The following is a 144,179-nucleotide window of genomic DNA, read 5'->3' on the forward strand; positions in this document are numbered from 1 at the left end:
CTGCTATATCATTTGATTCTCTAACTCCTATGAAAGATACTTATCATCAGGACATTACTTTTCATGCTGATTGGAATAAATTAGTTGGAAATAACTGGATTCCTATTGATTCACTGTCTTATAATGATGGATGCATGTTTTATGAAAAGAGATTATGTGTTACAGTCCCATTTAGATCCTTTGTTTTGAATGAGATTCATTGTCCTCCATATTAAGGTCATAGAGGTATTATATCTACTTTGCGTACATTAACTGAAGATTTTTATTGGCCACATATGGACACTGATGTATCTAACTTTGTTTCTGAATGTTTGGTTTGTCAAAGAGTTAAGAGACGTCATGGTAAACAGTATGGTTTACTTATGCCTTTATCTATTCTATCAAGACCATGGAAACAGATTTCTATGGATTTTATTACTGGTTTACCTAACACTAAAGCTAACCATGATATGATTTGGACTATTGTAGACAGGTTTAGTAAACAAGCATATTTCATTCCATGCAAGAAAACTTTAACAGCATCTCAGGCAGCACAATTGTTTTTGAAAACTGTTTTCACTAATCATGGATTACCAAAAGTTATTATTTCTAATCGTGATTCTAGATTTTGTAACAACTTTTGGATTACTTTGTTTACTAACCTAGGAACAAAGATTGATTTCTCATCTGCATTTCATCCTGAAACTAATGGACAAACAGAAGCCACTAACATTACTATTTTAGATCTTTTACGTGCTTACACTATTTCTAAACCACATACATGGGACACACATTTGCATTTACTACAGTTTGCATATAACAATACACCACACACATCTACAAAGAAAGCACCGTTTGAAGTGATTTATGGTTATAGATTGTCTACACCTGTTGCATCTTTATCAAATAGAATTCAGAGTGCTGATGATATTGCTACTATGCACGCTACTATTTTTTATGAGGTTAAAGACATGATTGCCAAAGCCCAACAATCATGTACCAAACAAGCCAATAAGAAAAGATTCTATGGACCATTTAAGATTATTCACAAAATGCACCTAGATTCTATGGACCATTTAAGATTAGCATTTAAGGTGGGTTTTCATAAACAAGGTGTACAGGTAATTGGCCTCTAAAGGGTCGTAATAAACTAATGTGAAATGTGCTATGAATTTTCCAGTGAGGTGGTAATTCTAACTTGAATGCATTGTCATTGATTTTGTGAATAATCTTAAATGGTCCATAGAATCTAGGTGCATTTAAGATTAGCACCTAGATTCTATGGACCATTTAAGATTAGCACCTAGATTCTATGGACCATTTAAGATTATTCACAAAATCAATTACAATGCATTCAAGTTAGAATTACCACCTCACTGGAAAATTCACAACACATTTCACATTAGTTTATTACGACCCTTTAGAGGCCAATTACCTGTACACCTTGTTTATGAAAACCCACCTTTGTTAGATGAAGAGACTGAAATACTTGAACCTAAAGCTATTCTAAATACTAACTTTATGACCACTAGAACTGGCCGAAGATATTCTAGATATTTAGTCAAGTTTAAAAACCATTCTGTAGAGGAAGCCCAATGGATGCACGCTAGAGACTTAAATGCTTTCTCCACTCTGTTAGCTCCACATTGAGCTAATAGCAATTGAGGACAATTGCTATCCCAACCCGGGGGTATGATGCCAGGAGGCATATTTCACAGTGGATTCCGTGCCACGATGGATTCCGTGAGGTTTTACGGTGGATTCCGTAAACTTTGTTTACCGGGGCTCATATACAAAGTGGATGTCTACATTTGGAGTGTAATGCTATCTCAGAAATTGAGGGACTAGAGAATTGTGTGGAGCTTTCTTGTCTATATTTGAATCAAAATCTTATTGAGCATGTAAAGGGGCTGGATCATCTCAAGTGATTGGACACAATAGACTTGTCAGACAACTAGATAAAGCAAATTACAGGATTGTCCTGATGTCCTTTATTGCGACAATTGTGGTATCAAAGCGCCTTGGCTCCCTGCTCATGAGAAGGCTCTGAAGAAGCTCAGTTGCAACCTTGGGGGCTTGATCTTGCCGGACACCGGTGATGTCTTCAGTGATGCTGTCATTTATGTCTCTGGAAGAGCGGTGCTTTGTGCAAGAAGTTGAAGGGGACGCCTATCCTTTTGGGGGATTTCATTAATTTAGTGTATACATGGGTGATTCCATAGCGGGTGATTCCGCAAAATACATATTAAATTAATAAACATTTATGAGTTTAGAGTGCGCACTCGTAATAAATTAAGGTTAGGATTGATTTCTAACTAGTTGATTTATTTATGTAGCTGAAGACTACTAGGTATTCACTTTTGTCAGTTTAATTATATTATTTTACTAACGATTGTGAATGCTTCAATTGATGTGTAGAGATAGCAGCAGTGGCGGAGGAAAGCATTGGAGGATAGTGTGTATTCAAATTATCACTTATATTTTGATGGGCGCATACCTTAGGCATGGCGCCTATATTTTATCGCGCCTATTTATTGAGGTGTTGGATATTTATTTATTATTTTGTATGAGCATGGGCGCACGATTATGATATTTGTATTTGGACATTGTATTGGGAACGCCTGACTCTTTGGGCACCCGCCCATTAGCTTTATTTCTATTTTGTGCTAAAGCAAACTCAAAAGCCAAAAGCGTGCTATTTTGTAATTTGGGCTATTATTTGAGCTTGAAGATGATTAATACATAAAATACATGCTTTGTGGAGCGCTCTCACGAGGCATGGGGGGAGATTGCACCCATTTGGTCTCTTGTTCATGTCGTGCATGCTTTTTACCTTGAGTTTTGTGCCAAAAGTAGAGTTCTTTTGTTCTTGGGGACCTTCCGGCATTCACTACGCAAGCGTACAGCATCCGATCTGCGCACCAATTGAGAATTGCAAGCAACCGTTGATCATAATGGTTGCTTTGATTTATCAGAATACACGAATGTGTCTGAGGTTTCATCGTCGTTAGGAGAGATAGCAGTGGGTTCATTCATGGGTGGACTCGATGCTTTATTTCTCAGCTCTTCAGCACTCTTGGTCTCAATCTTCTTGCCATCTATAGCCAATCGCAACTGCCATTTTTTTCATTGTTTTCTCCTCTTTTTCTTGGGAAATCAAGGTGTATCATTTAGAGACTCAAGACCCTAAACTAGGTCAACTGTTGATGTGTTTGGTTGGGTCTCATCCTTCTCTTCCTCTGGTGTGTCCTCATGGGACATAGCCATGGCCTGCTCAATAGCCTTGCTAGGTTGTGAGGGTACAACTATCTCTCTTTTTGGAGAGTCTAGCTCTTCAGTTAATTTCCCTCTATTCAGCTCCTCATGCGATTGCATTGGCAATTGCTCCTAGTCAGGTGTTTGCTCTAGACTCTTGTCCTTACCCATTGGAACATGCCTCCATTGCTTCTTATCAGAGCGGGTGTTGTGTTTAGAGATGTTTTTCTCTTGCTCTGGAGGTTTGGGTGACTCTAGTGTAGAACCAAGAGACGGTTTAGGGTTCCTATCATGTAGGCTTGGACAAACCACCTAACGAAGTCAGGGTTGTATTGATGGGAAGCATAGAGATCTAGAATTGTAGGGTCTTGAGTGAGACAGAAGACATATGCGCTAGCATCAAGTACCATGCTCCCTACTCCTAGCCTGCTAGCCACATATAGATCTTCTTCTAGAAGTAGTGTATCGTACAAGGGATGTTTTGGGACAATGGTAGAAAGTTGGACCTCATAGACCATTGCCAACACTCTTAATGAGGTTAGGGCAATGTACATGGGAACTATATTGATGTCCAAAGGGCTTTCCTTTGCTCAATTGGAGTACCATTTCTGCACAAAGTTACCTTTTCATTTCCCTTTTCATTTGATTGCTTTGAGCTTTTCTTTATTTGTCTCACATTGAGTAGTATAGAGTGAACATATCAAGTGCAATTCCCTAGCTATGGCTTTTGGGATGTCCTTTATGACTTCTTCAGCGAGACAGCTACATAGCAGGAACAAGCATATTGTTGCTTGTCCCAAGTCAGGGGTTCGACTATGAGCTTTGTGTGCTTTGGTGTTGGCCTTCCAATGTCCACAAGGACATACGCACATGTGATGGCTGTCAGCTTGTGATCAAGCTTCATCATGCACTTCATCTTTGGTTCATTGGTCAAATGCGCTATCTCTTTGGCTAAATCTTTGAGATATTTCTCCTCGAGCCTAGGCTTTAGGTGCTTTAGAGTGCTGGAGGTGTCAAGAATGTTGGTTGCGACATCTCTTCCATATATGAATTACTAAGGACACGTTCTGCAAGGGACATCATCACGGCCAAAGGCTGTGACTACTGTGATTCCTGATTGGAAGTAGTAGCGGCTAGTTCAGTGGACTAGCTACTGTTGGTAGACTGCGATGTCAAGTCCTTAAGTAGATCAAAAGTGGTCGTGTCTTTTGTTTCCCTTTGCGCATTCACTTGTGCAGATCGAGCTAGTCATGGGGGATTGCATAGGCATATCCTTAGGCTGATAATTAGGGGTGGTGTCATGTCCCGCATCTTGCACATTTGGAAGCTCAAATGGAGATAGAGATTGGGATTGAGCAGCTACACTTGACTGCTGTGACTGTTGTTGTGCTTCCTATGTCCATTTAGGGAAAGAGGCTGTAGGAGATTTGGGATTCCCAAGTGAACTTGGCACTCGCTAGAAGATTATAGGTTGGTCCAATTATGGGTTATGACAACAAAAACCCTAATGCTTGTTTTCCTTTTTTTCTCTACTTTTTCCTACCCTAATGCATCCAAATCACAAAGCAAACACCTACACTACTCCATCTCCTTTTCCAAATCCAAAAAACCAAAAATTTACTTACTAAGGAGATCGAATACCTCTTCAACCTCCCTCGCTTTCTACCTATCTACCTCAAGCACAATTTCGAGGAAAACCCTACTTCAATGCTCGACTCGAAGTGCACAAGCACTCAAGGCTTGAATCTGTTGGTCCTAGCAATGGAGCCAAAATGTAGAGGCGAGCAACTGCCAAGACCCACAGACCGCTTATTATTTCAAGTGTTTCAATCTGAGCACTAATGGCTACCTCTCACATAGCCGATGCAATATCTCTCTCTACAAGTGTAGTGAGCTTACCTCCATGCCCGATCCAGTTGCCTCCTCTCCTGAGGACTTTGATAGCTCCATGATCCAAGTACAAGCTTCAAGTGAGCTCGATCCTCAAGCTCCACGCTCCAAGATCCATTGCCGCGAGCAAGACAAGAGAAGAGAAGAGAAGAGAAGAAGAGAGGAGAAGATGGAGAGCTTCTCCACCACGGTCCCTCACACTCACACACTCACTCCCTCGCACTCTCACACTCCCTCTCTTAAGCACAAGCTCAAGCAAGCAAGAACAAGAAGAAGAAGAAAAAGGAGAAGAGAGCTACTTTTGGCCACACACAAGAATGAGCTTCTTCATTCTTTTTTTGCCTTTTGTACAAAACCCTAACCCTAATTCCCTTTGGGCGGTCATCCCCTTTTTTTCTAGACTTGGCCCATTCCTCCAGCCCTTCTTCTCCTCTTCTCCCTATTGGCATGGCCTCAACCTGTGCCTATAACCATTTGCAACTTTCACAAGTGAGAGCTTGTCACTCTTTTACAAAATAAATCATGGTGTATCTTGCACTCTTTTACAAAAGTATTAACTTATGCTTTTTCTTGTGCATCTCACTTCTTGATTTAGGACTTTTTTGCACTTCTTTCTTGTGTTTCTAGGTTTTTCTTGGAGTGCCTTCATCTTCCATTTCGCTTTTGCCTTGGCCTTGTCTTTTGCTTCAGGTTTTCCAGATTTTTCACCTTGTTTGTCTGAGGGTTAACAACATTCTTCATACTCATCATCTAAATCGCTACATTCTAGCCATCTATCATTGTCTAGGTCTCTATTCTCATCCATGACTAATGCCCAGTTCTACATCAAGTTTAGGTTATAAGTTTAGGTCATGCACTTTAGTCCATCCCCCTTTTGGTTGTCCATGAGGTCTTGGAGTACCTTAAGATTGGCAGTTGGGTGACCAGCTAGCTCCTTGTCAAATACTCAAGGATCCCCTAGAGCTTAAGTCTGTTAGATGGGATGTGGAAAGGAGTAGGTGTTGTTTGTCTACTAGGGCTTTTGGCCATCATACAAAGTGGCACTACTGGTAGGGTCTTTCCCTTTGGCAGTTGAGATGTGGTGGCTCTATGGGATTCGCTCGTTGTCCTTACAACCAACTTATAATCCTCTTCATCATCTGAGAACAATAGGTCGATGGTGGTCAGCACGTGCATCCAATCCCACTCATCCTCCTCAAGGTAAGGGCTATACTTCGTTAGTGGTCCGTAAGAGTTCCTGACTTGTGAGTCTCCCTTTAAGATAGAGGAGATGGCATCTAAGTCAACCAACGTGGTCTTTTAAGTATCCATCTTGACTCTTACAGCCTAGGAATATAAGACCATTACCCTAGTATTTCAAGTATCCAATATGTTACCTAGGAATATAAGACCATTACCCTAGTCATCGATTTCTCATGCATTCTGCATCTAGGGTCGGCCTAGCAAAATATCATAGTCTACTCCCTTCATAACTATGAAGTCCATTGAGAACTAGACACCTACTATTTTCAAGGGCCAGTCCTTCAATACTCCAAATGGTTTAACTTTCATGCCATTAGCTAGTGTGATGTTAAACCTTGATGTCTCCATTGGTAGGTTACCCCAAGCCTACAAGACTACATGGCTAAACACACTAACTCCCACTCCTATGATTCCCTTTATTGTGACATCTCCTAATGCTACCACTGGTAGGATTGTGTGCATCTCTGTTCCCTCCCAAAAATCATTTACATGAAAGGACTTAGGCACTAAGTTCAATATTAGGCTAGGTATCTGAGAATGACTGCATTGTGCTCATACAAGTCAGCTACTCTCGACTCATTAGACCCTTCTACCCACTGCTTTAACTCTTGCCACAATGAGGGACTTTGCCTAAGCGTAGATTTACAAGGCCCAATATCAATTATGTAAGTAGACTGCTAGTTGCTTGCCTTTCATCACTCTTTTGCCAACTAATCATGGGCACTTTGCCTACTTATGGCGTCTAGGTCTTATCTTCGTGGTGTTGCATGAGGTGCGGATGCATCTCTTTATTATATGCATGTCTATGAGATAGGCATGCTCACACTAGAAAGTTCATCAATCTCATCTTCTAGGATGGACTCGGCATCCTTTATATGCTCTTGGGCTTCTCTCACCCACTCCTTAACCTTGTCAACCACTTCTAATTGGTGCCTTGGATCGGGATATTCTCCGGGATATTCTCCAATCTTGGCACCTCCCTTCTCTGTTGTCTTAGGTGGGTGTTGAAGTCTTAGCCTCTCCATCTATGACTCGCTTCCCCATTTTTAGTGTAACTTTCGCGACAACCCTCTTTTTCTTCCTTCGACGAGTCTTCTTTCCCATCAAGGCTGCATCTAGATTGCTAGGTCCTGGCAATGAAATTCCAGTCTACTTTATTTTCTCTTGTTATGACATTCAATGAGATGGAAATGGCCTCAGCAACAAGTGTTTTGACTCCAAATAGTCCCAAAGGTACAGATGGCACAATAGCTAAGCTAGTGGATGGTTTTCGTCTAGGGCATTCGGCATACAAATGAGAGATTCCACACTTAGGGTATCTCAAGTTGGCCTTTTCTCAATTAGCTTGCTCTCGTTCAAGGCAATGAGATGAGATGTGCCTTGGGTGGTTGCACGTCCCAGCATGCAATTAGTTCCTGGTTTTGTCCTCCTAGGCCTCTACCCCTTCCCCAACCTAACATCATTACCAGTACTGGTCTAAAATCCATCAGAATGGGATTTTTCTCTTCGTCGTAAGAGACATAAGGATTTATGTATGTGTCCTTCTCGTTCGGCTCCTCTACATAGTGTATCGAAGCGACACTTGATGGATGGGTCACAAAGGGTCTAGGTGGTCTAGGTATGCCTACAGGATTAATGTCCATCCTAGGGACAGATGGCTTGGCATCATTAGGTGATGGGAGAGCTAATAGAGCTCCCCTTCTTCCGAAGTGTGGTGGTCTATTTTCCAAGTAGTATGGCTGGGTGTATGGCTATGGGTACGATAATCTCCTTGATAAACGAGAATGCATAGCATCATGACCAAACCTACCACAATTAGAACAAGGTCTAGATCTAGGATCCATGCACTCGGTCGGGAGGTGGTTCCCTCCGCAATGCATGCATTGTACATAAGGTCGACTAGGTCTTCCTATCATCTCTTGAAGCTTGGCCAGCTCTAGCTTTACATCCACCAACTCCTAGCTCGATTCAACACTCTTTCCTTTCTCTTGGCTACTCTAGCTAGATCTCTCGTCACTAACAGTTGTAGCTCTCTCTGAGGTTCTAGAGGTTGCACTATCTTGGCTTGTGGCCCTCGAGCCTCTCTCTTTGAGCAAGTCATCCACACGTATGGCTTCTTTGAATACCCTAGCTAACATGTCCCTTTGTAGGTTTGAATTGCTTACCAAGGCCTTGTAAAGCGTTTCACTCCTAATTCCGCTTATGAATATGGTAGAGACCACTCACTCTCGCTAGGTCACTCTCTGTGGTGGCTTGGATTCTCTTAAAGTGACTCCGCACATGGGTGGCATAATCTCAAATATCCTCCTTGTTTTTTTGATTGATGTCCATTAGTTGGACAATAAGGTTATCTGAGTACCCTACCTCAGAGAATCTCTCAATAAAGAGACTCTTGAGATTATTGAAGTTGTTGTGTTTGGCATTGTCTAGACTAGTGTACCAATTTCGTCCTTTATCCCTAAGGTAGAAACCAAAACCTTGCACATGTTGAGTAGGGTTGTCAAGCCATTCGCTTTGCATACCTGCTTGAACTGCTCTATGAAGCTATATGGATTGTTATCGGGCTGATACTTGTCGAGTTGCTTAGCAACTATGGGTATTTTTGTTTGGCTCTTCGAATTCAAAGTGATTCCTAGTCCTACTACAAAGTTGCTAAGGCCACTCTACTCTGCTCTATAGTCATGGTATCTAAGAGTCACTTTGTGAGAAGCTCACTCAGCAGCATAAGGTCAACTTCTAGCACTCTCTCCCTCTCTGCATAGGGTCTTATCCTATTTCGGTTAGCAAGTGCTAAGATGCACTGGACCTCTTGCATTTCTATTTCTTGCCTTAGCCTTTGAGCTCGTTGTTCATGATTGTAAGTAGCCGTACCTTGCAGCACTTTCCTTGCCAATTTCCACTCTTCCTCAAGGTCAGCTATGATGTCCTCAATTGGCCTATCGTAATGCTCCATCTTGGTTTGCAAGTCGTATCGATTGATCATCTGCTAGATATTGACTAGGAAATCTCCCACATCAAGCTCATCATTTTTGCGATTGGTGCTAGGGCCAAACATGACAGCTATTTCTAGAGCTCCTAAGGTGTCGATCAGGCTAATCATGTCAGGCAACATTGAGTTCCCAATGGTGTTGTTCCTCTTTTTCTTTGATTGATTTGACTCCTTGAGTCTCCTACCTAAAAGTCTAGAGTCTTCTCCTAATGGTGGGTTCATTCAATTTACGTTATGTTGTATGAGTTCCTTGTTATTCTAAACAGTCCTCTAATTAAAGCAATTGCCTTGTGAATAGTGCTCTTGATTGTGCACCATGCAAAATCAAGCTTTCAACTTTCATGTGCATTTCCAATTATTAAATATTGTGATGTGCGCATGTAGCAAATTCAATGCAAGCCTTGCTCCCCCCCTTTGTTCAATTTTGGTCCAATGTGGCTCTATGGTACGGATTGTGGCCGCCCTCTTGGTCTACTCAAGGTCTCTATTGGGCATTGTTAGTGGTTGCAATCACTCCTAGATTTCTAGGTGCTGAGTCTTTGGGAGAATCTGCTCTTTGTCCTATCTACTTGCCTGGGAGCACATTGAAGGTGTCCTACAGGGCTAGGGTTTGGCCCCTATCTAGGTTTGCTCATGCTAGAGTAGGTCAAATTTTGTGTTTTATTCATCTGTTTGATTCCCAGAATTGAATGTCTAATTCCAAATTTTTGATTTTTTACTTCGATTCCCATTTTTTTATTTTGGAGCATCTGATTTGATTCTAACTATCATTTTTTTATTTTTTATTTTGGTGTCCAATTTTCAATTTTGGTATGGATGTCTGATCAGACAAATGGCCTAGTCCAATTATGATTTTGAAAATCGGATCGGATCGTCCAATTTTGGGAATTGGACCGTCTAATCACATCTGTGCAAACACACAGTGCGGCACTAAATCGATGTGTTTGGTTTTGATTCTCAACCCCAAGGTCCTACAAACTCCAAACACAATCTATGACATATAAACAACTGAGATAGCACACTTATAGGTGTCGTATACACTCAAATCCTCTGAATCAATGTGATCTCCACTCCCTTGGTCTCCTACAGAAACCTGTCAACTCTCTCTCTCTCTCTCAAACCTTGCAAGTGAAAATGAGCTCTCTGTCCCTTTCTTGAGGTCTTAAATCCCCATCCAACACTCCTTAGATGCCCCTTTCTCTTTCTTCCCAGATTCCAACCCCATTTTCCTCTTTTGCATCCTAATGTAAGCATGTTGTTATAACAAAACCCTACTATGTTTTTCTTTCTTATTCCCTTATTTTTCCTACCTAAATGCCTACAAATCACAAGCAAATACCGATGCTAATTAAACTGACCTATCTAAACTTCAAAATTCCAAAACACTTACTTGCAATGAAGATCAAACACCCTTTCTTCCTACCTATCTAGCTCAAGCACCAGTTCGGGAAAAACCCTACTCCAATGCTTGATTTGGGTGCACAAGCACTCAAGGCTTGAATCTATTGTTCCTGACAATGGAACCAAAATGTGAGAGCTTTTGCTTTACTGCCAAGACCCCACGGATCTTTATTGCTCAAGCATTTCGAGTCAAATGCTAATGGCTACCTTTCACATAGCTATACGCACCCTCTACCCTACAAGTATAGTGAGCTTACCTCCATGCCCGATCGAGTACCCTTCTCTCTCGAACCTTCTAGTAGCTCCACAATCCGAGATACGAGCTCAAGCAGCCTCAATCCTCCACCTTCAAGCTCCGTGCTCCATAGCCACGCGAGACAAGAGATGAGAAGAAGAAGGGAAGAAGAAGAAGAGAGGAGAAGATGGAAAGCTTCTCCACCATGGTCTCTCACCCTCACTCTCTCGCACTCCCTCACTCGCTCTCTCAAGAACAAGCAAGAATAAGAAGAAGAGAAGAAGAGAAGAAGAAGAAGAGGAAAGCCACTTTTTGCCACATACCAAGAATGAGCTTCTCTCTTAACTTTTTGGCTTTTATACATTCTCTAATCCCTTTTGGGCACCCATCCCCATTTTTACATGACTGGCCATCTTGCATGGGTCCTCTTTTCCTATTCCCTTCTATTTACACTATCCCTTTACCTATGCCCATCTACATGTTATAAATTGCATAGGAGGGAGCCTGGCACTCTTTTATAAAAATTGAGGGGTGATTTCGCATTTTAAAATACACCTTTCCCCTTTTGCATTTGCCTTGAACTTTTAAGGTTTCCCTTGTGCTTGTGACCTTTTCTCCTCTTATTCCTTCCATCAGGCTACCTTTTTCCATGTTTTTGAATTTTCTTTTGCTTCCTTTTTCTTTATCTTGCACTGGGCTTAACACTATTGAAAGATTTGCACTACTTGACATAAGCATCATAGAGACTAGGCATGTACTTGTGGGGGAATTGACTTAAAATTATTTTGGTGTTTTAGAAGCAAAAATAAAGGCATTTTTCATAACCTTGTCCACTAAGCACTATTTCCTTCTTATGCAAGAATTATCTCGTTACTAGTCTCAAAGGAAAACCATGATAATATCTATCGCTTTAGGGGAAGATATATGTTACTTAAGACATTATCTTGAGAAGGGAAGAAATCCTAAGTTCCCTCGAAATATAATTGAAATAAAAACTAGAATCTAAAACCATTAGGTTATAACTTAAAGCATGGAACAAGTCCACAATGGTCCTAAGATAAAATAGGAATGAAGACAGCCATTGAAAATCTATGCATAATATTACAATAATGAGATTGAACGTGCATGATACAATGTTATGCTCTTTTCAAGGGGACTTATGGTTCTTTTAGCTTGATTGAGAATGTACAAAAATATTTGTTTGGAAGTGTTAAACATGCTAGGTCATTGGCTTTAGAAAAGATATGATTCCTAGTGGAAAATAGGTCATTTCCCTTGTTTTTGTTTGAAATGTTGAGAACCCCCTCAAAGGCAAAAGACTTGCACTTGTTTTGAGACTTGCTACACGATAAAGGCAAGAGACTCAAAAGGGGACTACTTGATACATTGACCATTGAAGGTAAGGTTTGCTCTAGCAGTAGCTAAGGAGGCTTTGGACACCCCGTGTTAGGCCTAGGATGAAGATAGAAAACCTCTATGGCCTAACATTTGTACATGTTGAAAGACCTATTTCTAAATAAAGGATGGATTAAATAGATTGTGTCCATAGGATTTAGGCCTAAGTATCAGGCACTTGGATATGGATCCCAATGTAAGGGATAAAATGTTGATGTGACATTGCGACTTGGAGAAGGTGCAAATAACTACATTACTTGAAATTGCTTTTAGAAGGATAAAATGTTGATGTGACATTGCAACTTGGAGAAGGTGCAAATAACTACATTATTTGAAACTGCTTTTAGAAGGATTGTTTTCTATTATCTTTGTAGCTATGATTTTACTATTATCAAGAGGGTTATGAGATAAAGATACTTTCCACCTTCCTATGGTTTAGCAAAGATGAATGAGTTTTTTACATTGTGCCATCTAGGATTAAGCTTTGATACCTATTATTCTTGGTTTATAACACTTCAAAAGTATGCCCCACATTGTCGTGGACTAAATCAAACCTTGGATGCTCACATAAAGTGCCTAAGGCTGACCAACTTGCAAGACGCTCTCATATGAGCCAAAGCCTTGATCGTACTTTTTGAAGATAGTTGCCTCTCATAGAGTGCCAAAGAAGACCATGATGATTCAAAAGACCAAGGAAAGAAGTTCCACAAGTGTAGCAAGATAGGGAATATCCTAAAGAGATGCCCCAATTGATGATATTTCCATCGCAACAAGCTGGGGTATATCCAAGTTGATTGCCCTAATTTAGACAAAGAAGAGAAATCTTCAGAGAAATAAAACCACACAAGTCCAACATTCAATTTTCCTCAAAAATCAGAGAATGATGAAGGCCTAGAGCCAATTGTAACCTTTGGAGATTATTAAAAACCCTAGAAAAGATATCCATGTGTAGCTATAAGGCTTATACTTGTAATGGACCCTACTTTTGCAATAGCAATTGAGCTACAACATATTGCAATAAATTTGTCTTTGTTTTTCCTTGTATAGGCTTGAAGTTTGAGTACTTATGTGTAAACAAAATAGTGTAATAGAAGGGTGGTGAATCCCTAGCTCACAACTCCTAAGATTTAAGACAAGAACTTATTCTCATAATTAAGAACCCCTATGTTTTTTTTAGATGAAGAAATCTCGATTCCTTTAAGGGAAAGAGGATGTAATAACTTGAGCCTAGATCAAAAAAGCATGTGCACTATAGTCAAAGGCTAAAAGATAAAGATAAAAGTAAAATAATAATAGTAAAACTAAAAGCTTTAAAACTAAATCTTCTCATGTACATAACAACGGCATGATCGTCATCTTAATCATCACAAACTATCATTGCCAAATGGATTCTCATGCTCATTGTCAAACTGATTGTATCTAACTTTGAGTTGAATGCCATCATACACATCCATCACATCCATGACAAGATAATCAGCTATCACCCAAAATGCACCTCTGAGAACTATTATCATGCTCTATATGAGCCACATAAACATGAGAGCAATTGTTAAGAGTAGTCATCTGGGCATTGTGATCATCATCTTCCCTATGTGGCTTGTAGTTTGCCACACAAGACGAGACAAGTGGTAAAAGGAAAATAATTAGACCAAGTAGCCAATGATTCAAAAGATAGCATGGAAGCCTCAAGATCATCACCTCCTTTTCAATAGCCTCAACTACGAGAATAAGGAGATGAAAATACCAAAGTCATAAGGGTTATATAAATTGTCATTGCAAGCCTTAGTACAAAATTTTTATGTGCTTATTATTATTCAATGAATCAGAGAGAGAGAGAGAGAGAGAGAGAGAGAGAGAGAGAGAGAGAGAGAGAGAGAGAGATCCTTGAAGAGGAAATTAAGAGACATTGGTAATAATACTTGGATGAAAGGAATGGTGGGACAACATCCCTACAAGGGAGTGAGAAGTCGGGACATGACAACCCTCTTCTATTGGTTTGAGGAGCTATTCTTGCAAGTTGTTGGGAATATCAAGACCAATGAAGATGTAGCACAAGGAGCAAGGAGCATCTAATGGCACACAAAAGGAGAACATCATGCTTGGAGCATACATCCATAGTTGCAATAGCTTTCCCAAGCATACATCCATAAGAGTTGGAACAACTTTCTCTTCCATGTCGCAAGCTTTACAAGTGCCTTTGTGTAAAGTTGAAAGACTCATATGATATTGAAGTAAATCACATAAATCAATGTTATTATCACCAAGAAATTATGAATAAGGTATATATGAGGTTTGGTTACATGGGTTAACTATTGAAAGATTTGCACTAGACATAAGCATTAGAGATACTAGGTATGCACTTATGGCAAAAACTAGCTTAAAACTACTTTGGTCTTTTAGGAGAAATAAGGGCCTTTTTCATGACATTGTCACTAAGCACTATTTTCTTATGCAATAATTATCTTGCTAGTCTCAGAGGGAAACCATGATGACATCTCTCTCTTTAGGGAAAGAGATATGTTTACTCAAGATATTATCTCAAGAAACAACATGGATTATTGTATCCATGAGAGTTGGGGGCACAAGTATCCAAGTGCTTAGATATGGATCCTGATCTAAAGGGGATAGAATGTTGATGTGGCATTGCACCACCTTGGAGAAGATGTAGGTAACTACATTGTTTGTAACTAAATTTAGAATGGATTTTTTCTATTGTTTTCATGGTTGTAAGCAAGTTATGTGAATGAACCCTATTCCTAATGGATTAATCAAGAAACATCTTTTTGTGTATTGAATTAAATGTGCACGTAATTTGAGAATTAAGCAACTCTATCACAAAAAGAGAAGTGGGAGGGGAGATTCCCAACAAATCCGTTCTATGGTTGGGTGGTCTCAGTAACTCGAGAGGTTTCCCTCAAATTGAAAACAAAGCTAAGACACAACGGGACCAAACTAAAGTAGACCAAGGAACAAAAGTTCAAACCCTATCATGACTTATTTGGCTAGCTAAGAGCTTAGGAGAAGTCCAAGTGCATGCAATTATAGAGTAGTGAAGCGATCCTGACCCGAAAAAGGAAATAAACCCTAGCCCGGAACCACCAATTGTGAGCTCAACCGTTGACCATAATCCGATTCGTGGTACCTACAAAAAAAAGCATGATGTGACATCAATGATGATCTCATGATCGCAACAAACATGGTGGCCTCTTATCATCATTACAATGCACTCATGTGTGAGGTGGTGTACCATAATACACTTTTGAAACAAAAATGCTCCATATAAGCACATATATTTTTTATCTTTAAAAGCTATGTATGGATTTTTACTTAATCTCTAAGCACATGACCATATGCTATTTTCAACTACACTATAATATACCCTTATGGACTTAGTCCATCCTCATTGGAATTGATACAACCTTCTTATGCAAACACCACAATATGCATTCATCATAGGTATGCCTAATCACGTATTGATATCACATTACCAGTAGTCCAAACATATTATATGTCAAAACGATACCCTTGTGATGTCTCATCATGCTTCATGATAATATCCTTGCTCTTGAGCTCCAAGCCCTAAATATACCCACATAGTCTCAACTCGGCATTAATATTTTCAACTCCAAGGAAAACCATACTACTCATGGAGGAAAACCTTAATGAATTGTCTTAGGAAACCAAAATTTTCATTGTAAGAACCATATGATCTCCTACTACCTTGAAGGCATGGAACCATCTCCACTATCTCTCACCTTTGATAAGTCCATGAGTCAATTCCACATCCATAGTCTACCAAGAGACATCAGAGCTCAATAATAGCACCATGGATGACTCTATATATTTAGCTAATATCCCTGGGGAAGATTGGGACTCCATAGATAGCACCACAAGGTTCCCTTCTTTGATATTTCAAAACTCGCAAACAAGGAAATGGAACAAAAGCTTAAGGAGCTCAAGGATCAAGGTGCCGATAGCTTCAATAAGCATCTAGATCACACACTAGAAACTCAACAATAGTTGATTGAGGTACAAGCATAGTTGGATGGCATTCAACATATGCTCTTGAATGTAGGGATGATAGGGATGTCCCTGACTCCATCACCAACCTTTTTCAATGTAGATTTCTTGACCACATAGATCTACTCATAGTCAAAATTCACATGGTCTGAACCTTGCTATGACTAGAATTAGAAATACAGCTACACAAAAAGACCAAGCAAAAATCTCCCTTTAGCTAAGCATATATATAAATATTGGGTCGATGATGATTCTAGTAGTTTCATTGAACAATTTGAGCAGCTGTGTGAGACTAATAGCCTCACTAAAGACTCAAAACAAGCACGACCTTTTGGGCTCTGCATAGTTGAGAAAGGGTGCATGTGGTTTACTGACCTTGATGCTACCAAGAAGTCCTCTTTTGCAACCCTTAAATACCTCTTCATTAAGCATATTACCAATCTGATGGGGACAACCTCATTGTTTTGCTATTTAATTAATATTGAGCAATAGGAAGAGGAGAGCATTTGAGACTATGTGACCAAAGTGAGAGGACTATACAAGAGAATAAAGGTAGATATCAAAGTAGTTGTGAAGGCTTTCATCAAGGGACTCTATGATGAAAGGATCTATGAGGCAATAGCTAGAACCTTGATTGATCTAACATCAATAATTTTTTGGATGAGGCCATCAAGATTGATGAGTCGCATAAATAACAAAGAAGAGAAATGAAGGGGAACAATCAAAATCCCAATCTAGAAAGGATAGGACACAACTTGGCGCAGCATAGACCCAGAAACCTATAACTAATGTCATGAAGTAGTATCAATAGCTCTTGTAAAGGATAGAGGTCGATATTCACATGGCCACTTCACATATGAATCACCCACTGATCCACCCATTAGATATAGATCAAATAGTCTATCTTGGTTTGTATTGATGATATTACAAAATTAATAGAGGCAAAAGTGATAAAAGCACACAAAGCCATTGATATGGCTAGATTCATGTATGAGAATACCTAATTATACATGTTAAGCATCAAAAATTGATGCCTTATTATCCTAGGATTGATGGATAAGTATAAGTGACTAATCAAATTATAAGTAGAATCCTAACATAAACAATCAATTCTCATAGATGAGATTGGGATGAGCATCTTCATGAGTAACTTTGCGCATATAGCAAGCACTACTTACAAAGTGAATGCTTAAAATACCCCATTTAATTTGGTTATGGAATCGATGTTATTTTTCCAATCGGGCAAAGAGTTGCTTGCATTAAGGGTAGGCCTCTCATTACATTTAGGGGATATTAAAACCTCATAATGAAGATTGGTAGAATTAGTAAAGTTGAATGAAGGACAATTGGTAGCCTTGCAAATCCTTGAAGCAATGTAGAAAAGTAGAAGACATTGGCATGATTAAAAGATAAGAGTACAAATATGAAAATATGGCTTACTTCCTTATTTATGATAGCTAGGTAAGTTGTGAAGTACATGATTTAGAGGGTGAAAATGCAATATGTAGAGTCAATGAACTCAAATTAATACCCGTTTTGGTTCAATATTAGCTAAACTATCATTAGAATAGCTTATTAGATAAATCTTTTGACTAGTGTGAATCCTATTGCTTTCTTGAAGGCTAGGTTGGGTTACATGTATGAGTTTCTTATGAATAGATTCAACATAACTTATGCTTAATAGAGATAATCTTGACCTCACATCTGCAAGTCCTTGTTCTTGTTGAGGGTTGAAATGACTTAGATTTTTGGCTTATTTTTGTTGACTTTGAGGACTAAATAGTTGATTTTTTATGGATTTTATATGTTGATTAGTTGTTTTGGAAGTATTTGAGATTGTTTTGGATAAGGTTGAATAGTTTTGAGAAGCTCATGATGTTTTTCAGTGGAGATATGATATTCTGATAGGTGTTTGAATGGTTCTGATTGAGTCTGTTGAGCTCTTGTTTTGTTCTGTTTTCTTTCTGTAAGAGAGGATGGAATAATGATTGATGGAATTTGAGAGTGTTTGGAAGTTTATGGAATGATTCTTGATGGTTTTGAATTGTTTTAGTTAAGCTAAATGCTTTCTTATGACCTTCTATATGGTTTTGTAGACCCCTTTATTGAGCTTCTATAGAGTCTCTTGGGAGGGGTATCCACGACCAAAGAGAGGTTATGGATTATTATTCATGATTATTTCAATGTACTATTGAGAGAGAGCATGTATGAAAGAGATAGGGAGCAAACTGAAGAGCAAAAATAGAGAGAATGACCATCCATGGGCGATTTGGCTTTTATTGAAGAGTTTCCAGACATCATCAAGTGGAAAATTGTGAAGAAGCTTCAGGAGTCGTGATCAATTGAAGCTCGCAGGAATAAGAAGGAAAAGAGTTAGAATCTGTTCATACATGCTTAACAGCAAGATACATGGGATGCTTGGTGCACTGACAACCTTTTGTTTGTCCAATTAGCAACCCATTGGAAGTTAGTAAACAAAGTGTTCTTCACAACATACACTATTGAAATCATTAAAAGCTGGAATTATTATGATGATGGCATCACAACAATGCTTAGAAGAATGAGTCTTGTAGCTTCCTCACCCCACGTGGTTTGAGCCGTGTTGTAGTGTGTTGATAGCTCCACCCTCCACCTGTGACAAAGTCCCTTGCTGTGCCTCCGGCTATCTTGTACATACTATCTTGATATGAATATGATGTGTTGCCCTTAAGATGGGCCCTTATGCAAACTTGTGAGCATGTTATGATCCATGTCACATTTCGATCTTGGGGTGTCCCGTGACGTGTTGAGATGTTGAAATGGCAACGTTGGGGAATGGGCCTAGTGCTTCTCTGGAGCCTAGACGGGGTCAAGAGAGGGCCCCGCACGGGTATCTGAGGGCTGGGACCATCACACTCTTCAGAAGCGAATATCTTTCCCTTTGCAGTGGAATGAAATCTGAATTCAGAGACATTAAAAAGAAGGAAATAGAAGAAAGTCCTCCAGAGACTGAGGCCCTTTTGATTCTATTCTATTGAGTACAAACAAACTGGGTGGAGCTTACTCCCTGATAAATGATGAGATCAAGAGGCAAGCACTAGAATGAGTCCAAAGGTGTAACGTGCATGCCCATTGGTTGTCTAGGCACACTTTTAGCGGTCTATCGAGAAAAGAATCATTGCCCGGCACTCCCATGGAATGTTTCGAGTTTTGTCTCCTAGGGTTTCCTGAATCCACCTCGCAACAGAACGTTCACGATCGAACCCACTAGGATCGACCTGAAATTTGGGCTCTTAGTGGCCAAGGTCTCCTAACAGCATTCTAGCGTCGAATCCTGGGCATCCTACTTTACGCAGAGATACCCAAGCCGAGGCAGTCCGATGTCGCACTTGGTTCCAAGAGAATGGGAAACAAGAGGGATGCACCGCTCAACCTCTCTGTTCGTAGGGCATAGTCCCGTTCTGATCCCCTAAAATGACATGAACCGGGTTCTAACTTAATAATGCCTAAAGTCATCCGACGATAAATCCTTGTGAGAAGCCTCCCAGTTCTCTAGGACCACCCAGCCATAGGACGGACCCGTCGGGGTTTCCACCCACCCGCTTCCCTTAATAGCTTTAGTTTTCTAATTAGGTCCTACCACATTTATGTGTGACACTTGAAGTCAGCTTCATTAATTAAGCCTTTTAGGGAACGGGGTTTGTTTGCATAACTTATAGAACAGATACGAAAACAGAGCAAAGCAATCTATTGACAAACAAGTTTAAACAAGTTCCTTAACTTATCTTCAAGTTAATCTTTGTCTCCTGCCCATACAGGAGAAATTATATATCTCTTATGTCCAACAGAAGTATCTCTTCTGCCCTGCAGAAGTAACTGGTCCAATTCACATGGCACCACAAACTCAATCCTTTATCTAGAATAGGATCTCCCAACATGCCCAGATGTTGGGGGCCACGAAGGTCTTCAACTCCATTGTAGACCTAGCAAGGGGTGTCCAGAGCTCCAACTGACCCGCAAGTTGTCTAGAAGCGAAACATCATTCCCATGGTTGGCCTTTTCACCACTCGACCTTCAACCCATGAATCGAGTAGTGCCCTCTTTGGGTTAATCCGCAGTGCGATCATAGAGATAATCCACCCGTGCAAAATATCATTCCTTAATTAAATCCTTTAAGAATCAAGCACAAACAAGGCATTCAGCCCTAATATCATTTTCCAAGAAAACATTCCTTTATTCCCATGGCGACTTGTCATCACAGACCCTTACCATGCATTTACAATAAATCACAAGCACTTGGAACAATCATCCAAACAACAACTAACAACTAGTTGAATGTAAAAGCATTTAGGATGTTATTAGATCAATCGAAAAAAAAAACCAATTGTATTCTTGCCAAACAACGCAAGAATAGACGATATAACATTCCCATTGCATATTTGCTCTTCCCTTGGGATCTAAGAGCGATACTATGCAAAATGTCTCTTAACATGTCCTTGGGCTAAGGCATATGTTAAGGGTTTAAACACTATTCATGACGTAAGTTCTATAGGTCACTTACATTGATCGATAACCCAACCTTGAATTGGATTATAGTTATACAATGGATCTCAAAACATCTTATTTTTAATCCTTATGATTAATTTCTTATACTAGCTCTTAGTCAAGTCATGAGGCAAATAGAAAATTATTCTCATATATCAAACATGTTATAGGCATAACATGTAAATACTTGATAAGATAAGTGCGAGATGATCTCAAGTAATTAGACTCCAATAGGCCTTGCATTGAGCTAGAATCTAGTTTTTCTTAATATTTGGGCTCTTAGGCTAAGTACTTTTGAAGTATTTAAACTTTAAACTAGTACTTTCTATTCATGATTCTCGATGTCATATTCTTTTAGTAATTATGCTATTTGTAACCCTTGACTATGCTTTAATCTAGCACTTGTATGCACAATCTTTTAATGTCGTTCTTTTGACGACTATGCCATTCATAACCCTTGACTAATTCTTCATTGTAATTGCTCTACCAGCAAAAAAGTCACATGTAACTAGGTACAATTATCTTCCCTTGATATATGCGCTTCACAAACTCCATCTTCCGAGTAGGTGAGCTAAAATTTATCCTTTCCGATGACCTATACTTGTGCATCATAGTATGGGGCCTAACATATCTCATACAGAATCAAAGCAAGCATCTATCAATTTGAAAATATATTACTTACGACCAGAACCGCAGTTGGATTGACAATGATGCCTTTGCCCGAAGCTTCGTTGCTGGTTATGGGATTGCCATCCGTACGTGACATTCTTCGCTTGGGGGCCATCGTCTGCAAGTAGACTCAAGAGATTAAGAAGGTGGAATAGATTCAAGATGGGAGAGCATAAGAGAAGATGGTTAAACCGAGGATCAAGATAGATGGAAATTGTGTAGCCTCTCGGGGTAACTCTCTCTCTCTCTCTCTCTCTCTCTCTCTCTCTCTCTCTCTCTCTCTCTCTCTCTCTCTCTCTCTCTCTCTGAGGGGTATACTCTCTTTCTCCCTCTCTCTTGCAGCCTTTCGGGGTCTCCTTATCCTTCCTTGTGCCTCCCCATGCCTCATATTTATAATGAATTAGAGAGGAGGGGATAAGACTGAGAACAAGAGTGGAGGGGCTCTTAGAAGACTCAATGATCTAATGCTCAGATCATAAATCTGATGATTCCATTGGCTCTGAAAGGGGGATAAAACTTCAAGACACTTGTTTAGAAAGCTCTTAGTTCACTCCTTTTTCTTTTCTCTATTTGAAGTGTTGTCTAATACCTGTAGACTACGATCATGGTGCACGCGATTTCGCAAATCCTCTCTTTATTTTTTTCTTTTTATAAAATCTCCAAACTAACTAAAACATCACTTGTCTTTTCTTTTAAATGACATCCAATTCTAGAAATCTCCATATCTTTTTTTGGATAATATCTAAAATATCTAAAATATACTAGTTTTGTCCTAAATCTAATATTTTTGGACCATCCAAACTATAGACATTAATACTAGTGATTAATATGGCTCATAAGTCTCGTTCACATTGTACTTTTCGTAAAGGGTGGCTACGGTCCTTATCAATCCAAGAAAAATGTCAAATTTATGACTCTTGATTTTTTAAATATATTTTTAATTGAATTAAAATTATTAACTATTAATGCTAGTTAGTTTTTACCTTAGTTAGTCTTTAGTTAGTAATCTTACTGACTTATTAATTGACTAACTAACTTTCAAAGTAACCAACTAACTTTTATTGCGTGAAAATATTACAAGAGGTATGTGAGAAGAGAGAAGGCAAAAATCAAAGCAGTTAAGAACGAGCTAGCACAACAGAAGCCTCCTTTGATGCCCTAGCGACACTCTTTACATAGGCTCCCATGGTGACTTAATATTCCCTTCCCGAAAATATTAAGGCAAGCTAGCAAAGGTAGTCCTATTGCCCATCTTTAAGGGAGAGTACAATGAAGACATGATCTTCATGTAGGTGAGTTCATGATAGAGTGTGTAGCTAATAATGCCAAAATCCCCGAGCATTGGTTAGCAATATTTTCCACCACTTTCAAAGGCATAGCATTTCATTGGTATGAGAGACAAGTAGGGGAACATTTGGTATATGGGACGACCTAAAGTTGGCCTTCCTCAACTAAATTTAGACGTAAAGGTTTTGAAAAGTGGATGCGAGAGGAGTTCATGAACTTAAGTCAATTCTTTGGTAAATAAGTAGAAGCATATGTCTCTAAAAGTGGATGCGAGAGGAGTTCATGAACTTAAGTCAGTCCTTTGGTAAACGGGTAGAAGCATATGTCTCTAGAACGGAATCCATACAGATGGACCAACCATCACTTGGATGAAGGCATCCAGAAGGGAGTTTTCCTTAGAGGCATACAACAAGAAGTTTGTAAGTTTGTGGAATTGAGGAGACTAGTCAATCTGCAAGCTATAGTGGAAGGTGCAAGACTGTATGATGAAGTTGAAGCTCCCATGCTAGGAATGGTATACCCACCAAATGTAGTTCCAGGGACAATTCCCTACCCCTACCCTCAGATGAAAACAATGTTGCAATACAATGCACCAAATCCATAGTGGCTACAAACAATAGTACTTTAAATGAAGTTTCAATCACAACAACAGTGGCCTCAAACAATTCTCCCAATGGCAACTCAACAACAACAGTGACACCCTTTCAACTAAAACCAACAACCCCCAATCTCAACAATAGTTCTGAATTAGAATCAGAGCAAAGGACCCTCTAGATCCAACCCAACCAGTTTGTGCAATGATTACAAAGGCTTCCCAAAACCCTACTGCAACTACTCTAAGAGGAGAAAACTTGAAGGACTACCTATCCAGTTCACTTGCAAGCACCAAGAAGGAGTTGATGGATGTGATTACAGAACAGCTGCAAATGGTGAAGGTGAATAATATCACCAACATATCTAGCATCGTAGAAGGTGGAAGACATGTGATGCGATCTAATACATGGTGTGTTTAATTACTATTATCTAACCCAATGCTTCATATCTAGGATAGATATAGCCAATGAGAGGACCAAATACCCAAATAAGGCACTTTGTGATCACCCCAATATTCATTTCAAAGCAAGAACCAAGACTAGCAAAGATAATCAAGGATTACCTCTTGCTCTCGTTGGAATAAATAACATGATTGTGTTACATGTTGTGGTTCATTGTTTGTAAGTATCCCTATACAAAGAATGGAACCTAGCTCATCAAAAGATTCTTAGAACCACCCATCAAAAGATTCTTAGAACCACCCACTCAATGCACAAGATAGTCTCAACACTTTGTCTTGTAAGAGAGTTCTTCACCCAAGAAGGATGCACTCCCTAGGAGACTCACCCAAAAGCTAGAAATTTGAGAAATGTGGCTTGGATCCGTTATATGTAGTGGTTTTTCTAGGGTTAGATAGCCCAGTGGGTTTATTTAATATCCCACAATAGGCATGTTGGCATACATAGAAATTCCCGTGGATTGACTAGCATAGCAAGGTTCATCTAGTTAACATTATTAACATAAAATCTCAAAGTTAGTGACATATTATTACTATATGAGATCACAAAAATGTAATCACATCATCACAATCCCCTCATAAAAGCACATCAATATTTATTTTCACCAAGCCAAATCTTTGAAATGAGGGTGCTAGCTTAAACTTTTTGTGATGATCTTGCTCGTGCAAGTGAGGAGCTCCTTTGGCTTATATTGTATCCTCCTCCTTATTTTGATACCAAGATGCACACATACCTAGAGCACAATTGCTTATGCAATAGTAAAACATGAGGTAATATATGATTAATTATTGGATCTTTACAGCAACACCTATTTGATTACATAGATATGTGGAAAGTAGGCATGCACATAGCTCAAACCCTCTTAATAGGAATGGAGAATACCCCAAGGAACAAGGATCAAACAAAAATTCCATTAATTGCCAAACAACTAGACAAGTATCTTGCTAGGGCCAACCCTTACAACTTTATGGAATGTTGATGTGTTGCTTGTAACATAGAGATTCGTCTTTTTTTGGGAGGACATATTTGTATCTAAGGGTTAGGTTATGCACCGTCCTCCATTTGTGTGTGTGCGTGTGTGACTTAGTAGTTTGCCATAGTAGAACCTTGTGGCACTCCTCCTAGTCGAGGTCTATAACACACTAGTACCTTAGGACACTTCAATGTAGAAAATCCATCTACAAGTAGCCCTAATTAGGGTTCATTGCACCTCTACTCACTCTCACTAATACACCCTAACCTCCTAGGTTTAGATAATGGGCATTCACATTCTCCCAATTCCCTAGGTACACTTGGCTACACCTAGGACAAGTAACGATTGGTGTGCCACACTTGCCACACTTAGAGTCAATTAACCCTAGGATCATTAAATCCATAAACCTAACCCTAGCATACATCACACATCTAGTCACACCTAAACATATAGTGCCTTGATTAGTGGGTTTCTCATTGAATGATATCCTCCTCTTTAAGTCCCTTGTATGGGTATCATTTCCAAGGCCACATACACTCTTTGAAATGGAGATTATACTATTGCAAGTCTCATTGCAAGTGCACTAGGAAAAGTACAGGTGCAATATATACCACCCATTAAATATGTCCAATTATACTTATTCTCATGAGGTGCCACTAATGTTCCATAGTGCTCAAAGTTATAGGGCCCCCATTATGAGAAGAAGTCATGTGTGATCCTAAACACTAGTTGAGTCTTGATTTCCATGTCAAATGAGGCCTATATGATGAATGGTACAAATGTGACCTATGTGGGCCTAGTCTACAACTTATGTAAAGTTAGGAACTCACAACACACTACATCAACTTATGGGGGCATTGGAGTTTTCAAGCTAGGTAGTGAATGCCAATGATATGATATTCCCATCGTGCATTTCATGAGATATAAAAATCTGACCTTCCAAACCATCTTCATCCATTCATTTAGTCACAAATCATCCAAAAAGGTTTGAGCTATTCAGCTAAGTCTATCTAGATCCTTTTTTGAGCTTCAATTTGGAAATACAAAGTGGATAGAGCCATCATGTTATCACTATTTTTACATTTAAAAATATTAGTTTTTCTTTAATTTGTTGTGCCCTCTATTCTTTGCTCAATTTCCATTCACTTCCCTATGTAATTTTACACCACCCTTCCATACAAATCCTACAAGTGATAGAAGGGATTATATTATTTGTCATAGGATAATGGATCCCCCATATATTATGGAGATCCAGGATGCTAGGGGCTATGATTTGGTGTGCAAAGTTTTGTTATTCATTGATGCTTGCCATGTCTTGTAAAGCATGTGGCCACTATGCTAGAGAATGCACAAGTTTTAAAAGGATGATGAGAAGAGTACAATTAAGAAAGAGGGAATGATAAGAAAGAGTTGCATAACAAGGAAGTTGTAAAAGGATAATGAAAAGAGTACAATCGAGAAAGAGGGGAATGATAAGAAAGAGTTGCATAACAAAACAATCCAAAGGGTGGTAGTAAAAAGAATGTGAAAGCTCCCATTTTGATTGAAGGGAGGGAAGGCTCTAATAAGCCACAAAAACTTTCAACTATATATGAAATGTGGGTACATCCTCCTTTGCAATACAAGGGTGGTAATAATGGAAATCAAAAGGAGATATCATGTAAGGTGCTTAGACTAGTGCCAAGGCAAACAAAGGCCAGCATATGTCCTCGAGAACCTATGTCCACCAATGATGTCCCAACCTCAAGCCACCACACTACGGACACATCACATTATAAAGGATTTCCATTATAACAAGTTTTGGATTCACCATGAGAATTTTATCGTCTATCTAAGAAACTAAGCTAATCTGACATTGACATTTTCAGGTGTGAAAGAGAAGTACACATTTACCCTCGCCACAAGAATCATCAAGTCCTTAGCATCAATTGTGTGATTCTTGCATCATGCCTAGGGGTAATGCACCTGTGCTCAAGTTATTAGAGCCTCACCTCTCATGAACATGTGACTTGGGTTCTTGCTTGCATTGAGATCATTTGCACAACCCTGCACATGAAGCAAGTTCCATATATCAATTAGGTGAGAAGGCAATTGAGGGACCACATTCACCAAGGCTAAATTTGAGTCACGCATAAAGACGTAGTCAAGTGCATCAAGAGGTGCACTTGTGAGGAAATTAATCAATCACCTCATCTCTTTTGACCCAATATACTACCTCCATAATGAAATCGCTTAGCCCACTCAATTGTCTCTTTTCCTTTGGAGCCAAACTCGGTCTATAAGACCAACAACCTCTAGAATGATGCCCAACATGCACAAGCTTTCAGGCTACTATGCCTAGGAGAAAAAGGATGCACTTGGTTTAATAGTCTTGATAATACCAAGCACAATGATTTTGATACCCTAAAGAACCTCTTTATTTAAGAGATTCTTCAAAGCAATATATGCAGATAATCTAATTGTCAAATTGATGAATATCAATCAAAAGGAAAAAGAGGAGATATGTGATTACCCATCTTCAAAGTCTCTACAACAAGATTCCAATTGTTGAATGACCCACTCAGAAAGTGGTCTCCACCATATTCACTAATGAAGTTAAGGACAAGAAACTCTATAAGGTGCTAACTAGCAATTCAAGTTTGCAAGGAGACATGTTAGTGAGGGTCTTCAAAGAAGCATTGCAGGTGGATGACATGCTAAAGGAGAGAAACACCAAAGTTATTCAACCCATGGATAGCCTTACCACCCATAGTGAGAGAGCCACAATTTGTAGTGACCATCCTCTTATAGACATCCAAGGCAAAGGAAAAGGTATCTCCATAACACACAAGAAATAATGGAACTTAAGTTGGAGCTTGCAAAAGTTACAATGCACTATGACCCACCCATGAGATTGCATGTTCAGTGTGTGTTTCCACTATGGCAGAACCATCTTCTATAAGAATGTCCAAATTTGTAACTATGCACCTATATGAATGTCCAAATCCATGTCTGTGCACCCATATGAACTATGGAAGAATGAACCGTGAGGTTGTGCAATGCAGATTGCCAAAAAGGTTACCATATCCTTAGCCTTATTCATAGCTATACTATCCCATGAATACGTAGTTTAACTATGGAAGAGGAGCTCCACTTGCTCTACTGCACCCAACAACTGATGATCCATAGCTCAAAGGGTTGATATCAATCCAATGACCACCCCAACCTATAGTCATCCATTCACTAAGTGACACTCTAGTATACTTCATGGATTAACCACTTGAAGAGGAACCATACATAAATCCTTATGTCACTTATGACAAAGAGGGATATCTAATCTTGATGGATCCTTGATTGCTTCCAATCATGGCTTCAAGCAAGGCACATCATCAAGGCATGGGTTGAAACCCACCATAAGAACCTCTAACATGTTGGACACATGGCCACCTAGGACATATATCATCTAGATGCCTAGAAAAAGAAAAAGAAAATAGACAATGCATATTTGAGATGTCTAGAATGTGGCTCACACATATGTACATTGATTACCCTAGGTGAAAACCCTCCATTAGCTTGATAATTGTACCATTAGTGCCACTCTAACTCTTAAGCATCAAAACATCCCAAGAGGATACCATACCAATTTTCTTAAATGTCATGAAAAGGGACCAAGCAAAGCATGCTGGCATTTTAGTGCCTAGACCTAGCAACTTGGATGCCTCATCTACAGGCCCAAAAAAAAAAGGAGGAAGAGAAGTGAAGGGAAACTAATGCTTAAGACTGATAGCACCACAACGTTAACAAAAGGCAAACAAGTTCCCATTTAGAAGTAGAGACATCAGCTCCTCTGAAAATGAATGAGAAGGGGAGTGTTTAAGTTGGGGAACGGTCCCAAAGCAATAGGTGGACATAATTGATAAAGTGTGAAGCTTGGTAAAAGAGGCTTGAGTATACCTCTAAGATGTTAAACCCATACTGGGAGAGGAGCTGCACAACTTATTGCAATAATAAGCCCGCATGCTTGTCCTATCTACATGGAACAAGAGGAAAACCACATGGCCAATGTATCTCCTTTAGAGGCAAGTAGAGCTACATCTCAAGATCCACCATAACATGATCATTGGAAACAATATATCAATGGATATGTGCATGAGAAATCGAATGCTAGCTTATTAGCTACTCTAACCTCAATATCGATATCCCTACCATGATGGTAGTTATTGAAGCAAAGCCCTTTACTCTAGAATGCATTGAAGAGGTGGATCAAAGGAGCAATGTAGTTGGAACCACCAATCCCAAACAATCACGCCACTAACATGCACATATCTAGTCTATTTCTAAATCCCATGACTATGAACCTACAAGTAAATGCCTTTTAGGAAGGAACGAAGATACACATACTACTTCCTATTGTTGCATTGGGATATTCCACTCGAAAGGGGATTGTGGACACAATAGTAGGAGTTAACATCCTCATCCATGCAATATTGCAAGCTTGGGCAGCCCACCTAAAAAAACTACATGATTTAATGTTATGTTGGCCAATAGAATAAAGGTCAAGCCATTTGGCACATTGAAGGACTAACCTATTAAGATTATAGGTATCATATTTTCAGTAAACTTCATTGTCATGAAAGGACTTGACTATGACATCTTGCTTGGTCGACCTTAGATGAGATGTGCACAAGCAATTGAGGATTGGGATAACAGCTTAATGTTATTCAAGAACTGTACACAAGCTATTAGGATTGAGATAGATACTTGGAACATCTCACCTATCAACTTGGATGCCATCTCTACCTTGCTGAAGTGCAATACTAGGACCACATCAAACTATGGTCCACTCACAAAGTACATCCCTTGTCCTGATGACAATTGAGATTGGGTGCATATTCTTGTCTCATTATTGTTAACTTGCCCTGCTCAAATGAGGAGGATCATAAGCAAGGCCCACCAAAGTCACTCATATCAAAGAGCGAGAAAAAACAACAAATGACAAAGACCCACATGTGTTGTCATTTTTTATATGCAAGATGGCAAGAGGAGTGTCCAAATGGCTTCTAATACAACCTATTGAGTACTTATTAACAAGTTGGAGTTTGTTAAGATTCTAGACTTTTTGAAAAAATGCAATATGAAAATCCTAATGCAAATCTAAGACCACTCGAGGAGCTCTTAGAAGCTTGACAATGAAAGTGGACCAAAGTGCATTATCTAAACCTCCTCCACAACTAGATGCTCCTCAAGAAGGATGCCAAGTTGGTGAAAGAAGTGATGATGGATGATGAGTCTTCTAATGTAGAAGACATGGAAAGTGTATGCATTGATTGTGAATTAGGGGATGAAGTCTCAACCATAGGACTCGAAACAATTGGCTACAACATTGATAAGCACACTATTGAATAAATCATTATTAACTCTAAACCTAAGAAAAAACATGTGTTTCTTATCGATGGAGTAGTCTAGACAGATTGTGATAGAAGTTGGCTAGAGCATATGGAAGTACTAGATTATGAGCAAGCAAGACTCGATGAAGTGAATCCAATGACCATATATGAAATCATGACCACCTTTCATCTATGACCCCTAAGAAAAACCCCCTTGTCTAGCAAAGACTGTGTTTTTAAATCTAGGTCAAAAGTTAGCTCAGATAGTGACCCAAAAATCCCTTCACCTCACTGCCTAAGACTTGATGCACGAAGGGGGATATTCTACTCTACCTGCAACATAACGTATTTAAGGATGAGCAGAGAAACACTATAAAAAGTACCAATGCTAAGAAATAGAAGAAACCTCAAGATCTTCTTAAATGCTCTACTATATTCAAAAAAGAAGATCGGATAGTGATATTGCTTTAGGCTAAATGAGGAGGACAAATTAGTAAGCCTATCCAAGCAAGGTCAAAGAAATTGATTTAGCTATTGAGGGCAACAAGCCTAGACCCATTTTCATTGTTGATGACCTTACTAAGGACAAGGAGACTAATCTTGTACATCTCTTGTGAAACTTCCAGGATATATTTGCATGATCACTTGAGAAACTTCAGGGAATAAACCCCAACATCGTCACCCATAATATTCCCATGGTGCCAAATTCAATGCCAATCAAACAACAACCTTATGTAACAAATCCAAAACATGCTAATGCAGTCAAAGAAGAAATTGTTGATAAGCTTCTAAATGATAGGTTTATCTACGACATTGAGCACACAGATTTTCTCCCATTCTCATTGTGTTTAAGAAAAATGAAGAAACTAGAGTGTGCATAAATTGCAAAACTCAATGCAACAACAAAAAGTGACAATTATCAATTGCCTTATATCAATAACATGTTGAAAAGAGTCGCTGGAAACGATTGACATATTTTCAAGATACAATCAAGTGCAAGTTCATCTAGATGATAGGCACAAGATGGCTTTTGCTCCTACTAAATGGAGCATATTCACATACATCATAATGCCCTTTAGCCTAGCCAATGTGCTTGCCACTTTTCAATGACTAATATGCATGATTTTCAAAGGCATGCTTCATAAATGGTTAAAAGTGTTTGTAGATGACCTTTGCATGCATACCAACTAGGCAGACCATCTCAAGAAGCTCTGATCTATCTTGAAACAGTGTAGGCAGTACATCTCCTTTGAACCCCTTAAAGTACCAATTTGGGTAGAACATGGATGCATTCTAAGGCACATAGTATCAAAGAACAATAGTGCAACAAAATTCTTCAAAGTCAAAGTCATTGTCAAATTTTCAACACTAACAAACTATAAGGAAGTGCAATGCTTCCTTGGCCACACTGGATATTACCGACAGTTTGTACTAAACAAATGCTAATTGCTTGACCACCACTATACAAGCTATGGATCGTTTTCAAATGGACCAAAGAATGCAAATGCAGTTATAAGACACTAAAAGAAGTTTTAACCGTAGAACCCATACTAGAACCCTAGATTGGACCATAACCTTCCATGTGCACATTTAATGCATCAAAGTTTGCTATGGGAGTAGTGTTGTGCCAACATGGAGAGGGCAAACTAAACTACTTGTGAGCTTTACTAGTCACTAGCTCACAGACACCGAGATGAACTATTCTACCACTTAGAGGGAAGGATCGGCAATGGTGTTTATCATGAATGAGTGTAGATATTATTTACTAGCAATGCCTTTCACTTTCTTCATGGACCACTAGGCTCTACTATATATTGTTAATAAACCATGTGCTACTTGTCAAATAGCCCAAGGATTGCTACCTCTTCTCAAGTTTGACTTCTTGGTAGTAGCATGAAAAGGAAAGCAACATTACGTGATTAATCATTTGTCTCAAATATCCAACAAAGAGCAAGTAGAAAATGGTATCGTTGATATCCTTCTTGCCACACACTTGTTCAAAATATCTAGAGCATACGATCTCTTCAAAGCCAACCTCCATCCTACTAGATTGATGACATTATTGAGATCCTTGGAATGGAATACTTGATTGACCAATGAAAAGGGCTTGACTTCTTCAATTCATAATCAAAGTGCAACCTTATCAGCTAATAGCTAGACAATTATATTGGTTAGGCCAAGACGGCCCCCTAAGACATTGTGTTTGTGAACAAAGATGCATGAAGTTTTGGTTGAAGGACACATATGAATTGTAGGGGTTCACTTTGATGGAGACTCCATGGCTCAAAAGATCTTGCAATCTCAATTGTGGTGGCCAAGCCTATTCAAGATGTTGTAAGATTCGTCAAGCATTGTGAAGAATGCCAACATACTAAAGTTTTAGTTAAAAAGGACAAGATAAAGCTAATACCAGTCATTGCACAACAAGCATTTGAAAAGTGGGGGATAGATTTTGTAGGGACTATAAGTCATACAGCTCAATATTCTCATGCTAGGTATATTATCATTGCTAATGATTACATGATCAAATAGATTGAGGCCAAGCCATGCATAGACAATAGTAAAATTCATATGGGAGCAAGTGATCTCACGGTTTGGCTATCCCATTGAGAGTGTGAACAATCAAGGCATCCACTTCACATTCATGATTATATACCAAAAATCTTCTCCATACTACCCGCAAGCAAATGGTGATCTCACGGTTTGGCTATCCCATTGAGATGGCAATCAAGGCATCCACTTCACATTCATGATTATATACCAAAAATATTCTCCTCCATACTACCCGCAAGAAAACGATCAAGTTGAAGCTACAAACAAAACCCTAATAAATGTCCTAACCAAAACCGTCTCTGCTTCTCAAAGTGACTCAAACAACAAATTGATGGCAACATTATGGGCTTATTGCATAGCCTATAAGACTGTGACTAGGCAAAACCCTTTAAATTGACCTATAATATGGATGCAAATCATGCTAATCAAATTCTTTGTCCTTAGCTTGAGAGTGATTGTATAGGAATGATGGGAAGGTCAAGAAACTTGGACCAACTGCTTAATAAATTAGAACAATTGCATGAAACTTGTTATTGGTGACACATGCTCTTATGTATGAAAAAGCACAAGGTCTAGTTTGACAAACACTTCAAATGATAGGTTTTTGAGAAGGATGACCTTATGTTGCTCTACTCCATCAAGACATAAGCAAAAAATGAAATTCCAAGCCCTAGGCCATTTTTGAGTGCATGCAATTCATAGAACCAACAATATTAAGCTTGAAACTTTGGATAGCAAAGGCACATGCTTCTTTAATGGAAGTTGAATCAAGAAATATTATCTACCAACACATCTATTGCGCAAACCCCCAATGGTATTATCATCTATTGCCATACAAGTAGTTAGAATCACTAAGCCCATACCCATAGCTTACCTGAGAGGCACGCCGATAGCAAGGAAATCTCACAAAGTCAATCCCCTAATCGATGAAGGTGTTGGTTGTAACATTATGACATATAATGATATGATAAGCCTTGGGCGATTACCACTCACTCAAATGACTACAAAGGTGAATCCATACAGAGGAACTCGTTATGTACTTTGGGGAAATGTCAAATCATGTTGATCATTGAGACAGAAAGTCTATCTACCATCTTCTACATGTTGCCTAACACCAAAGGAGTTGGTAATGAAGTATTGTTGGGACACCCATTTAAAAGACTAGTCATATATAGTCAACCTTGAACTGTAATGCATCCACTTGGAGTTGCCCAACACTAGGATCATTACAACTTTCAACAAGGGTGCTAGTGCTTGAAATGAGAAAGCAATTCCATAGATGCCTTCAACATCTCTCAATTTACCCTTTAAACAAAGTAATGACACTCTCCTCAATGATCTACTCAAAGCTCAAGTAGATCGTAGCAAACTAGCCAGTTATGCACTTCAATCCAATATGAACCATCAAAAGTGGACTTTGAAGTTGTCAAGTAAAAATAAACATGTCTGCTCACATACTTGCGAACAACGAAAATCAATCCTAGACCAAGCATGCCGACATCACCAAACATCACAACCCCACCCTACTCGATGGGTTCCTAAAGCTTTGATCAAGGCCCAAGGTTACTACACGAGCAACAATTGGATTTGGTTGCCAAAACTCGCACATAATGTTATCACAATGCCCCCACCACCTAAATTCAAGAGCATCCGATCTCCATAACCATGAAGAGAAGCACCATGACCACCAACACCAAGTATTGTTCCATAATCACTACTAATCAAATCTATAAAAACTCTAGACTCCAAACATTGTCAAACAACTCACAAAGAGCCACATCTCACAGAACTATTAAATCCACATATGCTAGCTACCCCTGATTGTGAAAAGAAGCTGAGGAGCCTACTAAAATTGAGCCCATTCTCATCTCAAGTCCAACTAGTCAGTAGAAGATCTCCATCTAAACATAACAACACCCTCATATGGGCACCAACAAGAAGCCACAACCAAGTAGTCACATCTCTTAATCAAACCAACCACCTATAGCAAGTCCAACTTCTAGGCTTATGACCTTCGTACGAAAGGCAATCCCTCTTGGAACTAGCTAATAGCATGGGCATAGATACTAATGACTACATAGTCACATGTATTTGATGCTTGAATAATACCTTCACTCTATTCTCATATACATATGAATGACTTGACCTAGGCCTCCTCAATGAAAATCCCACCAATGATGTGAAGTCTCTATCATGCTCATGGGAGGAATTTGAATTCATATTCATCAAGGCTCCCTCCATCACCAAGTGAATCCTTAGCAAGAAAGATCTTTGCATTTTTTAGCTGAATAGTTTCAAGTGACCTCCTCACCGATGTCCTGACCTACATCACCAATGCTCACATTTGACCATAAGATATTGACCATTATGCCACCATGGAATATAATCCAAACTTCTACAGTTGGTTGTTGTTACAAAAGTAGTTGGGCATCTCCTTGTATATAAATAAGTGTGCAAGCATCTCACGATCAAAGCAAATGCATTTACACCTCTTTTCCATAACATCTTTGTGCAATCTTCAAAGTATTACAATCCATTAGGAGAGGGAGGGGCTTGCACCTTGTAGTAAAAACATTGCAAATTGGTTGTTTTCCTGGATGCAAAAATGTCATTTTTTTTGTGTGTAAAATTTCAAGTATATCAGGTATTGTATTCTTGATAAGGTATACATATGTTTTTTTGTTCATATATGTATCTTAACAAATTCTTTTTAAAAATCTCCCCACAAGATGTCAGACTTTGGATATGGTAGGACAATGAGAAAAAGCTATGCGGGAAAAGCCAACCAAGTCTCATACGTCATTTTTCAAGAAAGGATAGGTGGACTACAAGGTGAGAATGAAAGTCGAGGGGTATTGTGACTTGCAATACAAAAAAATCCACAACCTAAAAGAAGTGAGTACCAAATATCCAAATGCTAGGGAGCTAATGGACCAACAAGTACTTTGAAAAGTTTGAGGGAGAAATAAATTATGAGAAATGCACTGAATTTTTCAAGATCTATGACCCTAACAAGCATAATGGATTAGTCATAGTGACAACAATGGATAAAAACATGTGGAAGTCCCTCTCAATCTAGAATTGGTTTATAAAGTCTTAGGCCTATTGGATAAGAAAGAAGAGCAACCAAAAAGAGACGTGTACTCAATGCTAGGGATAGATAAACAAGGAGTATTCACTAATGATGGCATCAACCTGAAGGACATCCCAAACTCCACAATTAAAATTCAAGCTAAACTAATATGTGCTATGTTCTCGGGAAATAGGTACCACTCCATGATGAGCAGGATCCATGTAGTAATGTTGGAGATGTGGCTACTTGTGCGGTGGACAACAAAGACCTCAATAATGCCTTTGTCATCAAAATAATCTATGATGCAACAAAGGTACTTAGGTTCGGAGCACAAGAGTTTGAGAAATTGAGATCCATGTCATTAAAGAAAAGAGGCAAAAAGGAAGAGGACGACAAATAAAGCCACTTTAGTAGGGTTCAAGGGTGTGCTAACAATCATTATATAGGAAGTCACCAAGGGTTTGTAGACAAGTGCAAAATAAATAGTATGAGGACCCCTAGGTAGAAGAAGGCAATAAAAAGTTAAAACATACAAAAACACAAGAGAAGCAGAATTGGAGCAATAGTTTAGCGCATGCAATTTTTAAACTAGAGAATTACTTGGAATTTTTTTTGTAATAGAGACCAAGCTCACTCCTATGCAACTTGTAAAGGCCAATGTGTGGCATAAGCTCAATGGATTTCAGCCAAGCAAGTCAGAAAAGGATTGTAAAATGTAAATGGTGTGTGCAAGGTGAGAGACAATTGGTCTAGGCTAATGCAATAGGAGGGTGTCCAAATAATTGAGGCCACCTATAAAAACTAGACTATGAATGGATAACCTCATTCTTGTGTGTGCAAAGTTGAGTGCATGCTTCTTCTTCTTGCTTCTATTCTATCTAATTTTGCTCCATCTTGAGAGTGCGGAAGAGCGAGAGTGTGAGAGTAAGGGACTTGAGAGGTGAATCTCCTTCCTTGCATGTGCTCTTCTCTTCTTCCCCTTCTTAGTTGAGAGGCAAATTGGAGGAGGGATTAGGTGGTCTTTCTTCTTCTATACATATCCTTTCAGGGATTGAGTGCTTGTGGATGGGGTTGAAAGCTATGGAGTAGTAGATGCAGATCAAGTACCATCACATGGATTGTGGAGCCACCATCAAACTTTTGCTTGCTACATTGAGGAGAAGGTAAGGTGGTGAGTTCACTACACCCTTGTCGATTTGTTCATCCTTGCTTTTGTGTGGTTTTGGAGAAGAATGAATAGATGGATGAGTGCAAAGTATCTATAGGCTATGTGAGAGTTAGCCATTGCCAAATCAAATGAAGTGCTTGGAACAATGTGTTCCATCGAGTCCAGCAGTTGAGCTTGCGAAAGCTCTGACACTGATACAATTTAATCTAATTTAGACCTAGAATACTTGCATGTGAGCCAAATCAATTGTGGATATGCAATCCCCTTTAGATTTGTTACAATTTCTTTCATGCACCTCAAGTACTTTGTCATGCTGATAAATTGTTGATTCTTGCTACCACAATTCAAGGTTTTGAATCTTTTGCTCCATCCATTTCTTTCCTAGTATTTATAACATTTGAATTACTTTTTGCATAATTGTTAATGGTAGTGCCTTTTTGAGCCCATGGGGAAAGTTAAATGCAAATTGCATAGGAGATTCCTGAGCTTCCCATTGTTTTCAAGTGGTGAGCTCCCTATCCTAACAACTAATCAAGATATACTCTCCTCTCTATGGGAAGGGTATATTTGATACTGGTTGAGATGTGGCTTGAGTTTTCTTCTACTTTTTTCCACATGTCCCCTTCTTCTTTGCATGGCTTCCATGATATTTTTGAAAGGGAGGGTGTCCTTTCCATCTCTATGGTAGTTTCTAGTTGTGAGGACAATGGCTATGTTCTTCCCATTCCCACTCCATCTTATGTGTAAGGGACAATGATAGTGGTTCTTCAATAGTTTGGGCGGGTTCTTCAATGATGGCCATCCCAATCATTCTCAGCTCATCTATTGAGAGTCCTATTTCCCTAAGCCTTTGCACAGGCTCTTTCATTGTCATGCTAAACTCCTATTGGGAAATTGTCATCTCTAGATTATGCTTAAGTGCTTGCATATTAAGCTATAGCTTCTTTTTGAGATTGTCCATTGTATCATCCTTACATGGCTCCCACACTTTTAAGTAGTGTGTTAGTGAACCTATATTGCTTTAGTTCTTTCTATTGCCAAGTTTTTCTCACACTCCGCTTACACTAAGTAGGTGGCCATATTTTATACTACATCCATATTCTTCTCCTCCCACTGACTCAGCTTCTCCTTTGCCAGTTCCAGCCCTCGGTTCTACCACTTAGTAAGGACTTCCAGTGTGGTTTACTATTCTCACCAAGTTTGGGCTAGGGTATTTCTTTGTTGCACTTGATAATCCAATTGCTTTTGGAGTTTGGTGTAGTTATGCATGGATTTTTTAGTCTCATTCTCCAACTCCATGAGCTATTTGGTTTTTTGTTGGCCGTCCTCTTTGCTTGCTTTGCTTCTTCCATATCCTTTACTTGTTGTCCTTAAAGTTGTTTCATCTCCTCCAATTCTTCTTCTATCTTGGCTTTATCTTTCATGGCTTGGGTATATTGGCCTTCAAGTTACACATGATTTTTGCATTTCACTTCACATTGTTCCAACAACTCTTCATACCCCTTCTCTTTGTCATTACTTTTCTTTAATGCAGCCAATTCTCTCTTTAGACTAAAATTTCTCTTTTTTTTTTTGTTGGTATACTACATGAGTTTTCTTTTCCTTTCCTAATGTTGTTAAGGTAAATTTCCTATTCTCATCTAGTGGGTCCCTTTGCTCTTCCAACTCTTTTAATAGCTCTTCAAAGTCTTTTGTTGGGATTAGGCTAGTCATAAGTAGAGAAGTTGATGACCCTCCCACCCTCAATATTTTAGGCGCTTTCCAACCAAACTCTACATGTGCAACAATTGTCAATAGTTTAGTACCTATGGTTGTAGCTTCTTCTAATCTCACTTGTGAGAGTGCAGTGACTTGTGTGGCAAGCTTGTAAACCATACTTTCTAGCTTGTCTTGTGTTATGGGTGTAGAATGGGCAATGTAGTTGTCATGACTGAAGGGAGGGACATTTCTATTGGGGTCTTACCCTTGTGTGGCCTTGTCATAGGTCCTACTACATTGGTCTTGGCTCCTAAAGATCCTCCTAGCTTAAGGCTCATCAATGTTAGCTCCTCTACTCTTGATGGTTGCTCCATTGATCTTCTAATAGCCATGGCTATGTCTTCCTCCTCTTGTATCCTAATGTGCTTCTCCTCCTCTTGTTGCTTCAGCCTTCATTCCTCTTCTTCCTTCTTGGATGCTTATTTCGCTTTTTATAGTTCTTTCTCCTCTTTAGCCATGCCCTTCTCTTCTTCAGTTTTGACACTTTGATGATAAAATTTCACCTTCTTCTCTTCTAACTAATATTTATTGTGGTTTTCACTATTGCTACTAGACTTCTAGCCTCCTGTATTGTGGATTCTAGAATCTCTTGCTCCTTAGCTCGAGCGACCATTCCAAAGCCATGGATTGAGCCTGAATTTTAGTTGTTATGGGCTTTGATTTAGTAACATCATGTTCTCCAATTGAGCTTATTGCATGTACTTTGATTGCAAGTCTCCTACTAGGTGCTTGTCTAGTTTGGAGCTTCTATCATATTTTTACAAGCCTTTTGTTAGTCTCCTCCACCTCCAACTAAAGTTTAATGGTTTCTTGTTCTTCTTGGTCTCTTAAGGGTTTTTGCTCTAGTGTTCCAATGCATGTGGGTGATACCTCTTGCATTGCTAGCTTTCAATCAATGGACACTTTTCTTGAGGTGGCTATGAAATCCTAAATTCTATAAATTAGGGTTTTGATAACATTGAGGTTAGCCTCATTTCTATCGATTTGTGTTGAAAATTTAAAAAAGGAGAGAGAAAAAACACCTAGAGAGAGAATCTTTCAAACATTATCTCCACTGGAAATTCCAATGGCACCATAGCAATAGCCTGAAAAAGGGGGATAAAACTCTAGCATTACTAGTAAGCCCTCCTCTTCTATCCATGCCTCTCATGAAGGTGAAGAAGGAATTCACTACCCTTGTCATGCCAAACATGCATGATTTTTCATCGCTTGTTGCTAAGCTAATTGAATAATCCACAAAATGCACACACCAATAGAGGCGCCCTAGCTGAAATAGCATTTCTTAACCTCGACATGCCCCAAATTGCCCCAAACTACCCCAAACCATCTCATATGGCAAGTTCCCTCTCCATTTGACACAAGTGGCACACCTTCCAATAATGCAAGAGTCAACTTGTAGATTTATTTTTTTAATTATTAATTAATTGGCTAAAAATTAATAATTCTTTGGTCCTCCCTATCCCCATCGATTGGCCTCTGCTCATCCACATTTAATGTGCTAAGCCCTTTATACTTGAAAGTTGTTCTAATTTTCATTAGCCTTAGTCTAGTGTTACATAATTTAATTTTTGATAGTCCAAATGACACCACAAGTCATTTCCCAAGGCCCATTTAGACCATGTAATGCTCTAAACTAAGACTATCACCATGCACCCATAAGTACCAGTATCTAGCATAACTTATGAAAATATTTCCTAATGTCCCCCACTACATATCTTAGATTTTGGATTGTTACCATTCCCAAATTAACTTACCCCATCTACACCTCACATGTGCACAAAATTATGCCAAAGCAAACTAATAAAAGTATTGTCCTCATGACATTAGGCCTAATAAGTAATGGCCTATAATATCATGGGACATTTCACTACTAATGAAGAGGAAGGGGGTATAGGACTAAAGGCCATGTGGAACAAACCCCCGAAACTCTCATTGTACTAGCTTAAGAACCTACTAGGACAACAGCCATAGGTAATAATTGTTAGGAGTTAGAAAATTTGAAATTGGCACTAGCAAGATTCAAGGATCTAAGGTAGGGGGACAAGCTCCTTTGGTGTAATGAAATTTGGCATCAAGGAGCTAATCACTGTATAGGTGATGCTAGTATGCCAAATGCCTATCCTAAGAGACTTGTCATGGAAGGGGCTAGAAGGAAGTAAGGGGGAAGCTTCACAAAAATAATTGATTTGGGTTGATAAAGTAATATATAGAGACAAAGTAGCCCTGTTGGAAGTGGAGCTACAATTCTCAATCACACTAGAGAAGAAGGGTATTAAAAGATGGAGTGACCTTTGGGATCCTAACACCTTGCAATACAAGGAACTTGAGAGCATGAGAGAGCGATTTGGACTAATGCCAAGAGAAGAAAACTGGCTATATAAGACAATGGGTATGACCAAAGAGGCTTGGCCAATGGTTTGTCACATGGAGGAAGTTAATCCATTGAAATCATGGTCAATGAGAAGATGAATTCTAATCATCAAGGTGAAAACTTCAAAGACATGCAAGAAGTGAGCCTAAGGTGGTTACATTAAAAGCCAAAGAGAAGTGCAAAGCCCACTTTCCCTAATGCATTTCTTGGAACATGGAAGAATAGGTTCAAAGGGGTTTGGACACATATGCCATCTTTCAAGTTGACTTAGTTGCTATGGAGAGTAATGGCAATAAAGTTGTTAATGAAGGATACAATGCTAAATCTCAAGAACATCTCACCCAGTGCCATTTTTGTCAGACCAAAGAGGAAGATGTGGTTCACCCTTTCTAGAGATGTCTTGAAGCAAGACTCTTATGAAACAAAGTCTCTGAGCATATGGAGAGTGTATATAAGCATGAGCATGATTGATTTGAGGTGGGAGGGGGTGCTCTTGGACAACTATAACAATGTGAAGGATTTAGTAGCATGCTTAATGATTTTGAAGGGATTCTTTTTGGCAAGTCTATCTTTAGAGGGGATCTTCAAAAATTTACCTCAATGTTTACTGAATACAACTACAAGCTTTTCACATTTTTTAAGAAAACATGACAGTAATTAATAGTGTTTCCTCGAAGCTAATGTGTGGATAAATTTTGTAATCTAATACTTGATAAGGATACATATGCAATCTATATTATTTCTTCTTCTGCAATTTCCCAAGCCTAAGGTAAGCAACTGCATATCCTACCTGGCACTTGCAAGGTGCTCTTGAGCCAAGAAAAATTTAGATTTTATTTAAAAATATTCTCCCTTGGCAACCATAATGAGCTCTCTCTATCTCTCTCTCTCTCTCTCTCTCTCTCTCTCTCTCTCTCTCTCTCTCTCTCTCTCTCTCTCTCTCTCTCTCTCTCTCTCTCTCTCTCCCCCCACAATACTATATGTTTCTGTTATTTTTCATGTTGGAGAGAGAGAGAGAGAGAGAGAGAGAGAGAGAGAGTGAGAGCGTGTGTGAACCATATCTCCTTATATGTCTTTGGAAAGTGGTAGTTGTTAAAGCCAAAGGACACAATTAGGTAAAGCAAAGGGCACATTTAGGTCTAAATGTCAAATATTTGGCTCAATACCCTTGGTTTCATATTCTCAATTCTATGGTGGAAAGCATCAAAAGAGTGATTGTTAATGTAGAGGCACTTGGTACATTAGGATTAGTGATTCATTTGATGCACATATAAATATTATAGAACAATATATTTAGACCTTAAGTCTAGGCACACACCAATGTAGAATTTGCATGGCATAGAAGCTTGAAAGTATAGAAGGAAATTTGTTCTCATCAACAAGTTTTGGACTCTGCATTGTGAGTGAAAGTCTTTTGCGCATATCTCTTGTTACATGAAACTTATTGAGGGTCTTAGTTTTGTTGTCATTCTCTAGAGTCTAGAGCATACATTTGGTCATCAATTGACTTTTAAAGTTCAAAAAACTCTAACAATTTTCTATCAAGTTATTTTTAAACTTAAAGGTTGCATCATCTTTCTTTCATCATCAATTTATTATTAAAGCTCATAGAACTATTTGCTAGACCTTACGTGGCTATGATTTGATGATTCCAAACATAAGGCTAGAAAAAAAGTCATTGATAATAGAAAGAAATACTCATAGCATGATCTTTGTGAAAATCTTCATACATTGAATGCTACATATTGAGGCATGGATTGTGATGTACTAAGGAATTATAAAGGATCCTTATCAAGATGACTTATAATATGGTGTATTACACTTATCTATGTAAGAAAACCATACTTGTTTATTTGAATAGATGTAAATACCCACTACTAAGACTCATTTGTGTATGTGGGGAATACATCCCCAACAATTAGAACTTGAACATTATCGAAGGAATGGTTTAAGTATGAATTACACCATACCAAGGGAATGGAAAAGCAAGAAATTCAAAGAGCTAAACAACCATTGTATCAAAGGTCCTACCTACCAAAATGATTTTATGTGCGAGTATCCTTGATATCATCTTTAATTTTTGTAATTGGACTTTGAAAAATGCCCATAGTATACTACATGATTTCCTAGTGACTTTTGTGAGACACATACCACAACAAAACCAACCATGCAAATATACAACACATTGAATGCTTATACCCAGTACACATGCAATCCCCTTTACTTTTTGCAAAACACACACATACACATATACAACCATATATGGTATGACCATCCACACATCAAATTAACATAACCATAACATGCAATCATCTAAGTATACACAAAATTAAATTATCACCTACACCACAATATCTTTATTATGTGTACAATAGAACATATACACACATGTTTATGCACAAATACATGTGAAAGAGATATTGTGAAGTTAAAGAATGAGGATTTTATATGCCCCTTAGGACTGAATTTTTTTTTCTCTTCATCATGTACATGTATCCTCGTGCCCCCACAAAAGTACATGGTAATCATTTGCACAAGCAAGTGAGACACATGAAATGGGTGAGACAAGATCACTTACATGAGACAAGTTGACTAAAAGAGGGACGCAAAGATTGAGCCCCAAGAAGGAACATGCGTACACATAAATTCCTATACACTTGCACATATAGATACACATTCTCATGTATATAAATGTATAAACACATGTATGCACTAACAAATCCACATTAAGCCTCCAACATGTGTGTATATTAGAGGACACACAAATACACACACACACACACACACACACACACACACACACACACACACACACACACAGAGGGAGGTGTTGAGATGGCAAGCTTAACACGTGGAAAATGATGATAGACGGCCTACTTAGATGGGTTCACACATCTACACTTAGTACGTTAGTGGCCATTATGATCGTCACATGGCCATTGACTTATCACTTACTATATTTGGTTTTTTGCTCCTACAGTTGGCATAGTTATAGCACCAATCGATTAGTATAGTTGGCTATGCACTGTTTGACTTAGTAGGCCACTTTTCTTTATGTTGTATCTTATATATACTTTGTGTACATTGTATTGTGTATGAAAGAAGAAGAAAAAACCAACAAGAAAACATTTTGACATCCATCTCTCTTCTCGTGTTCTTGAGTGAGCTTCCTCTTGTCTGTTTGGTGTAGTAGCTCAAGCAAGTCCCCCTACTATGTGATTCATTGATAAGAAGGAGGGGGGTGAACACCATCCCTTTATAGGTGCCCTAATGACCTACACTTGCATGGGTCATAGAACAAAGTGCTATATTTTAATAAAAGCTTTTAGGGGGACCACCACATGGTGACCATTTGAGCCCTTTGGGATGTGCCACATGAAGCCCCCCCCCCCCCCCTAAAAAGCTTATTATTATGCCTATAATAAATATTATAATGGCATACGTTAGAAAAGCTTAGTAAAATCTTTGATAGATGGCCACATCCCTCGCACTCCTATGCAAAGTAATTTTCTTAACCTCTCAATGTTTGTCTCTCTCTTTCTCAATGCATTTCTTCCTTATGCAAAGGACACTCACACATGTGAGATTTTTTAGTCAACCTTGGTTGGAATGCTATGAAGAAACAACTAGGCACAAATTAAACCTCTCTCTACATTGTGTCTTTATGCGAAGGACAATCACACATGTGAGCTTTCTAGGCAAGAGCCTTTGACCAATTGATGACAATGTGTTCCTGTTCCATTGCATGCCAACCAAGATCAATTGGATTTCAAGATGACTTTCTTACATGGGGACTTGCATGATGAGATACACATGGATCAGCCTAAGGGTTTTGTAGAGCTTGGTAAGGAACACCTAGTGTGCAGACTGAAGAAGAGTCTTTATGGTCTAAAGAAGGCACCTAGGGAATGGTACTGCAAGTTCAACACTTTTATGCAATCACAGGGCTACAATCATAGTGTTATGGATCCATGCTTGTACACGAAGAAAGCCCATGATGGCTTTTTATTGATTTTGGTACTCTATGTGGATGACATGCTTTTGGCAGTGAAAACTCATGATGAGCTAGACGCTCCTAAGGCTCAACTCAAAAAGAGCTTTGAGATGAAAGTTCTCGAATAGGTCTCTCATATACTTGATATGCACATTACACGTGACAATTCTCAAGGACTACTCTATCTGTCATCACAGAAGGAGTATATTCATAAAATCCTTGAGCGCTTTCGTATGTAGAATGTGAAGCCTATTGGCTATCCATTGCCTTCTCATGTGAAGGTTGATTGTCCACAAACAGATGAGTAGGAGGTCAACATGGCCAAGATTCCCTATGCATCTGGAGTAGTGGGTAGTCTTATTTATGCCATGATAGCTACCCATCCAGATATTGCTTTTGCAGTTGGTGTTGTGGCACATAATATGGCTACACTTGGCAATAGGCATTGGGATGCCATGAAAGGTATCATGAGGTACTTGAAGGGCACTACTGATATGCACATTTGTTATGGCAGCCAGGATATAGGAGTCATGGGGTACACTAACTCTAACTATGTAGGACTTGCAGATGGTAGGAAGTCCACATCTAGCTATTTATTCACTTTTACTATAGGTGCTATTTCATGGATGTCCAAGGTGCAGAAATGCACGGCCCTCTCCACTACACGGAGGATGAGTATGTTGCAGCCACTAAGGCTTGCAAGGAGGCCATCTGGCTAGGCCGTTTGGTTGCTAACATTGGTATGACATATGCTATCCCTATACTATATTCGAATTCTCTAAGTGTTATCCAATTAGCCAAGAATCTGGTCTTCCGTGTGAAGACGAAACACAATGAGATGAGGTTTCACTTCATTCATGAGGTCGTTAAGGACATGACTATTGATCTTGTCAGGATCTTGACTGACCAGAATCCTACAGACTTGCTCATAAAAGTTTCTCTCTGCAGGAGGCGAACGCCTATCACTGTCACTTCATTCTTTATTCTTTCAATGACATTTGAATAAAGGAAATGCCGATCACACATTGTGACCATTGGAGTTCCCACATTTGATGTCTCTATCTCTCTCTCTCTCTTGCTCCTGCTCCTTCCATCATAACTCTTGCTGCCACTCGTGCTTCCACTTCAAGGCTCACCTCCCTTCACATGGGCCACTAGAGCAAACAAAAGTGGACCAATAGGGAACCTTGCCTTATACTGCACTAAAGGGTAAAATTGTTTGAGGCATATCCATTAATGAAAACTCTTGTTGTAGCATTTGAGAATAGAGCTCCAATGAGACAATAAAATTGACTCCCAAAGCTTGCCTTCTCCAAAATTGCCAAGACAAACTCCCAAATAACTCTATCATATGCTTTTTTCAAATCCATGTTAATCAACAAAAATTCCTATTCGAGGGATAGTGCATGATCAATGTCCAAAATAATATTAAGAATGGCATATTGGATACGCCTCTCGTGAATAAATTGGTATTGCATGACGTGTATCTATCAAAGCCAAGGACATGTTTAATCCTATTTGCGAGAGCCATATTGAGCATTGTAAGAGGTCTCCAATGGCTAGGTCTTATCCTCTCAATAGCCTTAAGGATAATTTTGATGATTCCTTCATTGGTTATCCTAACATACTACCTGAGACTCTGAATTGATTCAACATCATACACAAATAATTAGCATAAACATCCTAAATAGCATGGTAACAATCTATGGAAAACCCATTTGGGCCAGGTGATCGGCCCTTTTTCATCACTTTTAGCACAAATAGTAACTCATCGTTAGTAAAAGGTCTTGATAGGGCCAAGGCAACATCATCGTCTTCAAGTTTCTTCATGTGTTGAAGGAAAGTCTCCGTCCTCCTTTCCCATTCTAGAGGAGGGTTAAAAGGTTGAACAACAATGGTAGACAAGTGCTTCGTAAACACCTTAGAAATATTAGGTTCTTCATAATATCTAATGACATTTTCATCTTCAATCATTGTGATAGACTCTCTCCTCCATTTGTGCTTCAAGGCATCAATATAAGCTACAGTAGGGACCTCCTACATTAATAAGCCATTTGTCTTCAAATGAATCTTCAAACGAGCAACAAACATCATTATCCCTCCTTTCCCTCTCTTGCTGACATTGGAAAAACAAACATAACCAGGAATATGTACCTAAGGGATATCACATGCATCCATTTTAACCTCATGGATCCGAGCTATATCAAGCTTACATTGGCATAATTGTGTTCGTAGAGCTTTTTGCCTTTTCTAGAGCAAAGCCCATGAACATTCCAAGATAGAATAGAAACCTTCCTTGAAGTCCTATCCATCAACATTTTAGTGGGAGGCACTACAAGATATAGGCCTTATATCGATGTTAAAAGTGGCAAAAATATTCATAAAGAAAATTTCCCCCATCGTCGCCAAAAATCATTATTAGCGATGCTATAGAACAATTGGTATTAGCGTTGTTATCAGCATCGATATTTGCGATGCAAATAACGATGCTTTGCGATGCATTTTGCGACGCTAATAGCGACGTGTGCTATAAATAAAGGCAAAGTGTACTTAAATCATAACACTACCATTCCTACCACAACAATAACAAACAAGAAAAAAAGAAAAGAATAAATAAAACAACAACAATAATAACAACAACCTTTCCCTTCCTCCCTCTCTCTCTTCCTCTCTCCCTCCCTTCATCTCTCTCTCTTTCTCTCTTTCCCTATTATGTTTAATGTTTTCTCCCTTTCTCTCTCGTTCCTTCTTTCCTTTTCTCTCTTCCTCTTCCTCTCTCATTTCCTCTCTTTCTCTCTCAATATACATGATTTTTAACAAAAATAAGTAAAATTAAATGAGAAAAAATAAAAACAAAGCAAGAGGAAACAATGCACTCACCGCAAAGGTCCGAGGATGGATTTGGCTGCTCCTCTTTGCGACACAGCTCCTCCTCGCCCTCCATACACTTCCTCCTCTTCTTCACAAACGGCGGCGGCAGTGGTGAGAAGCTTTCCTTCTCCCTCTTTCTCTCTTTCTCTCCCTCTCCCTCTCAAATGCAAGATGGAGTTCGCTCTTCCTTTCATTTGTTCGTACAAAATGATGTGCTCAGGTTTCAGCCCACATTTTTTCGTCTGAGCACCGTTGTTATTTGCGTCGCAAATAGCGACGCCGCTATTTTGCGTTGGAAAGCATCGTCGCTATGCCTCAGTATCCTTGTAGTGAGGTATCAGCATCAACCAAGGGGGCAAATAAGTTAGTGAATTCTTGTCTCCCCCTCTCAAGTTGCTTAATTGAAACTCTTGATCCTTTGCGTGTGATTTCAATAAATTTGTTTGGGTTCTAATTTTCCTTGTCGTCACTCTCTCTAATTTGCTTCACCATTCTTTATTCAAATCAAGAGATTGGAGAACCCTAGTGGCTTGCATGCGATCTTTATTCTTATTTGAACTAACAACAGAAGACGATGACCGAGCCTTAATCTCCTTTGATCTCTGAGCACACTTACACAATTTGACAGCCTCTTCACTATTGTTGCCCACTTCTTTGACAAATGATTGTGCTCAATTATTCACTTCTTGGTTTCAAGAAATCTTCTACTCAACATCCTACAGGTCAACCTTGCCCCCTTTTTGAGAGCAAGGCTTAGCAAAATGCCGAGACTCATGACAAACATAGTAGGCATTAGGAAACTTTGAAAATTGTACTTCATATATAAGGTCCAAGCGCCTCGTGTCATGGATTTCCAAAACCTCAAGGGGTCCCACTCTGTGATCCCATAAAATACATGCCCTATGCTCGCCTTTAGGATTAGGAGGAAGAGGCAAAACATATAAGACTTTGCCAAGAGTAGAGGCAATAGACTTGATGTCATTTTCAAAGACAACACGAATATTGGGGAAGGACACCCAAATAGGGCATTTAAAAAGAAGCACTTCATCATGGGAGAATGTAGGAGACAAGCAAGATTACCTCGATAGCCAATAGAGCAAGCGACTACCCAATCTCTTTCAATCTGAGACACCAACACAACTTGGTAAAATCCATTCCCAATAAACTTGAAGTGCACTAGGTTGCAATGTGCATGTTAAGTACCAACAAGCCATTTGGAAAACTCATTGTATGTGGGGATCCTCTCCATGAAGTATAGAAACAACCCTGTTGAAGAAAAGTCATAATATCTATGGGATAGGTTCTCCATAGGCAGTTCCATGTCCACTTTGAAGACTTTCTTAGTGCCAGCCATAAGTGTTTACCTTATTGTTGAGGAGATCTTTTCCATGTCATTGGTAAAAGATTGGATGATGGCTTGAATATCAGGGCTCTTACCCTTTGCATGAGTAGCAAGCACATGACTCTATCTCTATACCATCCACGCTTGCCTTCAGAACTTTCACAGACTCACCTACAAGCACAGATTCTCTTGTGCGTTGGCTTGCATGTAGGCCTTAGGGTACAACGACAGCTAAGCAAAGAGCAGAAGTGACAAAGTGACTGCTTAGTAGTTTTCCCTCTCCTATAGAGTGCTCAATTGTTCTCCAAAAGCCAATAGTTCTAAGAGTGTTTCCTCAAAGTCGATAGATCGATAAATTTTATCATCTAATTCTTGACAAGGATTAGAAGGCACACAAGACATTTCGTTACATGGACTGCATATTGGAATTGTGCTCTACAAGTCAATGTATCGAGTGGAGAAATTTGACAAATATTGTTCCGTTCAGTTTTTTCCGGAGGATTTCCTTTTAAATCTTGAAACGGGCGCATATTTACTGTTTCCGTTCGATGACGAAAAATTTTGTCGAAAGAAGTGAAATATTTGGTTTGATAAAAATATGGCCTGCATGCTGGCAATGGTGTGGGGTGTACCCGGATGTTTCTTCTCGTTGGTCGCAGAGAGAGAGAGAGAGGAACCGGAAGAATCAACGAGGCAGCATAGAGAGAGAAGGAGAGAGAGAGAGAGTGAGAGACAGACAGACGACGAAAGGTGCCATCGCCGTTTTCTGTCCGCTGTTGCCACGCGGTGCTGTTGTTGTCTGGACTCCCGTGCACCGCCACCAACCTTCTGTTCTCGCCATCGCCATCGCCTTCATGATCCCCTCCTTCCCTTGCTGCGTCATCCGCAGCACCATCGCGTGCGTTCATCTGCAGCTCAAGGGCCAACTGCTGTAGGGTTTCGCCTACCTTCCGCCCATACACAGGACAAAGAGCCCCCTCCTGCTTCTATCCCTTTTGTCCTGAGAAGATCGACATCGCCTAAACAACGAAACTCGTCGCTGTGAACGTTTGAGATCGGCTGGAAACAGATAGCCAGGACTCGTGATGGAACAAATTTAGAGAAATAACCAGAATGCAGACGATCCTGCCGAAAGCTATACCTCCAGAGACTCACATTATCTTTTCTGAATCCTGCCTTCTTGTTAAAAGAGCCATGGCAAGTGCCTGAGTATTTGTGCACGGTCGCCAGGTGCTTCACTTGCTAGCCATGTGGAGGTTGCAAGAATTCTTCAAATGTAATTTAGAGCTCGCAGCTGTCCAATCCAACACGAGACACAGGTTCCTGCAGTTATGAAAGCCAGGCTCTTGTGTCTGTGTTTTTCGGATGCGGTAGAGTGTTTGGAGGCAGAGGCAGGCTAAAATGTGTTTTTTCAGAATTCAGAAGAAGGACAAATTTGGACGGATGGATTCCCTCTCCGAGCTTGCAGATGTGCTTGCTGAGAATCCTCAGCTTGCAGAAGATAGGATAGAATGGATATGTAGGCAGGGCTCCTTTACTGATGACGACCGTCTCAGTATCTCTTCTTCTCAGTTAAAGGGAGTGCTGGCATTAGCTAGGTTCCTTTCTAAATGCACAGAATTTCAGAAGTACAAAGATTCAGTATTAGTTATTTTGGATTTCCTTAAAACAGTGCCCTCCCTTACCTCTGATGCGGCTTATCCAAAGTGGTTCAGTTTTGATTCCGCAATTTCGTTTTTCAAAGAGCTCAGCAACTATCTGGTGAAAATTGTTGATGCTGGCTATGCAGACAATGCTAGCATCAGTTCTGTTATTTCCAGTATTATAGGGACACTTGTCACTTTAGACAATAAAACAGTTCCTCCAGCAGCCAGAGCTTTGCTTTGTGCCTTGTCTGTCAATTGCCCTTCTTTGCATGCTTCTCATGTTGAGCAGGTCTGCTCTTGCTTGCTTGAGCATTGCATTCGGAATGTCCAGGTCAGTACTACATCCTCTTGTAAAACCCCAGTACACGGTTCCCCTTTTGAGTCAAAGGGTTTGAGTGAAATACCACCAAATGGAAACAGACATCCTTCCCAGGGGCATGCATACAGTCCCAGCAGAGAGAGTTTGGAATTGGCGGTAATTGGACATTTAGAGGAGCCAGTTTTGAAGGATGTTAGTCCCAGTTCAAGTCCATCAACACATAGCTTGATTTCAATGAACGGAAACCTGGTTGATAGGGGTACCTTTGATCAGCTGGCACTGGCGCATAGCCTAAGTGACGGAACTGTAAATATACATCATCTGCTTGCACTGCAAGAAGAGGATCTTGGTGCTTTGCAAAAGCAGGAAATGGCATACAGATTCTTTGTGAGCATTCTAGATAAAGCAGGGTCTACTTTGCTGACTATAGATAATTTAGTTCGAGAACTCAGAGCTAGTGCTGGAGGACAGCTGAAAGCAGTGCCTGCTATTCTAAAGGTATCCTCATTTGTGTTCACCTTCTACTATGTCATCAATTGGAGCTTTCTCAGTCATGCTTGCTTGCAGACCTTTTGAAAGTTACACTTGCATTTTTATGTCTGATTTTTTAATCTTCAGTCGAGGAAGCGAGACTGGCCTGTTGATGGGTTTCCTTCAAAGGCGAAGATCAGTGTAAAAATTAAAGTTTGTGAGGCAGCATCCATTGTCTACACAAAATGTTTCCTTCTTTCAAAAGCCGAAGGAAAGGGCTCCAAGAACATGCTAAGGGAAACATTAGCCATCCTGTTGGATGCTGCAGATGCTTGTGCAGTGTCCTCTTGGCGCAGATTAAAAGCTTGCGAGGATTTGTTTGATTGTGTGCTTCATAACATGGCACTGGCTGCCACTTCTTGTGGAAGTCAAATTCTTAAGGTGTTGCTTCTTCGTCTGAAGACCCTCATATTGGTTACATGTGCTCAGGTAATCCTTGCAGACTTGCAGCCTTGCAATACCACTTCTGGACTGGATGTGGGTGAATGCAGAAACTCAGTTGTAATTTTGGCAGGCTGATCCTTGGAGTAAAAGTCAGGGTCCCATGTTTGAAAGCATTGCTAAAGTCAATTGTGAAATAGTGAGCGCTGGGTGGATTGTGGATCGTCCAGCATTTGAGTCTTTCCTTTTGGCTTTGGTGGCAAATGTTCGAGAACACAAGGAACAGGTAAAACCTTCTTCTTGCTGATGTGTCTGTGCATATGGTGCAATGCCTCTGTATAATTCTGTTTTCTGAAACCAATATTCTGATTTTTTTCATTTGTTAACAGTTGATGTGGTCACACAGCCAGCATCACAAAAAATCTGTTTTTGGTGACCATAGAGACTTGTGAAAAGATGTGAAATTTTTGAGATTTGTTTGTTTTCAAATGTTGATTTGCAAGGCTATCACGTGACAACAAACTGGAATATCTTCATTATGCTGAGACTGTGAGGGTGTGAGAGGATCGAGGTGCAGCTGAGAGTGCAGTAGACAGTGTGAGAGTGAGAGAGAGAGAGTGAAGCACGACACCCAATCGAATAGACTGAAAGAGTTTGGAATGAAAGTACAAAGTACAACCCTTAAACCTTAGGGTTGTAGGGGGTGTTCACACCCGAACACGGTAAGTGCCCATAAGTGTGTAACATAAGCACATACGAAAATAAGACTATAAGTCTGGGGGAAAAAACCTCTCCTACCGAGAGTAAAAAGTGCCCCAGTGTTCTACTGATCACCGACACTCCCATATGAGCGTAGGCGTAAGTGAGGCGTGAGTCAAATACCCAACAAGCCCCCCTGGAGTGAAGATTGATCAAGAGTACAAGGATCATCTGCTACCAAAGGATATTAAATTTAAAGCATCGTGAAATGCTTCAAATTTGTCACGAGGAAGAGCTTTGGTGAAGATGTTTGCCACATTGCTGGTGGTAGGACAATAGACAAGGTTGATATCACTTGCATGTAGCCTCTCTCTGACAAAGTGATAATGGATCTCAATGTGTTTCGTGCGGGCATGAAACACTGGGTTCTGTGCCATTGCAATGGCACTTTGACTGTCAGTGAACAAAGGAGTAGGTTCCGTAATAGATACATCCAGATCAGCTAGCAAGCGTCTAAGCCATACGCATTCAACTGTGGTAGTGAAAGCTGCCTTGTATTCAGATTCACATGATGATGTGGCAACAGTGGATTGTTTCTTGCTAAGCCAAGAAATGAAAGAATAGCCAAGAAAGAAACAATTGCCACTAGTGGAGTGACGTGTATCATAATCACCAGCCCAATCAGAATCACTGTAAGCATGTAAGTGCAGTGGTCCCCCCTTGGCATAAAGCAACCCAAGAGATCTAGTACCCTGTAAGTAACGAAAAACACGCTTGATAGCTTGCCAATGTGACATACGTGGCTGATGCATATACCTGCTCAAAGCTGAAACTGCAGACTGTATGTCTGGCCTAGTGCTGCATAGGTAGATAAGACATCCAACTGCAGGAGCATATGTATGTATATCAAACAAATCACTGTCATCATGTAATGACAGTTTCAGTCTAGGTTCCATGGGGGTGCAAACTGGCTTGCAATCCTGTAAGCCAAACTTCTCAAGAAGTTGCCCAATATACCTTGATTGTGATAGCCCAATACCTCGAGCATCATGTATGAACTGGATGCCCAAGTAGTAATGCAAAATTCCCAAGTCAGACATGTCAAAAGTTTGCTGCAAATTTTGTTTGAATGCTGAAATCTGATCAGCATGTGTTCCAGTGAGCAAAAGGTCAGCAACATAAAGACATATAATCAGCATAGATCCCCCTTCTTTACATACGTAAAGGGTAGACTCAGATGAGCTATTTAGAAACCCCTGACCAAGCAAGAAAGCATCTATTTTTTCATACCAAGCTCTAGGAGCTTGTTTCAAACCATATAGTGCCTTTTTGAGCTTGCATACCAAATGTTCTGAGCCTTCAACTGCAAAACCAATGGGTTGCTGTACATAAACTTCCTCCTGAAGATCCCCATGTAAAAATGCAGTCTTGATATCTAGCTGATGCACTGTCCAACCATAATGTGCAGCCAAAGCAATCATAGACCTGATGGTCGTCATACGGGAAGCAGGAGCAAATGTCTCCTCATAGTCAATGCCCTTTTTCTTTGCGTAGCCTTTAGCTACAAGCCGAGCCTTGTATTTATCAATGGATCCATCTGCTTTCCTTTTCAGTTTGTAGACCCATTTCGTTCCAATGGCTTTCTTTCCAAATGGCAAAGATACCAAATCCCAAGTTTGATTCTTAGTGATAGAATCTAATTCAGCTTGCATTGCTGCCATCCAATGCACACTATGTTGTGCATCCTCAAAACATTCAGGCTCTTCATTATCAAAAGTACTTGCTGCCATAACAAACTCCATGGTATGTGCTGAATCATGCAAACGAGTTTGCCTTCTAGTACGACCAGCCATGGGCGCATCCAAAGGACTATCTTGCATAGTTTGCAAATACCATCTAGGTAACTGTCTAGCATCCTGATTGTGTGCAAGCTCTTGCTGAATTTCAGTTTCAGTATTATGCTGAATATTCCGATCAGCCAATGGCTGAATTTCTGCACTTTCCATAGGAGCAACTGGCTGAACATTAGGTTCATTTTTTGAAGCTCCAGCTGAATCACCAAAAGTAATGGGCAACAGCCCTTCAAAAACATCACGGGGAGCCTGATATGTGTCCAAACCAGCCAAGGATAATTCTGATTTTTCATCAAAAACAACATCCCTGCTGACAAAAGCCTTCTTTGTAACGGGATCATAGAGTCTGTAGCCTTTGCTCTCACTGCTATATTCCATAAAAATGCACTTAACAGCCTTGTTGTCCAACTTTTTCTAAGTACCTGTGGAATATGGGCATAGGCAAGACACCCAAAGGTACGGAAGTGGCCAACAAAAGGTTTACGGCTGTTCCAAACCTCAAAAGGTGTGATGGTCTTCAAGGCTTTGGTAGGGCATCTGTTCAAAATATGGCAAGCACACATGACTGCTTCCATCCAAAAACTATGAGGCAAGCTCTTTGCCTTCAGCATACATCTGGCTATCTCCATGAGTGACCGATTCTTCCTCTATGCTATCCCATTCTGCTGGGGAGTATAGGCAGTAGTGTACTGATGGACTATGCCTTTCTGGTTCAAAAAAGAATTCAGCATAGAGGACATGTATTCCTCCCCTCGGTCCGAACGGAGAGTCTTAATTTTGCATCCAGATTGATTTTCAACAAGTGCACTGAAAGCCAAAAATGCATCATATACTTCTGACTTCTTTTTCAAACAGTAGACCCAGCAAAAACGTGCCCAGCAAAAACGTGTAAAGTCATCAATGAATGTCACAAAATAGTAACAACCGCCCAATGACATTGTTTGCATAGGCCTATAAACATCTGAATGTACCAACTGCAATCTGGTTGTTGCTTTGAAAGCAACATCACGGGGAAATGAGAAACGATGCATTTTCCCCAAAATGCATCCCTCGCATAAGTGCTCAGGAGGTCTCTCCAAGAGAGGTAAGCCATCCAACATCTGAGTACGCTGCAAAAGCATCAAGCTGCCAAAGTTTACATGCCCTAAATGAGCTTGCCATAACTCCGCTTGTATCATAGCAGGAGTAAGAGTGGATGTCAAGTATGCCGACTGATCTACTGAAAGAGCATCCAACTCATATAAACCATGACACAAAGATCCTGTCAAGACCAAAGTCATGCGTTCTTTATCTCTAACCATGCAACGGTCATCATCAAATGTGACCTGCAAACCACAATGTGCCAAAGAAGAAATAGATAGCAAATTCTTCTTGATCCCAAGCACAAACAAAGCATCCTGCAGGCGGAGAATAGAGCCATCAATGGCTGTGAGCTGAATCTCCCCAATACCACGAACAAGGTATGATGCATTATTGGCACACTATACAGATTTCCCAACGGGAGGTGCACTAACTGAAGCAAACAAATCTCTGCGAGATGTAATATGCCTAGAAGCACCACTGTCAAAGAACCAAGTGTCAACATCTTCTGTAGAGCTAAGTGCTCTATCAGCCTAAGAGATGTCATAACTGCAAGAGTAAAAACAATAGTCCCTGTCTACAACAAAGGACGCGGACTCACTAGCAATGGAAGGAGTAGTAGAAACAGACATTCCTGACTCCTTCTCTTTGGCAATGCGCTTCCTGCACTCAGTGATATAGTGGCCAGGCTTCTTACAATAATGACATTTTTCCTTTTTAGCTTGCGTGCCCCCTTGTGTTTGATTCTTTGATGTGCCAGGAGTACCAGAACTCTGTGGAGCCTTTCTGTCTTGCCATTTCTGTTTTTGCCTTTCTGTCTTGCCACAAAAGCCTGCTCAGAGACTATAGCATCCACACCACTATTTTTCCTTGTTTGCTCCTACTCTAGAAGCAAACTAACCAGCTGAATAAAAGTGAGTGGGTGCTCGGCAATCCTCATGGTGAGGTTCAAGGTAGTATGAAAAGACAAGTACGAAGGAGGTAAGGAATTCAAGGTGGTGGATATCAACTGTGCATTCGAAAAGTACTCATTTACATTCATGAGTTGCTCCCACAAGTCCTGAATCTTATTCAAGTGATCCTCCATAGAATCACCCTCATTCATCTTCAAAGTCTCTAACACTTTCTTCAAGAAAGAGATTCGAGTCTCATTCTTTCCTGCAAACATATGCTCCAAAGTCAGCCATGCATCTTGTGAAGAAGATGCTGAACAAATGTGAGGGATGATGGACCGCTGAACTGCCAAAGCAATGAGCGACAAAGCCTGTGCATCACGTGTATCCCAAGCTTTTTGAGCTGCAGTTCTTGGAGGAAGTGGTTGAGGTGGAGCGGGCTGAGGTCCTCGTTGTCCACGTGCCCCTTGAGGAGGAGGAATAACGGGAGCTACAACTCCTGGTCGAGTTTCCTCTCCACTGACATAATCCCATAAATTCTTAATCACTAATAAATTCTTCATTATGAATGACCATAGCGAATAATTGTTTCCATCCAATCTGTCTTCCTTGGATACATACGTAAATACATCACCTCCCTGATTTGCCATGATGACAAATTTCCAAAGACAAATGAGCAATGTCAAAGTAGTAAGGGTTGGAAATCTGCAAATTTCCAGAAATTGCAGCAAGCACACTTCTGCAATTAATGTGCAAGGGTGTACTCTGTCAAAAACTGTCTTTAATGCACACTTCCCAAGGTGCAAACAGTGCTCAGCAACACTGTAATGTCAAAATCCCCAAAATTTCTACCAAAATTTCTATCACAAATACCCCAGAATGTGCATCCAATGTGTCTCTATTACAGACACAAGCACGTGTCCCAATGCAGAAAACTGATCCTGCTGTTGCTCTGTTACAGACACAGGCACGTGTCCCAATGCAGAAAATTGACCCTGCTGCTGTACGAATTCCTGTGTTTGAATTAAAAAATGCAAAATGTTACCTCTGCAGAATGATTGCAGCTGACTGACGACGTGCATGGATCTGGAGACAACGTCTGCATAGGAACAGGTTGGTGAACTTGGTGGCGGGCTGTTGCATGTTCAGGAGGCGGCGCCTGCAGACAGATGTCTCGTGCAGGCTAGTGGCGCCCTGGGCAGGGCGTGCGCAGGTACAAGTGGCGCGCTGGGCAGAGCGCGCGCAGGTACAGGTGGTGCTGAGGGCGTCTGGAGCTGCGCGTTGGCGGATGGACAGGCGCAAGGGCACGTTGGGCTGAGGTGGCGGCGCTTGCAAGGTGGCGTGCTGGGACAGGACTGGCGGGTGGAGCTGTGCAGGCGGCTGGAGCTGTCAATGTGGAGCTGCGCGCTGGCTACTTAGCGCAGGGAGGCTGTGCAGGTACAGGTGGCGCCTCCAGCGGACAATCGACTGCAGACTGGCAACTCTGGGGCAGAACTGGCGGGGGCTGCAGAACTGACGGGGGTTGCAGACAGCGGGGGCTACAGTCCGCAGACTGCAGACTGCTCTGATACCAAATGTGAGGGTGTGAGAGGATCGAGGTGCAGCTGAGAGTGCAGTAGATAGTGTGAGAGTGAGAGAGATAGAGTGAAGCACAACACCAATTCGAATAGACTGAAAGAGTGTGGAATGAAAGTACAAAGTACAACCCTTAAACCTTAGGGTTGTAGGGGGTGTTCACACCCGAACACGGTAAGTGCCTATGAGTGTGTAACATAAGCACATACGAAAATAAGACTAAGTCTGGGGAAAAAAACCTCTCCTACCGAGAGTAAAAAGTGCCTCAGTGTCCTGTTGATCACCGACACTCCCATATGAGCGTAGGCGTAAGTGAGGCGTGAGTCAAATACCCAACAGAGACTAGTTATTTAATGGCTAAGATTTTCCGGCTGGGTTGAGCTTAGTTACAGCTCGAGATGAGCACAACCTAATGACCTTGACTTAATGTCATTGTTTTTATCCAAGCCAATTTCACAAGGCTTTGAGTTTCATTAGGTACATCTTTTTGTTGCCCGAGATCTTTGTGATCCAAAGCAGCTTTGCAAAAGGGACATCCTCGACTCATCGTTGCACATAGCTTATGATGGATTTTGGAGTGGAGTAACTAACACCTTGTTCGTCGATGATGGTCAACTTGATAATTAGTGAACTTTGGTCCTCCTGATGTGTGCATGGCCGAAGTCGCAAGAATGCAGTATGAGGATGTGAAGTTTAATGGTCCAATTCCATGGTCACTACAACATCTTGTTTAAAGTTACTGGCCGTTTAGTGGGAATTGGCTAGATTGGAGTGCCACATATTATGGCACTCTTAAATCTAGCTTTAGATCAATTGCATAACTTCGACATTGATCCCTTACATGTACCTACCGAGCTCTATTGTTATCTTGTTCTTGAACTCACTACAGGAGTTGTGCACCTCCTTTTGCTTGCCACCCATGATTCAACATATCCTTCTTTAAAGCACCTAACACATCTCATTGCAATTCTGGTAGGTGGGTCATCACGTATCGGTCTAGTGTTTTACATTCTAGGTTTGCATTTTAGTCTTGGATCAACATTGTAGGGATCCATTGATTCTAACTAGGATAAAGATTGGGATTCTAGGTGCTTTCATGGTGGTGGGAATGGACTGCTGTTGTGGCTTATTGAGGTTGATAAGGTCTAGGACCACTATGATACTACCAAAGTGGCCATCTATCTTTACTGCATTCCAAAAGTAAAGTACTTTCTATAGAATTGTTTCTCTTCATTAGGTACATGGTACCTTTGTGACCTTAGCACCACTTCCATTCCATAGGTCAACAAAGCAGACTTTGTCTCCTCACAAAGGGCCAAAGTAGTGGACTTCAAAAAGTTATAGTGGGGCGGTCATCCAATCATTGATCTTCAATGCCACATCTTTTCCATTCATGTTAAGCCTCTCCATGCTAGCCTCCACCTTGCACTTGTTCTTGCTATTGTTGTTAATGATTGCTAGCCCTTGATGATATTGTTACTAGCTATGATCGACTCCTATAGCAATCGGTGATTCCACTTGCTGCCACCACATCCTCATCATCCACTTTTAGAGGTGCTGTTGCTGCCCTAAAACACAACCTTCAGCCATTGGAAAGCAAATCTCTTATTGCCTCCAATAGTTATCACAGCATTGCTTTCGGCTGGTTACCACACTGTTGCTTCTAACCAAATGCTTGGTGATTGTGCAACTCATATTGATGCGGTCTGCAGCTGCCTATAAGTTCATTGCATCTTTGACTTTCTGCTTAGCATCACACAATGCGGACCTTCTCTTGGAATCCTTGATGCCTTCTACATCATGCAACCCTTACTAAAAACTAACTAAAATAAAAACTTACTAACATTAATAATTAACGATTTTTATTTAATTAAAAATATATGTTAAAAAAAAGAGTCGTAATCCAATATTTTTCTTGGATTGACAAGGGCTGTAGCTACCCTTCACGGAAGTTACAACGTGAACGTGAGTTATGAGCCATGTTAATCACTAGTATTAATGTGTATAGTATGGATGGTCCAAAAATATTAGATCTTTGGGTAAAAACTAGTATATTTTAGATATTATCCTAAAAAGACATGGATATTTCTAGAACTGGATATCATATTAAAAAAAAGACTAGTGATGTTTTAGCTAGTTTTGAAGATTTAATACAAAAAAGAGGGATTCGCGCACGCCGCGATCGTAGTCTACAGGCAGTGAACAACACTTCGAACAAGGAGAAAAAGGAGTGATGCGAAATATTTCTAATCAAGTATCTTGGGGTTCTACTCTCCTTTTGGAATCAATGGAACCATCAGATTTATGATTTGAGCATCAGATCACTGATTTTTCGAAGATCACCTTCTCCACAAAGATCTCTTTTTCTCAGCCACTCTCTTCTCTAATTCATTATAAATATGAGGCATGGGGAGGCACAAGGAAGCACAAGGAGACCTCCAGAGGCTGCGAGAGAGAGGTAGAAGGATACCCCTCCAAGAGAGAGAGAGAGAGAGAGAGAGAGAGAGAGAGAGAGAGAGAGTTACCCCGAGAGGTAGCAAGGGGGAGAGTTAGCTCAATTTTCCCTCTATCTCGGACTTCGACTAAGCCATGTTCTCTTACGCTCTCCCATCTCGAATCTATTTTGCCTCCCTTATCTCTTGAATCTACTTGCGGACGATGACTCCCAAGCGAAGAATGTCGCGTGCGGATGGCAATCCTACAACCAGCAACGAAGCTTTTGGCAAATGCATTATTGTCAATCCAATTGGGGCATCGGTCGTAAGTAATGTATTTCTAAATTGATAGATGCTTTGATTCTCGCATGAGATACATTAGGCCCCATACCATGATGTACAAGAATAGATCATCGAAAATGATAAATTTCATCTCACATATTCGAAAGATGGAATTTGCAAAGTGCATGTATCAAGGGAAGTTAATTGCACTTAGTTGCGTATGGCTTATTCGTTGATAGAGCAATCGGTCAGGGGTTATGAATGGTATAATTGTAAAAAGAATGACATCAAGAATTGTGCATACAAGTATTAAGTAAATTTTGCATAGAATTGCTCTTTGATCCCAAGGGGAAGAGCAAATATATTCTTGTATTGTTTGGGAAAAATACAATTAGTTTTGTTGGTTGATTGAACAACACCCTAAATGCTTTTACAATCAACTGATTGTTGCATTGTGGTTTGGATGATTATTCCAAGTGCTTGTGATTATTGGAAAATTCATGGCGGGGGTCTGTGATGACAAATTGCCATGGGGAATAAAGGAATGTTTTCTTGGAAGATGATATTAGGTTGATTAACTTGATTGTGCTTGATTCTTAATTGGATTAATTAAGAAAGGATAATTTGCGTGGGTGGATCATCTCCAAGGTCACGCCACGTTTCAACCCGAGAGGTCACTGCTCGATTCATGGGTGGAAGGTCGAGTGGTGAAAAGGCCAACCACGGAAAGCGTGTCTCTCTCCTAGGTCACTTGGGGTCAATGGAGCTCTGGACACCCCTTGCCTAGTCTGGAATGGAGTTGTAGATTGTCGTGAGCCCAACGTCTAGGGCGTTGGAAGATTCTATTCTAGATATTGGATGGAAATTATGGTGCCATGTGATTTGGACCGGGTACTTCTGTTGGACAGAAGGGATACATAATTCTCATGTTTGGACAAAAGACAAAGATTAACGTGAAGATAAGTTAATGAATTTGTTTGAACTTGTTATCAAAGGATTGCTTGCTCTGTATTCATGTTTGTGCTGTAAATTACGCGAATGAACCATGTTCCCTAAAAGGCCTAATTAAGGAAGCTGATTTTAAATGTCGCACATAAATGTGATAGGACCTAATTAGATAGCTAAAAAATGCTTACTGAGGGAAGCGGGTGGGCAGAACTTCCGATGGGTCTGTCATACGGCAGGGTGGTCCCAGAGAATTGGGAGGCTTCTCACAAGGTTTTACCATCATTCGACCTTTAGGTATTGATAGGTTGGAACCCGATTCATGCCGTTTTAGGGGACCGGAATGGGACTTTGCCTTATGGGCAGAGAGGTTGAGCGGGGCATCCCTCTCGTTTCTCATTCTTTTTGAACTAAGTGCGGCTTGGATCTGCTTCGGCTTGGATATCTCTGTGTAAAGTAGGATGTCTAGGACTTGATGCTAGAATGCTGTTGGGAGACCTTGACCACTAGGAACCCAGATTTCAGGTCGATCCTAGTGGGTTCGGCCGCGAATGTTCGTGCGAGGTGGACTCGGGAAACCCTAGGCGACAAACCCCAGAACATTCCATGGGAGTGCCGAGCGGTGACGCTTAGATTCGTTTCTCGATGGACTGCTAAAACGTGCTTGGACAGTTGATAGGCGGGCACGTTACAGCTTTTCAACCATCTTGGGATCCATGCCCACTAATTGAAGACTTTGTGCTTAAAATGGTAGATGTGAATTGAGAATATACAACTGATCTAATGGGTGAATTGTTCCCATTTGATTTAGCCCATATGCAAGAGTTCGAAGACCAAATTGTAATCTAATCAAGGGGTAAATTGATTCTTAGTGCTCCTAGTCATTTATGATAGCCATTTGTATCAATGATTGAAGGTGATCAATCCACATCTCAGTGTACTTCAATCTAAACCAATATAAGATAAATAAATACTGCAAGGGCACCAATTGTTGGGGCCAATTCGTTGTCGGCTGTCCAAGACTAGTGTGGTAAATTGTATTTTCAATTTGATGTATTATATTGCTTGCTGTAATTTGTGGTAAATCAGGTCATCTACCACCCTCGTCGAGCTCTCTCTTTGCTCTACTATGTTGGTGGTTGTGATTCCTCACTACACTCATTCCATTGCTACTACCATCTCTTAGCTTTTTGCTATGCGTGTATATACAAATGTGATCGTGTGATTGAACTATTGATCATTTTGCGTCTCATTGATTTTCAATTTGACATTTCTATCTAAGTAGCTTTAGATTTCTTCATCATAGCTCAACCTTGATCCTTTGAGGCATTCTTTTTGAGTATGGAGGATCCTTGGTCTTTGGCTTGCAATTGTAGGTTCTTCATCTCTTGCTTCAGCCATGCTTTGAGTTTCATGGATTTACTTTGCATCCTAGTGCTTCCAGAGTCTTCTTTGGAGGATGACGGCTTCTAACATGCTTCATTGAGTTTTCTTGGTGGTTGCTTTCCGATGGCTTTGTGTGAAGATATGCTAAGGTTTGTACTGAGAAAATAAAGAATGTAGTGTTGTGCTAAGAAATGCACTTAGCCACTTAAACAACCCTAAAACATGCTTATTTTAGGCTTATTTTAGCAAAAACTCTAAAACGGGGAGTGGATTGAGAAAGTTAAATGGGAGAGGATCTAGAACCCTAATTTTCTATAAATTGGAAGCCAACCCTCCACTCTTTTACAATCTCATTTTTGCAGGTTTCAAGTATTACCAGCTTGTTACCCACACCCCGGTCACGGAGGACATCTCAGCCCTTGCTGTCCATCATTGTTCCCTACAGTTTGGCGCCTGTTTCCAGCCCTCCACATGCTGATTGTTGCTGTTTTTGTTTGGCGATTGATTGCTGTTTGTCTGCACTGCTGTCGTACAGCCTGCCACGCCAGCAAACTGCTGCGTTTGCAGGCTCCAGCTGCTGCCCTGATAGTTTTCTCTCTCCTGGTGTAGTCGCTACAATCTTTCTTACCTGCAGGTTGTCCTGCCTGCGTTTTTAGTCTTAATCTCTCATGCAGGCTCCGTTTTTAGTCTTTCTCTCTCTTGCAGGCTGTCCTGCTTGCGTTTTTAGTCTCTCTCCTATAGGCTCCGTTTTTAGTCTTTCTCTCTCCTCACTGCTGTCTGTATCAGATCCAACTTCTCATTGCTGCGTTTGCTGGTGTTCGACATTCAGAGGCTGCCTTGCTACGATTAGGGATCCGTTCGGAGTTCGACACACTCTCCAGCTCATTACCCTTGCCCTGATCCTAGAGATACAGGAGTTCGAGGTTCAGTATTCATTCACTGCATAGTGTGTTTGCTGCATGAGTATCGTATTATTAGTAGTCATATCATTTCATTTATTCACCGTGTTCATTGTCTCTGAGTTACTCTAACCCTAACCCTAACTGTGTTCTTTTTATCAGTCTGTGCTTTGTCGTACGGTTTCTGTTTATGTTTCTGTGTTAGGGTATTTTTCTTTACATGTAGGAACACAACTAAAACACAATAAATTTTGACAAAAACACCAAAAACCAAAATAGGGTAGAAGAGAATCTCATGAAATTGAATGAATGGTGAATGTAAATGAATCCATGTACACAATGCTCAAAGATAGAGCAATCCAATGGTCAATGACTCTATGGGCTAAAGGAGGTGAGTTGAAGCAAAAGTTGATGAAGAAAAGGGTTGAAAACACAAAAACGACTTGGTGTAGATGGAAACTCAAGTTACGTTGATGCAAAAAATTATTGGATATTAAAAATGCAGCAACTAGTAGCTGGAGTGATGATGTGGATTTCAGGGTGGCGTGATCAACAGTCAGTAGAAGCAGACCGGCAACTGGGCGAAGCTGAGAAGTAGCTGGAAATTGTAAATATAGCTTGGTTTGATGATGGTGAAGTTGAGAAGTAGCTGGAAATTGTAATCATAGTTTGCTCTATATAGCAAACATTGCAATTTGAAGGATGGTGATGGTAGCTAGTGTGTGTTGAATATGTGCTGAAGGAGTCATTGAGGCTGATGGAGATGGTGGTGAAGAATGGCAAAAGGGATACAAGTGACCTAGCACACTCTATGCATAGAGATGGAACTAGAGTTTGTGGATTTGCTTATGGGACATATAAGCACACTAAGTGCATTTGAGTTTTGGGGTTGTTTAACAAGCTAATGAAGGTTTATTGTGTAGTGCACCTTTATTAGCGTAACAACCCCTCTCTTACTCAAAGCTGAAACCAAGGGGGGCTCCCAAGCAAAGCTCACCTCTGTTTACCATGAGAGATTCCATCCCAAAGCAGCAAGGGTATTGGTCCACAAGTGCATGTTGCCATAGAGGCCAAGACATTGGTGAAAGGGTGCCTGTGGATTGCCCAGTGGCTTACTTGGATCTACAAAGGTGATGTAGAAACGAGTTGAATTTTGTTTTTTCGTTATCTTTTTTTTTCCCCCTCCTTGGTGCCCATGGGGGAAAAGGGATGGTTGGTTGGCAAAGCATAAAATAGAAAATATGTACGTAGCCATTGGCAAGGGTGTCGATGATAAAGTACAGGTGAAGAAGTATGAAGGGATATGTAGGTGATTGAACTGTAGGTAGAGATTACTTAGGATCCGAAGCGAGCAACGTGCTCATGGTTGCTCTGCACAATTAGATGTATAGAAGAGTGCTAGACAATGTAAATGAGAATGCTTATGCAACAAGGTGCCACTTGGACTTTGTCCCTTGGATATTGTTCACGTGTCCAAGCACCCTCTTACAAAGATGATCGTGCAATGCAAAGGGTGAGCATAACATGGAAGGGATGCCGATGTCGAGGACAAGAAGGCAATGCAATGTTGAAACATGGAAGGGATGCTGATGTCGAGGATAAGAAGGCAATGTTGAAACTTGTAGGTACCAAAATGTAGGGTAGGAATCCCCTCTCAATCATGGATGTCAATGTTGGAGGAGGAGCTTGATGTTAGTTCGAAACCAGCCTTTCTTCTTGGAAAGGGTGGTAATTAACCTGATTATACACTAATTACAGCAAGCAATAAACTCACATATACTGAAATTACAAATGTTACACTTTAATCTTGGACATTAGACTCTCAATTGACCCCAAGACTGGTGCCCCTTGTAGTATTTGTTATGGGGGTGCGTAGATTGGTGCCAATTGAGAGTCTTTTGGAGAAGGAAGGATTTTGTCATATTTGTTATGGGGAAGTGGAAGTCAGTTAAGTCATGGTGATAGCCTAAGTACCCTAAGTATGCAGTGGACGACATTAGCAAATGTTGCATCAAGCTAAGTTGGCTAGGTACTTGTGGGTGCCTAGTGTCAATTTGGGCCTAGGATATTCAATAGACCTTTAAAATGTCTTGTGGTGTTATTAGGGCTAGGCATTAATTAATTAATTAATTAATTAATTGCTAGTCTAAGGTCATCTAATGTTTGAAACGACTTAAGGTACAAACAAGGTTGTCTCCATACGTAGTACGGATTGATCCGTATGGTATGGTACAATACGTATCCGTACGATTTAGTATGAAAAAATGGGCACTTTTTGGCCACTCTACTTTAAGTCTACAATTTTTTTTTCTTTCTCCTTTCTTTTTTTTTCTTCTTTCTTGCTTATTTCTTCCCCAAGCCTCTCTCTCTCTCTCTCAAGCTTCTCACAACCTCTTTTTCTCTTAAGCCTCTCCTCTCTCTCTCTCTCTCTCTCTCTCTCTCTCTCTCTCTCTCTCTTTTCGTAAAAGGTAATTGTATTAATTACGAAAAAAAGTACAAGTTTATATGATTACAAGATACACGATGGCTCTACGCCATCGTGTGCAAAAACTCTCTCTCTCTCGCTACAAGAAGTAAACGACCAAAGAGTTACAAAAAGTCATGGCAAAGACGCAACGGAAATTGCCATATGCCAAGGAAGTAAGTCCTCCTGAGGGAGCTAGTCGGAGAGCCGAATAAGATCTATCTGCTAGAGTAAGAGACCTTTAAGCCTAGCAATATGCCCTTGAACATTAGAGGTGGAATAAAAAATAAAAGCATTCCGAATGGTCCAGTTATGCCAACAGCCCCAATATCTAAGAAAGTGAAACAAGATCTTCATATGTGGCTGTATTGGTGTGGAGTATTTGGGCTGCACAAAAACCCAATCAAACGGGTGTAGCGAGAGACCGATCACCGCTCGCTAAACTGCTGACAAGAAGGACTGGATTTTCTTAGCGAGAGGGCAAGAAATAAATCAATGATGAGCCGATTCCACACTGGTGGTGCAAAAGAAACAATTGCCGTTGGAGATGCGACGCTTGGAAAGGGTTGAAGCAAGCGGAAGACCATCAATCATTACCCTCCAAAGAAAGACCTTATATTTGAAAGGTGTCTTGTTCAACTAGGCCTCCATCACCGTTACCCTCCACCATGACCGGGATTTACACAATCCCCATAGAGTATTAGCTTTAGTAACCAGCCATTGATGATCTTTAATTAGAAGATGATACACCTGGTTAGCTGAAGCCTTTTCCAAATTCAGTTGTCCTGCAAGGTCCTAGTCCTGCCAGGGACGATCCGAAGCAAGGGAAGGAAAGGGTTGTCTGTTCTGGAGCATCATCAAAAGCTGTCCCCATAAATCCCTGTATCCACGAGGGATCCTGAAAAGTCTCCTGGCTGTACGAAACACTATCAACACATTGCGACTGGCAAGGGTGGCATCTGCGACCGAAGTCAAGCCCAAACGTGCCATGCGGTTAAATTTTGGTCTAAGCTCATATTTGCCTTCCCAAGAAAGAGACCGCGAGACTGCTAACAATTCCAATTGGAAGGAGTTAGTAGCTAAGCGGTCCTCCACTGGATGCCACTGAGCCTTCTGGAGGACTAGTCTCCAGGAACATACCAAATGGGCAAGCAGAGATGATGAAGGACTAGAAAACCGAGAGTCTGCATTAAGAACATGCCACCAAGAACCCCGAATTTGGGTATTACCATGCAGAAGCTTGTGATCCTCAAGAAAATAACGGGCTATAACAACCCACGGGTGATGATCCAAGCACATGGCGCGAAAAAAAGACCAACGGAGTGCCAGCATATGAGTTTTGGCATCTAAGATAGCCCCACCACCCATGTGTTTTGGGATACATGCATGCGACCAAGAAATCCATGAAATGCCTGCATGGAAGGAATCCTCCTTCCATAACATGAAACGAATATACTGAGTAAGAGCATTCAATGTAGTAGTAGTCCAAGGCAGCAATGGCAAGAAATATGTGAGAATTGGCAGCATAATTGTTTGAGCCACTTTGAGGCGAACATGGAAGGGCCAAGCCTGTGACTTCCAATACAGAAATTTCGCCGCCAGTTTTTGTGAAATCCACTCTAGTAGCTGCTTTGGCAGAACATCAACACCCAAAGGGTATCCAAGATGCTTGACAATGGAACCACGGGGAATAACCATTCCTTGCCAGTCCAATGACTGCAAATCCGACTTCGTGCAGTTGAGAATAGCTGATTTCAAAGCATTGATGCGAAGACCAGAGGCCTGACCAAAGAAAGCCCAAACATCTAATGCTTTACGAAGATTATCCTTGTCCGCACGCAGAATCATAAAGTTGTCATCAGCCAAGGATTGACTAATGAAGTACTATCCAGAAGGAAGAGACAATCCAACCAACTGAGAAGAAGCTGCTAGATGAGATAATATCGAAAGAACTGGATGAGTCGCAAGGGCAAAAAAGAGAGGACTCAAAGGGCAACCCTGTCTCACAGAGTGGGCAAGGACAAAAGGCTCGGTAACACCTCCATTCAGCATGACTCGCGAAGAAGCTGCAGCACTAATGGTGTAGATCAGACGAGACATCCAAGCACCAAAGCCCATTGTAGACATAAGTTCTGCAATGAAAGACTAGTCTGGATAATCAAAAGCCTTTTCCAGGTCCAATTGAATCAGTACCACCTCCTTATTAGAATGCCTTGCATAGTCAATAGCCAGTTGCGCATTTAATACATTGTGCAGAATGTTGCGGCCCTTAATGAAACCATATTGGAGAGGATGCACCAGGGCAGGAAGATGCTTATGGAGCCGATTCGCCATTAGTTTGGAAAAGATTTTATACATAGAACCCATCAAAGAAATTGGTTGCCAATGTTTCAACATAGACGGTGAAGGAACTTTTGGAAGCAGTTTAATAAGTCATTCTTTCCATGAGGAAGGCATGAACCCTGTTTCCCACACTTGCTGAAACATAGCGGTCAATGGTTTCGCCAGTTGGGTAGCAAAGACCTCAAAGAACTCATTGGTGAGACCGTCCCAGCCAGGACTTTTATCCTTGGGCAAGTGTAACAAAACATCCATAACCTCCGCCTCACAAATATCTGTCTCCAAAGTAGCTTGCATGTCCTGTGAAACCTGATTGCGGACCAGATCATAGAAAACTGAGCGGGTATGAGTAATGTGGTCTGAAGGTGGAGAAGTGGAACCAAGAAGGTTGAGGAAATAATTCCTATACATATTCACAATAGTCTGCGGATCAATGACCATTTGACCTTCTGCATCTTGGAGTCTAGTCATATTCTCTCGAGCAGGAGAGGCATGAAGAGCTCAAAGAACTTATGAGTCTGACAAGCACTGTCTTGCAAATTCTTCATCAGTTTTTGCAATTTGGCTTGTTGATAAGATTTCAACTGAAACTCTTTAATAAGAACAGCCAAATGCATCTCCAGTGACAGCAGAAATACATCATCTGGAGTGTCCACCAGCAGAGAACGAACCAAAGCCAGTAAGTCCTCCGCTGTCTGTCGACGTCGCTGACAAAGAGAGGCATGATGGATCCCATACTGCCGAGCAATCCGTTGCACATTAGAGAGCAATTGTTCAAACGAAGCATTGCCCTCAGAAGAGAAGTCCAATAAGAATCTATCAATCAAGTGCTGCATATAGCCCTGAAAGATTGAATGCTTCAAATAAGACGAGTTGAAACGCAAAGGGAGTCTATCAAGAAATTGCTTAAAAGGTGCAATGGGTTGTGCAAGCATCTCAAGTTGTAGAGGGAAATGGTCCGACAAGGCATATTGCTGCAACACTTTCAATTCGAGCATCTCAGGAAGAAAATCATCCGTCTGCATGATGTACATGCGGTCCAACTGTGACCATGTAGTCGCATACTGCATAGAGTGAAAAGTAAACCCTGTAGAAGAAGGGTGTAGCCAAGATCAAAGGTCTTGCTTAAGAATGTCACGAGCCAATACATTCCACACACGACTTTCCGGAGCGTCCATTACCGAATGCTCTAATGTGTATTGTGAAGAATCAACACACATATTAAAATCCCCCATCAAAAAACCCCTTCTGCCAAGTGACAAGGAGGTCCGCAAAGTATTCCAAAGATCCCGGCGGGATAAAGGATCATTCGGAGCATAGAGGCCAAGTAACCATAAGATCTCTCCTTCAAATACAATTTCAATCACCACAAAACGGCCATGTACATCATTTTTAATAAGAACAGGCTGATATTTTTCATGTACAATCATAAGCACTCCAGAATAATGCATGGCATGTGTCCCTGCATAAAACAAACGAAACCCATGGCAATCCACAACTTTTTCTGCTTCACCGTGACTCTTGTGCTCAACAGCACACAGGACATCCCACTGATTCTCATGCAATACAATCCACATGGCATGTTGCTTATGGCGAGAACAAATGCGTCGCACATTCCATGCGGCTATCTTCATGTGTATTCAAAAAGAAAATCAGGTACGAGGCACAGTTTGCCGCGATTTAACCTTTTCTGCTAGAATGTCAAGGAGTCCCTCATCCAAAAAATCAGCTAACACAGCAAAAGAGTTCTGATAGCCAGACTTGGAGGTGGACGGTATATCTGCTGTCTTGGGGAAGGAACAGGGATAACGACATCCCATGGGGTAATCACGTTACCTCTAGTATCAAAAGCCAACTTAGCAGGAGGACCGTTTGGACCGTCCATATATACTTTCCTGGTAGGCTGATGACGGGGAGCAGAGGAAGCCATAGTAGGAGCAGTGTGCTCTGAAGACAACATTTCTTTCCTACGCATATAAGTGCGCATGGAATCTTGTGAGGCAGTAGGCACAATATCCGCCATGCCAGCATCAAACCTTTTACTTTTTTTTGCACGTACATCAACCCATTCATTGCTATGGGAATCCAAACTCGAAACTTGTTTATCTTTATCCAAAACTTTAGGTGGCTGGGTTGCATCCTGCAACGGAGCAGCAAGCGCTATATCATCCATGGGCAGCACAACATGCTCAATATCTGAAGTCGGTTGCTTCTCTGGGCATTCAGCTATAAAATGCCCCAATTTTCCACACGAAAAGCAGTGCCCTGCAAAGTTACCCCATTTCAAACCAAAGTGCAAAGGATGCATGCTAGAGCAATTAAGACGTAACCAAGCAGGCCTTGTCCTAGCAGTGTCCCATAACATACACAAACGGTTACGATTCATGGCCCTGAGGCTCGGGGGGACAAGAACAGTGCCCACCACGGCCATGGCATCCTTTAACAGGGGCCAATAGACAGCCGGACAATTTTCCACTTCAACCCACATCGGGCATTCACGTTGAAGCAGGCGCTGAAAATCTGCCATTGGGCGCCATGGCACATCATGGACCAAACGGCGATCAAAGAACAATGGCAGTTTAAACAGGAGATCAGCATGATGCTTCTCAGATTTCAACAGCACCTCATAAAAGCATCGGGGCCCAACAAAAATCTCTTCAACACACTTCCCTTGTAGCAGACTCTGCAGCCACTGGCAAATACAGGAAATCAATGGGATCCTACCAATGAAGAAGAGTATAACAGCTCGTTCATAAAACACTAAAAATGAGCGCAAGACATTTTTCGGGTCCACAATGGCTTCCAGAACATCTTCAGTTCCAGAGTCAGAAAACGCTTCCTGATTATGTTGCACATAATTGCCAAGCAGCGTGTTGGCAAACTCCAACAGATGCTCCCAGTCAACATTCTGAGTGTCCACAAAATACGAGGCAACCTGTGCATAAGAACGATCCTGATGATCCATTGTCTCATCCGAAGTATGCTTGGTGTGTTTGCTCGTAGGTTGAAAGTCAGGACCAAGGGGCATCTCCTCTGTGCAAGGAACCATATCTTCGGGTTTCTCTGTATCAGAATCCGGACCAAGAGCTGCCACTGTTTGGTCTATAAAAGCCATATCCAGACCAGCCATGTTGTATCACTACGTGTGCCGGTCAGTGGTCGAGCTAGGAGCTCACGGGAAGTAGAAACGGCGCAGGCCTTTCTCTCTCTCTCTCTTGGGCAGAACGGACCTTGCACTTGACTGATGAAGGGGCTCAGGCAGTGCACTAGCAAGAACATATGCCCGCAGGGCAGAGAGGGCACGTCTACTAGCAAGGAACACGAGGCCTCTTTCCCGTGCTCGCTCAGGCTCTCGCTCCCGCTGTTCGCTGAAAGCTGTTGCTCTCTCTCTCTCTCTCTCTGTACAGATCAGTGAGCACTCGGGTCGAGACGCTGCCTCTTTGATGACTGTGGGGCTTAGGGTTGACCGCAGCTGGGCGCCTCTGCAGAAGGGAACAAAACGAGTAGGCGGATCCGCGGACAATAGAGTAGTCAAAGGTAGATGGGCGTCTGCAGGCGTGGCAGCGCGAGTGGGCAGAAAATAGGCACAAGGGAACCCGTGACGATCCAGAATGGCGCTGAGGACCAGGACGCGCGAAACGAAGGCTGATGAGATGGAAGGGTGACGGCAGGGACCCTAGCCGCCAGGACTGACGATGGACGTATGCCGTCTGCACGCAGGGGAAACCAGGCAACGGATGATGACGAATCGGTACATGCGGCAGGTCACGAGTGGGCGCCATCGACGAGCTCTCTCCTATTGATTTCTCTCTCTCTCTCTCTCCTCTCTCTCTCAACCTTCTCTCTCTCTCTCTCTATAGTCTCAACCTCTCTCTAGTTGCACTAGTACCACGTACGAAAGGTTTGATACTATACCATACTTTAGGTACTGTACCTTACGTATTAGTACCATAAGGTACCAACTTAATGGATGCATCTTTCCCATTCGAACTGCACTTTGGGATGAGCTAAATGCTCCTTATATTAATATGATTCTCCCATGAGATTAGGTTATTTGAGATTCAAACAAATTCTCTCAACCTTCTCTCTCTCAAGCCCACACTTCTCTTATTTGTATGATCATGCATGTATGATGTATCCACTCCCATCTATGTAGTTGTAAATTGTAGGTAGCAGTAGCGCATGTTGCGCATTCCGCATTAGGTTTTGGGCCTTGGCTTGTTACCCTCAAGTACTCATCTTATATACTCTAATAGCATTGCTATTTAGACTTGAAATATCTATTCTATTATCTTTTGTCCAAAATAATCAAGTTACTTTTTTGTCGTACTAATATCGTACCGTACCTTATAAAATCTTAAGGTACCATTTAGTACCGTATCTTATCGTACCTTTCGTACTTGACAACTATGGACCGTTCAAAAGGGGTTAGAACATTTAATGTGGATGGGCACCAGCCAATTATCGGGCATGGCTATCCAAGATTAGTCAGTTAAGTGTGTAATTTCAGATTTGTGAAGTTGTTGCTTGCTGTAATTTGTGTTGAATCAGGTCATGTACCACCCTTTCCGAGAAGGCAAGTTGGTTTCATGGTTCCATTGTTGGAATCTTGTCAATTCCTTTGAATTGGTGTGTTCCTTGCTGTAGTTTGTGTTGAATTAGGTCATCTACCATCCTTTCCAAGAAGGAATGTTGGTTTCAGTATCTCTTTAACTTGTATTGCAATTGATATAGGTACGTTGGGATTGCTCCAATCTCCTTACAAAATCCAATTCTACTTGCTATCAAAAATGACCAGCAAGCCTTCAATTTGATTTGCCCCTTGAACTAATAGGATGGTCAAAAGGAACGCAAACTCAATTGGAATTGGCTGGTTTCTTGAAATATTTGAAAATCCACGAATTTCAGCTACTAATTTCAAGTACTAGGTCTTCAATTTCTTGGCACATGACCTGAGGTGGTTGATAAACCCCAATGTTTGCTGTAAATTATGGTTTATATAGCAAATGCTCTTGCTACCACATTCAATGGCTGAGATCTGTTGAGAATGGCTGAAAATTGGTTGGAGATTGATAGAGAATGTTGAGGAGAGGGAAAATTCAGAATTTCTTCGTGAGGACTTGCACCAAACAATCGCTTGCTGTTTGTAGCCTAGATGATACTCATGCTCACTATCCGCAGCCTAGAAGCTAGTCAGTTGCGGCCCAAAGCCTTGTAGGAGTTGCCTTCGTGGTGTTGTTACTTGATCTTGGGCAGCTCCCTAGACCCTACTGGCCGGAACTGTCTCCAATAGCTGTTGCTATGTCTGATGATATAGCCTCTCCTCTCTCTCTCTCTCTCTCTCTCTCTCTCTCTCTTCCCCCCTGCCCCCCCCTCAACCCCCCTTTCACCACCTTGAGAATGGTTGGAGTGAGGCTAGCTAAACCCCTACAATCTTTCCCTTACTTGCATGGAAAGGTTTTGCCAAGTGCAGCCTTCCAAATGGATTTTTCAGCCATTTTATTAATTTCCAAAATTAATAATTTTGAAAATCATTTCAGCCTCCTACCCAAAAAATTCTAAGTGCCCATCCACAAATAAATTGGCTAGGTCATTTTGACTCCCAAGTGGTTCCATGCATTAATTGGTCCCTAAATTGGTATTAATTAATTAATTGATGCCTAGTTCCTAATGTCACCCCTGACATTTTTTGACCAATTAAGTGCCCTATCCCAAAACTAACACGAGACACCCATTAGTATGTAACCAATATAAGTTGCCTTTGATGTCCATTGCAAACTTGGTCCTTGGCTTGTCATTATGACTTAACTAACTTTCCCATCACATGTGTTCCTCACATGTGCACTTTTGATTAATGTCTAAGCCAAATGCTAAGCAAAGCATTGAACATACACTTCCTCCGTGATAGACCTCTCCCTTGAAATCCCCTACAATCATTCACAACTACACTGCAATGTACCAAAAGCAAGAGATATTGCATTGGAATTTTCATAAGGTGTCATAGTAAAACAATGTTGGCCGTTATTGCATAACCATGCTACTGCCAAACGTTCGCTTAAAATTTTCAGCCAGCATGACCAAAACATAATACATAAAAAGAATTCAAAACTACTACCAGAACATCATGGAATGCTTCCATTATCAAAATATCATTCTAGCAACAAGTCCCTCCTCTCCTCTCCTAATCTTCACAATTTTGGAATGAGGCTCCAATAGCCTCTAATAGCCTTTCCCTCCCTTGCATGGGCAAGTTTTGCCAAGTGGCAATTTTCTAATTAGATTTCTTAGCCATTTAACTAATTTTCAGAATTAATAATTCTAAAAATTAATTTAGCCCTGGTCCATGCCAAAAAAAAAAGGCTAGGTCATTTTGACTCCCAAGTGATTGTGAGTATTAAGTGTCTTGAACTAGCATTGATTAATTAATGAATGCCTAGTTCCTAATGTCACCATTGACATTTAATGGCTAATTAAATACCTTAGGCCCAAAGTGGTACTTGTTAACCAATTTGATGCAAGCATTTGCTTGAATTGTACCCATGTTGACGGTTATCTACCTTGCATTAAAAGAGTGGACCACCATTGCAATGGATTCGAGTGGTTGCCTTTCGAATCTTCGCGGACTCGGTGAAGGTTTCCCTTGAATAGGTTGCATCAAATTGTTGAATGAAAGTCAAAGCTTTCAGCCTATCTTGTGCACCATTGAAGGACTCAAACTTCACTGCTTTTCCACCCTTATCATAGCCTTTTTTTGTCCCTTTGGGTGTCAAGTTGTCATACACTGGTTGCTGCAAAAAGGGTGCATTTGCTGAATTTACATCAAAACTAATACCAAATGGAGAATTGGCACAACCAACACTCACTCCTTGAGTCCCATAAGCATTTGGGGATGCATATGCATTACCAAACATGCTATTTTGTGCCCTAGGTATCAAGCCAATGCTGCCATACATTGAGTTTTGCACATTTCTAGCAATACCCGAATACATTGGCCCTTGGGCCTTTTGCACACTGTGAATTGGCTGCTGCATACCGTAGGGATTTGTACCCTACATTCTTGTATGTAGTCCTTGTCCCACCATAGCATAAGAAGTCGTGCTACCACCAAAGTATCCTAGTTGCCCCATCATAGCATGCATGCCTAGCTATCCAAAATCCATTGGATTGGCTCTTCCATGATGGCTTTGCATTTGCATTCCTTTCCTTGTAGGTACCAATTGTTTTGCTTCATTACCATCTTTGGGAGCCCTAAATGAAGACTTTGGCATTACTGTCGGTGCATCTTGCTGTTTTGAAGGTGTAGAAGATGACTTCTTTTTCTTGCCCTTGCTGTCCTTCTTTGGAGCATTCAAAAATCGGGCGAATTGAAGATCCTTTACCAATTTAGAATAGAGATTTGCTACTGTCCTCATCCGATTCTTGAATTAGTCATCAAATTCCTCTTCACTTTGTTGGTCATCAACCTCATTATGCCTTGAAGACCCTGCATTTTGCCCAACAACAACATTTTCAGCTTGTTGTCCATGGTTTAAGCCTTGTCCAAGATCAGGCATTGCATTTCCTTCTTTCCCATGTGAGTGTTCATATTGAGAGGTATCATCACTGCTTGATTCCATCTCACTGTATGAAGACATAGACATATTACTGTAATTTTTCAACTGAGAGAAAAATTAGTGCTAGCACAAAGCTTTGGCTTGCAATTAGGTACTTCAGACCCACCAAATCAAGGGATTGAGTGGTATCCTAGTAACGGAACCATGAAACCAGCCATTCTTCTTGGAGAGGGTGGTGATTCTTTGATCAAGCACTTAATTACAACAATCAGCAAATAAGCATAAATTGAAATGCACAATTTACCTTAATAATCTTGGACATTGAATACCATGGTAGCCCCAAAAATGGTACCGCTTTTGGTATTTCTTTATCTTCAATTGCCAATGGATTTATTACAAGCTGAGATTGCGCAATCTCTTTGGCTGATCCAAAAGCCCCTTGTTGGTTCCACAATCAGCAGACAAATCAGGCACTTTGCTCCTTTAATTTCACCTAGGACTTGTTCTAATTGGACCCCAATTGGCTATATGCTACCCCAAATTTGCAATGGATGGCTTGGCATGTGAAATCCCCATCAATAGCACAAATTGCAAGTGCTGATTTCAGTGTACGATGCCTTCTATTGATGGCATGGGTCCTGAGGTGGTTGCTAAATCCTAATTTTTGCAAAAATTCAGGATTTACAGCTGAAATCCTCTTGTTGTCCACCAAATTTGATTGAGATCTATTCCAAATGGTTGGAATAAGCTGAGATCTCCTAAGAATGGATTGTTCTATTGATGGCATGGTTCCTGAGGTGGTTGCTAAATCTTAATTTTTGCAGAAATTCAGGATTTATAGCCGAAATTCTCCTATTGTCCACCAAATTTGATTGAGATCTATTCCAAATGGTTGGGATAAGCTGAGATCTCCTAAGAATGGATTGGAATAGTTGAGAGAATGCCAGAGGGAGAATTTAGAATTTCATGCGAGAAAACCTAGAATCAGCGTATGGCTTGCACCTAACAACATTTAACACTATCTCTTGCTGTCTAGAGCCTCCAAAATGATGGTCTTGTTGTTGTCGCTAGCTCTAGGATGGCTCTTGTCTGCTGTCCCAATCTCCAGAAGGTCACCCACTACAAGAACATCAGACGAGTAGCTTCCTCTCTCTCTCTCTCTCTCTTATAGGCTAAAAACTCCTGAATGGTTGAGGCCGAGCCCCTAAAATGTTTTCTTAGTTTTCATGGACATTCTTGCTAAGTGGCAGCCTTCTAAATCCAATTTTTTGCATTATCTAGCCATTTAATTAATTTTCAAAATTAAATAGTTCTGAAAATTAATTTCAGCCCTTGTGATCCTAATCAAAGTTAAATTTGCCCATCCATAATTAAATTGGCTAGGCCATTTGCAACTTGGAGCGGTTCCCAACTTTTGTTGACTTGACCCTTAGAATGGTATTAATTAATTAATTAATGCTAGTCGCTAGTGTCACCGTTGATACCTATTGACCAAACAACTGTCCTAGGGTCAAAATTGACACCAATTGACCACAAAAATCCACTTGGCATAACTTATCACAACTTTTGCCTTTGATACCCACTGTATCCTTGGGATCCTTGGCTTGGTACCATGAAATAACTGCCATGTGCATTACATGTGCTAAATAACTTTGCGCATTTGATTAGTAACTTAATCAAATGTTATTGGCAAGATTAAAGCATCTCAAAATTTGATGTCCCTTTGACATCATGGAGCATGTGTTGATTCCCTTTGATCCATGATCCAATCTCCCTAGGCATTTAAGCTGTCATTAAATGCAGTTGTTGCCACTAATTTCCTAGGCACTAAGTGACATTAGGGTTAGGGTTCCATTTAGGATTTCCTATGACGATTAAGCCATTAGGGTTTTATTTTATTATCAAAAGGCACTTTGCCCCTCATCAGTACGTAAGTGTGGCATTATTTCTTTTGATCACCTTCGGCATTGTATTCTCTCTCATTCATTTTGTGATTGAGTTATTGTGCATGGATCAATCCATTTTTCATTTTTCATTTTTCATTCTCTATCAATTAATTGTGCAATTACTTCACGCTTGGGCCAATAGTGGTATCAGAACCACTTATTGTGACATCTTCCTCGTAGCCATTGCCATTGAGTGCCACACCTTAGCAAGTTGCTACACGAAGTCATTGCTATCGCACCGTCTTTTATCAACTTCAATGAGTGGGGATTGACTATTGGATGCCACTATTTTGACCATTGTCGCTACCAGTTGGTCTCTTCGCGTCACATCAAGTGTTGTCCGGTTAGTTGTGCTCTCTTATTGCCACACAAATAGTTGCCCTTCTAGGCATGCTTGTTGAAGTCTACCATGAAAATTTGCACTTGCCACCTCTAGTGGCAACTGACTTGCTGAGTAGAGCTGGTTGCAATAAAAAGTGCCACAACATTTTCATGCAATGCAGCCCTATAAGATTCTTGCCATGCAAACTTGCAAAAATTCTTGGGTCATTGCCCCCTCTTGGTCCATGCGGCAGCCCATTTGGCATTGTCAAACTACCTTGCTCCGTAGCTGCTGTAGCCCATTTGGCGTTGGCGACTTACCTTGCTCCATAGGTGTTGTGTTATGTCGACATTGCTATGGTATTGTCCCACGGATGAATTGCTAACCTCCATGCCATCTTCTAGTTGTCGCCTGACATTGCCATGTTGGTCACCAATCAAACAACCTAGTTAGTCAACACGTCACGTAGACTTTGTCCCTGTTGACACGTCCTCGTGCTGTCACCCATCGGCCTCATCATTGTTCGCCAGTTGCTGCATCATTGCCTCGTCATTGACCTTCGACATCACAAAATGCCGACAACTTGATGCGTCATCCTGTTTTCGGCCGATAGTCCAAGATCTCAAGAGATCATTTACCAATTATTTCTATTATAAATTCTCTTACACTAGAAGGCCTTGTTTCTACACATCTACCCCATCTAAGCACAAATAGTGTAAAAATTGGGGATTTTCATCAAATCTCCCAATTCAGCCTGAACTTGCACAAAAAATTTGGGGCTTTTCATAGAAATTTGGTAGTGTCATCAACTAATTTGGGGCTTTTCATCTAATTGGCAAAATTTTGCCCAAATCTCAATGAAAAATTTGGGTTTTTTCAAGAATTTGGGATTCTTCATTGACATTGAGGCTCAGCTCAATTCATCACAAGACACGACATTTGACAACATGCGGTAGAAATTTCACAAAAATTCTTCAAATTTCTCTTCAAATTTTCGATAACATTTGTGGCTTTTCATCATTTGGGCTCAATTTCACCCCAACTTCTTTGGAAAATTTGGGGCTTTTTTGAAATTCATCAAAATCAAGGCTCAATTCAGCCCGAGGTGTGGCATTCAACATCAATTGGGTAATAAATTTATCCAATTACTTAAATTTCTCTTCAAATTTTGGATAAATATTGGGGCTTTTGTCCAATTTCCCTTCCTTGGCATATGAACTGGCCTTCCTGACATTGTCTTCATGCTTCTTCACCTGTGGGCTGCCAAAATTTGGGACTTTTGCCTCGAATCATCTTCTTTGGCTGCCACACATTGAAGAGGTCTTTTACGGGACTGTTTGTGCCCATCTCCATAGACTTTGAAGACAAATTCTCTTATTTTGGCGCATTTATTGGGCAAATCCTTGTCAAATTCTGCTGCTGATCACATTATCTTATTATGTTTTGCATTATTTTCCCTCTCCTCAGCAGGAAAACAACAAGAAAAAATATTATTCTTCATATTATTTGACTTCATAGAGGTGGCCAGCATCTCTTCTATCAATGATTTACAATTATTCGGGTATTTATATTCTCTCTCTTTACTTGAAAATTATTATTTTATTGCTGATCACTACTCATGGCTGGCAATAAAATTATTATTATTTTGTTGGTCACCACTCATGCTTGGTGCTGATGACAAGCTTGACGACACCAATTACCCAATGTGGGCTTACATGATGTGACATGTTCTTGTCACAAAGAATTTATGGCATATAGTGAATGGCACCGAGCAAAGGCCGACTTCTCCAACACTGGTACCACCTCCCGCCTCCACATGGTGAGGTGGCTCTCATGATGCCAAATCATCTTCCTCTTCCACATCGCCTCCCACTCAAGACTAGATTTAGGGAATGGCTGTGACACCCAAGCACAGGCCCTAATTGCTTTATCCGTGAAGGGAGCCATCATTCCATACATCCGATTGCGCAAGATAGCCAAGGCTGCATGGGATAAGCTTCGATCATTATATTGAGTGCGCAATGAAGTGCGCATTGCTTACCTATGTAAGCAATTGGAAGATGTTCTCATGGAAGGAGGAGGTAATACGGATGCCTATCTCATTGGCATCAATGATCTTATTGAACAATCATTAAATATTGATGAAGAATTCCCATATAATCAGCTTGTTTCCATCATTGTTAATGGCCTACCGGAGTCATATCAAGGTTTTGCTACCACTTTGCGGTTGGTAACTATGGCAACCAAGTTACCTACAGTTTTGACTTGCTTGTGTCTCTTCTATTGTAGGAAGAACAAAGCCGTCTCAACCGCGCAAGCCTTTTCTATTTACCATCATGGAAAAGGTAAAAAACAAGTGAAGAACAAGTACGTTGGTAAAAAACCAGCAAATACCCATGCTGTTCATTCGTCTTCTTCACCAAATCATTCCTCCAAGATACCTTTCCATGTTGGTTCATTATCTTCCAACCCTTCCAACGGTACATTCGATAATCCAAAGAGGTGCCATTACTATCGAAAGATAGGGCACAACATTATTGAATGTCGTAAGTACATTGCATTGGAGAAGAAAAAGAAGTCCGGTCTAGTCGTCACCCACCACGAGATCACCAACCTCGCCAAGAACAAGGAATATACTTTCTTCATCGAATGTTAGTATAATCCTTCTATACATGATGCTTGTTCTTTTATCACTGATGCGGCTTTACTTGATATTTCGACAATGGTGTTTCTAAGCACATCACTTCTTGTGGAGAATTATTCTCATCCATTTCTCATATATCTAGGGGGGCATAGTCATGTGTGCAAACAATGCCTCATGCAATTGAAGGCATTGTGCAAGTTAATACTATTTCTAGCACTTCCATGACATTACAGAATGTCCTCTATGTGCTAGGCATTAAGAAGAATCTTCTTTCCATTTCAGTCATTGCTACTTCGGGCTTTTGTGTCCTCTTTGATGGCCCTTGGTGTGCGGTTTATAATGATTGGGTACCTTCTTTCATTGTATTGACCGGCACTCTCACATCAGGACTTTATTGTCTTGATACTTGTGATCAACAACAGGCTGAAATTTCTCTTGATCATAATCCTTCAGCGAGTGATCCTTTTATGGTACATGTTCATTCCTTGTCATATATTTCAGATTTGCTGTTTTTAATTTCATATATTGATATTTCGCTTATTATTGGGATCAGTGCTGTCCAAATTGCAGCATTACAGCATCATTTCATGCAACCACTTGTTGTCATTTATGTCACTTTGGCTCTAGCTTTCCCAAATTGTCACCATTGAGGGGGGCATACTTCCATCACCAACAAGGCATTCTACCCAATTAAGCATCATAATTGACAGCCCTGTTGTGAATCATTGACAAACAATGAAGAGTGTCTTCACTTACCTCAAGGACACCAAGGATTTAAGCCTTTTCTTCAAGGTTGTTTTTTCACTTATGCATGGATTCATGGATTATGATTGGGTTGGTTATTCAAAATACATTTTGATAGATCTTTTTATGAAGCTATTCCTCCATCAGAGATTTGAGCTATTTAGCTATTTCTACTCATGATATATTTGAAAACATGATTTGTCATTCATTGTATTGTAGTAGGTTGCTATATCCATTAGGATGAACATGTCCAACCATGACCACATATATAATTTTTTCTAGGATTTTGTTATTGTTCCTAGATTAGTCCGTGTTTCATGGATGGCAGTTTGAGATGGGCTACACATTGATGCCCTTTGAAACATGATTGGTGCTCCTTAGGCATTTAAACTGTCATTAGATGTAGTTGTTGCCCCTGTGACACTAGGGTTGGCGTTTCATCTAGGACTTCCTATGATGGTTAAGCCATGAGGGTTTTATTTTATTATCAAAAGGCATTTTATGCCTCATTAGCACATGAGTGTGGCGTTATTCCTTTTGATCGCCTTCGGCGTTGTATTCTCTCTCACTCATTCATACATCACCTCTCATTTTTGTGATTGAGTTATTGTGCATGGATTAATTCATTCTTTATCTTTCATTCTCTATCAATTAATCACACAATTACTTTATGCCTAGGCCAACAATACTCTCCCTCTCTCTTTTTTTCGTAAAAGGTAATTGTATTAATTACGAAAAAAGTACAAGATTACATGATTACACGAGTACAAGAGACACGAGGGCCGTAGGCCAACGTGTGGGAAATCCCCGGACTAGTATACTAAAAAGGCTACACCAATCACGGCAAGGACCCAGAGGCAATTGCCAAATGCCAGGAATGCAAATCCCCCTCTCTCTCTCTCTCTCTCTCTCTCGGCGAATCTATTCACATCTCTCTCTCTCTCTCTCTCTCAGGATTCAAGTGTGACCTTTTAGCACTTTTCATTTATGTATTTTGCTAGATATATCATATATACGTGTCTGTCGCTTTTATTATACATGTGACATGTCTTTACTTCAAGTTGATCTTTGAGCATTTATGTGTTTACTTTTAAATACCCTATCTCTGATCATGATGTTATAATCCATTACGAGGTTAAGAAATGGCAAGTAGTGCCTATATTCTCGAAAATTTGAGTGTGTATTCTGAAATTCAAGTGCTTCTAGCTACTATGTGCAATAGACTTTATGTAGTAGTTTTCAAGAGGTTGTACCTTGCTATCTCAGCCAATCTAGAGCTGCATTTTTAAACCTATAAAGCACATTGATCTACTATTAGGTGATCAAAGGAGAGTCTTCTTTATCAAAATTTTTACTTTTCCTTGTTTGTATTGTTGAGTATTTTGGCAGAGAGCTGCTCAAATTCTTAAATGACAGACCTGACCAGGAGATAATTTTTTCCTGTGAGTAGAGTTCCGTATGTGTCATTGTTTGCATGTTATGAAACTGCGGATTTACAGTTACTCAAATATGGCGAGGCTGAGTGAAGTTTCAGCATGGAATTTGGGACTATGTATAATTGGATGACATCAAATTGCAACTTCTCTTGTTGTTTCACATTGGATGGAGAGCATGCGGAACTTTGTGTGTGTAATGTATGGAGTTGTGTTTTGATGATCACTTTGTATGTGGGGACCTATGTGTTGATCAAATCTTAGGTGAATTGGGGGACTGGAAAAGCCTAGAGGAATGTATATCTGCATTTATATTGCTGAGTATTGCATGCTCTATTTGTAATGAGTGAACACAAGTAACATGTAAAGTGGCCCTTATTTTCTCTTCTAGTTTCTCTCCTCAAGGTCACCCTGCAGATGAATACATTCTGTATCATCAAGCTGGCAAGTTTTGGATCACATGCATGTTGATGTAGCCAACTAGTTGTATGTCTTGTAACATAGCTTACCTGTATCAAAGCAGAACAATGCTGCAATGGGTATTCTGGGAAAGTATTCCCAAGACTTCAGTTTAGACTCTATAACTTATGTTCTCACTCAAAACTTTTCATCGGTTTGTGACCCTTCTAAAGGATGAGAAAGAAAGACAGGTCATGGCAACGATGCAGCTCAATGTGATTCGTTTTTTAGCAGACACAGTAATTTCCATGAAAAAAGCCGAAGTTACAGAGATTATCTTGCCTCTGTTTATAGAGAGCCTGGAGGAAGGTGATGCTTCCACACCCAGTCATATACGGCTACAGGTATGAACCCAGTCTAATTTGGCTGATGTTGTCTGATTTTCAAAGTCATCTTGATCCATGCGGTTTTGATGGGGGACCTGATATGTCACATGTTTTTAAGAAGTTGCTGGCTCCTGCAGCTTTTGGATGCAGTGGCTCGGATGGCAAGTCTTGGGTTTGAGAAGTCCTATCGGGAGACTATTGTCCTGCTCAGTAGAAGCTACCTTGATAAACTTTCAACAGTTGGTTCAACTGAGAGCAGGACTCTGGCTCCAGAGGCCACAACTGAAAGAGTGGAGGTGAGATCTATGGATTGTCTTGTGAATGTTGGCTTGAGTATGTGTCACTGTTCTTGAATTAAACTCTCTTCTTGTGTCCAGACTCTCCCTAGTGCATTTCTGACCATCGCTTCTGATCTCTCTCATCCTAAGTTGAGGTCAGATTATCGACAGCGGCTGCTGCTGCTTTGTTCTGATGTTGGATTGGCTGCAGAATCCAAGAGTGGCAAGTATGAAACCGAGTTTCATCTGTAGCTAATATATATCTTGACTGCGGGGTCTGGGCTCCTTGTGGACATGCAGGCCTATCCGGTAGTCTTCAAATGTTATATTTTCACAATGAGTGATTATGATGTTTGTCTGTTACACAGAAATGGTGCTGATTTACTCGGTCCTCTATTACCATCTGTTGCCGAAATATGCTCTGATTTTGACTTTTCTGGGATTGTTGAGCCTTCTTTACTCAAACTGTTCAGAAATCTTTGGTTCTACATTGTCCTATTTGGTTTGGCACCACCAATTCAAAAGACACCAACTCCTGCAAAGAATGTTTCAACAAGCATTCCCAGCTTAGGGAGTATGAGTGCTGTTGCCTTGCAAGCAGTAGCAGGTCCATATATGTGGAACACGCAATGGTCTGCTGCTGTAACACGTATCACACAGGGTACACCACCTCTAGTAAGTAGTCTACTCCTGCATATATTTTGAAGGCTTCTCTTCTTTTGCTTCAGCGTGATAAAATAGCCATTCTCTGTTGCAGGTGGTAAGCTCTTTGAAATGTGTGGAAGATGAGTTGGAATTGAATGAACTTCATAATCCTGGAAGTCGAAGAGGAAGTAATAATGAGAAAGCAGCTGCAGCTCAGAGAGCTGCTCTTTTTGCAGCATTGAGGGATCATGTTGACATGACCTCTCTAAGCTCCATTTCAGGTATTTCACATAACTGTCTGGTGTGGTCTCTTGTAGGATTTCCTTTACCTGCTCGTGGGAAGAATTCACAATTTTGGATGCTTTAGAGACAATGTGTTTTTAAATAGAAAAAGTCATTAAACATGTTAGCATCTAGGATGCATTATTGTTGAGCTGATTTATTTATGTTCTGGTGCAGCCCATTTCTGTAAGAATTTTACTTTTTTATGTTAGATGCATAAGCTGGCATGTAACAACTGTTTAAATCTGTTAATTATCTTGATTAGGTGTAAAAGCAACATACTTCCTGGCAGTTGCTTTTTTAGAGATTCTTCGGTTGAACTACAATGGTGGAATTTTAGCAAGGAGTTTCAGGGAGCAAGGCAGGAAGAGTGCATTGAGTTGTACTTTTGAGTACTTGGAGAAGCCCAATCTGACAGCATCAGTTCGTCAGTGCTTGACAGCAATTGTGTTTAGGGCATTTGATGCTGCTATGGCTTGGCTGGTATGTCAATTCTGGGCTTAGTTTCCATTTACATTATGAAAATAGTTCTGATCATCTTTGCTAAATGTACAATTATCTTATCACTACAAAGTAAAACATTAAAAATTAGTTTTTTTTTCTCAAGGTGCTTGTCTTAGAAAGATGGCTAGGTTGGTCATCCAGTTCTTGATGGATATTAGAGAAACAGGAAGAGGATACTGAGATGAATGAACATAGGAAGAAAACTGATTTTTATATTCAAATTGATGATGTTGAGGGGATCATCTTCATTCTTTCAGCCTCTCATATATAAAATAATTTAGGTGGCCTACTTTGTGTCCACCACACAGTGATGTAAGGTCTCATCTAATTTTATCACCCAAGCTGTGTTAAGTCATGTGTCAGTTCTCATATGTCAAGTCTGTCTCATTGTACATTGGGCCTGTTTCTGTACACACGAAATTCAGGACCAGGAAGTGATTGGTTGAAATTTTTTGAGGCCATATACACAAACTAAGTGTACTTGGTTAATGGTTGGTAGAACTCAAAGACTTAAGTTGAGAGTGAGCCCAAAATTCTCCACTCTGTCACTTTTAGTCGAAATTAAAATGGGTAAGAGATTAAGGGGATAGTTTGTGGACTTTGTAGCTGCAATAAGTGCACTAGATTAGCAATACAGAGGTGTTTTTCCCAATCATCATGATGTTTTGAGAAGTTTGCTGGCAAGGAGAGAGCTTTCTCTTGTTTTGAGTTTTGAACACATCAACAAACATGGAAACCACCACTCTGTTTTCCTCTGTCTTCCTTATACCTTCACCTCAAGCTTCAAAACCATAAAAATAGTCTCAATGTTGTCCCAAACAGAAGAACACCCTCATGGCACAGACAGAACAGAGAGCATATAAAACCAATGCAAATGCCCTATTTGAGCGGCTTACGACTATAGCTCACTTGGATGAGCTCAAATTGCAGAGTTTGTTACATCAGGAAGTGGCTAAGCGTTGGATGAAGTGGCTGCATAATCTAAAAGCAAAGAAATATACCTTTAAGAAATGACAATTAGTTTTGTACTACGATGCGCATAGGGAGCTATTTCCAGAAAAGTTGAAACCTAGATGGGATGGCCCTTACAAGATAGTTAGGATAGGTAAAAATAAGTCCATGGCTTTATTACCTGATCTACAGGGAGTGGAATTTAAAAATAAGGTTGATCTTAATAAGATTAAACCTTATTATTTTTGAATATGCTAACGCGCTAAATGCATTGCATGTCTATGCTGGGGTTGGTTTGAGACCTGCAAAAGATCTTAAACTGGTTGATGGGGCGGTTAATCCCTTATTTGGAGCACCCATATCTAGAGTAAAGCTGCAACTAAGCCTAAAATGGTTCTCGAGATAGTCATCTTGACTACAGAGAGAAGATCTTATCAAAGTCAATTCCATGTTCCTGCTTGTACTCCTTCGCAATCAATCTTGCTTTGTACTTTGGTGAGGAACCAGAAGTGACCATCTTGTAAACCCATTTGCATGGAAGTGTTTTGCCCTTTAGGTAACTGTACCAAGTCCCAAGTGTCATTTTTCTCAAGAGATTCTATCTTTGACAACATGGCTTTATACCATTTCTTGCTGTCATGTCTATCCATTGCTTCCTTGAAGCAAGATGGTTCACCACAGTCTGTCAATATGACATAATCAGCCACATTGTTTGCACCAGGAACAAATCTATCAGGTTGTCTAGTAGCCCTAGATGATCTCCTAACCCAATGATCATTGCTTTTTGGCTGTTCCTGCAAGTTTCCATTTTCAGCATGCTGTCCTGGCATTTCAGCTTGCAAATCAGCATTAATAGCTTGCTGTCCTAGCTGTTCTTGCACATGTAGTGGCTCATTATAATGGACAATAGCTGGCTGATCATTTCCAGCATTATTTTCTGCATTTACAGGTTCATTTACAGCATGTATTTGCTGCTGTATGTACAGTGGGCACATTTTGTTGTCCAAAAGGTATTTCTTCCCGGAATACAACCCTACAGACCTCCTCAGTCTTTTCGGGTTGTTTATGCATGCAATCTTCCCGAAAGATAACATCTTTGTGGTGTACTACTTTCCTTTTCTTGGGATCTCATAATCTATACCCCATTTCACCCTTGTCACCATATCCTAGGAAAATGCATTTACAGGACTTTGGCTCAAGTTTGTTGGGTTTTTCTTTACGAATGTGCACAATAGCCTTGCAGCCAAACACTTTCAGGTGAGCATTATGAAGATGGCTTGCCCGACCACGCTTCTTGGGGAGCTCCCTCCCCCAAAGACGTGTTTGGTGACTAATTAATTAAGTGTATGGTTGTCATAACAGCCTCTACCCAATAACCGTGTGGTAATGCAGCATGAGACAGCATCGTATGGACCTTATTCTGTATGGTCCAATTCATACGCTTTGCAACTCCATTTTGGGGTGGATTATGAGGAGCAGTGAGCTCCCTCTTGATCCCTTTGTTGTCACAAAATGCGTAAAAGGCCTTGGACACATATTCCCCATCATTGTCAGAGCGAAGGCTTAAGTGTATTCTCAGTTTGATTTTCAACCAATGCCAAGAATTTTTTAAATTTGTCAAGCACTTTATCGTTGCTACGAATAGGATAAACCCATACCTTCCGTGTAGCATCATCAACAAAGGTGACAAAATATTTATGTCCCCCTAAAGATAATCCTGGCATCTGACATACGTTGCCCTGTGTAAATCAAGCTCTTCTTGAGCTGAGGTACATGCCGTACATGTTGAAGTGTGAAGACAGAGCCATGCTGAAACTGCAACTGCACACTGCCAATACCTGCAATGTCACATGCATAGTTGTCCCCAAGATGGACAACACCATGTCGACCCCCTGTATAGGTAGAGAACCACTCACGATGAGGGGTGACATGAAAGAAAACACCTGAATCGAGAATCCAGGTATGTATGTCATCATTTGTATTTGCAAGTAAAGCATGTGCACCAAAGTGTGAAGAGACCTAAAGTACGTCATTCTCGTTGTCACTGTCATGAGTGACTACATTTACCTTTTCAATTTTGACACTGCTCTTCTTGGGTTGATCCTCTTTCTTCTCTTCCTTGCTATCATCTTTCTTCTTGCCCTTTCCTTTCTCTTTCTTCCATTTGTAGCAATCACGTTTAAAGTGACCCTTCTTGCTACAATGATGGCATTCAACATCTTTGCCACGTGATTTACTGTGTCCCTTGCTATCAAATTTGCCTTTCTGTTGTGATCTGCCCCTAGTATGCAAAGCACTAGAAGACTTATTGGATGCATTGTTCTGCCGATTTATTTCTTCCATGAGTAGAGCACTCTCTACATCAGCATTCAAAAGAATCGCATTGGAATTGTTCATAGCAGTTGTGAATGTATCCCAACTCTCCGGAAGAGTGCAAAGTAAGAACGTAGCCTTAAATTCTTCATTAATCAAGAAATTCAAGGCAACTAGCTGGGTAAAAATGAAGTTAAAATCACTTAAGTGAGTAGACAGTGATGTACCCTCTTTCATACGCAAATCCATAAGCTTTTTCAGCCAATACACTTTGCTTACGGCACTCTTTTGTGCATGCCGTTCTTCCTATCGAGTCCATATAGCATATGTAGAACCCAAATCTTCAATGTTAAACAACAAGGCATTAGAAATTGATAGCTCGATGGTTGAGCGTGCAAGCTTGTTTAACTTATCCCAATCGTCCTGTTCCATATCTGTGGGTTTTGCCCCTTTTGTCTTAATGGGCTTTGCCTACTTTTTTTGCAACAGGATATTGTAGCACTGTTTTTGCCAAACTGCAAAGTTGTGTACTCCTTCAAGCTTCTTTATGTGCATGAGATTACTGCTGTCATTGCTGCCAACCATGATTTTCAGCCCAAATGTGACCAAAAAATTCAGCAAATGCAGGCCCAAACTGTCACACAAGTGACCAAGGTACAAACAAGTACCAACCAACAATAAATGACCACATAGAACCAGAGATTTCAGATCTGTAATTAAATTTTCAGAAGCACCAAACCATGTGTTAAAGCATTCCACAACTGATTACAGCTGTTCCAAGGGCATGTACATCACATTACATTAGAAATCCCAAATTTTAGCTGCAATTTCTGTTGTACATGTATCCATGGGCATAAAATTTGACACACACGGTCAAAAGCCCCAAAATTTTTGTGCTCAAAGCATTAATCACACATCTGCATTTTCTCTGTCATGCACAGAACATGCCAATTTTGCCAAAATAGAGCAATTTCAGCAAAACCCCCAAAGTTTTCCAAGTGTTGGATGTCCAAATTGCATGGAATTGAATCTACATGTACATAAAATGACCAAATGGCGCACAGATTTTTTGCCCAAACTGCAAAAGCCCCAAATTGCACGGGGTCCAATGTGCATCAATGTCGAGAAATTGGGTAAATTTCAACCCAATTTTGCATGTACATGAAGAGCCCCAAATGTCGAAGACAAAATGTTACAAATTCCTGCAATTTCTGAGACAATTGTCTTGTCTTGCATCACAATCCCCAAATCGGAGAAAAGCCCAAAATTCTCGGGCCAAGATTGCATAGATTTCAGTGAAATTGACTCATCCAAGAAAAAATCTCACTTGCATTTGAGAATTAAAAATAAAATAAAATCTGAGGCATGTGTATTCAATGTTTGCAATTTTTGGTCCAGAGAACACTGCAATGTGTGTTAGGCACCAAATTTGGACAAGACAGAGATTTGCACTCTGTGCTTGTAGGTGTGAACACCCGGTAAAGGGAAGGGGGCAAATGAGTTTCAAGGAATCGTGACGCGTCCGTCTTCAGTGCCGTGCAGCTCGCCTACAGTGCCGTCACTCGTCCTTGCAGCTCGACGTCAATTGCAGTCACCGTCCGTCAGCAAAGCTTGCTCGCCCGCTGGTTGCCCGTTAGCTGTTGCACTAGTCGATTGCCTCACGCCTGCTGTCACTGTGGTTCACGTTGGACCCCCGACGAGTCGCCTGCCCCGTCACCTGTCACGGAGATCATTTGGTGTCACGTTCAGGTCGCCTCGTCACTTGTCACTCAGCACAACCTCGTCACCTGTCACGCAGCTCGTCTGTTCGTCTACTCGCCACGTGTCACCTACTCCTCAACAGTCCAGAAGATTGTTACATGAGACTGTTATGCCTGTTGGACTACCCCTCAACAGCTTGCATGAGCCATTGGCTCTGATACCAGTTTGTAGAGATCAGGAGGCATGAAGATCGAGACGGTCAGTGTTCGTTACGCGCAGCGAGACAGAGAGTGAGAGAGAGCAGAGTAGAGAGAGTGCACGATTAGTGGGTACAATGATGAGTGTACCTCTTTAGGTTTTTTAGATAGATATATGTGTAAGTACAAGTGCTAAGGGTGTGTTCACACCCAACCACATTAAAAGGCACAAGGGCCTTTATTCCCAACAGCAACAACACCAAGTCTAGAGTAGATCGAGCTGCTGGAGGTGAGGCAGATGCCACCCAGCAACCGAGGGTCAGTTGGAGATGAGAATGACTGCTAAAGTGAAGAAGATGATGCAACATCTGATGACAGACAGCTGGAGAAGCAAAACACAAATCAGGCTGATAAAGATGTTAGCAAAACACGAAAGCTCCAGTGAAAAGGTAGATTGGGCTGATGGTCACCCAGCTATAGATCAGATCGCTGTGCTGGGAATGAAGTTGCCTGCTGTTATTGAGTGATGACGATGAGGTCCCAGAAGCTGCAGCAGTAGGAAAGCCTTCAGAGAGCAGCTGGTCATGGAAGTTGTCATCAATCACATGCAGCAAATGAAGACCATGTGACCGCTGATGGCAGCAAGCAGAATGTGCGTGAACAGGCTGATAGCAGGCAGCTTGCTGATATAGATGGTTGACAACAAGGGCAGCACCTCTGGATGGTGAGGATGAGGGTAAACGATGATGGTGATAGTTGTAGATGCAAGGGTATGATGTGGAAAACAGGGGATAAAAAGTGGTGTGCACGCTGAGTCCCTTTTATAAAACTAGTTGGAGGCAAAAGAAGTTTGGGGAGTTGTCTAGAGTGTTGTACAAAATGGCTAAAATGCCTTATCAGGGTTTTAATGAGCCAAAAAATGCCGGAAAAATGTGATAAATTAGAGGCAAGTTTTGGTTGCTCAACTCTATGATGCTATGCTCTTGCTAGTGTCTAGGATATGTAGGGCCCTCATTCATAACATCAGGCATCAAAATATGCCTGCTGATCTGTGCTGTGAAGGTTAGGAAATTCACCGCATTTCGGGAGATAGGTAAAGTATACCCATTCCCTCTCTAGGATCCCAAGTCCAAGTTATCCAAAGATCGGCCGTCTTAGATCCATAGCTGCCACTCTTGAATGTCTAACCAGGCGAACTACAGGTGAAGTTTCCACTTCCCTTGGAGTTTCATGATTCCGAGTCTTTTGGGTCCAATAATAGTAATTGTTCACGTTCTCTTGTACGAAAATTAGTTTTGACTGCCAGCTGCTTATTACTGTTCTAATCCATATAGAACGTCTAAGAATACTTGTCAATCACCCAACAAGTTGAAATGAATGCTCACAGGGTAACAGGAGGGATGGCGTTTTGCGCAGGTGGGGCCCTGGGGGAGAATGGACATGACCTCCATTGTTGATGTTTGTTTGATATAGCTTTTGCATCCAATAACAGTAATTATTCAAGGTCTGTTTTGAGGACCTTACTCCTGCTCTAATTCTGAACATTGAAGGATAACTGTTAAATATGCAATAACTTGGCAGCTATGCTCATAGGATAAGAGGATGAACAGTTTTTCACTTGTGTTACTTATGTCAGTTTGAGATGAATGTCATTAAGAATTTGAGCAGGGCGATACATGGTGATTTCATGCACAAAGAAAAACTTAGCTCCTTTACAATTAGTTCTTTTGTAGGATTAGACACACTGGTTGAAATGCTTTGCTACTAATCTTTCAAAGATCTCTTTCTTTTGGGTTGCAAAAAGTATTTAGGGCTGATGCAGCTTCTGTGCAGTAAGAAAATATCATATTGGTATGTGACAGGATGAAAGGACAGCTGTTAGTGGCGCTGAAGCTGAGGAAAAGGATGCAGTGATCATTACTCATACATGCTTTTTATTATCAAAGTTGACCCACAGAGAAGAGAATGTGCGCGATTTAGTGTGCAAGTTATTGAACAGGATCAAGTTGAAGTTTCCGCAGGTGAAGTCTGATACTTGAAGGTGGGTCTAGATCAGAAAATTTGGACAGTTTAGTAAACTTTTGCTGGTTTTTTTCAGGTCCTCTGGAACTCAGCTTGTGTGGATGCATTGTTTCAACTCGTAGGTGGTCAAGCATTACCTTCCATTGATGCAGCAAAGGCAGGTTCTATGCGCTCTCTGCTGCAACAACAGATTTGTGATTGGTTGGTCCAATCCCTCTCATTGGCTCCATGTACAACTCAAGGACTTTTGCAGGTATCATGATCTCTTTGTATCTGAAACAAAGAAACCTTTTTTAGCCTTCATGGAAAAAGGAAATACTTCAGACATCAACCAGGATTCTTGCACTTATTTTTGTGTTGTGTAGTAATTCTGTGATATGCCTTCAAACCCTAAGCACTTCAGTAATATCATTTTATATTGAAAAATTTCATCATTTGTGCAGGCATACTAGCAGTGACAAAATTTTATGCTGTTTGTATTGCAAAACCAGCCAATGCCTCTCAACTTAAAGGCTGTTTATACAGCTCCATCTTGACACATGAAGATCTCTTTGAGCTGCCAATTTTTTGCACGAACCTTATATACATGACAATGTCAGAGAAGGGAGGTTTGCATGCGTCAGCATAGCAGCCTTTCCACAATGTTGCACCACACTAGCATAGTGCACGGATAGATGACAAGACTGCAAACACTTTCATGAGATGCAAGAAGCAGGCTTACTATGGCAGAGTTAAGGAGTTTCCCTGATTTATGTGGGCTGACACTGCAAAGAGACTTGAAGAGGATTCCATAAACACCACCACATAACTGGCATTGGATGATTAAACACTATATACACAAATGCCAGTCCCTCTACCACGCATCCAAGCAGCGCTCACCAACCTAGAGGCATGTCCACAAACTCATCCTCTTGCTGGACCAGCATGGTGAGGAAAGCTAGAGACCAACTGTAGAATGCATGAGCTGGTTGGACTTGTATGCAGAACACTCACTTCTCACAATCAAGGGATCACCTGGTAACCTTGCTTGCAAAGATGTTCAATATTCCCATATGTAAACGTTTCCCATTAAGTTGGTTTACCAACACCATTGTCACTCTCCTTAAGGCAGGAATAGCCCACATACACATGACAACATTGATTGGCCTTACATTCTCACAATCAAGGGATCTCTTGGTCACCTTGCTTGCAAAGATGTTAAATATTTCCATATGTAAATGTTTCCCACTAAGTTGGGTTATCAACACCATTTTCACTCTCCTTAAGGCAGGAAAGTGCACATACACATGACAACATTGATCGGCCTCACATTGGCCTGTACATTTTCTTTATCTTTGAGAATGAGTTGAGCAGATTGGTAGAGTGCTGTGGGCACAAGGTAGCTGAACAATATGGCTCTGGACATTGACACAGAGGTTGGTGGATTTGTTCAAGTCTTTGACAAAATCTAACAGTGCTAGCACAGTTCACATATAAAGGTGATACAGTTGAGCAAGTGTTTCATGTGCATACGTTGGGGTTACTCTCTTTACCCAAGTCCTCTAGAGATTAGGAGAGTTTCCAATGCTAGACTACAAGGGGCTGCTGATCGTGGCTTCCTTGATAATGCCAATAGATTCAGCACATAGAGTGAGGACAAAAGCATGGCTTTTGACACACCAGTTGCACTAGCCATAATCTGTAGAATCTAGAGACACTTTCTATGGACCTCATCTTCAAGGTGGATGGAGGATGAAGCAACCACAATCTATGTCGATTGCTAAAATGATATTTTAGCTGATCACATGTTACAACACAAGATTGTGACTGCTGTCCCCATGGTCCATCTTCAAGGTTGCCCACAGATGTCAACAGATCACGAGAATTGACTTCAGACAGAGATCCCTAGTTGGCACTATGACTCTTTGCAGCAACCTGCAACATGAGGAGATACAACTGCTGGTTTGTAGACTATTGTATGGTGTATGGACAGGAATGGGAGATGAGAACAACCACAGCTTATATGAAACACCAGGAAGGTCTTGGAAAAAAAAGTCATGCCTAGCAATTAACCTTTCACTAGGTGCATTGTAACAGCCGATCTCACATGCCCAAAGACAGCTGCTGTTGTGAGCAAATGTCCTGACTCTTACTAAACAAGTTCATCAGCCTTCAGCTCATCAGAAAAAATGTAAGTGACAGCACCCATCATCGAGGATTCAGAATGTAAATACTATCCAACTTCACATGTCTCACCCCCCAAACACACCCACCCACTCACCCCCTCCAGGCCCCAATACTTCGCCTTCTTGTGGGTGATGCGGATTACAATTTAGAAGGACTCTTATTCTAAGCTCCTGCCTCTAGTTGGTAGGAAAGCTAGATACACTATTGAAACTAACTCGTCTAAGCTTTCCTGCCTCTAGTTGGTAGGAAAGCTAGATACACTATTGAAACTAACTCGAGGCAGATTAAGCTTGTGCTTGACTCTTCTTACCTTGCGTTAGTTCTCTACCACCTCTGTTTGTGAACATGTCTTAGTGTGCATGGTAGTGTGAACACACCTTAGTGTGTAAGTTTGGGGTTAGTGTTTGGGATCATCCCCAGGCCTGTAAAATAAGGGCCTATCTTTGTACTCTAATATCTCAATTCTTGTTATCAATCTATGTACTCAGTTTTTAATGCTTTTACATGCATGCTCACACACACCCCAACTTGAGCTCCATTGGGGTCTCATTTCCGATAGGTATCCCTTTTCCATATCTGGAGTTCCTTTGGACTCTCAGATTCAAGCTTAATTGCAAGATGCTTTTCTTTTTAGTTGTCTGTTTATTTGTGAAGAGACCATGTAAGCGAAAAGAATCTTTTTGGGCTGTTTCACTAGCTTATCAAAAGTTGACTTCTTTTTGTTTGATTTGCATGAAGAATATCTCGTCTGTTTTCTAAGTACTTTTAGACTCATTCTTTCTTATTTAAGCTTAAAATGCAAGGAGCTTTTCTTTTGAGCATTTGACAAGTGTTAAAGAGACCACTAGATAGGGTTGCATCCTGTCTGTGGATGGATCCTTCCTGTCTGATCCGTCGAGTCTGGTTGCATCCATCTGATCGGGACTGGACACAATGCGACTGTTGGCAATTTGAACCAAAAGTGTATGTGCCCAAAATGATTGTTTTTCAGCCCCTTTTTTTGGTCGGCCCTCCTTTAAAAGTGCACTCTTCCAGTTCACTCACCATCCTCAAGCTCTCTACATTCAAGCTTCTTCTCTACTCGTCAAGGGTCAAGCTCTGACCTTAACCTCTCAAGCTCCATACCTCTACCTCTTCCTCTTTCTCTACGTTTCTTAACACCTCCTTTTTGTCTGCCTCTTCTGTTGGGTATTTGACTCACGCCTCACTTACGCCTACGCTCATATGGGAGTGTCGGTGATTAGTAGGACACTGGGGCACTTTTTACTCTCGGTAGGAGAGGTTTTTTCCCCCAGACTTATGGTCTTATTGTCGTATGTACTTATGTGCTTCACTCTGTCTCTCACTCTCACATTGTCTACTGAATCTCAGCTGCACCTCGATCCTTCCATCTCACATTTGGTATCAGAGCTCAGCTCCTGCCTGTAGTGTGCAGTCCTGACCGCACCCGAGCCACCTCTACTCTGTGTCTGCTCCAAGTCGTCAGTCTTCAGCACGCCAGTGCTGTTCGTCAACAGTCGCCAGCGTCAGAGAGCCGCTCGCCTGCTGAGCGTGCCCCTGCCCTCGTCAGTTTGCCAGCGTTACAGCGCGCAGCTCCAGATAACAACGCGCAACTCTCCAGTTTGAGGCGCAGACGTGATCCTTCGTCTGTCTGAAGCCACGTCAGCTGCTGCAGATGTCACTTCAGACACACATTCGCTCGCCAGTTGCAGCTGTCCTGTTCGTCAGTTTGCCGCCTGTTGTCCTGTTCGTCAGCGCCCAAACGGCCGCCTGTCTGCCCAGTCCACGAAAGCCACGGCCACCCGTTTCCTGCACCATCTGTGTGAAGCGACGCCAGCGCCATCACGTCCTGTCCGCCCGCTGCAGTCCACGTCAGGTACAATTTAAACAAAAATTTTGAATTTTAGCCCTGAACAAAGCTCTGGAAGAGGAGGTTCATACGTGGCAGGCACATCACAGGTGAGATAAATTTGATGCAAATTTCTGGACTGGATCATCAGAAATTTTGGGGCTTTTGTGTATTCTGAGGACAGTTGCATATGAACTGCTGATACAGTCACAAAAAGACTGATTTGACAGACATTTTGGCAAAAATTTTGGGGATTTTGATATAATAGTGTTGCTGAGCACTGTTTGCACCTTGGGAAGCGTGCATTAAATAGTACGCCCTTGCACATTAATTGCAGAAGCGTGTTTGCTGCAATTTCTGGAAATTTGCAGATTTCCAGTCCATACTGCTTTGACATTGCTCATTTTGTCTTTGGAAATTTGTCATCATGGCAAATCAGGGAGGTGATGTTTTTACGTATGTATCCAAGGAAGACAGATTGGACGGAAAGAATTATTCGCTATGGTCATTCATGATGAAGAATGTATTAGTGGCCAAGAATTTATGGGACTATGTCAGTGGAGAGAAAACTCGACCAGGAGTTGTAGCTCCCGTTACTCCTCCTCCCCATGGCGCACGTGGACAACGGGGACCTCAACCCGCTCCACCTCAGCCACTTCCTCCAAGAACTGCAGCTCAAAAAGCTTGGGATACACGTGATGCACACGCCTTGTCGCTGATTGCTCTGGCAGTTCAGCGGTCCATCATACCTCACATCCGTTCGGCATCTTCTTCACGAGATGCATGGTTGACTTTGGAGCATATGTTTGCAGGAAAGAATGAGACTCGGATCTCTTTCTTGAAGAAAGAGTTGGAGACTTTGAAGATGAATGAGGGTGATTCTATGCAGGATCACTTAAATAAGATTCAGGACTTGAGGGAGCAGCTCATGAATGTAGATGAGTATTTTTCGGATGCACAGTTGATATCCACCACCTTGAATTCCTTACCTCCTTCGTACTTGTCTTTTCATACTGCATTGAACCTCACCAGGAGGATTGCTGAGCACCCACTCACTTTTATTCAGCAGGTTAGTTTGCTTCTAGAGAAGGAGCAAACACGAAAAAATAGTGGTGTGGATGCTATAGTCTCTGAGCAGGCTTTTGTGGCAAGACAGAAAGGCAAAAACAGCAAGGTGAAAAATGCTCCACAGAGTTCTGGCACTTCGGGCACATCGCAGAATCAGACACAAGGGGGGATGCAAGCTAAAAAAGGCAAATGTCACTATTGTAAGAAGCTTGGCCACTATATCACTGAGTGCAGGAAGCGTATTGCCAAAGAGAAGAAGAAGGAGTCAGGAATGTCTGTTTCTACTACTCCTTCCACTGCTAGTGAGTTCGCGTCCTTTGTTGTGGACAGGGACTATTGTTTTTACACTTGCAGTTATGACATCTCTTGGGCCGATAGAGCACTTAGCTCTACAGAGGATGTTGACACTTGGTTCTTTGAGAGTGGTGCTTCGCGACATATTACATCTCGCAGAGATTTGTTTGCTTCAGTTAGTGCACCTCCCGTTGGGAAATCTGTACAGTGTGCCAATAATGCATCATACCCTGTTCGTGGTATTGGGGAGATTCAGTTCACAGCCATTGATGCCTCTATTCTCCGCCTGCAGGATGCTTCGTTTGTGCCTGGAATCAAGAAGAATTTGCTTTCTATTTCTTCTTTGGCACGTTGTGGTTTGCAGGTCACATTTGATGATGACCGTTGCATGGTTAGAAATAAAGAACGCATGACTTTGGTCTTGACAGGATGTTTGTGTCATGGTTTATATGAGTTGAATGCTCTTTTAGTAGATTAGTTGGCATATTTGACATCCACTCTTACTCCTGCTATGATACAGGCGGAGTTATGGCATGCTCGTTTGGGGCATGTAAACTTTGGCAGCTTGATGCTTTTGCAGCGTACTCAGATGCTGGATGGCTTACCTCTCTTGGAGAGATCTCCTGAGCACTTATGCGAGGGATGCATTTTGGGGAAAATGCATCGTTTCTCATTTCCCCGTGATGTTGCTTTCAGAGCAACAACCAGATTGCAGTTGGTGCATTCAGATGTTTGTGGGCCTATGCAAACCATGTCATTGGGTGGTTGTTATTATTTTGTGACATTCATTGATGACTTTACATGTTTTTGCTGGGTCTACTGTTTGAAAAAGAAGTCAGAAGTGTATGATGCATTTTTGGCTTTCAGTGCACTTCTTGAAAATTAATCTTGATGCAAGATTAAGACTCTCCGTTTGGACCGAGGAGGGGAATACATGTCCTCTATGCTGAATTCTTTTTTGCAGCAAAAGGGCATAGTCCATCAGTATACTACAGCCTATACGCCACAGCAGAATGGGGTAGCAGAGAGGAAGAATCGGTCACTCATGGAGATGGCCAGATGTATGCTGAAGGCAAAAAGCTTGCCTCATAGTTTTTGGATGGAAGCAGTCATATGTGCTTGCCATATTTTGAACACATGCCCTACCAAAGCCTTGAAGACCATCACACCTTTTGAGGCTTGGAACAGCCGTAAACCTTCTGTTGGTCACTTTCGTACCTTTGGGTGTCTTGCCTATGCCCATATTCCACAGGTACTTAGAAAAAAGTTGGACAACAAGGCTGTGAAGTGCATTTTTATGGGATATAGCAATGAGAGCAAAGGCTACAGACTCTATGATCCCGTTACAAAGAAGGTTTTTGTCAGCAGGGATGTTGTTTTTGATGAAAAATCAGAATTATCCTTGGCTGGTTTGGACACATATCAGGCTGCCCGTGATGTTTTTGAAGGGCTGCTGCCCATTACTTTTGGTGATTCAGCTGGAGCTTTAGAAAATGAACCTAATGTTCAGCCAGCTGCTCCTATGGAAAGTGCAGAAATTCAGCCATTGACTGATCGGAATATTCAGCATCATGCTGAAACTGAAATTCAGCAAGAGCTTGCACACAATCAGGATGCTAGACAGTTACCTAGATGGTATTTGCAGACTATGCAAGATAGTCGTTTGGATGCACCCATGGCTGGTTGTACTAGAAGGCAAAACTCGTTTGCATGATTCAGCACATACCATGGAGTTTATTATGGCAGTAAGTACTTTTGATAATGAAGAGCTTGAATGTTATGAGGATGCACAACACAGTGTGCATTGGATGGCAGCTATGCAAGCTGAATTAGATTCTATTACTAAGAATCAAACTTGGGATTTGGTGTCCTTGCCATTTGGGAAGAAAGCCATTGGAACGAAATGGGTCTACAAACTGAAAAGGAAAGCAGATGGATCCATTGATATATACAAGGCACGGCTTGTAGCTAAAGGCTATGCACAGAAAAAGGGCATTGATTATGAGGAGACATTTGCTCCTACTTCCCGTATGATGACCATCAGGTCTATGATTGCTTTGGCTGCACATTATGGTTGGACAGTGCATCATCTAGATATCAAGACTGCATTTTTACATGGGGAACTTCAGGAGGAAGTTTATGTACAGCAGGCCATTGGTTTTGCAGTTGAAGGCTCAGAACATTTGGTATGCAAGCTCAAAAAGGCACTATATGGTTTGAAACAAGCTCCTAGAGCTTGGTATGCAAAAACAGATGCTTTCTTGCTTGGTCAGGGATTTCTAAATAGCTCATCTGAGTCTACCCTTTACGTATGTAAAGAAGGGGGATCTATGCTGATTATATGTCTTTATGTTGATGACCTTTTGCTCACTGGAACACATGCTGATCAGATTTCAGCATTCAAACAAAATTTGCAGCAAACTTTTGACATGTCTGACTTGGGAGTTTTGCATTACTACTTGGGCATCCAGTTCATACATAATGCTCGAGGTATTGGGCTATCACAGTCAAGGTATATTGGGCAACTTCTTGAGAAGTTTGGCTTACAGGATTGCAAGCCAGTTTCTACTCCCATGGAACCTGGACTGAAACTGTCATTACATGATGACAGTGATTTGTTTGATATACATACATATGCTCCTGCAGTTGGATGTCTTATCTATCCATGCAACACTAGGCCGAACATACAGTTTGCAGTTTCAGCTTTGAGCAGGTATATGCATCAGCCACGTATGTCACATTGGCAAGCTATCAAGCGTGTTTTTCGCTACTTGCAGGGTACTCGATCTCTTGGGTTGCTTTATGCCAAGGGGGGACCACTGCAGTTACATGCTTACAGTGATTCTGATTGGGCTGGTGATTATGATACACGTCACTCCATTAGTGGCAATTGTTTCTTTCTTGGCTCTTCTTGCATTTCTTGGCTTAGCAAGAAACAATCCACTGCTGCCACATCGTCATGTGAAGCTAAATACAAGGCAGCTTTCACTACCACAGTTGAATGTGTATGGCTTAGACGCTTGCTAGCGGATTTGGATGTATCTGTTACGGAGCCTACTCCTTTGTTCACTGACAGTAAGAGTGCCATTGCAGTGGCACGGAACCCAGTGTTTCATGCTCGCACGAAACACATTGAGATCCATTATCATTTTGTCAGAGAGAGGCTACATGCAGGTGATATTAGCCTTGTCTATTGTCCTACCACCAGTAATGTGGCAGACATCTTCACCAAAGCTCTTCCTCATGACAAATTTGAAGCATTTCGCGATGCTTTAAATTTGATATCCTTTGGTGGGGGATGATCCTTGTACTCTTGATCACTCTTCACTCCAGGGGGGTTTGTTGGGTATTTGACTCACGCCTCACTTACGCCTACGCTCATATGGGAGTGTCGGTGATCAGTAGGACACTGGGGCACTTTTTACTCTCGGTAGGAGAGGTTTTTTCCTCAGACTTATGGTCTTATTGTTGTATGTACTTATGTGCTTCACTCTGTCTCTCACTCTCACACTGTCTACTGAATCTCAGCTGCACCTCGATCCTTCCATCTCACATCTTCCTCTTCCTTTACCTCTCTCCTAGGGCCTACCACCTCCTCTTCCTCTTACCTCCACTAAGCCACTTGAAGCAACAAATTCAAAATTTATAAGAGTACTGAATAGGCAATGGCTTGTGACACTCTATTTCTGGGTAGCCACTCTTATGTTGAAACAACCAATATTTACAAGACTAACACTTAATTTCTTATGTACTTTTTAATGACCGTAAAAAAAAGGGATTTTATTTGACATTTTTTGTGTACGTTTGGTACCATACCAAGTCCACAGACTGGACAGATCAAATGGATCGTACCTGCAATTGAAGGGATTCTTTACAGTAAAGTGGCACATCTAAATTTCAATGGTGTTTTGAAGTTTCACTTCTGTGCTACTACAGTGACGGTCCGTGCATGTTAGAACTTAAGGTGAGGGAAAGCTAGGCATGGTTGACCCCACAAAAGCCCAAAAGAAAAGCAGGTGATTCTTGTGGATAGCCATGGTACCATGCTATTAACAATGGTGAGGCTGTGTGCTCCTTGGTCCAACTTCCAAGAAATGTCTCTTATATGCTGTGCTGTCTTAATATCTTGAGGTCTTGGTGAGGCCTGGTATTTTTATGTCCATCTCCTTAATAGACTCTGATGTTTTCAATAGTGGAGCTAACTGGCTAGCTGTGTGAGCATTAAAGTCTTCTGCAAGAAGACATGAGGGCATCTTGGCCTTCCTTGAACTCCATTTACCTGCACGTCTATCGAGCTGTTGTTACTGGACCAAGGTCAATCTGCATATCTGTACCTCAGCATTGAGATCTTTACTACAACATTCAAGGCTGTATTTGGGTGTGGGAAAGAAAGAAGAAAGAAAGAAAGCTATATGAATTTCTTCAAAAGGCCAACTTGGTGTATGAGACCAAAAACATTACAACCATGTTCATGAATGGTACCTTATGACACATTATGCAAATCGACCTATTGTGGGGCCGGGGGTGTGCAGGGGGGGGGGGGGGAGAGGGATGGAGGGAGGCAGAGAGATATTAACTGTGGAGCCTCTTTCTGTTGTACAGGAACAATTTCGCTCACTGAATTCTAGACCAAAGGCTAGTGACTTGCTCTCTTTGCTGGCAAAGATTCGACTGGATGCCACGAAAAATGAAGGCTGGGAAAATACTCAGCTTGTCATTGCTCCTGTGGTGGTTGCAGCTGCCACAGCAGCTGCAGGAGCTCATCCTGATTTTCAACAGTTAGGAAATCTGGAGGTGCTCTCAAATGGGATGCTCAGTGCAAATATTAAATCCAACTACATTCATATTAACATTGGTGGTGTGACTTTTGGTCAAGGTCACTTGCAAGATAGTGCAGCAGGCATGCTTTTTGGGAGTTCAAGACTTGACAGTTTCAAGGAAAAAAGAGCTGAGAAATTGGTTTCTGCAAAACGAGTTTTGAAAGAGCGATTGATTGCAAGTTTTCTGCAACTTCTGCAACAGTTTATATCATCCATAGGTGCAGGAGCAAGGATAGATGCTGAAGCATTCCATGTAACATGTTTGAGGTCTACTGCTTTTATTGTATCAGAATCGGTAAGGATGCTTTTGTGGGCTTTTGTTTTCCAAACACAGGAGAATGAGCGGTTACTAAAATGTTTGAATTGTAAGACTTGTGTTCCGTTCGGGATGAAATAGGATTTTTCTTGCCTAGAAAGGAAGTGTAGGCTAGAATAAGTAGAGATTCAATCTGATCAACTTTCTTGAATTCAGAGGAAATGATGTAACACCAATATTTGAGGGTTAATTAGTTTTAATTTATGATTGATCTGGAACTGCTGTCTAAGATGCTCAAATGCTTTGTGAAGGAAAACTGTCAAAAGGTGGAGATGCAAGGATTTACTCAATTACTACACCTGTTATGTTGGTGCCCTGCATACATCTGTTCATCACAAGCAATGGAAACAGGAATTTTTGTGTGGACTTGGCTTGTGTCTGCTGCACCTCAGCTAAGTGCAGCTCTATTGGCACAACTTGTGGATGCCTGGCTATGGAGTATAGAGGCAGGACGTGGTCTTTTTGCATCCGGACCTTCTTATTCTGGACCTGCAGGGAAGTTAAGACCACACTTGGTTCCTGGAGAACCCATGCTTACAGGAGATAGGGATCCGGTTGAAGAGTTAGCTGCACATCGTCTATGGATAGGCTTCCTTTTTGATCGCTTTGAGGTGAGCCTTGATTGCCTTCTATTGACCCTTAGTTTCTCCTAGGCAGTATTTTGTTTCAACATGTTTAATCACAAATGATAAGGCATAAGTTAGGGAGGGGGGGAAATGGAAATAATGTGTTAGTGCATGTGTATACCTGCACATGCACCTATTTCTTCAATGGTTTATCTTTGAATTGTTCCTTCTATCATTAACCCTTGGTCTCTGAAGTAACAAGAGTTCTTTAACAGAAAAATATGTTTTATCAAAATGTACTGATCATTAGCTGGCGTCCATTGTAACATGCAAGCCTTCTTTTGATCTTCAAAGCTGGGAATTTACAAGTGGTTGCTTTAACTATTTGCACATTCAAAGAAACACGTTTTTACATACCAGAAACCATGCACATAAAAACCTTCTACCCACATTCCAAGCGGTTTAGCTTATCATTTGTGTCTGATTCCTTCCTCAACAAAGAACCCACATCGTGTGCCTTCCTTTCGAGCAATAGGAGGCTGTAAGACCTCCTGAGGCTTTAAGCCCTCTTGGAGACCACCACAATGAACTATGAAGGTTTAACCCTTGGCTTCGTAGTCCACTCCATTGAGAGAGAGTGGCTTTTTGCCACCTTGGACTTGGCAGTCCACTCTATTGCTAAAAAGAGATAGCTGTCCACTTGTGGCTTCCCTAGGAGCTACACATTCCTTCTCCCTCGTATGACTCCACAGGTACCAGTTCAAGCACGAGCATTGAGGAGATTATTTGCAATTCCCCTCTGTCCTATCCCTCTTCTATTCAACATTGAAGGCTACCTCTAGTACTTGTTTGGAGAATCGTGTTTTGCTCCCTCCATAGTTGCACCCATCCGAGATAGATTATTTGGCCCTCTTGGTGGATATTCCTTCTTCTTCAAAGTCCTTAATTCATGAGTTTCTTGATTACGTGTGGCCTTTAGAGTTTCTTGATTCCCTATCTCCTTTAGAGGGCTTCATAGGGGGCCACCAACCATTCTAATCATTCTCTTCCATCGCACCCTTGCTTGGGAGTGCATTTCTTTCCCTCCACATTATATTCAAACGCCTTGGCAACAAACCTCGACCTTTACCATTTTTGACACTGACTCTCAAGATGTACTAGATTTACCTACCTTGGAGCCTTGCGTGTTTGAGCCATGACTTGGTGGCTATGCGTATGGAGATAGACCTAGTGGGCTTATCTCTGGAGTTTGAGTTTCAGACTCTCAGCTCTCATAATTATTACTCCTTAATTCAGCCCTAAAAATACTTAATTTATGTTAAAAGGATTCTATTTGGCACAGTAGCACAAATGCCAAAAGTCTCCTATAAAAGGGCATGATTGTGGGCATCCCACACTCTCTTTTCTGATCATCACCTGTGACGACTCCTCTTCATTGGGTGTTCTTCTTGTTCTTCTTGTTCTTGTTCTTCTTCTATCTGGGGCATGCTGGATGTTGCCCAACTGGAGTTGCTGCTGCCTACCTTGGAGCTGCCTGAAGCTGCCATCCACTGAGCTTGACTTGCTGCTCAGGTGCTGCTGCGCACTGCAATCTACCTTTTCGGCTGTTCTTGGTGCTTCAATTAGTGTCATGTCTGCTACAACAGCTGCCCTACTCCTTGGAGGCCCTATCCATCTGCAATCATTTCTGCTGCTATGGCCCCTAGAAGTCTTCTTTGTCATCACCTACAGCTATGGAGGACTATGTTTTGCTCCCTTTGTTGCTCTCCACCTTCGTCAGGTGTCTCCTCTGGCACCCCCCTGCTTGGAGGATTGTGTCACACTCCCTCTTTGAGCATTCTCCACCCACAAGTGCTGCCACAATGATTAGCTAGGACAGTGCGGTCATCTCAAGCCGTTCCGTCAACTCTAGACTCAGTGATTCTCACCTTAGCCCTGGTGCCAAAGACAAGGATGCCAAGGCCCCCCATGGTATATCATTGTACATCATTAATCATTTCAGCAAACGCTACCACTTCTTCACCTTCTCTAAGAGTGGTTTTTGGGTTTCCCTGTGCTTTCTTCACACCTTTACATGTGTGTTTGAAGGACAAGGCAGTGAGCCTGTGAGGGCACTTGGACAGGACAGCAGGATGAAGAGGAATGATGATGACTAAAGGGGTATGAAAAGTGCTGGGAAGAGTCACTGGAAAAGTTAATTGACAGTGCCCAGCAGTGACTACTAAATTCTAGGAAATGGCTGCACTGGTCTCACTATAAATACAGGCTGAACCAATGCAGTAAAACTGGCTGATTGTAGAACATGCATTATTGCAATAGGAAAAAATCGGAAACCTCCAAAATGTAGTGGATGACTAGTGGTAGGCCTAGCTGGACAAAGACAGGCAGACGAGTAAAACAAACAGTGACAGAGCTCCAAACATCCCTATTTGACTTAGATTGAGGCTCACAACTAGTTGTGGACACACAGAAAGGACATGAATAATACACAACTGCTAACAAATTACAATACATGGCTGCTAGATTATATAGATTACTCTGAATGGATGTTTCTCAATGGTCTGCTTTATGCAACAGCTGCACATGAAGTACCAGTACATGTAGGATTAAATGCGAAAAGGAAGAGCCTTGCTGGCACAGGTATAGTCATCAGGGTTTGGAAAACTTGGATGGCAGTTTAACAGTTTTTTGGAAAACTGCAATTTGTGCACTACAAGAATGGTTTTGGTGAATAAATAAATGTCTGGAGTGATTAATAGATCTAGTGCAACACAAGAGAATAGTGTTTGCCAATCCCCCTGATACATTTCTTGGTGGTTAATAGATCTAATGCAACGTCTGCTCTGGACTAGTCTATGAAAAGTGCCCATTTTAATGCAATTGAACCTCCTGGAATGTCTTCTCAGATATTTCTCATGATTGGGCTGAGATGATGCACTTCTGGTGAATCCTTCAGTGTTTTTGCTTGGACTAAATATTGGTCTTTATGGTTCTGTGTGTTGATCACAATCATAGGGTTTTTACAATTTCTTAGATTGACAAGTACTGTGACTTTGACAAATCATGAAGTCTCCAATGCTACTTACATAGGCTGTTCATGTGAATATGTTCTCTATATGTGCTATGTTAAGATCACTTGCATGTTCCATATGGGTCTTACTGTGCATTTCTATTTGTATTAGGTGATAGTGGAAGTTCTCATCTGATTTGTTTTCAGTGCAGGCAGAAAATTGGTCTATGCTTTTGTGTTGCCATGCTTTCCCAATCTCCACTCATTAATGTTGGCTCACTGAATCTTGTCTTCCACAGGTTGTGAGGCATAACAATACAGAGCAGTTGTCTCTCATTGGTCGTTTACTGCAAGGATCATTCAAGAAGTTTGATCACTTCTCATCTCATCCAGCAGCGACTGGCGCCTTTTTCTCTTTGCTTCTTCTTGGCTTGAAGTTCTGCTCATGCCAACTTCAGAGATCTCCGAATTTTAATGTGGGGATCCTCCTGCTCGAGGACCGTCTTTACAGGTAGTGCTTCTCATACTTCTTGTTTGTTTGGCTAGCTTACAGGACGTTGTTAGAGTAAGAGAGTAGTGCAAACATTGACAGAAGGTGTAAACCAATGCTGAGATCCATTTGCTCACAGAATATGCCTTTCACCAGAGGGGTATTGGTGTGGTTTCTGTTTTAACATTCTCCTTCATGGTGGAAAATGAGAGAGGCTGAAGATGTGGACAAGCTAATACAAGAACATGTTCCTCTTACATTTCCCCCTTGTGTTTTGGTGTTGGCCCTTATACATAAGACTCTAATGGTTAGGTGCTTCTCTGTTACAAGATTGAGCAGCACTCACCACTGCCTCTTTCTTATCTTTGTTCCCTGCCAAGTTTTTGTAGGAATATTTCTTATTTGTAGTTCTGGTTTGGGAGGATCCAAGGACCAATTTTGTTTTGATTGTCTTACCATTTACTTTTTATTTTCTTGTTTCTAAAGTCGTTTTTGTTCTGGTTTCTGTTTATCCTCCTCCTTTTTATGGTATGAGCAGCATGTCAAGAGACTTAAGAGGGTTCAATGCATTATTTGGGACCTCTAGACAAGGACTGGAAGGCAATTGATCCTTTTCAGAAACTTTCTCTGTCATTCTTGGACTTTGGTCTCTAGTATGTTTCAAAGATGAAATTTGAACCTTCATTTGTGACTTTTTTGATCATGGTGAATAGAAGGTTGTTGGTTAAGACACTACAACAAGCAGATTTTGTTCATGAATGCTTTCCACTAAGTTAATATAGGATGGCTACCTTCATATTCATGCAGGCATTAAGACTCACATTATAATGGTTCTATTAGTCTTGGGCTTGTTTATTTGGACACTCTTTTGTCTTGTTAATCCGTTTTCCAGTTATGTGAACAGTGCTTTAGTTTATCTCCAACAGAATCATGATTAAGGCGAATGGAGAAATATCATTCATAGATAAAACCTTTATTTTATCTTTCAAGCAGAGACTATCCTGCATCAAATATCTGACCTTGTTCTGTTTAATTACTTTATTTTATATGCCATGTGAGTTATTCAGTTGATAATAAAGATTGAATAGGGCACATGGTGCTCATGTGTGGAACATACTGTAGCCATGTTAAGCTTGATTTGCAGAGTGCAACAGGTTCTCTAACATGGGTATGTTGAGCGTGTTTCATGAATGTATTTTAGAATATCTGGCATAGATAACTTTACTTTTCACAGCTTAAAAACGAAAGCTTCATTCAAGAGATTGTTGTCAATTCTCAAGTTCTCTTTCTTTTTTCGAATTTGGTGTTGGTATTGCAGAGCTGCGCTTGGGTGGTTTTCAGTTGAGCCAGCATGGTATGACTCCAACCTAGAAGGGTTTGCCCAATCTGAATGCCAAGCAGTTACTATTTTTGCACAACAGTTAGGTTCAAGCCGTTCAGAAGCTCTGCCTGTGGGAGAACTGTCAGGAAAATCCAGTGTCCAGGAAGGCGAGGGCTTGACCAACAACAGTATTTGCACACAGGTTTGAAGTCTTTCTTTTTGGAAAAGAAATATATGCTCCAGGATTTTTTAGCTTTCTAAGCTTGCTTGTGCATCTAGCTTGATGTTTCACATCCAGTTTGGGCTAGAGGTGATAACTACATAGCCTCAAGGGAGAAAAGAAAACAGCTGCTTTTGATGCTTTGCCAGCATGAAACGGACAGATTGGACACGTGGGCAAATCCTCTTCGGTAGGTGGATACAGTAGCATGTATCACAGACAGCTTACACATTGAAGTTTGTTTGATCTAGTTGTTTGTTTAAATAGGGAAAATTTGCCATCACGTCTACGAGTGAGCTCAGATCGATGGGTTGATTATGTAAGGATAGCTTGGTTGGTTGATCCATGTATAGCACTTGCCCTTGCTGCAAGGTTTCCTTCTGTAGGGCCTCTGAGGGCGGAAGTAACCTTGTTAGTGCAGGTAATTTAGAAATGTCCTTTACCAATTTTGACTTAGTAGCGAGAGTAAATTTTTCTGCCTCAAGCAGCAAAGGTCTCTCTTGTTGCCCTCTCAATATGCCTGTTTTATGCAGAGACACTTGCCCGAGTTGTACAATATTCCAGAAGCTCTTCCATACTTTGTTACCCCAAAAGCAGCAGAAGAAAACTCACCAATTTTGCAACGTTTGCCTCATTGGGCACCTTGCTCAATAACTAGGGCGCTCGAGTTCTTAACTCCAGCTTACAAAGGACATCCTCGCATTATGGCTTATGTTCTTCGAGTGCTTGAGTCATATCCTCCTGAAAGGGTGACATTCTTCATGCCTCAGTTGGTACAGACACTTCGATATGACGATGGCGTAAGTAGGTTGTATTTTGAATGAGGATGGAAGTGTTCACATGTCAGGGAAGTGTCTCCTAATAACTTCTATGGTCTGATTCTCAACCAATACAGGGGTTGGTTGAGCGTTATCTCATGAATGCTGCTCAAAGGAACCATCTCTTTGCTCATATTTTGATTTGGCAACTTCAGGTCTTTAATTTTTCTTTAGTTACTCATGGTTTTTCTGTTGAAATGAGCATGAATGTTTTTCTGAAGGCTTGTTAGCAAAGTTTGTTTTAATATATCTTGCTGGTGAATATATAGGGTGAAGAACCTCCAACAATTGAGGACAATCCAAAAGAACAACCCAAGGTGAGAACATTGATTCTAATTTGCTTGAAACTGTGTTTTGCATCCAGCCTGTGAATTTTGTCCAAGGAGTTTTGTAGCAGGTGCCTTGCTGACATTGCTGTATTAGTTATTTGTGATAACAACCCTAGAATGGTCATTTTTCATTCATTGTGACAGGAAATACCTTCAAGTTTTCAAAAGAATCAAATTCAGTAAATAACTTTGCTTTTCAAAAGTGAAAAAGCAGCTGAAATGGTACAATGTGAAGAGGTCAAAATCAATTCAAAGCTGATTACCTTGATCTAGCATAATCATTACTCCAAAGAAGTATGATCTCGAGAGAGTAGGCAAAAGTTGTGTAAGTTCAGGTGGCAGGCACATCTAAGACACCTAGTTCTGAATGCTGTTGTTTTGCTTTTACAGGAAAGCATGTTCCATGACATTGTACAAAAGGTCAAGGATCGGATTATAAACAGTTTTAATGAAGAGGCATTTGATATGTTTACTAGGGAGTTTAGATTCTTTGACAAAGTTACGGATATCTCTGGTGTACTGTATCCTTTGCCAAAAGAACAACGACGTGCAGGTATTCGAAGGTGAGGTGAATGAAGTTTAGATTGCATTATCATTTTCAGAAATGGACGTTTTAATTTGGAACTGGATTCAAATAATTTGAATGTTGGATGGCACCCAGAGAATTGGAAAAGATTGAAGTTGAGGGTTATGACTTGTACTTGCCAACAGCTCCAAACAAGCTGGTTAGAGGAATTCAGCTAGATAGTGGAATTCCTTTGCAGTCTGCAACCAAGGTTCCCATTATGGTCACTTTCAATGTTGTAGACAAAGATGAACCGAGCGTAATGAAGCCTGAAGCATGTATGTTTAAGGTGGGTTCAATTTTCAGCATGTAGTTCTGTTTTGACCATGTTTACTGCTTCGATCCATTTTTCTATAAAATGATTGTCAAGTGTAATTCATGTCTATTTTAATCTCTTTAAATCTTGCAGGTGGGGGATGATTGTCGCCAGGATGTATTGGCCCTCCAAGTCATCTCACTACTAAGGGACATTTTTCAAGCTATAAACTTGAACCTTTATCTCTTTCCATATGGTGTCCTTCCAACTGGGTGTGGAAAAGGGATTATAGAGGTTTGGTACTGTGCCCTTTGTAGATGAGTAACAGATTAATATTTTAAAGCCAAAATTACCTTTGCATTGAAACACAAAGAAACACATCACTATACCACGGAAAAATGGCTTTTGCAATACCATAAAAATCAGTTTTCTGATTGGCACTGTGGAGGAATGACTGACCTTGGGCCCTAGAAGGAAAGCTTTTGCTTTAATGTCGAGCAATTTTAGGCAGTTGAAAGTTACTTTTGGTGCAGGTTGTGCCAAATTCACGAAGCAGAAATCAGATGGGTGAAACTACTGATGGAGGTCTATATGAGATTTTTCAGCAAGATTATGGTCCAGTTGGCTCTCCACAGTTCGAGGCGGCTCGTGACAACTTTATTGTTAGCAGCGCAGGGTATGCTGTTGCAAGTCTGTTATTACAGCCTAAGGACCGCCACAATGGCAACTTGCTCTTTGACAAGTATGTTGCATCTCTCAAGACTTCCATTACACAGTTCAGGTCAGGTTGGCAGAATGGGGGGAAATCTGTATTCAGATTAGGTTGCTAACTTTACTTCTTTTATGTCCCTGTGAACAGCCAAGGGAGACTTGTACATATTGATTTTGGTTTTATCTTGGAGACATCTCCAGGAGGAAACTTACGGTTTGAAAATGCTCAATTCAAGTTGAGTCATGAGATGACTCAGCTCTTGGATCCTTCAGGGATTATGAATAGTGAACCTTGGGATCGTTTTGTTGGGTATGCCTCTTATCTTATTCTCTGTTCTATAAACTTGGTTGCTTTACAGTCTGATGAATCTGCAGCTGTGCAGGCTGTGTGTTAAAGGATACCTTGCTGCAAGGCAACACATGGATGGCATTGTCAACACTGTGTTATTGATGGTTGACAGTGGTCTACCATGTTTTAGCCGTGGGGATCCTATTGGGAACTTACGCAAACGGTTTCACTCAGAAATGACTGAACGGGAAGCAGCCAACTTTATGATCAAAACATGTAGAGATGCTTACAATAAATGGACAACCACGGGTTATGATCTGATTCAGTATTTGCAACAAGGGATTGAAAAATGACATCATATATGACACTAAATGACATCACATATCTAGGTTCCATGTATGAAGACAGATAAGAGCTTGTTGAGGGCCTGCAACTCTCCCTCTTAAAATAACAAGATTTTTCTATGAAGCATGACAATGAATGTCAAAGCTATGACAGACATGCATGTAAAATATATACAAGGATGAGGTGAATTAACCAATCATATTGGGCTTGTCAAGTGCCCCAGCTCTTGCCTGATTGGATTGCAGACAATGGAGATTTGACATGAGGATGCAAAGCTGCAGTGGCCTAAAGTGATGGTATCTCTGAGCTCTGCTAACATTTTCGAGGAGCAGTACCTACATTTTTCCATACACACAAATTCTGGCCTTGATTATTGCAGTTTCTGGCAAGGGTACATGGCTTTGAAATTCCTGCATTGCCATGACCCTTCTTTGGAGCCTGGGCAGCAGCCGCAGAGTACACAAGGTAGCTTTACAAAAGTTGCATTTTTTGACTCAGGTGTAAAGTAGTTGAAGATGCTATTTTAATCATCATGACTCTAAAGGGTAACATGTTTGGGGGTGTACTAATGTTAAGCTCTATACCAGAACGGAGATGGTAAATCTCTACCATGAATCTTGACGCTAACTTCCCTCCTCAATATTTCCTGTATTCCAGATGGTAAAGCTTGCCTGTACTGGTACTGTGAGTTGCCAAATTATTCTTGGAAGGCAAGCTTGTTTGTAATACTAACAAAAGGAATCTATAATTGAGGGCTGAAGAGCTGGGCCTTCTGCATATTTATTATTTTTAAAAAAGTGTCAGGGTAGTTTCAATTCTGGTTGCCATTTAGACTGATCTATATTGTATGTCTTGTCCAATTGTAACAAACACTTATTCATGTTGCAAGTATAAGAAAACCCAGAAAGACAGATCAGTGTTATTATTTATTTGTTTCAGTTTTAATTATCGATAGTGTGAAGGAACACGAACATGCATGATGCAAAGTAGACAAGCCCACCAACTGAAGTCACAAGGGGTAAAGGATTCACTGGGCAATCAAGAGCACTTTGTAAAAGATTGACAGATGGCAAAAGTCTGTACTTATAAAAATCTTGTATATGTCCAAAGCTAAGCTGCATGCGTCCTAGCTTGAGGAGATGAGAAACAAATTGCTATTTCAGTTTTAAAGTGTTATTATTCGATCAGAGAGTACTTGCAATGGTTTTAAGCCTAAGCAGGATACATTGGTATTTGTGCAGAGAGGGAATCTTATTGGCTGCCCTTGGTGCATCCTCCATGCAGATGGGCACTGGACAATTAACAAATTGATTGGGTGAAATCTACAAAATGCAGAAGGGCCAATAAGGACAATATAAGACCATAATTGGCAGATTGGCGATGTCCATATTGTATTAAATGTACCAAGTCACACCCATACAGAAAAGTAAGGCAAGCCCATAGTGGGCAAAAAAATTCAAACAAACCTTCATACCCAAAACCTAATTCAATTAAGGAAGAGAAATCTATCAACGAAAGAGAAATGAAGCCAAAAAACCCTACCAAACTTATTAAGAAATCAAAATTTCAGGAAACCAATATTGTATTCAAGAACACTTTAGTAGGGTGTGAAAATGGCATATAGTAAATTGTCTCTTGATGATGAGAACGTCTTTCACAAGCACACAATGCAATAGTCCCTTTTGCCAACAAATTCTCATTAAGGTTATAAACTAAAACTATCATATATTACGGAGTACTCAAGATATTTAGTCCTTGAGCATTTCAAGTGTGCATACAAAGCTTGAAGATTTACTATCACTTTAGTGGACTAAGGCATTCTAACTCAAACGTATGAAAAGGATTATACCATGATAATTGATTGCACTATTTTAAAGTAAACATGGAGTAACCAAGCAAAAAGCTTGGAGGTAATTATCTTGTGATTGACTCTTCTCTCTTACATGTCTAAAGCATATCTCAAAGCTAATCATACTTCTAAGGTGTTTGAACTAGTTAATATCCATCTAGAATGCTAATCACATTATTTAGTTGATAACACTAGCTAGCTTGGTCGGGCTTGCTAATTGCACATTGTGCGATTTTGCGGACTTGCAAAACTCACAAGGTTTCACTTTGTTTGCTCTGCAAAAGTAGGACAAATAGCATGCTTTGCATGCAACAAATGATGTGCTCCATGACAAATATGTAAAATCCCACCAATCTCAAAGGCTATTTGTTGAGATTATTCACATTGCAAGCGTACACTATCATATATACTATAATTGACAAAATGTGTTTGTTTATATACATTAATGGATTTTGATTTTTGTTTTCCAATGTGTATGTACGAGTGTGCCCTTAATTGCTAGCCAAATTGACTTACCATTGTGCCTTTTGTTGTGATTGCTGTAGATGCACACATGCACACACATGGGCGCACGTGTGTGCATGGAGATTAATGTTTGCAAAAGGCCAAAGTAGCCTATGAGAGTCGAGCATATAATATCAACTACAATGATGTCTCATGAAAGAGTATAGGCCAAGTATATCAAAGCATATAAATCAAATGAAACAATCCATGCCTAGAGTAACTTATGAATTCAGAAAATTGAACATGCTGTAGTCTTTGCCCTTCCTAGGATTATCCTCATAGGGCATTATAGTAGTTGCTCCAACAAAAGGGAATTGAAATATCACAGTGGGCATCTCCTATGGCAAGCAATGATGGCCTGTGTCCATCAATGGTGAGGATAGGTGATCATCACCCTTAGGTTTGGAGACATCTTGGTTGACATAGGGAAATGGCTTGCTCCATGGTAGCTCCATGTGAGGATGAACTCCTTGTGGCTGAGATAGTGGATAGCCATGGAGGAGTTCTAGTGGTCATTGGTGTGAGAAACTCTTTAAGTACTCTCTATCTAGTTGGATCTGGATGTAATGATCACTTGTCCCTCAAAAGAGTCTCTTTGTAGTGTCACAGTAGAGGAAGAGCAATCGTAGGCTCCTTTGAACCTTGTACTCCATGACTTTTTCGTAATGGCCCAAAACCCTCTCAAAACAAGTAGTGTATCTTCCTTTGATCTCAGCGTAAATAGGGCACCGACATATATAATGCTCCTTTAACGGTGCATATAACCATGTTTTCATCTATAGTTGATGTGGTGAGGTATGGATCTAACTAATGGTGCATTGAAAGCTATGTGGGAGGTATGTGTGATTGCATGGTGGGCATGTAACGAATTTGTCTTGGGAGAGGTGCAAGAAGTGTGTCTGGTAGAGTGTCATCTTTGTACCTAACTATTGCATAGGGTTCAACCAATTCCTCTTAGTATCCAATTTTACAATGTCCATCCTGATTACTTGGTTTACTTCTAGATGGCTGAGTTCAATTGTAGGACAATCAAGGCTATAGTCAAAAGGTTGGAGCACATCTATCCTCATACCATGCAGGCCTAGCCAAGTGCATATCTGAGCACACCAACAACTTGTATCTCCCTCTGCTACTAGTTGGTTGGAGGACATGTGTACAACATAAGGGTATGTCATTTGTGAGGTCTCCCATAGCCTTTGAAGGAATGCCACTGAGAGGTTACTCTTGATTGTATGTGCTATTGTCATCACCAATGGTCTCTCCATGGGCTGCCATCTATCATAGAAATCTTTCTCTAGTTCTTCCTATCTTGCAAGTGGTTGTCTCTTCCTATGGTAGAGGATAGTCCCCCCAAATCTCTACTCCATAGAGAAGTGTTATGGTGACCAATGTATTAAAAAGCCATAGTTTGGGGTGTGGTTCTTGCAATTGTACATGTGCACATTGTCTCTCTAGTGTCCTAGTGCTAAAAGCTTCATGCTAGCATGGCTTTTGCTATCTTTTGCATGGAAAAGTGTTGTCCTTTGAAGGTCACACCCAAGTATACATAAGAATTGACAATCTCAATAGCATCTCTCCCAAAGGTGAACTAATAATTTGAGTGAGTCACCCAAGCTAGTGTGGTCTTAAACACCTTGGTTTTCCCAAGGTTCATTTAGAGAACTTTATATGTGCAAAAGATTTGTATTGGATCCAAATGAAAGTTCATTTTTTGAACAATTGCAAATGGCAAAGAGATGTAGACAAATACAATAACCAAAGAAAAAGGAAAATCAACAATTCAAACAAAAATGATAAGGTAGCAACCCATCCACAAGCATATATTGAGAAGTTGGTGAGATTGAACTTCATCTAAACATTTGAAAAAGGTCTACAAAAAATAGAAAATGTACATGCCCCCTTGAATGACATCAAGAGAAGACCCACCAACATGCCATTGTTGCACCTTCTTTCCAGTCACACATATTCATAATATGGTGAGAGGTGGTAAGCACTATATTTGAAATGGTCACTGCAATATTTGGTACAAAACATTAACCATTTTCCAATGCTATTTGAAGAGCTATTCAATACATATAGTCAAGTATTTATAAATACAACATAGAAGAAGGTGCAAATGTGACTAACACATTATTGATCAGTACACAATATAGCAAGGATTTGTGTGAATGAGCACTTAGTTACTCATTCAAAGATGTCAATGCTCTAATGGCAAATCAAATTGAATTGGTGACAAATAATAAATTTTGTTAATATAACATAAAAAGTTTAGGATATAAAATTATTTCACTCTTTGGAAAACCTCATGGTATACAAAATTTTATTTGACAACAATAGTTTGGTTGAATTACGAGAGTTTATGAAACTGCAATATACAAGTAGCCATTGGAGTCTTTAGGTACAACCCCATATAGCTCAAAGTGTATCCTTGGGACTCATTGATAGTTATAGCACATACTAATCAAATGGGAAGTTATCTTCTTCTCATTATGAACAATAGACCTACTCACATGGAGTGCTTTTGGGGATAAAAACTGTATCACCAATATGAATTCCAATAATAATTTTGTCTTCCAATGCTTTTCTATGGAATTATTTGCACACCATTCGAGTAGCATTCCATAGACCCATTATAGGATTGAGGTTTCTCAATCAAGTATAAGAAAGTGAATTTTGTTAACATCAGAAAATTGGGGGGAAAACCACCTCTTAATTTCAATAGAGTTAAGGTACTCACTTGAGTAAAGGAAAGAATTAACATTGCTCTTGGCTATGGAATCAAGATTATAGTACATGTGAGTATCCCTAAGTATTTTACACAAATCTACAAAATTTAGGGAATCAATCTTTGTGTTAATTGGGGCGGTCAAAATAGCTAGACCATTGAAGAAAGACACACAATTGCTCATAGAAAGAATATCCATGTAAACATGCGAAATAAGATCATCCATAGCAGCACAATGCAAAGCCATGTGTGATGGAATTACCACATGATTACCACCCTCCTCTAGACAATTCTCACCATTTCCAAGAGAAATAAGCAATCCACAAATCTCTAATTCCCAATATTGACATCTTGCATAGTCACATGCATATTTTGAGACAATTGTAAACTTCACAAATGATTCCAAAGAGGAGAATGGCAAAGAGTTGCATCCATTGTCTCTTCCTAGCCACCCTTGGAAATAATCCGTAAAATCTGATGAAAGTCACCACTAAAAATAATTTTCTTTCTCCCAAATGGCATGTTACACCCCATAATATCTCTCAAACTCCTATCTAGTTCCTCAAAAATAAAAGATGCATAATTCTAGATGATTTTATCTCTAGTAAAACTTTATCTTCCCTCTAAAATTGTATTGACAAGAAATTGCATAAGTGTGTATTTCTTGACCTCCAAGACCATCCAAAAAGAACATAATATATTGCAAATTGTTGGTGGTAGGAAGTATATCCAAAAATATCCTCCTTTGATTCCCATTCAAATGCAACTCCATTGAAGAGGCCACACTCTATAGTTGCACCATGTTTGGATCCATCTCTCACAAATCACAGGATTGCCATAATAAAAAATCAATGATCTATCCATCTCAGGCATTCCCTCAAACTAATTAAAGGCTCTCTTCATGTTGTCACAAAAAATCCTACATTGAAGTCCATTTCTTGAAGAGTAAGAATATCACCACGAGCACAAGCTAAGTCATGAAGAATGTCCCTAGTCATGTCCACTTTAAGTCATTGCCATCATTGGATTAGATTCAAAGGGTCACAAAAAACCAACAAAGTAGCAAAAATTGCTCACAATTGTTAGCTCTGCAAGCTACTTTGAAAGAAGGGTATAAAAACCACGCCCATTATGAGCAATTCTTCAAAATTTTCATCCCTTGCACCAATAAAGCTTGCATAGAAGGGAAAAATAAACACAATCACATGTATATCCTCCTTTCTTCTTGGTCCATAATGTCCTTTTTGCATTCCAAACCCACCTTATAGGAAAATCTTGGTATAACAATTCACTTACATCCCGATTTGACCAATTGCAAATAAATCATTCTATCAAGGTCATTTAGATGTTTTAACAAGCAACAAGATGTCTAATATCATAATTATCATCATGAAATGTAACAATGTTTTGCCCTGAAAAGTGTGCTTATAAGAGATGCACATTTGGTTTCTTATTATTTGATTTATAATCGTAAATTCTTGAGCATACCTCAGGAGCACCAACATACCAAGCATTGAGGTACATTGAATCTCTTCAGTATACTCACAACATCTAGAACCATTTGGTGCATTTGAGGAATGGCCTCCCACAGATTGGAACCTAGCAGTAGCACATCATGCCCTTTATAAATATACTTGTAAATATATTACAATGCAAATATGGCGGAGCATGCCTTCACATTGATATGTGCTTTGTCAATCATAAAATATACACACATAAAAAGGGCTATATATAATGATGAGACATGGAAATTTGTAACATTAATTCCAGTAGAGAGAGAGAGAGAGAGAGAGAGAGAGAGAGAGAGAGAGAGAGAGAGAGAGAGAGAGAGAGAGAGAGAGAGAGAGAGAGAGAGAGAGAGAGAGAGAGAGAGAGAGAGAGAGAGTATATATATATATATATATAGATTTAATTAAGTGAAATGTTCACACTCATTAAAAACAACTAATTTGCTTAGCAAAAACATAAATGACAGACATTCATGACACCACCATTCCAAAAAGAGTCTTCCATAGTAGAGGTTAATCCAAAATTAATCCATAAGTCCATTATCCCATTCATGTTTCCTAACTCTAGATTGGCTAGCAACCATATTGCTAATGGTAAAGGAAAAAACACTACTTGTCATAACAACTTCCACATTAGTGCTCATTCTAATAGCTACATGGTTACCCAACTTGATAGTGATAGCATTGTGACAGCCCATATGCACCCTGAAATTTATAGCCTCAACCTCAAGCCTATCAAATCGAGACTTCAAGGCTTGAACTTGCATTGATCCTTCTAGACCACTTCAAAGTGTTGGGAATAAAGGTCTCATGCCTTTTAAATGTGCTCAAATATAAACACACCCTTAGCACTTGTACTTACACATATATATCTATCTAAAAACCTAAAGGTACACACTCGTCATTGTACTTGAGAATGGGCTCTCTCTACTCTACTCTCACGCACTCTCTCTATTTCTCCTTGAGCGTAGCGACAATTTGTCTCGATCTCCGTGCCTCTCCCTCACTACTGTTAACCTGAAATCGGAATGGCGGAAAAAAAAAGGAAAAAGTGAAAAAGAACAGAAAGAGAGTAAAGGCGTAGAGGCGGCCTCAAAAACTAAATTGAGGCAAAAAGAGAAATTTTAAAGGAAAGGCGCCTCAAAAACTCTAAAAACTCTTGTGAAAGAGTGCCAGGCTCCCTCCTATGCCTCTTGTAAAAGAATAGATGGGTATAGGCTTAGGGCATGAAGCAAGAAGAGGGAATTAGAAAAAGGGACCTTGCCACAATGGCTGGTCATGTAACAAGGGATGGGCGCCCATGGGGGTTTTAGGGTTTGTATATATAAAGTTCAAAAAGTTAATGAAAGCTCATTCTTTGGTGTGTGGCTAACAAGAGTCTTCTCTTCTTCTCTTCTTCTCTTCTTGCTTGTGTGTGCTCTTGAGGGAGGGAGTGTGAGAGTGTGAGGGAGTGAGTGTGTGTGTGGAAGTGAGGGATCAAGAGGGTGAAGCTCTTCACCATCTTCTCTTTTCTTTTCCTCTCTCTTCTCTTCCCTTCTCTTACCTTGCACGTGGCTATGGAGAATGGAGCTTGGAGATGGAGGAGGCTTGAGGATGCTTGAGCTAGCATCTAGGATCGTGGAGCTACCGACTTGTGTGAGGGAGGAGGCAACTTGTTTCGGCATCAAGGTAAGCTCACTACCCCCTGAGAGGATCGACGACATGTCGGCTAGGTGAGAGAGCCATGAGAGCTCGCTTGGAATGCTTGAAGCAATAAGCGGTCTGTGGGTCTTAGTAGTTGAGTGAAAGCTCCCACATTTTGGTTCTGTTGCCGGGACCAACGGATTCAAGCTTGAGCCCTCGTGCGCCGCATATCTAGCACCGAAGTAAGGGATACATCCCCGAACCAGAGCTTGAGGTAGGTAGGAAGTTGGGTTTTTGATCTTCGAAACAAGTAAGTATTTTGGGTTATTTTGCCGGTTTGATGATTGAAAAAGAGGGAGAAATCATTTCAATTTTTTGCCTTCGACCGTTGTTGCATTTAGAGAAGGATAGGATTAGGAAACCGGATAGGAAAAGTGTAGGGTTTGCTGCTGTAAAATAGGGTAAAACAGGGCACAAGTCATGCAAAAATGGGAAAAAAAGAGCGCTTGGGATGATAATGTTGGCAAATGAGTGATTGGGGACACCGAAACCTTACGGGAAGGGATTTAAGAGCCAAGGGGATTGGGAAGAGCTCATTTCATGCCTTGACATTGAGAGAGAGTGAGAGAGACTGAGAGTGTGTTTCTAGCATTGATTCGATTCGATCTTGCCATTGAGGAGCTCTCCGTGCGATTCACGTACGTTAGGACCTCCTTGCTATGTATATGTTGTGATCTGGAAGGCATCGTGCTCGGTGGTTGTGCGGATGGTTAGATTTGACGAAATCATACCTGACGCGGCCGTCGTCGTGCACGACTCAACCCGTCCGAGTGTCGGCGATTCAGGGCCGAACCCTAGAATCGGCCCTCAAACCATTCGGCCCTTGGCCAACTATACTCGGACGCCTTTCACTTGGCCCGTCCAAGTGAAGCATTCAGACCAGCCTTAAAATTCGGCCCTCGGCCCTGTCGACTCGGCCTAGCACCACTCGGACAAGTCGATACTCGGCTCGATCGAATTCACCATTCGGCCCTCAGCCCACTCGCCTCGGCCCAGTAGCCTCCGCCCATTCGACTCGAACCACTCGGCCCTCGGCCACACGACTTGGCCTCGGCCCTCGACCCATTTGGACTAGTTACCACTCGTCCCTCGGCCCGTTCGAGTGACACACTCGACCCTTGCAACTTGGATGAATAACCAATGACTGACAAGATGGCCAGATGCGGGTCAACAAGCCAACTAGGCCTAAAATGAAGCGAGAGGGTGCGTAGGCCATTTAGACACTTGTTTTCCGCACTCACCCTAAATTCCTACACCTGAAGTACACTTGAGGACAACGAAAAGCTTGATTGAGCATAAGTGCATGGGAAAGAACACACACATATTGAGGACAGGTAAATTGAGGATTGGATGCAATAATTCAAGGAAATCACTCAAATAAACACCTCAACGAACCCACCAGTAGGAGAAGATCCCAAGACATAGACGAAAAACCAAGGTACAGAGTAGGACCAAGCAAGCAGCACTAGAGAAGTGGATCTTACCAGCTTGTGCAACCTGATGGACAGCTTGGTGGAGCACGAGAACACGATCATGTCATAGGAAAGCTCAGACCCCACGCCGAATGAGGAACTTGACTTCGGAGTTTTTCCAGAGGCAATTCAGCTGGTAAGCCACTACAATGCGCACACTCAGTATGAGCACCGCAGTAGAACAACAGAAGCTATCATAACAGACTTGGAGGAGGAATGGAAGCTAGCCCACAAGGCATTGCAAGGCATACTGAAATACAACCAAGACCGGCATGCTAGGAGCTTAAAGCAGAACACAGAATTGTACGAGGTACATCGGGTGCAGAATCTGGCAGGTGAGAATCGGACCAATCACGAGAGAGCCCTGGAAGGAGACTTGACATTGAGTGAGCTTCTCATGAAGCGATTGCTCGATAACACCACAGCGCAGAGCAGAGTGCTCTAGCACTAGCGATATCATTACTAACAGGATTAGGAACAAACCGAGGCTCTAAGGGCCAGCCGAGAATCCCAATTGTTGCAAAGCAACTCGACAAGTACCAATCCCACGATGACCCATACAACTTCATAGAGCAATTCGAGCAAGTCTGCGAGGCCAATGGCCTCACTGACTTGACTCAATGCTCTCAAGCATTTGGGCTTTGCTTAAGGGACAAGGGTAGGACTTGGTACATGAGTCTAGATACCGGAGAATGAGCAGATTTTAATGGCCTCAAAAACCTCTTCATCAAGAGATTCTTCAAGCCCGAATACTCTGACAATTTGCTATTGTGACTGATGAATGTCAAGCAGAAAGAGAAAGAGGACATTTGCGAGTATGTCACCCACATGAGGAGCCTCTTCAAGAGAATCCCTGTGGGTGAACAATCTATTGAGAGGGCGATGTCCACCGTATTTATCAATGGAATAGGGAGTGAGGAGCTGTATAAGGCCTTGGCAGGTAATTCAAGCTTGTAGTGAGACTCAATAGCTAGGGTGTTTAAAGAGGCCATTCAAGTGGATGACCAGTTAAAAAAGTAGAGCTCCAGGAGCTCAAATTCAAAAGAAACCAACTCGCAAAGTTCGGAGAGAGCATCAGCCTCTAGTGAACGATTAGGTCCAACAGCCTAGGACAAGGGGAAGGCCTCTGAGACAAACCAAGACTTGACTGAGGTGAAAATGGAGATAGCCAAACTATAGGATATGTTAAGACGACCAACGCGCCCGCACGTATAGTGCGTGTATTGTGGCGGAAACCACTTTCCGACCGAGTGTCAAGACCCTAGGTAACGACCTTGCGCTAATTGTGGTAGATTTGGTCACGACGTTGCGCATTGCAGATTACCAAGAAAACTCCCTTACTCACAACCCTATGGCTAGCCATACATAGCGAGCAGACCCCATGGAAGGGGGGCCCCATTGGCCCTTCCCGCGCTTAACGATGTTAAACCGACTGTTCCTAGAATGGACATAAATCCTACAGGTATACCAAGACCGCCTGGTCCCTACGTGACTCATCCACCAACTGATGCGGTTGTCCACTATGTAGAGGAGCCAAATGAGGAAGAGACCTACGTATACCCATACGTCTTGCACGATGATGAGGGCAACGCAGTCCTTATCGACTATCGGCCACTAGTGCCAGTGATGGTGTTAGGAAGAGGCCGAGGTAGAGGCCTAGGAGGGCAGATCCAGGATCCAATCATATGTTGGACTTGCGGTCATCCAGGGCACGTCTCATCACATTGCCCTGAACGGGAGGAACCGAATAGAGATAAGGCAGACCTAAGGTGCCTAGAGTGCAGAATCACTTACCTGTTCATTGACTGTCCCAAGCGAAAACCATCCTCAAGTTCAGCCAACATGCCATCTGTCCCATTGAGGCTATTCGACCTCGAGAATCTCGATGGGGAGGCCACACCTATCCCATTGTGTGTCATGACCCGAGCACAAACGAAGCAGACCGGCATATCGTTGCCAGGTCTGAGCAACCCCGATGCAGCCTCGATCAGGAATAAGAGTCATAGATGGAGAAAGAAGAAACCCGAGGCTAAGATCACGCTAAAAACCGAGTCTGCCACCACTCTGCCTACTGGAAAGAAGGTCACTGATGCGAAGGCAGAAACCTCAACCCCCAAGAAGACCGAAAAGGGAAGTGCTAGGGTAGGGGAGTACTCGCATCCTAAGCGCCAACTAGAGGCTATCGAGAAAGTGAAGGAATGGGTAAAAGAGGCCCAAGAATACCTAAAAGATGCGGACCCCATCCTAGAGGACAAGATCAAAGATCTCTCCAGCATAAGCACGCCAGTCTCACCCCCTCGATCGAAAGTAAGAGATGAAATTGCACTATAAGCGGTACCGCTTAGGCAAATCCTTGACTCTACAGGCCAGCAAATCAGTCACGGCCATTGGCTAGGACAATCCCAGAATAGGAGAAAGATGAGCAATCAATGACCTCCTTACCACGCTGATGATTACCTCGATGATGTTGAGCATGGGAGACCTTCTTAGGCAACATTCCACCCTATGGAAATACTTGAAGTAGTGGGCTGAAGGATCACGAGAGCAAGCTGCCGTAGACATACACGACTATGACGTAGAGACACAAATACCAAGCCTGACGCTGCACTCTATGCCTAAGTCCTTGCACGTTAATGCCTTCTGGGAAGGAATCGAGACGCATGCGGTCATACCTGTCTTAGCCGTGGGCGACACAACTCAAAAGGGGATTGTAGACACAGGAGTGGGGATTAGTGTGCTGAGCCACACAGTGCTTTAGACGTGGGGAAACCTACTTGTAGAGACCGCTAGGTTCAATGTCACACTAGCAAATGGTATGAAAGTGAAACCATTCAGGATACTTAAAAATTGGCCGGTGAAGATCGCAGGTGTCCAGTTCTCAGTCGACTTTATAGTCATTAAGGGAGTGGACTACGACATCCTATTAGGCCGACCCTGGATGCGCAATGCTAGAGTCATTGAGGATTGGGGTAACGGCTTAATCTTCCTGGGCAATAGAATAGAAGCTATGAGGGTAGAGATGGACACGTGGAAAACCTCACTAGTCGACTTGAATGCTATCTCCACGATACTTAAGGGTAACACTCAGGTCAAGAAGTCCTATGGGCCCTTGACCAAGTATATCCCATGCCTGAAGGATGAGAGAGATTGGATGCATGTCCTTGCTACGATCGACGTGCCATTCTCAGATCATGAGGCATACGAACAAGCCATCCAGACAGTTGGCAGGACAACATACACACCCTCCACACCGGTCTACATGATGGCAGGAACCTTTGTGGGCGACCTAAGCCTATCACATTCCAAGTGCCAATTAACAAGAAGGAACTCCAAGAGATTCTGGAGTATTTGACTGGCACGCTAGCTAGCAATCCAGCAACAAACTTCAAGCCATTGCAAGATCTACTAGATGGACCTAGGTGGCAATGGACGAGGGCGCATGACTTAAACCTCATGTACAATTGGGCCCTAGTCTCTGACCAAAGACAAGAGTTGTGCCAAAACCTAGCGGATGATGAGCAATTAGACAAAGATGATTCCAAGGATGAGTACGAAGACTATCATTCCTTCAGTGTGACGAAAGTAAGGGTAAAATAGACATGGTGGAATATGACATTGAGGGACGAGAAATAGAATAGATACAAGTGGACTCCAGGCCACAAAAAAAGGGTGTCTTTAGGATGGAATGAGGGGTCATGTGCATGGAATGAAACCGTACATGGTTGGAACACACAGGAGCCATAGATTTTGAACGGGTAGGCCTAACCCTACCAGGTACGACACCAATGCTTAGAACAGAGTCACCCTCTAAGCTACAACCACCAAGAGAAACCACCTCTTCTAGTGAAAATGGTGAGTTTGATTCCGAGTCGGAAGTGAGCTCAGATAGTGACCCGGAGATACCTTGACCGTCCAAGACTAGACACACCAAGGGGGACCTACCCGTCCACATGAGGCACAGACGGTTGAAGGAAGATAGGGCAAAAAATCCTAGGGATGCACAAATGGAGGAGGAAAGAAAGTTGCTTGATCTCTCGAGGAGATTTATGAAGTTCAAGAAGGGTGACAGGGTAGTAATCCTGTTGGGTGCCAAACGCCAAGGGCAAAGGAGTGAACCCATCGAGGGACCAGCCAAGGTCAAGGAGGTGAACCTAGCATAGGAAGGGGAGGCACCTCGACCAGTCTTAATTGCCGATGACTTGACTGGGGAAGAGGAGACAAGTCTTGTTGCTCTCTTGCGAGAGTATATAGACGTGTTCGCTTGGTCCCTGGAGGAGCTTAAGGGGGTGGATCCTAGTGTAGTGACTCATAAGATACCCATGACACTAGACGCAACACACCGGTCAAGCAGCGACCATACCTGATGAATCCAAAACATGCTCATGCAGTCAAAGAGGAGATTGACAAGCTGATGAAAGTAGGATTCGTTTACGAAATTGAGCACACGGACTGGGTGTCGCCCATAGTCATAGTGATGAAGAACATAAAGATTAGAGTGTACGTCAATTACAAGAAGGTGAACGCTGCCACTAAGAGAGACAACTACCCATTGCTGTACACCGAGCACATGCTGGAAAGAGTGGCGGGCAAAGAGGCCTATAGCTTCCTAGACGGCTTCTCTGGATACAATCAGATGCAAGTGCATCCTACTGACAGGCATAAGACTACCTTCGCCACCGAATGGGGGGTCTTTGCTTACATGGTAATGCCCTTCGGGTTGACTAATGCCCTAGCCACCTTTCAATGCCTCATACGTACCATATTCAAAGACGCTTTGCAAGGAATTGGAGGTCTTCGTGGATGACTTGTGTGCTCACTCGATCCGGCGAGAACACTTAGGTAAACTTCGAGCAGTCTTTGAGCGGTGTCACCTATATTGTCTCTCCCTCAACCCCTTAAAGTGCCAGTTCTGGTTGAAACATGGTGCATCCTAGGGCACGTGGTGTCGAAGAACGGCATTGCCACCGATTTCTCGAAAGTCAGGGTTATCGTTGATCTTCCGCCCCCAATCAACTATAAGTAAGTTCAATGCTTCTTAGGCCATACGGGGTACTATCGACAGTTTGTGCTGAACTATGCATTGATTGCGAGACCTTTGTACAAGCAAGCTATTGATAGTTTTTGAATGGATTGAAGCATGTCAACGAGTGTACGAGGAATTTTAAAAGGCTCTGACTATTGCACCAATCTTACAAGCCCCAGATTGGACCATTAAATTTCACGTACATATTGATGCTTCGAAATTCGTTGTGGGGGCAATATTGTGCCAACCCGGTGAACACAACCTCAACTATCCAGGGAGCTTTGCCAGCAAACAACTCACTGAGACTGAAATGAACTACTCGACGACTGAGAGAGAAGGCTTAGCCATGGTATTTGCTGTAAAAAAGTTTTGACATTATCTTTTGGCTACGCCTTTTACTTTCTTCATGGACCATCAAGCCTTGCTGTATTTAGTGAACAAACCCTGCGCTACAGGACACATAGCTCGATGGCTCCTTTTACTTTTAGAATTCGACTTCTTTGTGGTGGTACGGAAGGGAAAGCAATACTACATGGCTGACCACATGTCACGCATTCCCACAAGAGAGGCCGCTGGACAAGGCATTGTCGATGAATTGCCAAACACCCATTTGTTCAACCTTTCCAGAGAAAGAGATTTATTCAAGGTTGATCTAACACCATACTGGGCAGATGACATCATCCACATATTGGAGTACGGGCTGCCTAAGCGGCCAATAGAAAAAGCCCGACTTAGGTGACTTATCCTCAAAATCCAACCCTATTAGTTGATAGAATGCCAACTATATAGGTTAGGGCAAGACGGGTTACTGTGTAGATGCATATGCAAGCATGAGATGCACGATGTGCTCATAGAGGCGCATAGCGGGATTGCTGGAGGACACTTTAGCAAAGACACGATAACTCGCAAGGTGTTGCAGTCTCAACTGTGGTGGCTCATGCTTTTCCACGACGTAGCACGATTCGTTAAGCATTGTGACAAGCGTCAATGGACAAAGGTTCTGATTCACAAGGATAAAATGAAGTTAACCCCAATCATTGCATGACAACCCTTCGAAAAATGGGGAATCAACTTCGTAGGACCCATTAGTCCTGCGGCATAGTATTCGCAGGCCAAACATACCATTGTGGCCACAGACTACCTAACGAAATGGGCAGAAGCGAGAGTGACACAAAGAAATGATGCTAGAATGACTACCAAGTTCTTATGGGAATATGTGATCTCACGATTCGACTGCTCTATTGAACTAGTCAGTGACCAGGGCACGCACTTCATCAATGAAGTGATAACGCATCTTCTATCCACCTTTCTGATCATCCATCGAAAATCATTTCCATACTACCCTTAGGTAAATGGATAGGCAGAATCCACAAATAAGATCCTTGTAAATGTCCTGACCAAAGTAGTCTCTGCTTCACGCAGCGACGACTGGGATAACAAGTTGATGGCAGCCTTGTGGGCTTACCGTACAGCTTATAAAACAGCTGTCGAGGCCAGACTCCCTTTAGGTTAACCTATGGAACTGAGGCAATTCTACTAGTAGAGTTCTTCGTCCTTAGCCGGAGAATAGCACTTCAAGAATAGTGGTAAGGAAAGGAGGCATGGACGCAATGCCTGGTTGAACTTGAACGCCTCTTGAAAACATGTATTTTAGCCACTCATGCGCTCATATGCGAGAAGGCAAGACGCAAGAGCCGGTTTGACAAGCATATCAAACATCGCGACTTTGAATAGGGCAACTAAGTGCTCATGTACTTAGTTAAAGGACACAAGCAAAAAATGAAGTTTAGAGGTCTTAGGCCTTTCAAGGTTTGTGCAATCAGCCGAACTGGCAACGTTGAGATCGAGACTCTAGACGGTGAAGCCATCGCCTTATTTAATGGCAGTCGCATTAAGAAGTATACCCTCCCACGCATCCGCTGCATGAGCCACCAATGTTGGAACCCCCTGTCATGGTACGAGTCGCCACAATTACGAAAATTGGTGATGAGGACGAGGAAGCCGTAGACCGCATACCTCCACATCACGGCCACTATCAAAGCAAACATGCACTTTCAATGCCTTGATCGACAAGGGAGCATACTTCAATGTCTTAACTCATGATCATTGGACCCAACTTGGTAAACCACCACTACAGGCCACTAATGCCCAATTAAACCCATATGGGGGCCGCTCATACGCACTCCTCGGCAAGTGCAGGACTGCTGTTGCTAGCGAGTCTGAGACTGTACCAATGATCTTTTACGTGTTTCCAAACACTAAAAACACGGGCACAAAGTTGCTGCTAGGGCAAACCTTCAAGAAGCAAACTCGCTATAATGTCGATTATGAGCTGCAGTGCATCCACCTCACCATAGGCAACATCTGTATTGATACAACCTTCGGCAAGGGCTGTTATAATCCGTAAGGCCACCGGTAGAAATACTCGTAGACAAGTCTACGGAGGGGGGTAGGGACTAGCCACCATGCACCAAGCCTCACGGGCCGCCGCTCATAGGGGCAAAAGCTAAGGCCCAACAACCCGAGTTTCAATGGAGGCCTAAACAACCATGATCGCCACCTACTAGTAGTAGACGCCCAAGTCTTCATAACTCAAGAAACTCTAGACCCAGGAGGCCGAGACGCAGTTACAAAAATCAAAGCATGATCAAGGCAAGATGGGTTCCTAAAGCCCTCTTGCATGTGCAAGGATACTATGAGGGGAATGCTTGGCTATGGATCCCTAAGGCTAGAGCGGGCCATGTCATCACTCAAATGCCACCCTCTTGTTTAATCACCCCGAGCCCTGTGGAACCTCGGAACCAAAAGCCACAGCGTTTCCCGAGCCCGCCTCCTACCAGCTCGCCCACACATGAGCTCTGAAGAGTTGAGTAAGACTATCAGCCCAAACCCCAAACAACGTTACCCCCTTCAACCCCTACTAATGATGATAAGACTTGACAAAACCAATTTGAGTGTAGCATCCTATTCGTAGCAACCACTACTCTGATGCTTATCGGCCCAAACCCCAAACCCCAAACAACGTTACCCCCTTCAACCCTTGCTAATGATGATAAGACTTGACAAACCCAATCCGAGTGTAGCATCCCATCCGTAGTAGCCACTACTCTGATGCTTATCCATGGGACTCAACCACCACTTCATGGGCAACTACCACCATCTGCAGCCGCACTTACTAGCCCCATCAAACCCCAGCCACTTGTGGGCCTTAAACCATTTTACGAGTGGAAATCATTCTTAACTCTAGCCGCAAACCTAGTTGAAGACACAAGGGAATTCTTAACTCTAGCCGCAAACCTAGTTGAAGACACAAGGGATGCTGTTATTGCTTGTCTTAGACACTTGGATGCCACGTTCATGTCACTGGCTCTAAGTTATGACCACTTTGACTTAGGCCTGCTGCAAGAGTCCTTAGCGACGGAAGTTTACACGATGCCTTGTTCCTGGGAAACACTTGAATTCACCTTTGTCAAAACACCTCACTCAGCTTGCTGAGTTGCTATGCACTGAGATATCAAGAGACCAAGCCATCAAACAATGCCTCATTACGTCTTACGATAAGCATGTGACTTCCTCCATCACTGACAAAGAAGTCGAGGAGTTGAAAGAATTAACTAATATCGACTCCCCATTTTTATGAAACTGGTACACTTTTGATTGTAGTGGGAACTCGAAGGATGCCAAATCATGACTAACACTGAGTAGCACTGCGCAATCAAGACATCAGAGTACGACCCAACCTATGTCACACCCACCTCATATAGAGTGTTAACCACTCTTTGTGGTTGACCCATGGAAGAGCATGTCAAGGGACACCCATATCTTGATCGCCTCTTGACCGAGGAAGAGCTCCACATCGCTAGCCACGTCGATTCCGGCGATTTCCTAACCAATGTCCTCACTTACATCACACACATAAGTACTCGACCCTTCGATCAGGACTCCAAGGCTCAATTGGAATACAACCCAGAATTCCTAACCGATGTCCTCACTTACATCACACACATAAGTACCCGACCCTTCACTCTGGACCCCAAGGCTCAATTGGAATACAACCCAGAATTCTATACTTGGCTCATGCGCAAGTAAACCTTATACCCGAACGCTGCATGCGTTGGATCTCCTAACCTTACATCACACACATAAGTACCCGACCCTTCGCTCTGGACCCCAAGGCTCGATTGGAATACAACCCAGAATTCTATACTTGGCTCATGTGCAAGTAAACCTTATACCCGAACACTGCATGCCTTGGATCTCCTAACCTTCAATTCTAGGAAGGATGCTTCTCAATCTGGAATGGGAGAGGGTACTGAGGGTAGCGTGAAGGTGAATATGGTGAAGATGAATCAAATTAAAACCAATCAAGATCAAGTAAACACAATAAACACCTAAGAAACGAGTGATGTAGGAGGGATGTCACAAACCAAGTCTGAAGAAAAGAATTTATATTGGAGTTTAATGCTATCATTCAACAAATATAAAATCTTTCTTTTCAGAAAATTCTTGTATGTATAATAATTATAGCACTAATGGGAAGTACATTTCATGACAGGAATGAGAGATGTGGCAACAAGATCGGGCCCACTGACTCCCCTTCACAGAAGAAGAGAGAGCGCAGTACGGCATCAGCTTGGAAACTCGAGCTTACAGTCAGCTAAAATTCCACAGCATTCACAACCTTGAGAAGATGGTGGCCCAGGAGCAGGCCGCAAGGAGGATAGTGGAACAGTGCCACCTCCACAAGTACCTAGAGAAGTTTGCAAAGGAGCTTGACCACATGAAGTGTGTGGAGTTCTTGAGAACATACAACCTCGACCAAGAGTGCAGAATGGTGATGGTTGGAAGAGGGGACAATGCTCAACAAGTGCAGGTACCGCTAACCTAGGCCTTGGTGGAGAAAGCACTAGGACTGGAACCTAGGGTGGAGAAAAAACTTAAAAGGGATGTCTATGCCCTGTTGAAGATGAATAGGGAAGAAGTCTTGACAAACGATGGCATTAGCTTACAAGACATCCCCGATGTTGAGATTTGCCTATAGGCAAAGTTGGTGCATGCCCTTTTCTCCAGCCAATGCTACAATTCCCTGATACACCGGATCAGTGTACCTATGCTAGAGAATGTGGCAGCCCACACCCTAGATGAGGTGGATTGGAATGGCTATGTGCACAAAACAATAGACGAGGCGGCCAAAGCACTAGCCTTGGGCAACAAACAGGCAAGTGGAGAGTCCCCCTCATCTAAGAATATGGAGAGGAAGAAACCCTTCTCAAAAGCCTCATTCATCGGGTATGGAAGCATACTGATGGCCATCATTCAGGAGGCAGTGAAAGAGGCCCAAGAGGGAAGGAAAGGAGCAAATGAGACCCCAGACAGGTAATTGACCTATCGAAAAAAGGAGCAATCGAGCAACCGGACAGCAAACCTAGACAGAGAAGGAGGAGCGGGAGGGTAAATTCGAACGAAGAAAAACAAAGGAGTTCACTGGGAAGGCAACTCAGAAGAAGAAACAGAAGGCAGGCAGGAAAAAAGAAGAAGAAGATGTGGAAAGAGCAATAAAGGAATCCTTGAGAGAGGCGACGGAGTGGAAAAAGAAGGAGAAGGAAGAAGCTGAAAGGCTGGCCGAGGAGGCAAGGAAAATAGAAGAAGAGAGAGAAAGAAGGGCTAGGGAAGAGGAGGCAGAGTGGAGAAGACAAGAGGAAGAAGACATGGCCGAAGCAATTCGCAGGTCGATAGAACAACAGAGCCGACTCGATGGCCTAGGCACCTTAAGTCTGCCTAGGGAAGATAGACCCGGCTTAAGTGCACGAGTACCTGAAGCGATGCCGTCCACGGTCATAGAGGGCAAGGGTAAGGCCCCCCTCCATCCCATCCTGACCCCCTTGGTACCCTACAACGAAGCCACCACTGTGATCCCCAGCATCCCAACCAGCATCGACATGGACAACTTTGTGGCATGGATGCAACACTTTATCAATAAGGAACTAGCATAAGGAAGGAGCAGGCCGGCCACAGCCATTGGGAACAAAAGGCCAATTACGGATGCTGAATCCAAGCAAGAGCCAAAACGCCAAAAAATGGAAGCCTCGACCACCCCAATCCCCATCACCATGACACCGCATGCAAATGATGACGAATACGTCGATGACCTGCTCTCATAGTTAGAAATGGCAAGGGAGGAAAGGAGGATTGCGGTGGCCAAGCTGGAGGCAAAAAGGGAAGTGGTAGCGGCCTTCCAGCTTGAAAAAACAAAGCAAATGGGTGTGCAACAAAAAGACATTCTCGACCCGAAGAGGGAACTGAAGACCAAAGAAGAAAAGGAGCAAAGCTGGCAGCGACAACTCATAGATGAAAATCAAGAGCTCGAGAAGATGCAAAAAGAATATGACTTACTGATCATGCAATATGAGGATCTAACAGCGAAGATAGGGCGGATCGAGTAGGGCATGAAGGAGTTTACCCCGCAGGGGAGGAAGGGAGGAAGCAGGAAGAGGAGCACCACCACCGAGAAATGGAAATAATGACTGAAAGGCTGAGTCTTGAAAGAGAAGAATAGGAGTGAATGGGCAGAGAGTTGGAAGATCAGTAGTGGAGGCTCACAGCCTTGGTGCAAAGACAAGGAGAAGGCATGGAATGGGTAGAGAGTTGGAAGATCAGTAGCGGAGGCTCACAGCCTTGGTGCAAAGACAAGAAGAAGGCATGGAATGGGCAGAGAGTTGGAAGATCAGTAGTGGAGGCTCACAACCTTGGTGCAAAGACAAGGAGAAGGCATGGAAGAGATGAAGAAAAGGACTGAAGTGTGGGCAAGACAGAATGATCAAAGAGTGAAGACCTTGGCACATTGCCTAGCTCTAGTGGAGAAAGAGAAAATCCTAGTAGAAGGTAGAGCAGAGGTAGCCCAAGTGGCCTTCCACACTCAACAACAAATCTTCTTGAACACCTTGATAGATGCCACGCATGAGGAAGAAGGGGAATCCGTGGAGGCAGTGAAAAAGAAACTAAGCATAGCATGTAGAGCCCTATGAGCAGGGCTACACATGTCCTCCCAACCCATTGTAGTGGGGCTAAGCCTAGGGGAACACCTTAGGTATTTGCTATCGGTCGGCCTAAACCCCCAGGAATTGATGCCTTAGGATTTGTAGATGAGATGCACCATCAAGAGTGCCTAGGGAGTGAGATAGAACTATATATCGACCTAGGCGAATTCGAAGAAGAAGTGGTTCCACAACCCTCTTCACCTCATCTTGAAGGGCGAGGGCAGCCAACAGATGCATCTGCGGACCCAGGAAAACCACCCTAAGGGAGAAGAGGAGGAAATTGGTGGAAGAAGCTAGACAAAGATTAAGAGTAATCCTATGGCCCATCCCTCTGTACCCCTCCTGCTATGCCCAAATGACATGCCCCCCAATTTTCATGCGGAGCTCATACTTTGGGAGAGATAGAAATAGGATAAGCAACCCTTCACCTTCAGTTTCGTCACCCCTAATGCCTTGCACAGAGTTCTTCCCACCAAAATAGTGGATGAGGTGATCAATGTTAGAAGCCTCCTAAGCCAACAGTGGTGGCTGCAGGAAAGAGAGAAGAATCCCACCCTGTGGGCACCGAGGATGCCGAATACTGGTAGAATAAAGTTTTTGAAGTGCCTTGGTTTGTTCCCGGATACGAGTGCCAACCACTGTGGCGAAGGCGCATCTGCGACGAAAACCTCTTCGCATGGATGGTGTTCTATAAGACTCTCCCTTCAAAAAGGAACGACCCTGCCTACATGGCATACCCTCGACGAATAGGAGTAGACTTTGATGCAAACACCCACGACCGTTACGACTTTCCTGTAATATACAACCCATGTACCACCACCTCAACCCAGGCCCTCAACTTCACCTCTGATAGCTTAGATGCCACCATGACATGCTTTATAACCGATTTCTCCTCCTGTCCGGATCCTGCCTTCATCACAACTTGCTACTATCTTAGGCTCCTAAAAATCCTACTTAGGCAAGACCCCACCCTGATCGAACGCGGCCTTTCCCTGCTCTTTTTTGATCCTAACGCAATCGACAACTATGTGATGACCCACCTCATGATGCGGGCCAGCCTCCTCCCTTCCTTCTGCATCGCTGTTCTTTAAGGCATGAGCAACAGCCAGTTCACTCGTTGTAGCCATCCTTTCCTCTCCACTACTCCCCTCCAAGTTTGTTTGAACCTTAAGAATTTCCTGCAGAGTCGAAGATTTTTGAGCCACTCCATTAAATCTCCTTCACCACCCCCCTTGCGGACGAGGACTAACACGTCCCTACTATTAAACCTAATCCAAAAAAGAAAACGCATCCGCACGTCGGTCCCGACACATTGCTCACAATCCCTCCACCTAGGGGTCCTTAAGTTAGGCGCGTCCGGTGACCGGGGTTGGCCGGCCCCGCTCCTAACCCCCTAGCCCTTCTTTGTCCCCACTTCACAACTAGGGAGGTAACACTCGCCTACGGTTAGACCTGTCACCCTAGACTACACTCACTACACCTCCCTATCACATGAACGGGGTCCTCAAGTGTGGGACATCACCCACGCCTACCTGTGATTAGACCCAACTCCTCGTTCCACCAGCACGCACACAATGCACCCCACAATAAAGAAGACATTGCCCTTAGGTAAGAGCACCGCACTTTCTCTTCGCAGATAGTGCAAGATGTGCCAAAAGACCATCAACTTCGGAGGCCCCATCACCCACTTGATAGTATTGCCCACATTCCCACGGCAGCCCAGCCCACCTATGGCCCTACCATTGCTTGACCAACAACTTGCCAATCGGGCCTGCCCTTCCCCAACAAATAGCTCGATGTGCCATGGGACTGGCACCCGTCTCGGAGGGGGGTAATGTTAACCTCAAATCGGAATGGTAGAAAAATAAAGGAAAAAGCGCAAAAAGAACAAAAAGAGAGGAAATGCATAGAGGCAGCCTTGAAAACTAAACTGAGGTAAAAAGAGCAATTTTAAATGAAAGGGGCCTCAAAAACTCTAAAAACTCTTGTAAAAGAGCGCAAGGTTCCCTCCTGTGCCACTTGTAAAAGAATAGACGGGTATAGGCTTAGGGCATGAAGCAAGAAGAGGGAATTAGGAAAAGGGACCTTGCCACAATGGCCGGTCATGTAACAAGGGATGGGTGCCCATGGGGGTTTTAGGGTTTGTATATATAAAGTTCAAAAAGTAAATGAAATCTCATTCTTTGGTGTGTGGCTAACAAGAGTCCTTTCTTCTTCTTTTCTTCTCTTCTTCTTGCTAGTGTGTGCTCTTGAGGGAGTGTGAGAGTGTGAGGGAGTGAGTGAGTGTGGCTAACAAGAGTCCTCTCTTCTTCTCTTCTTCTCTTTTTCTTGCTAGTGTGTGCTCTTGAGGGTGTGTGAGAGTGTGAGGGAGTGAGTGAGTGTGTGAAAGTGAGAGATCAAGAGGGTGAAACTCTTCACCATCTCCTCTTTTCTTTTCCTCTCTCTTCTCTTTCCTTCTCTTACCTTGCACGTGGCTATGGAGAATGGAGCTTGGAGATGGAGGAGGCTTGAGGATGCTTGATCTAGCATCTAGGATTGTGGAGCTACCGACTTATGTGAGGGAGGAGGCAACTCGTTTCGGCATCAAGGTAAGCTCACTACCCCCTGAGAGGATCGACGACACGTCGGCTAGGTGAGAGATAGCCTTGACAGCTCGCTTGGAATGCTTGAAGCAATAAGCGGTCCGTGGGTCTTGGCGGTTGAGCGAAAGTTCCCACAGCTACAAACTGGTAGCAGAGTGTAAGGTGCTGCAAATGATTGTCAGACTGAGGTAGAAGACCAGCGTGGTGACGAGACATCCCAAAGGCGAGCTCTCGCTGGGCAGTAGATTGATTGTTGACGGATGGGTTGACTGTCAGACGTAGGACTAGGTGGTGTGCGACAGGATACACTTCCTGTAGGTGATGACTATTGGTGCTCGACGGACGGGGCTAGCTGGACGTGCCAAGGATAGGACAGGGTAACCATTGTATAGACATGACCAACGCGACTAGTCGCTAGCGTGACCATCGGGCAGTAGCTAACGCATGGTCGGTAGTAGCTGATGGGCGTGTTGCACTGGACTGGAGGCGCGCTGCATGGCGGGATAGTCGAACGGGGTCAATAGACCCTATCAGACCCCGTCACATCTTTCAAACAAAAAAAAGGGGGGCGATATTCTATTTCTTCAAAATCTCTTTGAATTTGTCTTCTCTTCTTCGGGTGTTCGCGCACACAAGCACAGTGTGCAAATTTGTGCAGGTGTAGAGCCAAAAATTTGGGGCTTCTCCAGACTGAGTACTGTTCATGCAAAATTGAGGCATCTGTGTCAAAAATTGCAGACATTGTGCACATTTGAATTGAGAATTTCACCACAATTATTGAGAATTTTCTCATCTGAGTGAAATTTCTCAACATTGGACCCATAAAATTTGGGGCTTTTCCCAGATTTGGCGATTGTGATGCAGGACAAGCGAATTTGTCTTAGAAATTGCATGAATTTATGACATTTTGTCCTCGACATTTGGGCATTTTTTGTACATGCAGATTGAATTCCGTGCAATTTGGACATCAACACTTGGTAAAATTTGGGGGTTTTGATGAAATTGCTCTATTTTGGCAAAACCGGCCTGTCCTATGCATGACAGAGGAAATGCAAATGCACGTTTGATGCTTTGAGCACAAAATTTTGGGGCTTTTGACCATTCATGTCAAATTTTATGCCTGTGGGTACATGTACAACAGAAATTACAGTTGAAATTTTGGGATTCCTCATGTAATGTGATGCACATGCCCTTGGAACAACTATAATCAGTTGGATAATGCTGTAGCACATGGTTTGGTGCTTCTAAAAATTTAATTACAGATCTAAAATCTGTGCTTCTGTGTGGTCATTTATTATTGATTGGTACTTGTTTGTACCTTGGTCACTTGGGTGATAGTTTGGGCCTGCATTTGCTGGTTTTTTGTCACATTTGGGTTGAAAGTCATGACTGGCAGCAATGACAGCAGTAACCTGATGCACATAAAGAAGCTTGAAGGCACACATAATTTTGTAGTTTGGCAAAAGCAGTGCTACAATATCATGTTACAAAAGAAGTAGGCAAAGTCGATCAAAACCAAAGGGGCAAAGCCTGCGGGCAAGGATTAGGATGCTTGGGATGAGTTAAATGAGCTTGCACGCTCAACCACAGAGCTATCGATTTCTGATGCCTTGCTCTTCAACATTGAAGGTTTGGATTCTGCATATGCTATATGGACTAGACTGGAAGAAATGTATGCACAAAAGAGTGCTACAAGCAAAGTGTATTGGCTGAAAAAGCTTATGGATTTGCGTATGAGAGAGGGTACAAGAATGTCTACTCACTTGAGTGAGTTTAACTCCATTTTCAGCCAGCTCATTGCCTTGAAGTTTATGATTGATGAGGAATTTAAGGCTACTTTCTTGCTTTGCACTCTACCAGAGAGTTGGGATACATTCAGGATTGCAATGAGCAATTCTAATGTCATCCTTTTGTATGCTGATATAGAGAGTGCTTTACTTATGGAAGAGATGAATCGGCAGAACAATGCATCTAGTAAGTCTTCCAGTGCTTTGCATACTAGGGGCAGATCAAAGAAAAAGTGAAAATATGATGGCAAGGGACTCAGTAAATCACGTGGCAAAGATGTTGAATGCCATCATTGTGACAAGAAGGGTCACTTTAAACGTGACTGCTAAAAATGGAAGAAAGAGAAATGAAAAGGCAAGAAGACAGATGATAGCAAGGAAGAGAAGAAGGACACTCAGCCTAAGAAGAGCAGTGTAAAAATTGAAGAGGTGAATGCAGTCACTCATGACAGTGACAGTGGGAGTGATGTACTCTTTGTCTCTTCACACTTTGGTGCACATGCCTTACTTACAGATACAAATGATGACATGCATACCTAGATTCTTGATTCAAGTGCTTCCTTTCATGTCACCTCTCATCGTGAGTGGTTTTCCACCTATACAAGGGGTCGACATGGTGTTGTCCATCTTGAGGACAACTATGCATGTGAGATTTCAGGTATTGGCAGTGTGTAGTTACAGTTTTAGCATGGCTCTGTCTTTACACTTTAGCATGTACGGCATGTACCTCAGCTCAAGAAGAGCTTAATTAGCATAGGGCAGCTAGATGATGATGGTTTTCATATCACCTGTGGTGATGGAAAATGGAAGATCTATAAGGGATCAAGAGTGATTGCCAGAGGTTGCAAGAGTGATACTTTGTATCCACTTCATGTATCTAGTGTGCGTGACCATGTTGTTGCCGTGATCGAGCAGCCAAGCGTTTCTTTGTGGCATGGCTGGTTGGGACACATGAGTCAAACAGGAATGAAAGTGCTTTCTCGTTTGGGTTGCCTTGTCTTCGTTATGCTGATTTTGAGCATTGTGATCATTGCATTTATGGCAAACATGCACAGACGTCTCACAAAAAGTCTCTTTCTTTGAAATCTTCTCTTGTAGAGTTAGAACATTCGGATGTATGTCCAATGCCAGGATTATCTTTAGGGGGGAAGAAATATTTTGTCACCTTTGTCGATGACGCTAAATGCAAGGTATGGACTTATCCCATTCGTCATAAGGATGAAGTGCTTGATAAGTTTAAAAAATTATTGGCATTAGCTGAAAGTCAAACAGATAAGACACTTAAGTGTCTTCACTCTAACAATGGCGGGGAATATGTGTCCAAGGCCTTTCAGGCATTTTGTGACAGCAAAGAGATAAAGAGGGAGCTCACTGCCCCTCATAATCTGCCCCAAAATGGAGTTACAGAGCGTATGAATCGGACCATACAGGATAAGGTCCGTACGATGCTGTCTCATGCTGCATTATCCCATGGTTTTTGGGTAGAGGCTGTTATGACAGCCGTTCACTTGATTAATTGGTCACCAAACATGTCTTTGGGAGGGGAGGGAGTTTCCCAAGAAGCGTGGTCAAGCAAGCCACCTTTATATGCTCATGTGAAAGTGTTTGGATGCGAGGATTTTGTGCACATTCATAAAGAGAAATGCAAAAAACTTGAGCCAAAGTCCTATAAATGCATTTTCCTACGATATGGTGATGAGGGTGAAATGGGATATAGATTGTGGGATCCCGAGAAAAGGAAAGTAGTACACAGCAATGATGTTATCTTTCGGGAAGATCACATGCACAAACGGCCTGAAAAGATTGAGGAGGTCCGTATGGTTGTGTTCCGAGAAGAAATACCATTCGGACAAAAAAATGTGTCCACTATACAGTAGCAAATACCTGCTATAAATGAACCTGTAAATGCATGAAATGATGAGCCAGCTATTGCCCATGAAAATGATCCATTGCATGTGTAGAAACAACCGGGACAACAAGCTATTAATGCTGATTTGCAGGCTGAAATGCTAGGACATCATGCTGAAAATGGAAATTTGTAGGAACAGCCAGCAAACAATGACCATTGGGTTAGGAGATCATCGAGGGCTACTAGACAACCTGGCAGATTTTTTCCTGGTCTAATTAATGTGGCTGAATATGTCATGCTAACAGACTGTGGTGGACCGTATTGCTTCAAGGAAGCAATCGATAGACATGACATCAATAAATGGTATAAAGCCATGCTGTTAGAGATGGAATCTATTGAAAAAAATGGCACTAGGGACTTGGTGTAGGTGCCTAAAGGGTAGAAAACCCTTCCATGCAAATGGGTTTACATGAAGGTCACTTCTGGTTCCTCACCAAAGTACGAAGTAAGATTGGTTGCAAAGGGGTACAAGCATGAGCATGGAATTGACTTTGATGGGATTTTCTCTCCTATAGTCAAGATGACTACATTGAGAGCCATTTTGGGCTTGGTTGCAGTGGAGGATATGGATCTCATATAGATGGATGTAAAGATTGTGTTTTTACATGGTGATCTGCATGAAGACATATATACATAGTAGCCTGAAGGGTTTGTTGAACAAGGGAAGGAAAAAATGGTATGTAAACTCAAAAGGAGTTTGTATGGGCTGAAACAAGCACCAAGAGAATGGTATCATAAGTTTGATACATTCACGCACTCCCAAGACTTTCATAGAAGTCAAGTGGATCACTGCTTGTACACCAAGAAGGCAACAAATGGTAGCATGATTATCTTGGTTTTGTATGTTGATGACATGCTGATAGCTGGCAGGGATACTCATGCCTCGGATTCATTGAAGCAAAGTCTTCATGGCAGCTTTGACATGAAGGATCTTGATGATGCAAATCACATTCTTGGCATTCAAATACTCAGAGATAGATCGAAAGGCTTACTCTATATATCTCAGTAGGAGTATATCTCCAAAGTTTTGCAGCGTTTCAATGTGGAGGGGGGGGGGGGAAGTTTGGGGTTCCATTGCCTCCATATGTGAAACTTAGTGCAGAGGACAGCCCTACATCTGATGATGAGAAGGCTGAAATGACCAAGATACCATATGCTTTAGTTGTTGGCAATTCGATGTATGCTATGGTTGCTACACGTCTTGACATTGCCTTTGCAGTGGGAGTGGTTAGCAGATATATGGCAACCTCTGGCAAGAAGCATTGGGATGCAGTGAAAGGTATTATGAGATACCTCAAAGGCACAAAGGAGTTGTGCATCTGCTTTGGAAAGCAGAAGGCATGTGTTGTTGGCTTTACAGATGCTAACTATGCTGGTCATGTGGACTGCAAGAAGTCCACTTCTGGGTATGTGTTTACTTTCATAGGAGGAGCAGTCTCTTGGATCTCCAAGCTATAAAAATGTGTTGCATTGTCTACTATAGAGGCAGAGTATGTGGCTGCCACTAAGTCTGGAGCCCCAAGAGGAACACAAAGGAAAAAGGGATTCTCTTGCAAGAAAATCTATCTTGTAATATCAACAAGCTTTTATTTCATTCTTTTGACCATCAAAACAAAGAAAACAACAATTCTTCACGTAGCACCATAGTAGATTTCTCCCACAGATTCAATAGAATCAACCATATTCTCCAACATCTTCACAAAATCCATCAATAGAACAAAGAAAACCAAGGAATACACCATCTTTGAATGGAAATCAATCACATAGTATTCATCTTCAATGTCTTCATAGTCTTCTCTCTCAATCTCTCACATACAATCACACTATTTTGATAGAATTGAATATCTCTGACTCTCTCTCTCTCTCCATCAATAGGACATCATCTCCTCACTACAATGCTCTCATAATAACCCTCAATAGTCCTTCTTAGGTCGTGGATGCACCTCCCAAGAGGTATGTCTGATATGAAGAGGCACCAGAGCCACTACAGTGTCTTTTCATAGCTCACCACTGTCACTTCACTCCAGTCTTTACTTGAGTCTTCAGCAGCTACTTCTTTGACTTCTTTTAGCTCTTTTTCACTTGTATTCACCTCTTTCCAAGAGTAGAAAACTTTCCCAAGCTACACTCTCATCCAACAGAACACATACAGAGGCATACAGAAGGTCTACAGAGGCTCACAGAAGCTCAACAGAGAGTTACAGAAGGTCAATAGAAAGCATCAAAACCACATAACTCATACCAAAACCATTCCAAACCATCAAAAATCACTCAATAAGCTTTCAAAAAATCTCAAAGCCTATCAATCAATACTCCATCCTTCCATACAGAGAGAAAACAGAACAAAACAGAAGCTCAACAGAAGCTATTAGGACAAAACAGAACATCAACATAACTTCACATCTCTACTGATAAACATCATGAGCTTAATAAAACCATTCAAACCTATCCAAAACACTCTCAAACCACTTCCAAACCAATCAATCATCTCATAAAATCAACCATTCAGCTCTCAAAAACAACAAAAATCAGCCAAAAAATAGGTCATTTCAATACTCAACATATTCCCACACTTAATAAGGAAGCGTCCTCGCGACCCAGGAAAAAGAGAATACAAGTTCATTCAAAAGATCAACTTTAATCTTCAATAAATCTTCAAAAACAGTCCATCCAACCATGACCCCAACTTAGAACCTGTATCTGATATAAAGAATACAACGAAAGGAAAACCCTTTATACATTAACACTTCTTATCAAACTGGAAATCACAACAAACTTGTAAAGGATATAAGAGGTTTCTTCTTCTTCTGCATCAGCATCTTCAACTACCCAACCAGCAACACCATCACCGCAATTCTCCAAAAATGTAGCTCGCACGAAAGCAAATCGAATAGGCAACCACCACGATCTTATCACATAAATTAACCCACAACACAAACACTACACACAACACAACCATCTGAATGACTCCTCCAAAAAGAGAGATTTATCATTAAAAATCATCCACAATACATTGCAAAGGTATCAATGAAGATGATCCCTTTTGAAGGCTTGATGATTTCGAAAACGATCCATGGACAAGGATTCATCTACAAATGTCTTGGGAGGATTCTGAAAAATTTGAAGGTAGCACATCCTTTCCAATAAGACAAGGTATCTGCTAGGCAAATAGAGGGCATGAAAGTACAAGACATCTAGTTGCTGGAAATCAA

At 41.5% G+C, this 144,179-nt stretch overlaps 1 protein-coding gene across 2 annotated transcripts; it reads left to right on the top strand.

Annotated features, from left to right (window-relative positions):
* Nucleotides 1-50,035: 50,035 nt before the first annotated feature.
* LOC148041753 (Phosphatidylinositol 3- and 4-kinase family protein) lies at nucleotides 50,036-113,788 on the top strand. Of its 2 annotated transcripts, XM_087682097.1 has the most exons (26): nucleotides 50,036-51,870; nucleotides 51,991-52,332; nucleotides 52,418-52,570; nucleotides 84,410-84,580; nucleotides 84,700-84,858; nucleotides 84,940-85,067; nucleotides 85,209-85,515; nucleotides 85,598-85,766; nucleotides 86,033-86,250; nucleotides 93,296-93,454; nucleotides 93,532-93,708; nucleotides 103,435-103,947; nucleotides 104,220-104,579; nucleotides 107,844-108,055; nucleotides 109,353-109,557; nucleotides 109,635-109,765; nucleotides 109,843-109,996; nucleotides 110,109-110,375; nucleotides 110,471-110,548; nucleotides 110,663-110,710; nucleotides 111,113-111,285; nucleotides 111,384-111,576; nucleotides 111,697-111,837; nucleotides 112,077-112,285; nucleotides 112,403-112,564; nucleotides 112,638-113,788. In XM_087682097.1, the coding sequence occupies exons 1-26, from the start codon at nucleotides 50,809-50,811 to the stop codon at nucleotides 112,894-112,896; spliced, it is 6,150 nt and encodes a 2,049-aa protein (XP_087538223.1). In that variant the 5' UTR covers nucleotides 50,036-50,808; the 3' UTR covers nucleotides 112,897-113,788. The 2 variants fall into 2 exon arrangements, 1 of the variants encoding a protein (XP_087538223.1); XR_015691432.1 differs by lacking the exons at nucleotides 112,077-112,285; nucleotides 112,403-112,564; nucleotides 112,638-113,788 and having other exon boundaries at nucleotides 111,434-111,576; nucleotides 111,697-111,835.
* Nucleotides 113,789-144,179: the final 30,391 nt, after the last annotated feature.

This window comes from Lygodium microphyllum, chromosome 1, assembly GCF_053477565.2.
Source record: "Lygodium microphyllum isolate KBCC chromosome 1, Lygodium_microphyllum_v1.1.10, whole genome shotgun sequence".
NCBI lineage: Eukaryota > Viridiplantae > Streptophyta > Polypodiopsida > Schizaeales > Lygodiaceae > Lygodium > Lygodium microphyllum.

What these genes read in the sequence shown, in the direction of transcription:
- LOC148041753 (XM_087682097.1), top strand. Translation starts at nt 50,809, where the DNA reads ATGTGTTTTTTCAGAATTCAGAAGAAGGACAAATTTGGACGGATGGAT. An exon ending in ATGCTGCTATGGCTTGGCTG is followed by an intron (nt 86,251 to 93,295) that starts GTATGTCAATTC and finishes GGTATGTGACAG; the next exon opens with GATGAAAGGACAGCTGTTAG. An exon ending in ACAACAGTATTTGCACACAG is followed by an intron (nt 109,558 to 109,634) that starts GTTTGAAGTCTT and finishes TTGTGCATCTAG; the next exon opens with CTTGATGTTTCACATCCAGT.